The sequence below is a fragment of the Tenrec ecaudatus genome, chromosome 15 (assembly GCF_050624435.1).
Source record: "Tenrec ecaudatus isolate mTenEca1 chromosome 15, mTenEca1.hap1, whole genome shotgun sequence".
Taxonomy (NCBI): domain Eukaryota; kingdom Metazoa; phylum Chordata; class Mammalia; order Afrosoricida; family Tenrecidae; genus Tenrec; species Tenrec ecaudatus.
Genome location: NC_134544.1, coordinates 31,555,128 through 31,699,306, shown reverse-complemented (window position 1 = coordinate 31,699,306; position 144,179 = coordinate 31,555,128). Strand labels below are relative to the sequence as shown.

The following is a 144,179-nucleotide window of genomic DNA, read 5'->3' as shown; positions in this document are numbered from 1 at the left end:
GATGCCTCTTCTAGCCTGGAGGGACTAAAACAAAGCCTTTTGCTTCTCTTTCTTTTCAGAGGGAACAATACTTCACTCTGTAGGTGCTTTTCAATGGTCTGCTTCATCACACAATTGAACCTTAAACTTTATGTTCATAGACCCAAAGGAGGGAACTCAGCCCTATCATTTTACTAGTGAGAAAAAGACAGAATTACAAGTTTCAGTATTTGACTGTTCAACATCATGGAGGAAGTGACTTGTGAACATAGTGTGTGTACATGTGTGTGCATGTGTGTATACATGTGTGTGTTCTATTTTATGTTTTCCCCATGAACTGTCAGTGTTTATGAAGCAAGCATCTCTAAGCTGTTGACTTCATTTGAGGTTGCTTGAAGTTTGCGTGGGGCTATGTCCCTACATAAGTAATAAAATATGTTTTAAGTAGGACCAGGTGGTTGGCATCAGAAGAATTAAGTTAAAAATTCAAAGTTAGACCTCACCAGCGAGGTGGCTTGTTATTCCTGCATTCTTGCTTCAGTGGCCACCCCTCTCAAGGAAAGAGTCTGCAGGAGGGCAGGTCTGCCTTTCTCTCCAGATCCAGTGGTTTCCTATTTAGGTTCCAACTAGGACGTAGGTAAGGTCAGCTTTGCTGGCATCACTTTCACAATGCATTTCTTCAGGTGAAGCAGAGGAAGTCAATCTGTCCCTCTCCATACAAACCTGATAGTAACCTTCTGATTGTTCTGGGTCCCCAAACTAAGGGGATTTCAAACTCACTAGCCCTATTTATCTCAGTGGTCCTGAAAAATGATAAAATAAAATTCCCAAACCAGTTTTCCAAGGAATAATTTTGTCATAAATTTTATTTTACCTGTAGCCCATAGTATTTAAACCATTCAAATATAACAGATTTCTGCATATAAGCACACACACGTGTGTGTATACATGTTTGCACATTCATGGAAACAACATGTTCTTTTCCGGAGTGTTGGACACTTGAGGCTCCAGGAAAGCATGCAGACATGAAGGCAGACAGCTCTCTTTGTGTAAAAGCTTTGTGGATTTTGCACAAACTCAGGATGAGTGGAGGATGCAAGCTCAGAGGAGGTTCTTTTTAACCGTGGGCCTTACATTTTTCATAAAGCAGCCACCGTGAAACATAGGCATCTCACTGAACCACTTCACATACATTGCAAGAAAGGTAAAACTAGAAGACTGAATAGTCGGGCTATCATCCAAACTCAGACGCTAAATGGCTATTTAAACATTTTCAAGGAAGCCAGTGCCTCTGGGCCTCATAAATGCCTCCTGACTCTCTTCCCTAAACAATTCTGGTAAAGAATTCAGCAAAGATATTAATATGCTCAAGAAAAGTTTGCACACTGTGTATGTCAAAGTGCTCAAGAGCCAACCTAGTAAACTTTCTCCCTTCATGTAAGGAATGAAGCCGTTCCTCCTCCAGCAGTTTCCATTAGTCTTCCAAGCTCAAAGTCAAGAACAAAACTGCAAACTCACTGCGATGGCGTCTGTGCCCACTCAAGGCAGTCCTAAAGTGCAGGGTAGACGTGCTCCTGTGGGTCTCAGAATGGCAACCTTTGCTGGGAGTACAAAGCCTTGTCTTTCGCCCTAAGTTTATAAAGTGTATACAATTTCGCCCTCCTGAATTAATACAACAGAAACCAAAAATGGCAAACAGGTCTCCAGATATAAATTTTGATGTACCAGTAAGAATGTGTTTTCACCGAACAAATTCTCCCTTTTATAAATTTGTTCATTATAAACAGCCCTACCAAAATGGAACTACATTCTTCAGGTAAATATAGCCATTTGAGCAATTTTATTAAATTCAGATTTCTTACGTAAATGGGGAAAGGGGTGAAGGGGTCTTCTCTCCTGACAATAAATTTGCTCTGCTGTGGAACCTTCATTTATCTCTCTCCATTGTCTTATCACTCAAGCTCTTTGCTAATAATTTCAGCTACAGGCTCTTAATTTGTTTAATTCTTCATTTTCCAAATCATTAAAAATAGGTCCTTTTCCTGAAGCCTCTCTGACAGAGAAACACAGTTCTCTTTAATTAAACCCAGCGGCCTGGAGTACCACACAGCAAAAATAAACTCAAGAGATTACAAAAGGAAAGAACTGCTTAGATCAAAAGCAGTGTTCATTTGGTACAGAATTCTGACTCTGAATTAGAAAAATTCCGGGGGGTGCAGAAAAGGTGCAGAATTCCACAGTCTTCCACGCTAAATTTGGCTGTACCGCTTATTAACTATATGACTCAGTTCACGTTGTGTTTCATCTCTCTGAGACCAAATGCCCTCACATATAGTAGTAAGATAATAATACTGACCCCCAAAGATGTTCTTAGAATCAATTACTGTATGTGACATTAGGAATAGCTAAACTTTAATCTGTATCTATTATGTGACTCATCTTCTATTAGCCTCTTCATTATGCATTTCAATTAATTTTGACATAAGTCCTTTGAAAGATATACTTATTCTCCATTTTGTAAATGTACATAGTAGAACCCAAGTAAGAAGAAAAATAATGTTAGCATGCCCCACATCACAGCATTAGTCATTGGAACTGAAGACCATGATTTAATACAACTCTTCAATATTACATAATCATGTTCTTTCTGCTCACCCATAATGTATTATGCAGTGTCTTAAATATTCAATAAATGTTATTTACCTGTGTTTAAAGTAAGTTAGAGAGAAGACCCTAAAAATATCCCATGTCTGATTTGAAGTACGAATTCTTCAGATCACATAACAATCAGATAAGATATTAGTCAAAGGAATTTGAGGTCAACACACCTGATCACACGCATTCATGTTTTGTCATGACTGGTGTGTCTTTCCCCACAAATTATTTTAATGTTATGGGTCTCAATTTTATCATGTGGGCAATGGAAAATTTAATGATGAGACAAAGTGTGTGCATAAAACCTGAGAGCCATTAGTTCAGAATGACAGTTAAATGGACACTCCCACTTCTCTCATTTTCATGAAAAAAAAAAGTGTTAAAATTTCCTTCTGGAACCAGGTTTTCATCTGTCCTGCACAGCTTTTGGCTTTCATGAGCTTTGTTTCATAAATATTCATTCCAAAATATTCTTTCATATAGCAATAGAAAGAAGAGACTATGACGGCAATATAGGATAGAAGACAGGGAAGAAGAAAGGAAAAAGACTTACCCTACATACCCGAATATAAGCTGACCCGAGTATAATCATTATCTTATAATTATTATCTGGGAAACCAGAAAAAAACTGATTGACTCAAGTATAAGCCTAGGGTGGAAAATGCAGAAGCTATTGGTGAGTTTCAATAATCAAAACAAATGAAAATAAAATTACTAAAAATTGAGACATTGGTGGTTTAATGTATTTAAATATTTATAAATAAAAACAACAAGTCATTTAAAATTAGTAAACCAGCAAAATATGTAGAAAATAGGTTCAACAAAAACAATAAGGTATCAACAATGATATCTTAAGAGTACTATTCCCTGAGCTCAATCAGTAACCAAGCTAAAAGGTAGAGTTAAAATCCTTTAAAACTGGATTCCTCATCATCATCCTTATCCCAATGCAGAGCTGCAGCTGGTGGGAAGTCATCATAGACGCTGTCCTCACTGAGATCACAATCCTCACCATCATTGCTATCATTTTCATACAAAGCACAGTCTTCCTGCCATCCTTAGCATTACTAATACTACATTTCTGGAAGGTACATGGCACCATGTCTTCTGGAATGTCTTCCATGCATCTTGAACCAACTTTACTATTAACTCTATGTCAGGCTTCATGAGATTTCCTCCTTTTGTTAGTCAGACTTGACCAGATGACATCCATTCATGCTACATCCTTCGCACACGGTCTTTAAAAGGCTTATTCAAAGATACATCCAGAGGCTGCAGTACAGATTTAAGCCCACCTGGAATAATGGCTAAAGTGACTTTACTAGATTTTGCCAGTTTTTTTATGTCATCTGATAGGTGGGCTCTGATGGTTTTCTCTTTAAAGCTGCTCCTGGTCGTCGGTTCCAAATCTCTTCCAGGCCTTCCCCCCCCCCCCCCGTCTTCATCCAGCCTTTAACATGTGCATGCACAGTAATTCTTAGTGGGGAACTGATCTTTTTAGGCAAGGTCTTTCTTTTAAAAGTAATGACAGGACGCAACTTAGTTCCATTAGTCAAACATAATAGAACAACTATTGTTGTTTTTTTCATTTCCTGTGGGTTTGAGAAAAATGTTTTTTTTTCTCCTAAAATTGCTACAGTTCTGTTGCTTGGAAGATCAAAAATCATGGCAATATCATCCATATTCCCTATATCTGCCAGGTCATGAACATAAATCCTTCTTTGTGTTTGTGTTGGGCTGTGAAAGGCAAGGTCAGCAGTTTGAAACCACCTGGCATTCTGTGGGAGAAAGACGGGCTCTCAGATTGACTGCCATACTCCAAAACTCACGGGCCCTGTTCTACCCTGTCCCATAAGGTCACTATGAGTCAGCACAGACTTATGGCAATGACTTCAGTTTTATTCTTTCAATCAGCAACAACTGCGATTTAGTTAACTCCAGATTCATGATGATCCCATGTACAGGATGTCAGAGAAGAAATGTCCATTGGGTTTTCAAAAGATCATTTTGGGGAAGCAGATTGCCAGCACTTTTCTTCAAGAGCTTATTTATTTAAAAACCAAACACTGACACATATAACACATAGTGTTCAGATAGATAAAGAAAAATAAGTGGAAAAAAGTGTCCTTTTGTAATCATCACGTGTGACTGATAGAGCCATTGCTATATGTGACCTATCAAATACAGAAACTTGTTAGAAGTCTACGAACATTGAAGAACAAAGACTCTGTATTCTCAAATATATCTTACGTGTTTTCTGTAAATATGTGTGTGAATATATATAAAATAGGAACACATCTGCTCTTCAACTAAAATAGAAGGCATATTTGGAAAACTATTAACCACTTTCCACGCTACATTATTAAAACACTTCATAGGTCTCAAATGGTTGATATTCACAAAACAGATTTAGTGGAGGCAAGCAGAGGTGACAAATATGGACTGACATGGTCTAGAAATCTCAGATCCATACTAATTCTCTCATTAATGGACCATCCAGGACATGTTTTGTCTGCAAGCTTTGCACTATTTCCCTGCTGCAATGTGAAATGCCTGGCCTGCTTGTGGGAGAAGTCACTTACATGTTCACCTGATACCATTTAAGTCATAATCTACTACCAGTAGTGCTGTTGGTAAATAACTCGCCAACTCTTTAGTGCCAAACTACATGTATTTCTTTAGTACATTCTATAATTCTGGCCAAGAGTGTATACCATGCACCAAGTTTCAGAAAACCCGTATATAAACATACAGCCAGTATATGTACTAATAATAATTATAACTTACACATATAATATACATACACAATAGAATACATTTTTTACTCTTTAGGAAAGGGAAAAATGATAGTTCTTTTCAAGCTTACAAATTTATTTTTCTATCCCTAACTTTCTGTGTACTTACCTAAAACATGCATTGGAACTTTTTCTCATATTTAAGGAATATATCAATCATACTACAAAATTAAAGAAATTAATTCAATTGCCTACAACAAACAATTTGATGAAAAATTTAAGCCCATCTCTAACAAAAACTATGAGACAAATAAGATTAACTGAGGGAGAAAAGTCCATTAAAGGGTGTCTACTAAATACCTACAGCAATGATCATTATCAGTGTCCTGGTCAGAAAGTCAAGGTGCTGCTGCCAGTCAGTGTTCGGATTCCTTCTAAAGTGGAGGGTGAGGCCAAGGGAGTCAGTCATGCAAACGAATGAGCACTGTTGACAATGAACAGAAAGTAAGGGACAACGCTGACAGACTACAGGAAATCCTCAAACTCACTGCCGTGAGTGGATTCAGATGCCGAGTGACCTTATAAGACTAATTCTGTCTGGGAGCAAGAAAGCCTCATCTTTCTCCTGCACATGGCTAGCAGTTTTGAACTGCTGACCTTGCAAGGTAGGTTAGAAGCACAGCACATAGACATCCTCTGCCCTCAGGGCTAGTGACCAGACTGCATGAGCTGTATTATTGCATATCAATCCAATCGTTATCGGTTGCCATATGTATGACAGAAAGAAGCATTGCCTGATCCTGCACCATCTTCCTTCTGGATCATCAAAGAATCTATAAACTGGCTCTAGATAATTAAAAACATGAATATTAGAAAAACTCCATGCAGTAGTTATATTTTCTGACTCATTCACCTAACCCATAGCCATGGAGTAGATTTCAATTCATAGTGACACTATAGGACAAAGCAGAACTGTCCCCGGGGGTTTGTGAGACTGTGACCCTTTATGGGAGTAGAAAGCCTTGTCTTTCTCTCCACAGAGTGGCTGGTGGATTCTAACAGCTGGTCTTGTAGTTAACAATGTGCCACCAGGGTTTCTGAGTCTTTAAGCGCATTAAACTATTCTTTTTCATAAAAGTCCTGTAGAGATGTTTCTATTTTATAAATGAGGATATGTGTTTTCACACCGACCAAATTCTGTGGAACAGGCTGGTGGCTTTGAACTGCAGACCTTGAGGTTATCAGCCAAAGCATAACTAATATGCCAGCAGGGATTCTTTTACAATAGCCAGGAAATAATGAAATAGAATCAGTTTAAGAAGAAATAGACATGATTCAAAAACCTGCAGAATAGCCAGAAAATCTTTGAGATGGAAGGAAATAATGAATGATGTGTTATTGTGGGTAATAAAATTATACAACTAAGGTTCTATTAATTAAACTTATAAGAAAAGTATGAAATTGGTGTAGAAATAAACATATACATCTAAGGAACAAGTGAAAATTATGAAGCATGATAATATATGTAGTAGAATTTTAATAGAAGTAATATTTTACATCACAGGGAAGTGAGTATATTCAAGAATGTTGGGATAATTAGCTCTTTACTTATGAACATAAACATTCACACTTTATACATTCACACTTTCTTCATCCTGTACAAAGACAAATAAATTACAGATGGATCAAATAGCTAAAAATCCTAGAAAAAAAGGAAATGAATGCTTTAATAAACTGGCTTTCTTTCCTAAAGAGGAGACAATTCAAGAATTTCCAATATCAAAAATCATCATATTCAAATATTTATTGAGAAAAATGAAATTCTATATAATTGCACAAGCCATATACACACATTTAAAAATTCTGTCAGAAAAAAATTATAACGTGCATAACAATCTAAAATTCAAGCTATCTATAGAATTTCTAAAAACAACTGAGTAAATAAACAAGAATTTTCCATACAAAAAGATATGAATGGCCAATATATATAACAATTACTGTTCTAAAAGATAAATATGAATAAATATGAAATGCTATTTTGTGTCCTTCTGTATTAATTTTTTATTAATGTTTTAACAAACCACCAGCAGCATTTCAATGGCTTCAAAGAACATCAATGCATTCTCTTAGAATTCTGAAGGTGCAAGATTGACATAGGTCTGAAGAGAAAATATCAGCAGAGCTGTTTCTTTCTGGAATTGGGCACTGCGGAGAATTTGTTTTCTTGCCCTTTTCAGCTTCTAGAGGGTGCTCCCATTTCTTGGCTCTTTGACGCCTTTCCTATTTCCAAAGCCATAAAGTCATAAAATTTTCACCCTATTTGTATCAGCACAACCCTCTCAGACCACAGGTGGGAAGGGTTCTCTGCAAATGATGCTCTATGGCTCCTTGGGATGAGTCCAGGCAGTAGCAGACCCTTTCATCGGCTTCAGCATATGGTGGGTTCAGCAGCCAAACTGTGCTGTCAGTTACATAAGAAGCCATGTCCGAGGTTTCACAAGTATTAAATGAGTCAGAAAATGAATGTGAAGAGAGATAACCTCCCTCTAAATTCTAATGAGCAGAGTAGAATTGATCACGTAAATGAAATGACACACGCCAGGAGTTCAGATGCCAGTAGCCTCTATGACTGCGTATCAAATTCAAGGATCGATTCATGAAAAATAAAAGATAAAATATGGTGTTTTACACACTCAGTCAACCAAAGAAGTTTGCCAATTTGCTCCCACAATTTGACAAAAAGTCAAAGTTCTGAGAGAAACTTCAGGTTTTGCATTTCAATGGGGAAGTGAAAAAAGAAGGAGGAGAAATCCTGGTAAGTTAGAGCTAATCAGACAAGAAGGCCAGGTGTTTGGAGATGCATATGACAGCATGGGCTTTAAGCCCTTGGGTGCTAACCTACTGGCCACTGGACAAGAGAAAGATGTGGTAACCTGCCTCCCAAAATATTCTAACCTTTTCAACCTTTTGGGACAGTTCTGTGTCCTACAGTTTCAATATGATACATAGTCAATTCAATGATAACTGGTTTTTTGTTTACTATGTGGTCCAGATCACATATGGCCTTTGATAAACAGTTCATTGCACTCAGAGGATACTGCCTATTCTGAGTGTGCATACCTTCCCAAAATACCTTTAAATATTTGAAAACATCTAATAATGCATTTTTCACTGTTCCTTTTTTGCGTTTGTAATTTGCGCATTTACTTACAAGTTAAAAAGCTAAAAAACGAGGGAAAGCTACATTGAAACTGATCTGAATGCTCTTGTGGAGCATGGACTGGTTTCAAACAAGAATAAATAAATCCACTGGGGGAACAAAAGGAAATTTTATTACATAATGATGACTACAGTCATGTCTGGCATAATGTCTGTTCATCCAACATCCAACTGCATATACGCCCAAGGTCCTCTCAGGCTATAATAGAATTCAGAAACCCCAATTAGTTAACAGAACATAGCAAATGTCTAGCTTCCCACATCCAGCATGCGTTATCGCATGTCTCCTGTGTACAACGTTATTTCTTTGTGAGGCTTATAATGATACATTTATAACCCAGGATACATATGACTCGATAGTCAACCAGGGCCTCTGTTCCTGGCCTTGTTTGCAAACTGTACTTTTTCATGTAAAATTCACTGTACAGCACTGTAAGCTTGGACACATAGGCAGCACCCGATTTTGCGCATCGCATGGCTCTTGAGTATGACAGCATTTTCTTTAGAAAGTATGACTAATACTACTGTTTGCTAGAGGCAAAGAAGTACTGATTCTGACGTGCAGTAAAATGTGTCTAAGCACATGTAGATGGAAAATGAGTGAAAAGTGTTGTTGGTAATTTAGACATGTCACACAGCACAGTCATAATGACCCTCAGAATGTAAGAAACATTTCTCTTCACCAAGCTGGTGAAGGGTCAGCTTCTGTGAGAGCTATAAACCTTATTTTATTTTGGTTTGTGTCTGTATTCAGATAAGAAAAATAAGTGTGATCTCTCTCAGTTCGCAAACAATCATTGCTCAGGCACAAAGCTTTTTTTCAGAAGCTAAAAAAAGCAGGTTCAGGAAAATAAGGTGTTTATTTGTACAACATTCAAATCATATAACATCTCATTTCACAGAATGTATCCTGGCCATTAAATGATGCATTACTATATCCTCAATATTCTGAGGATTAAAAGTATCCTATGTATACTTTGCGTTTTAACTAAGAAAAAGAAAAGATAGGAGAAGAATCCTATCATAGAAGCTAAACCTATGTTCCTGAAAAAATACATAAGGTAAAAATAATTATTCATGATAGATTAGATTGCTTATCAACCTGATCAGAAAAAATAACATGAAATTTATTCTTTGTCAGGAGAAAGCTATGAACCGGACGTATCGCATCTACAAGGATATAGTCTTTCCAAGGGGAGCACAAGGGTGGGCAACTGAAAGAGCACACCTGGTGACTCATGCAGGGAGGAACTTGACTACACTAGCCCCTGGAATCCCTTCATCTTCAAGGGACATCAGGAAATATCTCATTGATTACTTCCTTTGAAATAGAGACTAACAAAGAAGGGATGACCAGCTCTGGGCATTACAAAACAGAACGGCGTCGCTTCTAGCAAAGGTGAAAGACAGTACCACTGGCACATGGGAGCAGCAGTGGTGAAGTCCAACCCCGTCCACTGTGCCATGGAATGAAGAGACGACAAATGCTTCCATAAAGATGATAGCTTTCACAGGCCAAAGAGGCAATTCTATCTGCTTTCCAGAGCCACTCAGTGTCAGGAGCAACTTCAAGGCAAAGGATATTTAGCAACTCTCTAATGTTTTCTGAACAGCTACCAAAATTTGGTGTCTCTTCTATGATCATGCTAGCTTTGAGAACATAATGAATTTAATAATCAGTTTTTCTTGAGACAGAAACCAGCACATGTAATGGGATCTCTGGGAACGAGTGAAACTAAACAAAGAATTGCAGCCCTTCAAAAGGAGATCATGGTTTACTATTCATAAGGTCAGCAGTTCTAAACCTCCAGCTTCCCCAAGGGATACAGATGAGGCTTTTTGTTTCCATAAAATATTTACAACTCTTTGTGATAGCCAGGGCTGGCTAAACATTAGCTACATTAAGACCATGCATGTCTCCCCAGGCTGAGTTCTTTCCCGGAGCCTCATTTTGTAAATGCTGGTGATAAGTCTGAAACTGTGTAAATGCCTGGCATGCTAGGGATCTTTGTTCAAGTTCAAAATGACTGTCTAGTGAAATAATTAGGAAATAACAAATGCCGATTTGCAGAAATATGTCTAAAGTAGGGGAATTCTGCAACAATTTGCTGCCATTAATTAGTGTAAAATTATTTTATCTTCTAAGTGATTCTGATATCACTTGAAAATTGCCAGAACAGACTGGTGAAAAATAAATCCTGCAATATTTTCTTTAATAAAGCTGGCCAGAGCTTGTTTTTGAAAGCAGTTTTCCTCTGATCGAGGGTTGCTATGAGTCCGATTTGACTTGATAGCAGTGAGTTTGGTTCTGAAGATTGTTTTTTGTTTTGTTTAGTCTTTGCTAAGTAAGAAATGGAAAGAAACAATTATAATTGTCAGTAATAAAAATGAGTGTACAGACCAAGTTTTTGCCAGTTTTCATATGCAATCTAGCTACCAATGCTTAATACCAATATAATAGTTTGTTTCCTACTAATTAAACTTCTTAATATAGTTTGTTGTAAGAGTGCTTGTCTAGTATTTCAACTGCTGCAGTAAAGTGCTGGGAAGGAGGAAACAGGCCTCTGGCAAAAGTCCACGAGACTAATTATCTAACAAAATTTATGCTCCAAATATAGCTAATTTAGATATTTTCAGTAGAGGTGAAAACAAAACTCTTAATTGGCTTTTGTTCATTTTTCATTCAAAACTATGGCCTGCCAGGCTGTGTGGGTAGCTTTGCTCAGAGCAGAAGCTTTCTTTGAAGGGCAGGGCCGGGATACACAAAGGGATAACTAGAAAGGGGGGGCTGATCTACTTCAGTTGCTGTCAAGAGGGATCCTTGAGTCTGTTCTGAATCCGAGTGACTATGAGCCACAGAGAGAACACTGCCTGGATCTGTGCCACCCTCACGAGGGTTGCTGTGTTTGAGACCAGGCTTGTAGTAGGTCTCCCTAAGGGCCATCCTGTTTTACACTGACCTTCTCGTCTACCAAGCATAATGTCCTTTTTTCCCAGGAGCTATCTATCTTAATGACTGATCAGAAGTAGGTGAGACCAAGTATCACTATTTTTCTATATACAGAACATTATGGCTGTATTCTAATACAAATGCTTTCATGTATATGGCAATCCATAGCATATTCAATATTTTGGAATAATTCTTCTTGAATCAATTCTTCATTCTTCCTTATTCACTGCCCATCTTTTTCTTGCATATGAAATTGAGCCAGTGATATCTATTTTTAAAACATTTTAAGGAGACCTTTTGCAGCAGATTTACCCATAGGAATAAGTCATTTCATTTTCTGACTGCTGCTCTTATGGATAGTGATTATGAATCCAAGTCAAATTAGTTTCTTCAGACTTTCACTATTTTCTTCATTTACCATGCTGCTGCTTCCGTGGAATTTTAACATGGCTTTTCTAGCCAAAGTGTCTAATTGTCACCCAACATCTATCTCTGTATGGGTCTGTTAAGAAGGTGGGTAAGATGCTGGTAGGATTCCCTCGACTGCCATCCTCCTGGGTATACAATGAGGCCTTGGAGACAGCTAAACCATCAGAGGAGCAGCAGAACCAGAAGTTGAAGCATGGGACAGAGTGATGGGCTTCCTAACCCCTGGAGTAAGAAAAGATGAATGCTTTTATGGAAGGAGACTGACTTGCAGACTAGGTGCCTTTGGGTACTCAATTGCAGAAGTTGGGTTTATGCATAGAAGTGGTGCTGAAGCTCACTAGCGTGGGATGCCTCTGGGCACTTACTTCGTGGAGATGGGTTTGCTGACCAAGGGAGCTTAAGCTGAATTCCTTCACATTGAGGTTCATAGCAGTGTGGTATACCCTTTATGCATTTATGAAGATGCGGAAGAACATTGCAACGTATCATAAACAGCTCAACCCTGAGCATTTCTCACTAGCATAGATATTTGTTAATGTCCTCAATTGACCATTTAATCTTGAATTTTGTCTTTCACTTCTGTGTAGCCATTCCAATTAATATTAGAACACAGAGAGGAAAAATAGAGAATATTAAGACGACACTTACTAATGGAATTGTAAGGATTTGTGCTGTTGCCGTTTTGTGTGCTTTTGTTGAAGAGTAAAACCCCTGAAGGATGTAGTATTTGATCTTCATCAATAAGTACTTCAGGCCTCACTTACAGCAAACTCTTCATTTCACAGATTATTAACAATACTTTCTATATATACCTGAAGCTACATGGTTCTTCATATCGTCAAGCTCCTTTGGTTATTTACTAAGCATCCATATTGAATAAGTATGGTGCAAGGATACAAACCTGACACTGGCTTCCCTCATGTAAAATTATGTAGTATCTCCAGGTTGTAGTTGAATGATTGACCTCCTCTTATCCAATGTATAGGTTGATGTGAGCACAATGAAGTATTTTGGATTCTCACTTATTTTATAAAACTAAACATTTTTTTATGATCCACAGAATTTTATAGCTTGCATAGCCAATGAAACATAGATCACAGATATATTTTTAACCTTTATTTATTTATTGCAGTTCTTAAAGATAAACTTCTTATTGATATTCTCTGCTTTCAACCCGAATCCCTCTGATGTCAGTGATGAGATCTAAAGTGATCTCCCAGAACTCTTCTGAATACTTATTCCACATATTCTTTTGAATACAACTTGAGTCCCACTCAGTAACTGAGTTCTCACCTACCCATCCTTTATGCAACCTAGGTGGTACGAGGGGTTTGCCATCAGCTGCTCATCTAAAGATTCTCACTTCAAGCCCAATTTCTCTCGAAAGAGAGGCCTGGAGAACTGCTTCCAGCAAAGATGGACAAAGCATGGAGCACTCCTATTGTGTACTGCATAGGTGTGCAGGAGGCTGACAATGACTGCATCTAATGACGGCAAAGCAAAATTCTTTTACTTAAAGCCTCTTTCCACCCAGTGACACTGGTTTTCTTGATGTCCCTGTGCCAACGTTTACGATATTGCAAGTATCACAGGAACCTTATGGGCTTTCTAGACCTCACAAACTCCAGCTTTAAAGCAAAATGACCCAATGAATATTGGCTTCTTTGCAAAATATCTCTATGGAACAGACAAATATTAACAAGGCGTATTTATTTCCTCATCTTTGGAGGCACAGCCATTAAGTTAATTGCTGCTGAATGAATCCCGCCTCCCAAACCCCTGTAGGTCAGAGTGGAACTGTCCCATAGAGTTTCTGAGTGTGTAAATCTTTACAGAATCAGACTGCCAAGTCTTCCTGCTGCAGAGTGATTGTTAATTTGCACCAATTTCTTTCACTTAGCAATCAAGTGCCTAGTCACTGTGATCAGGGCTTCTTTCAAAGTGCGCAGGAGCATAGTTAGAAGATAGGTGTGTGTGGTGGCAGCCAGTCTCCAAGAACAACGTCCTCATTTTCCAGGAGACCAGAGGAACTGAACGGTGCTCAGCTACTACCATCCGTTTGGTTCAAAGATTTTGTAGAATTTTAATCAAAAAGGGGCAAATGCCCAACAGATGGTCAAATTACCATGAACTTCAGACTTCCTGGAGCCATGGTGTGTTAGTTTCGGTACATTAGAGAAACAAATCCACAGAAACGCACATGTATAAGAGTGGGTTTAATATAAAGGGTAAGTGCACTTCAAGAAAACATCCCAACCCACTGTTGCCCAAGTCCAAAGTTAAACCATACGTCCAACACCAATCTGCAAAGTCCTCCTCTATCTCACAAAACACACACACTGACTGCAAGAGGAAAGCCGAATCAGTGATCCTGTAAGCATCTCAGTGTTGACACTGGTCTCCACATGACTACTCCAGCACCCAGGGCTGCATCAGGGTAGGTCCATGCAGCTTTTCCTTGGGGGTGTCTTTCAGGAAGCGAGCCTTGCCAGCTGAAACAAGGAACTGGCTAAGGCAGCTGCACCCTGGTCCAACTATCACAAAGCAAGAGACCCAAGAACAAGAAAGACGAGGCTCACTGAGACATTTATCCCTCCTCCCTTAACCCCACATTTGTTTATCAGTCAGGTTAGCACAATTACCTACCATGGGGACTGGATAAGTCCTTAAAAATATTACCCAAAGGGAATTTCTGAATTTTAAGCCCAAAATATCCCCTGAAATTTTCTAGGAATCAAACAATAGTTCAGGTTCACTATTAAAAAATGACTGCTTCAGACAATGTAGTCCTTCTCAAAGTTTTTTGAAGAACTATTTATAAAGAATCAAGTTGACACTGGAATCTCAACTTATTACATAAGAACTTTGGAGTGGGGGCTGCAGTAAGATTATGTGAGCGCATGTAACAACTCAGAAAATAGCAGTGAGAGTGATTGCACCACTCAAAAACTGTAAACCTGTCACAAATTGCACGTATAAAAACTACTAGAAATGGTATGTGCTTTCTTGTGTTTATTATAACAAAAAAACAACAGCGACATATAACAAACCTCGGAGATTTCTTTGTGTGTGGGTTCCCCAGGAATACTTGTTACCATGATACCAAATTAAGGATAAATAAAATTAAACTTGCTGAGTTTCAGATTTCTCAAAAAATAAATCTTAAGTTTGATATTAACCAATAGTTCAAAGTATTACCTCACTGTTATTGAATATGATGTCAAGTAAAATTTTCTTTGATCATTCAAATCTATCTCTTCCATTAACTGGTATCTGTTTTGTTTTTTTCCACTATTTGGATTCATTTCTTTACCTTAATTTGTGGTTTCTCATAAAAGTGACCTTGGAAGTCTTTGTCAGTCACTATTAGTTCACTTCAAAGATGAGTAGAAGAAAAGTCCTCTAACAACAGAAACAACAACAACAAAACCACACACACACACACACACACACACATAGAAAAAAAAGAGTGTTTATTCTCATTAGTAGGAGGGGCATGGGGAAAGGAAATGGACATTCTATAAACTGGGATGTTTGAGGTACCTGCTCACAAGTATATTGAAGGAGCTACACATTGACACAGTGGCTGCAACAATGTGCTCAAACATAATATTTATGAGGACGACATGAGGAAGAGAGTATGTGCAATATAGGTAAGAATATACTGTTGCTACGTGCTGTACAGTCATTTCCAAATCAAAGCAACCTGCTGCACTGAAGAACGATGCACTACCCTGCCCCGCGTCCTACTCATAATTATTACAGCTTCCAGGTCAACCCATATCATCAAGCGTCTTCTTCTTTTCCACTGACCCTCTGATTTCCCAAGCACCACTCCTTTTCCAGGAACTGGTTTCTCAGGATAACATGTCTAAAACACAGGAGATGAAGTCTCTTCATCCTCATTTTTAAGGAACATTCTGGCTGTACCACTTTCAAGACAGATTTGCTTGTTCTTTTGCCAGTTCACTGTCCATCACCTTACCATCATCATCATTTAAATTCTTTTTCAGTCTTCCTTTCTCATACTACAACTTCCAGTTACCTGTGAGATGACTGAAGAAGAGGCAGGCATGGCTTAGTCCTCAAAGCGACATATGATTGAACTTATAATGCTTAATTATGTGAAAGCTAATACTAATTAATAGGTAATAAACTAAAATAGTGATTCAAATCAAGGTAATATTTGAATATTGGAATAGCCATGCCTGTTCATACCTGCATTTTCGGTGGCTGCTTTCATACAGAATTAAGTAATTGAGTTTGCTTAGCCCCCAAGTCTGGGACATTTCAAGTTCACATTTTACATAAAAAGTTTGCTCCCCGCTAGACAAGATTATAGATAAAATTAACGCAGTATTTGGGATTCTAATGTTTCTAGCACATAAAAATTACTATCAAAATTGTCACAAAGTTCACCAAAGTCAGGAGGGCTACAAATGCTGGGCATGTCATTTGATTTTACAAACTCTGGTCTGTGAGGAAAATCACGCATTTCTTAGGTTTATATATTTGAGATATTATGTCTATGGCCAAATTCTACCACTGCACATGAGAAATTTCATCTTAGATTTTATATTATACGTTTGCATAGCTCCAGTAATGGAATGAGGATTCTCTCTCTCTCTCTCTCTCTCTCTCTCTCTCTCTCTCTCTCTCTCTCTCTCTCTCTCAGCAATTATTGGTGAGCTCATCTGTGGCAAGGACATTAATTATCTCCATTTCCTCCTCATTGATGATTGGAGATTGTAGCTTAGACCAAAAAGAAAAAAAAGTCATTGAATTCTGATTATAGGCCCCAAACTGGTACTAATTTACAAGCATCATCTAATGTAATTAATTTAATAACCTTGTAATATAATTTCTATCTCTATATATTGCTTTATTAAGCTTAAAATCTAGAAATTTAACCAGAACCATGAATCTATGTTTTCTTCACTTATATCTGTTAATATTTTTAACATTAACTTTTAGTCTAGATTATCACAATATGCACATAAACATGCAATGTGCTAATAAGAACATCTGGTGTTACAATAAGCTAAGTATTCTGCTATTGGCAAAAATTTGGACACCCCCCCCAGGGTGTCTCAATAAAGGAGACATGTGACCTACTTTCAAGTCGTGACAAGCTTGAAAACTGTGGAGCACAATTCCATCGGCCACATGTGTGTGTAGTCACCATGAGTAGGATTGCAGTCAAGGGCAACTACTTTGGTTTTGGTTTTGATTTTAAACATAATTTAATTAGGAAGGTCCTGTGGTCCAAAGTAAGTCCATTTTTCATAGTTATCAATCATTAAACTATGTATTAAACTCTTTATCTGGTCAGGGCGCTGTGCCCTTGATAGGAATCTCATGATAAGGATGATACAGGCCATTCCTTCCCTCAAAGAATGTGTTGAAAAGAGCAGAGTTCTGTAAAGCCTCATGATTCCTTTCTATGTTGATGCCAAGGAATCTATTATAAAGTCATATGAAAACATTTTCTTTAAAGTTGAAGCCATCTCTGAAATAGATCTTGTTTCTATAACTAACATATTTGGTCTCAAAAGAAACATATTTGTAGTATATCCACAGGATCCCTAGTGGCATATTGCTTATGTGTTGGGCTTGACCGGCAGGGGCGGCAATTCAAAACTACCGGATGTAAACAGTTACAGTCTCTGAAATGCAACCCTCTCCTACGGGGTTGCTATGAGTCAGCATCCACTGGATGGCTGTGAGTTTGGTTTTTCCAGCTGTGTGTGGAAGTGCCAGTATCGAAACTAGAGTCTGACTCCAGAACCAATTATCCTTTCAATTCACTGCAACGGATCTTCAAAGGAAATAATCCGAGAGTCAAAAAGTCAATTTATTAGCTAATAGTAGAAATTATTTCCACAGATCACTTTTGGTACTAAGGAAAGTCTCTGTTTGAATCCCCATAACTAAGGCTATAATGGAATCCCTGAGATTATTCCATTATAAATGACTCTTGTTACTAATGAAAAAAATTGAGACAAAAAGAAAATTCACAAATTTTAGTTTATCAGTCAAAGAACTGGGCTTTATATTTAGGCCAGTTTTCTAGTACTGAAGGAAGGCTATATCTAGATTTTAGTACCCTGCTATTATAAACCACTTTTACTATGTTTAATGGGATTGCATGATCACTTTTTATATTCCAATAATCCAGATCCATTTGCCTCAGTGAAAAATTTTGTTCTTTTCTTTTATTCATCAAAATGCCAAAGACAGCACAAATTGAAGTATTACATATCCTAAAATGTTATTGCTCACATTTATGTTCTCTTGTTCCAGGAGGGGGGGAAACTATTAAATTATAACGAATCTGTTTGTAATGTATTTGGAGACTTTACAGTGCCCTAACACGCGAGCTTCATGATAGGTATCCCCAAATAAACTCACATCATTTCCTCGGCTCTTTGCATAGTTACAGCTGGTCAATGTGTGCTTTCATCTGTAAATACTGTGATCTCTGGATTATGCATTGCAATTTGTTTCAAAATCTACATGGACACAAATAAATAGAGTTGCCTTTCACTTTTTTCATGCAGGATTTGAAAGGTACTGAAGTGTGTGGTAAATTCACTTTAGTACAGCCATAATTTGGTATATGTTTATTGTGTATTTATATACATATTTGTAGTCATTTCCCATTTCTCATATTCTTATGGACACAGATAAACACTTCAAAAATATTGCTACCGTAGGTCAGTTTTACTGCATTGAAAATCCTTTGCAGTCGAGTCAGTTCTGACTCACAGTGAACCTATGGCATGGAGTGGAACTAACAGGATTTTCAAGGATGCACATTTTTACAGAAGCAGAAAGCCACATTTTCCTCCTGCAGAGCAGCTGGTGGATTTGAACAACTAACCCTACAGTAAGCAGCCAAGCATGCAACTACTTTGCCACTAGTTAGAAAAACATTTATATGTTTATCATAGCGAAGTCATAAATCCAATTTCACTTTAGTGGTTGAAATCAACAGCTGACTCATTCCTTTTGTGATCAGGTCAAGATTTACAGAGCAGAACATCAGTTTTACACTTATAATTCATATGCATGTGCTTTCACCCACCCATTGCAATCCTGTCGGTGCAGTGTAGTAGATATCTTTGTGTGTTATCTCTTTCTAGCACTTCTTTCCCAATCTTCTGTGCTTTGTTCCTGGGGAAATCTGCTGTTTGGGAAGTAAGTGATATATTTGATCATGTGGAGATGAGTTTAGTTCCATAGCTAAGGGGTGACCAAATCCATACGCAGTCTCAGCATACATTGTATCCATACATAGAAAGGTAAGCAGGATCTCATTTTTTAAAAAATACTTTTTTAGAGGCTCATACAACTCTTATCACAATCCCTTTTATGATGTCCAGGGTTTTTTAGTTGTTCTTGTTTTTAATGGAACTTGGGTTTTATTTGGGCATGTTAACCACAGAATTCCATCTAAATTTCACAACATTTTTTAATCGTCTTATTGGGGGCTCATACAACTTATTTCACAATCCATGCATACATCAATTGTGTAAAGCACATTTTTACATTCGCTACCCTCATCATTCTCAAAACATTTGCTCTCCGCGTAAGCCCCTGGCATCAGCTCCTCATTTTCCCCCTTCCCCCCCTCCTCCTCTCTCATGAACCCTTGATCATTTATAAATTATTATTTTGCCATAACTTGCCCTGTCCGACGTCTCCCTTCTTACACTCTGTCTCCAACCTGCTAATGTGTTCCTTTTCAGAGCAGCGGGCCGTGCTAGCCAGGCACCATGTTGTTCTCTGGGTCTCCCGTTTGTGATGTCTGCGTGATCCATTCACGCCCCGGCCTGATTGTCTTCATGTGTCTGTAGGAGTGAGACACTCTTCTTCCCTCTGCTGGGGAAAGTTACCCTAGACAGCAGCTCTCGAGCTTTTGAAATCCCAGTCACGGTGCACCAAACTAAGTTTTGAGCATTGCCATTGTGAATTCTCTCATCTCTTTGGCCTTGGGGTGCTCTGAGATGATTATCTTGATGCCCCAGATCCAGACACTCATTCCCTCTTGGCGTTTGCTTATAGCTATTAAATGTTCGTAACTTTGTCCACTACGTTCCACAGTCCTCATGGGTATACTTCCAGCAAAAGTAAAATGATGTTTTTGGTTTTGTTGGGTTGTTGTTGTTGCTGCTGCTGCTGCTGTTAGGTGCCCTAGAGTCAGTTCTGACCCATAGCAGACCAAACGCTGCCCAAACTCGTGTCATCCTCTCAATTGCTTCCATGCTTGATCCCCTTGCTGTGGCCACTGTGTTGCTTCATCGCCTTGTGGCCCTTTGTCTTTTTCAGTGCCCTTCCACTTTACCTAGCAGGATGGACCTGCTGCTCTGGACAACATGACCAAAGTCTGGGAGATGAAATTCCATCATCCTGGTCTAGAAAGAGCACTCTGGAGATGCTTCTTCCAAGACAAAGGTGAAATAGAAGTACTCTGTCAAAACTATATATATTCTTTAAGTTTTTAAAGTGTTTTGTTGACATTTCATTCACATAACATATAATTCAATAGTTTCAACATTACAAAGAGGCATACAATCATCACCGCGATCCACTTTACAACATTTTCTTCTTTCTTATACTCGTTATTATTAGTTTCCCATTTACTCTAAGCTCTCCTGCCATAACCCAATTACTATCAGATAAATAAAATACCATTACTATCAGATAAATCAAATACCAAAAATTACAAAATAGATGGTAGAAAATCCTTAATTGAGAAGATAAGAGAAAATTTAAGAGACAAAAATAAAACTAGAATTTATTTTAAATGAAAATCAAAGAGGAGAATAAATAAGAAGGAATCAGATTTTAACCTAACTCTGTCTGAACGAGTTCATTTTCCAATGAACTCTGATAAGCAAGGTTATTCACAGGCCTGGTCCATGGTCGGAGAAGATTCGCTGGAGGCTGAAACCAAGTGCAGACACTGAAAATGGGTGTGGCCTTTCAGTGTTATTAAGTGCTCAGAAAATAAGTATTAGCACCCCTTCCTCCTCTGGTTCTGGGATTTATCAATTCCAATCCTTGGATAGCACAGCTGCACTTGTTCTACTGGGTTAGCTGTCATCTCACCTAAATGGCTCCTTGTCTTAAGACAAACCTTACGACTCCAGATGCTGTTCTTTCTGATAGCTGGGCAGCATTCCGTGTTTTTCACTGTGCTTTGCTATAGCACCTAGATCTTCAGTGATCTCCTCATGAGGGCAAGTACTTCGTAATGCCAAATCATAAAAACAAATTGTTCTTAGATTAGGGCTACGATTAAGCGGGAGTGCAAAATCTGTTCATGGATTTATGGGTGACATGCCCATGGTCCATTCTAGAGAGATTGCCATCCATTTGTTGGGGAACATTATAAATCAGCCCCATGGGGCATATGGTAATTCTATAGATACAATTCACTGCCATTGAGCCAATTCTAACTAATTGCAACCCTCTGGGGTAAGGTAGAATTGTCTGTGTGGATTTCTGAGACTGTAACTCTTTATGGGAACAGAAGATGTAATCTTTCCCATGTGGAGCTGCTAGTGGTTTTGGCAGTGAACCTAGTGGTTAGCATCCTAACAAGCAGTCCACTAACTAACCGGGGCTCCCAATTTTATTGTTAGCTTTATTAATGTAGTCAATGTTACATATGTTCAAATACTGTTTCGTAAAGAAACGTTTACATGTACACTAGAGCTTTTTAGATCAAAATGCATGGATATTGATTGGCCTGTGCAGACAAGAAAAACTCAGGTGAATTGGACTATATGCAAAAACTCAGAGTTGGAGATAAGGAACATTTTCAATAATGTTCAGTCACAAGGGTAGAACCATGCCTGCTAGACTAACACATGTCATGAGAAAAGCAAAGACAGGAGAAAATAGCAAATATATGGGAGTCTTGAGCTGCCTTTCAATGTGCAACTTCCAAACAAAGGATCAGAACCAAAGTTCAATGGCTTCCAAATCCCTATCTTGGGATAGTAGTCATCTGCTTCTTTTTACACTAGGGCCTTACGTCCAAGAGAATGTTTCAGTTCCTTAAATTTGTTACAGGTGAATGTAAAGTAAAGTCCGATTTGTTTATTGGGGTTTCCAAATCAGAGTCTTCTGGTGTAGCCTATGAGGGATATCGTGCACCTTGAAATGCGAGAGTCTAAAATCCCAATTGCCTATAGACACAACCTGGCTCTTCAAGGGATGATAGACACGACATCAAAAGTGTCCACTTAAGAACATAACAGCCAGCATATCCTCTCCTTTGGGGACTGTTCAAGTGATGTCAGCCATTTTTCCCAATGGCACATTACCACATGGTGTACCCACCAAAAGAAATATGGCCACCTTGTCAAGATAGACCTGCCCCCACCCCCAACTCTGGGCTTCAGTGTGTTTATTTGTGGTGACCATAGATCAATGTTTCACAGTAAGAATGGATTGGCCTTACCTTCTTCCAACATGAGACACTAACCCGAGCTGAGGTGATGCCTCTTCTGTGGACATGGTTTTTAAGATGTACAAGACAGGGGCTGATATATGTTTTATGAGCGTTGAGCAGGCCCATTTGATCTATTACATTTAAATCAAGTAAGTTTTGGTAAAAATAATTCAAGAATGGTTGCCACAAGACATAGATGATAACTGTGAGAAATTCAAACTGAATTTGGAAGAGTTAGTGGAATGCTTACCTGAGTTGTGTTAATTATGTAAACAGTGATCAATGTGGATAATAACAAACTATGAACAATATTGTGAAAATGGGAATTCCAGAATACTTAACTTTGCTCTTGTAGATCCTGTACATAGGCCAAGAGGTACTTGTTCAAACTGGGGCAAAAAAGAGTTCTAAGTGAGTGAAGTTTCCAATCATATAATCTGAAGGAGGGGATAGTAGCAGAGCCCAGATTGTGAGGACTCAGTATGCAGAAGGCTATGGAGGACAGTGGGAGCCCAAGGTACATTTGTGGGAACGACATAGAAAGTACCCCTCCCGTATCTACCAAAGAGGCATAGGATGCAAGAGGTTACTAAACAGAGTGCATTGGAGAGATGAGTATAGAAAAGAAAAACGCTAAACTTGACATGAACAGTTCAAACCTTGTCAATTGACACTCCCTCTCATACACATTAAGCCTGATCTGGTTTTCAACATTTTCTGTATTTTTCTGTTTTGTTTGTACACATAGGGGTATATCTCATTGTGTCATATCATTGGGGTCACTCTCTTGAAATTTTTGTATGTGTTTTTTTTTCGTTCTCAGTATATAAACCCAGAATTGATGAACCTATAAGGACCACAAATAGAATAAGGGTTTTCACAGGAGGGTGAGCACCAGTGCGGGTGGGGTGAGGAGGGCAATGGGAGCTGATACTAAGGAGTTCAGAGAGGAAAAGGATGTTTTGAAATTTATTGTGGTAGCAATTATATAACATTTCTTGATATGATTGGACTATGAAATTATATGATAACTGCATTAACTCCAAATAAAATGGTTTTGGGAAAAAATGTTATTCACTCTGTATGCTGAACAAAGAATCCAAGAATGTAGACTCTCTGAAGGAGACAATGGCAACATGTTTGGAGGTTGGACCATTAACAACCTGTGATTAACCACCGGAGATGCAAGCACGTGTGGTTACAGCCCAGAGGACTTGGAGCACATACCGATGAAGATCACAGATGACAGTCATCAGTATAGATTTCACCTTAACATTGCAGACCAAACCAAACATCCCCCACTGAACCAGTAAGCAGTGTCACAATACAAGAAGAAAATATTGAAGTTGTTAAGGATTAAGTTTTACTTGGATGCATAATCAAGACTCAAATACATGGTAATTAAGAAATCAAACAATAGATTACACTGGGAAAATCTGTAAAAGACTTCTTTAAGGCATTACACAGAAAATAGATAATTTTCAGGACTAAGGTACACCTAATCTCCATGTTTTTTACAACCAGCTCATATGAATGAGAAAGTAGGGCAATGAAGAGGGAAGCTTGGAGAAGAATGAATGCATTTGCATTACGGCACTGGTAAAGAATACCGAATATCCCGTGGACTGCCAGAGCAACAACGATATGTGTACTTGAAGAAGTAGAGCCAGGATGCTTCTTTGGACTGAGAATGGAGAGATGTTGTATAAAGTGCTTTGGACAGGTTACGTGGAGGGCCATCGACATCCCTTGAGAAGAACATCATTCTTGCTAAAGTAAGGACTCAGAGACAAAGAAGAGGACCTCAAAAAGAGAGATTGACACAAAGTCTCCCACGATGTGCCCAGACATAGCAACTATGATAAGGATGGTGCAGAAGTGGGCACTCTACTGTTCATTTGTATTTAGAGCCCTTTGATACGACCATGTCTGAATCCATCTCCACGCTGTCACACGGCCAGTTACCAGGAGGCAGAGTTCAGGCTTATCTCTCTACACTTGCAGTTCTTTTGAAAACAACTGTTAATTCCAAGGGACTCTTTTCTGTGGGTTTTGATAATTCACTAAACCCAGGAAATGGTCCCACAGGACTAAGAAACAACAATCAAAATTATGGGGATTTACTAGGGGACTTAAAGGTCAGGATCAGAAAATCGTAAGAGCACAGTCTTTGGTCTACAGCAATATCTCTCCTCAGTCAGCACACATGTCTGTCAGTCACTTGGTTCCTTGGCCTTTGCCTCCGCCCATGGACCAGCAAGCCCACCTGCCCTCCTGCCTCATAGTTTTACCATTTCAGTGCTGTCCCTCAGGTGCATCTCAGGGTCCCTTTGCCTCCACCACTGGCTCAACCTGTACCACCTCTGTCACTCCAGGCAGGGATTCTGAATGGGTTCCACTGGTAGCTTTTCTTCCTTGATGGCTCCAGAAATTCTCTCTGTTCTTGACTGAGATGACCCTCTCTATACAGAATAGCAACTAAGCATGACCGATGCTCACGATTCATGTTCCACACACCTTATTTGCATGGCGGCCATAGTGACATCCTGCATAATAAACTCCTGGCCCAGACTTTGGCTTCCCTCATTAGAGTTGTTGTTTGAGACCATTGTTGCAGCCACTGTGGCGATCTTCTGGTTGAGGGTCTCCCACGTCTTGGATGAGGCGGTACTTTCTGAAACATCGTTTCTATCTCCAGGGAATGGTCTATCCTGATAACGTCCCCCAAAAGCAAGGCAAAATGTCACAGTCTTGCTTCACTGGCTGTACGTCCTCTCAAAGGTTTTTTTTTTTTCTTTCTTTCTTTCTTTCTTTCTTTCTTTCTTTCTTTCTTTCTTTCTTTCTTTCTTTCTTTCTGGCAGTCCCGGGTATATAAAATATTATTGACCAATGTCACGATTCAAATGCATCGATTATCCTTCTGTTTTCCCTCTTTATTGTTCAATCATTACATACATACGGGGCAATAGAAAAGACCCTTGAATGGATTCTGCACACCTTACTACTCAAAGGGAGATCAGTGTTAGTGTTTGTTTTCCATGTGATCACATGTAAATTCCGTAAGAGCAGGTCTGTTTGGTTTTCTATTTCGTTCAATGCTAGCTCCTCAATGATCAGAACGAGCTTCTCGATGACTGTGTTTCATGAGTGAATAAAATAATATATAAAGAAACACACAAATGGCTCCGGCGCCCTTCAAATTAAAGTTCAAATTATGTGGTGTTCCTGAAACAGGTACAATATGAAATGCCAAACTTTCAAATTATATGAAATGGACTTTAGATAGCTTTTCAGCAGTATCACAAACAATTCTCTATTCTCAGACCTATGACGTCATTCCCACTTTATCAAAAATCACATTCACTGCCCGTCTTTATTCCCCATCTCACCTTCGTGATGACCCAGCGCCCAGTCCTGCCTGTGCAGGAAGTCCTTTTCTGCTGATCTTCTTTTGATCTCTAGTTCTAAACTATTTAATTGAAGAATCCACTATGTGATGTTCTCATCTATTCACCTGAGAAATTTATTGTAGCACTGTCTGGTTTTGAAATTTAATTGTTTTCTTTATATTTTATACTGTGATTATTTATGACTTGTCTTGGTTGTAAATCTGTTTAAGCTTTACTAATGCTTTATAATTATTTAAAATCCCCTTTCTGTCTACATAAGTCATATATAAGGCAGATGCTCAGAAAATACAGGTGTATTTATGTCTGTTGTGGTTATTACAGTGCTGTGCTTTGCTTTATGGAAATATTTAAATGCAATAACCAGGGAAGCCAAACCATTAGTGTCTAATTGACTTTGACTCATAGTAACCCTATAGAATCGAGTTCAAGGAACTCATAGGATTTTCAAGGCTGTAGATCTGTATGAAAGCAGACATCTATATCTTTCTCCCACAGAGTGTTTAATGGGCTCAAAATACTGATCTTTCAGATAGCAAAAGGTTTCAACTATGGCACCATTTGGGCTCATTAAATACAATAAGATAGCTCAATTGATGTAATGTCTGACTGGAATAATAAGAATTATATGCTCTTCCAGCAAAATGAATATCCAACCTATTCTCAATTCCATTAGAGTATTCCAAAGGATAAATTAAGAGGAATCCTTTGACAATGTCATAGAAGGCATTAGAAACTTAATTATTAACCTATATTAAGTAAATTTTCATTTTTTCTATTTTCCATGGCTAAATTTAACTTACTTTTCAAGTTTCATGAATAAGAATAGTGCGATAGTGAGGGTTGATTGTGCCAACCTGGCCGATAAATACAACATAGGGTGAATTGAACGGAGGAGAAATAAAAGACTCGTCTTTTTTGTTCTCTGGTCTTTTGATCTCTGATGGTCAGATCAGTATGCGGCTGCCTTAGCTAGTTCTCTGCCTTAGCTGGCAAAGCTCACTTCCTGTGAGACATCCCTAAGGAGAAGCCACATGGACCTACCCTCATGCAGCCCTGGATATTGGAGAAACCACGTGGAGAAACCCCTGCCAGCACTGAGATGCTTACATGCTCACTGATTCAGCTTTCCTCCTGCATTCAGCATTATGGTGTGTGTTTTGCAACTTTGAGGAGGACGATTTAGATGGTTTTCGGACATATGGGTTAATGTCCAACTTATGGGCTTGGGCAGCACTGGGTAGGGATGCTTTCTTAACGTACACTTACCTTTTATATAAAACTCTCTCTTTTATACATATGATTTTCTGTGGATTTGTTTCTCTAGTCTACCCAGGCTAGCACAAACAGGCAAAATTATAGGACTGAGTCTGTTCTGTTTCTGTTTTTTGGAAAAATATTTGAGTGCAGAATCAGAAAAGTACATAATTCTTTAGAATGATCTGGACAACAAGTTCACTCATAAGATCATGTACCCACAGAAAATAATTCCTCTGAGTTAGTTATCTAAAATTTGCTTCTTGCTTGACATTTTGAAAGGCACTTTTTCCTCTTAAAATATTGTCTCTAATGACAGTAAAAGTATATATTTATATGGCAATACTTGCTATAAGTTTCCATTACCAAAATTGCAGTATTGTGTCTATTGTTCCTACATCATTTAAAAAATAAATTACTTGAAGTGTGAGTTAGTACACAAATATCGCATTGCAAATTAAATGGCTGTCAAAAATGTTTGGGGAATTTCATTGAAGATAAGCTCCCAAGCACTGCACGATTTATCATTGCACTTTTCACCTCTTCATCAGCACACTGAAAACCACAGAATAGAGAGCTCTCTTTCTTGCAGCTTGTGTGTGTGTATGTGTTTACTCTCATGCATAACTCAGACCAACTTGGACTAAGGTGGCAGGGCTGGAATAAATGAGTACTTAAAAGTGAAGGAATTGAATATGAAGGAGGAGAGGCGTTCCAAGGTTGAGAATGTGATTTGCAGCTTATAAAAAAGGAATAGCCATTGACCTTGTTAGTTTAATTAAGTGTTTCTTAATTAAGATACTACTAGAATATTGATAGCTAATGGCATGTAAACCAATATTGGCTCAAAGCGCATACTTTAATTCAGATGATGATGATAAAGATTTTGTTGGTTCTGATGTTAAGGAATGGATCAAAGGGCAAACAAATCTAAAGTACGCACATTTGATATTGCACAGGAAGGAAAGCAAGCAGGAGGTATCTCCAATTCATATAAATTATAAAAGCTCCTATGACCCCTCAGAAGGGGAAGTGGTAAATGGAGAAGCAGAAGACAGGTACCTAAAAACAACAACGGAACTGGAGTCTTATAAACCAAATATCCTGCATTTTTATTTATTCCTAGACTCCATGAGTATTTATTGTATATCTATTTGATTAATCATTGATGGGATAAAAGAAAATTTTCTCATTTTTCACTACCTCCATGACAAGTTCATTTCACAGGGACCCTCAGGACAAGGCAGAGATGATGTTCTGAGTTTCGGAAGCTGTAAATGGCTCTGAGAACAGGAAGCCTCACCTTTCCCTCAGGGAGCAGCTGGAGGTTTCAAACTGCTGACTTTGTGATTAGCAGCCCAGCCTGTGAGATGTTATGCCACAGCAGCATATCATGTAATTTAGAGAGGCGTTCATGGAGAATGTGTAGGCCATTGTTTTTTTAGAAATGTAGAAACTGAGTCCCCCCAACCTTAGGTTATTTGTACACTTTGATGCAATTTTGCCAATAATTTTATTTATGGCTGATCCTAGTTAAAATAACACCTTTTCCGTTAAAAAATCTGGGTGGATCTGTTTCCATCAGTGGTTTATTATAGTATATTAAAAGATATGCGTGAATGCCATTGCATTGTGCAAACTCAAAAATTAATGATTTATTACATCACAGTCACACGTACCTTTCCTGACCGATCCCTGAGTGATTCCACCTAAACAACACTTATTATAGGTGCTTTGTTTCCAGTCCAGATAAATGCGGTTTTTATGCAGCATTGTTAACACAGTACCGGTGGCGAAATTTTTCTGGCTAGAAAGTTTTCAGTCACATTTGCATGGATAGGTTTCTTTGTCATTGTACGACATGATTCAAGTAATATTAGCAGCACTAAAAAATGAGTAGAGCGCTTACATTAAACCTGCTTGCAAATTGTAGGGGTACTTAGCCTTGAAAGATGAGCAGAAAACACCTTTGAGAACATATCGTTGCTCCAATTAGTGGGAACCAAGGACTTCCAGGGTATAGCTGATGATAAAGCATTATGGGGGCTGTTTGGAGGTTAACACAACATTGGGTCTTTTAGTGTTTGACTTGGCAGGGTTAAGACTGCTCGTGTGGTATTTTTCATTTCTCAGTGTATCAGGATGCGTTCTAGAATCCCACTGCAATGCTGCCTCAGGCAACTTGGGAGCGAGACGTCTCATCCAGCTCAAACCTTTCTATTGCGGTCGTCTTGTGAACAGTTAATGAAGCAGAAACTCACTGGGGATTTGCTGACGGAGCACCGTTAAATGAGTTCTATAGAAGTGTTCAATTGGCAGAAGGGGAATCACTTCCAATGATGCTTTAAAGGAAACTACATCCATCCCATCCTCCTGACTTGTAATGGGGTGTTCATAATTATTCTCTTATTTTCTGAGCACATGTAACCGTTTGACTATAACTTTTCATTACAAGAATGAAAAGTTAAACCAGAGGTCACACACACGCATGTACTAACTGTCCAGAATGACAGCATGGAAGAGATTGGAGTTGCCAAATTCTTTGGATTGGCTGGTCAGAGTTTCAGGGGCTTGGGCTTCAATAATCCTGTCATAATCAATTCATGAACAATCTTGGGTGTTGTTTCTCTTCTATAAGCACTATCATTATCTGTTCAACAAATGAATACTGTGTGCCTACACCACTAGTGATATACATAGCTAAGTATAATTAAGGATTCCTTGTGACACAGTGCTTAAGCACTTGGCTGCTAACTGAAAAGTCAGTGGTTCAAACCCACCAGTCCCTTTGCAAGGGAAAAATTTGGCAGTTCGCTTTCTGTAAAAGTGACGCCCTTAGAAATGTTGCCAAAAAGTTCTACCCTTTGTTACTAGTTAACTGAGTCAGAATTTACTCGACACCATAGAAAACATAATTATATTTATTACTTTATTTTCTATTTTCCATGTGTCATGTGGAACCATGGGTGCTGTCATGACTGTTTAAAAAAAAAAAAAGCAAGAGCATCAAAGCCACCCAGAGGCATCTCAGAAGAGAGGCTGGAAAATCTGCCACTGAAAACCCAAAGGAACACTGTTGCTGTAACACTTAATGGGGTCGTAATGAATCGGAATCAGCTATGGCAGCTAGTTATGCTCCAGGAACTTCTTCCAAGTTCTTTCCAAACATTAGCTCATCCTGGAAAAATCTGCTTACTAACCATTCTGTGATCCCTCATCAGAAACACCTATTTGGTCATTAATATCCACTGATAGTTTTCTGGAAAATATCAACAATAAGCCTTGAGGTTTTTGTTTTTTTTTCTTCACCCATTATCTTCCATGTTTCTCCATCATATCGAGAGACATGTTACTGATCCATCTGATAAATTAGCACAATCTTCACAATTTTGAATTAGGAATATTCTCTTAGTATAGAAATCATCTTTATCTTTTCTGTCACAAAATCTTTCCATTGTCTTTCTACTTTTCTTCATTGAGGTGCCTTATCTTTGGTTGCATTTGCTACCATAAAAATCCACTGATAATACCTCTAGAGTCTCATCTACATCATTGTTACTGGGTTGAGTTTTTAAATAGTAACTTTTAATGTAATTTAAAAGTGGAGATAACATGACCACAAATCTAACAAATTATACTACTACTTCAACCCAACTACCAGCATCATCACCATGTGCAGCCAGGATTCTCAGGGAAGTTAGGGCATAGGAATTCAGTAATCCCCATGATGTGACTTCACAGCGTACTCAGCTCTAGGATAGGATCTGTGGTGGGTGACTAAGTAGCCATGAGTGGATACGGGAGGAGTGCAGCCTTCTTACTGAGTTCAGAGCCTCGCTGTTATTCAAAGCAAGTTTCCTTGGAAGTGTGGCCTACTCCTATTTAAGCAGACCGCACTAGAAGGTTTCTCTTCTTTTCGGTTTGCATCTTGCTTCTAGCTCCTCGACCCTCCATATTTCCTGCCAACTCTAGGCACTTTCAGCGATCACCGGAGTTGCTGCAGCTCTCAGACTCGCTGCACACAACGGTCAAGACCCTGGCCTGCTGATATGGGATCATACACCTGGGCCGCAATTAGACTATTGTGGTCCTTTGGCTTCCTAGTTTGTTTTCCTGTTTCCCAGCTTGTCAGCCCCAGCAACTACTCGAGTCCAGAAAAGCTTCCAGCTTAACACCTGATCCACGCACTTGAATTGGACTTGACTTATGTTTGTGGCCAACTGTGTGAGCCACTTAATTGATATAAATTTCATATATATACATTTTACATACATATATTTCATATACACGCACATATATTTATAAATAAGGAGCTCTGGTGGAGTACTGGTTATGGGTTGAGTTGCAACCTAAAAGGTCAGCAATTCAAAACCACTAGCCAGCTCCTTGGGAGAAAGTCAGGCTTTCTAGTTCTGGAAACAGTCACAGTTCACAGAAGCACACAGGGCAGTTGTAGGGTGACTAGAAATCAGCATTGACTCAATGGCAGTGAATGTATCTCATACACACATCTATACACATATGCACGCATGTATGTGTACACTAACACATATATATGTTTTGTTTCTCTAGAGAATTCAACTTAATTATGGCCCACTTTGCTTGTAATGTGTGCTAGCCAGTATAATAAAGGTTTTTTATAGGTTCTCATTGGTTGTCAAAATAACCCTATTTTATGTTATTTTTACATACATTTACATACTTTATTTTAAATATACCTTATAAATGAGAAAATGGAGATTTAGATAACTTTTTCCAAATCAGAATTACAAAAGTTAAAACGTATTCTTGCAAAATAATAGAAACTATGTTAAAAAAAGATATCAAAATTTGGCAACCTATATTAAACAAGCATATCAAACAAACTCAATGAAGAAAATAGAAAGCATCTCCAATCTTTCCTGAATAAATCTTCACTTTCCAACCAACACCCTGTCAAAACTGCAGCCTTAGTATCATTGAGGGATACAAATTATGTTCCTTTTCAATGTTCTTTGACATGAGAGAACAAAAAAGTCTAAAGGCGTAAGATTAGGGCTGTAAAGTGGATGAAAAGAGATTTCCAAACAAAATTCTTGTGGGTCAACTTTTGCTTCCTTCAAAAATTAAACGGATGCTGTATCCTAATGAAAAGGAAGGAAGGAAGGAAGGAAGGAAGGAAGGAAGGAAGGAAGGAAGGAAGGAAGGAAGGATTCTCAGCAAAATTGTCTGACTTTAAATGGACACAATCACAAGCTTGTAAGGCATCCAGGTTATGGACCAGGCAGAGAGCCTGGCCGGTGTTAAGGACCCATACACCCCCTGCTCGGGGTAAGCATGTTGAGTAGGTACACATTTAGCAACGCACTAGGCTGGAGGGTGCCTCATGTCAATAGGAATCAAATGGTCAAGGGAGGAGGAAGGGGATGTATAAAGTAAGGAAGACATGCACACCTGTGATGACCCCACCCCTGACAGGTCGACAGTCCAATCAGAGGGAGAAAGGATATGGGTGGAAAGAACAATGCAGATGGTGGTGGGAAATGGAGCAAAGACATCTGGGGGAACCCAATGACATAGGAAAGGGGGGGGGCGGCTAAATTCCCAGTCTGGGGAAGAATGACTGATAATGCTTTGGCGGAGGGCCTTATTAACCCTGGCTTCTGATTTCATCCGAGAGATGCAGGCTGGGGGTCATGGTGCAAGTGCAAAATGCAATCCTGGATTTTCAAGGCAAACAGCATGCTCCAGAGGCTGCACTGATGAAATTCCACATGGGAATTCCATTGGGTGAATGGGACTCAAGCTCAGAAGCCCGTAGAACTTGAAGACTTAAGTTGGAAATACAATGTGCCTGAGTAAGCAAAGAAGAGAGCTGTACCAATTATGAAGAGCTGTTGGACAAACACCATCTCACTACATCACTGCCCTCTATGTTGTATTAAGATATGTAGGATGCTGGCAAACCGGAGACGATCGTTCTAATATATTTGGTTTTTCTTTGTTCATATCAGGGTAAATCTCAGGGGAGCTGTGGAATGAGGCTTTACCCTCTTGAAGTTGTGAAATAAGTTTGTCTGTTTTTGAGTAAATGAAACCCAGGGTTGATGAATCTATAGAGAGAGGAGGTAGAACAAGGGGGTTGGGGAAGAGCGGCAAGGGAGGGCATCTACCAAAGGAAAGTTATGTCTGGTACCCAGAAAGAAATAGGAAGGAAAACAAATAAATGAATAATAAAATAAAAAGAAATAGTATGTTGGGGGATTGATTATGAAAATAATTATGATGCAATGACATGACATTTGGGTTAATTCCAAAGTAAGAATAAATTGAAAGACAAAACAAACAAACATAGATTGAGGAATGGTCTGGGGACTACCAGTAAATCCCAGCCTCGACTTAAGAACAATTAATTCTTACTTCATGGCCCAACTTGAGAGTGGGCTCCAGGAAGGGAACATGGTGGAGAAGGGTCCTGTAGCAAAATACGGTGAAGAAATTAAATGGTACCCGGCTATCAGATAAAATAGCATCTGGGCTTGTAAGGCTTGTCTCCAAATGCATAGCCATCTAAATGAGATCTCAACTAAGCCCCCATGGAAGAAGCACACCACCAGCAGCCCCTGAAGGATTGTGAAGTATAGAATCCTCAGTCGAAGGGGGGGATTCCGATAAGAGCCTATAGTCTGAGAATCCAATTTGCAGAAGGTGGTGGATGGGTGAGCAGAGCCCAAGGTTCATTGGTGGAACTATACAGGAATGTTTGGAAACTGATTGTGGTAGCAAATGCACAATTCTGCTGATTGAACTAGGGAAGGATTTGAGGTATGTATTAATCCCCCAAAATAACCAAAAAAACTCTGGCTTTTTTTCCCCATCAATGTATTTTTTTCTCTTTACTATAAAGCATTTGTAGTAAGCTCACATGTTCAGTTTATGTATTCCACAAAACATTCCAAGGGAATGCATTTGCAGTCCCTGAAAGAGTCACCATAACCTTCAGCGTTTCGGTCTCTGTCTTGAATTTAACAGACCCAGCAGATCACCTCAGATGGCACTGTTTTGATGCAGTCTCTTTGGAGGGGACCCTGACAAGAATCTCCTGGGTATGTTACAGAGGGAAGTTGGTGTGAGCCATCCACTTAGCACATGTTCAAGCACAGTTTTAATGCAAGATGAAACTGGAATCCTAGTAGGAATACTTTCCGAATTATTCTCTTAGGATGCACGGGTAAACAAGTATTTTATAGCAAGCTGTAGCTTTTGTAAGCTTTCCATGTGTTCCAATATTCAAGAGTCCCTTTGGAGCTGCAGGGGCCAAGGATTCCATCTTGCCCAGATCCACAATCAACGCTCATGGAAACAGCAATCAAGAGCTCAAGCGCTGGAGTGCATTGCATTGGGTGCATCTGCAGCACAAGACCTCTTTAAAGTGCTGAAAAGCAAAGAGGTTATTTTGAGAACTAAAGTGCACCTGACCCAACCCCTAGTATTTTCAATCCACTCATAAGTATGTGAAAGTTGGACATTGAATAAAGAAGCCCCCAGGAGAACGGGTGCATTGGAATGATACTGCTGGTGAAGAATATTGAATGTCTCATGAACTGCCAGAAGAACTATAAAATCTGTTATAGGACAGCCAGAATGCTCTTTAGCAGTGAGGATGTCTTTATTGCATGTACTTTAAGCATGTTATCAGGAGAGACTGTTCTCCTGGAAAAAGACATCATGCTTGGTTAAGTAGGGAGGCACAAAAAAAAAACAGGAACCCTGCACAATATGGATTGACACAGTGGCTGCCAACCATAGCTTCAAAGAGCAATCATTGTGAGGATGGCGCAGAGCTGGGCAGTATTTTGTTCTGTTGTGCACAGGGTCACTATTAGTTGGAATGAACTTAATGGCACCTAACATTAATAGCATGTTGAAGTTACAGCTGTGAACAAGGCAATGATAAAGATTATTAACATTTACCAAGCCACTGTTTCAGAGAGATAACATTGATTTAACTCATAGGGAAGTTGTGTAAAATTGAGATATTTGTTTAAACAATGAGAGAGCCTATGTCAAAAATCAAGCATATTACAATAGAGTGAATTGTATGGGGTTTTCTCAACTGGAAATATCTTTGGGGAGCAGATACCCTCATCTTTTTCAAAGTGAGTATCTGGTGAGTTTGAACCCCTTGCCTTGAAGTTAGCAGTCCAATACTTAACTAGCGGTGTCATTAGAACACCTTAAATAGCGATCTACACTCGGTCATGTCTAAGAAAACCCACCAAATAAAAAAGATAGATACATATAAAATTAAGTAGTATGCACTGGCTCATATTAGCAAGAAATCCTTTACTTGATATTGAGATTTGTAAAGAAATGATTTTAAAATAACAAACTCCTTGGATTTACAGGCTATATAAAATTGGTTGATTTAGAGAATAAAACATATACAGAGGGAGAAGGAGAGAAATTTGTATTAAAAACAGGCATATGCAGTTGTGGAATTGGGCACTTGTAGTGAGAGTTGTAGGTCAGCTATTAAGCTGGAGTCTTCTACTGATTCAAGTAGCTTCAGAAATAGACAAGTCCAAGATTGACAGTAACATCATAGACAGCAAGTTGCTGAGGTGGATGAATTCAAGGATGGTAAGTTGGAAGGAAGGCTGCTGATAGCTCCTGGGTTGGAATCAGCCTGCTATATGGCAGGTATTAGGCTCAAGTCCAAAGAACCCGCATTAATGAGTGAGATTCAGATCCAGCATAAAGCAAGCAAGCTTCCCCACGATGTCCACATATATAGGAAGTAAGTCACACCTCAAAGGAAATGTCCTTTCAATTGTATCAGGGGTATAACCTGAAGGGGGATTGTGCTGTTTCTCTGATAATCTTCTTACAACTGTTTGCCTGCTCACAGCATATTCCATCATGTAGCTGATGGCTGTATGTTAGGTCATATCAGGGGGACTTACTAGGGTTACGAGGGGACTTTCCAATGCCAAACCACTGAGAATATTGCCCACTACCCCCCCCCAAAAAAAAGCTGACACAAAGCCTAATATCACACAGATTATTATCAAATCTACAATGAAGTTTTGGATGAACGTAAAGGAAACCCTTAGTTGTTATTGAGTAAGATCTGTGGGCAATAGAATTGTATCAGAATAGAATTGTCCTGCACAGGATATTCAGTGGCTGAATTTCAGAAGACCAGCAGGCCTTTCTTCCAAAGCACCTCTGAGATAATTTGAACCACCAAGCCTTTGGTTAGCACCTGAGCATGTTAACCTTTTCCCCTACTCATGAACAATTTATGCATGAGATAAAGAATAATTTCATCATCATTAATCAGATATGTATATGTTCTAAGACAAAAAAATGAGAATTTTTCATTAGGTCAGAAAACATAGGAGATGGAAATACCGCCCTTTAAAAGTATATTACCTAGGTAGAATATATAACCACACACAATAGTACACACTTCAGACATCTGAAATGTACTTTATGTTACCATAATGATCGGCAAAAGAGAAATGAGGATTCATTTCTTAGGGTAGTGTGTATGTTTGTTTGTTTTCCACTGATCACATTCATTAGGCATCGTATATTTTAAAAAGTAGGCCCTCTTCCCTCCATGGCATTTTAATACTACTAATATGATGTAAATCTGTGTAATGCAGCATTTTGGAGAACTGGAAACGATTCAGATTTATTTGATCACTTCCCAAGAACCAAATTCACCACTTTGAAAGCAGGTATCATCCCCATTACAAATAACGTGTTAGCATTTTAAAAATGTATTCTGGTTTTTAATGCAAACTGTACAATTAATCTCCATTTCATACTTGTATGGTTCTATTTTTGTATCAAGTATAACATTTTTATTATCTTAAATATATTTGTGACAGTTGGTTGCATCTCTGTAGTCAGATACTTCATGTCTTTTATGTAAGGTTCTCCTACCTGGTAACAACGAGTCCCAGTAAGTAAATATTAAATCACATGCCAAAAGCTCAAGTATCATAAACATATAAAATATTCCCTTCAATGTCTTGAGAGCCAAATAGGGTGTTGCATCAAATTTCTAAAACACTAGAAATTACCATTGTCTCCTTCTGAGGGTGAGTCACGATTTGAAAAACTAGTAAAAAATGTTGATTGCATTTATCTGTCTACAATTTGTATCAATCCAGCAGTATAATAAACGTCAAAGTAACGGCCACATAATGGCAAAAACAAGGCATAAAATCCAAACTCGATATCCTGTAAATGTGTCCCGGCTGGAGCCCTGGAGATTGGCTCCAGACTTGTAACACAATCAGGTCTGGGGAAATACCATGAAAATGTTTTCTTTCAATCACTTGTAATTGGTATTCTTAAAGTGAAGGGAAGAAAATAAAGGGGATGGCATCTTTCGATTTGCCGCTTTTGTTTGGAATTGCTCCAAATCACAAGTAACTACAGGGCAAATTGACATCTTCTCGGTTGAGTTGTAACATTTTCCTCCTCCCTTTCTTTCCAACGTTTGTAAACAAACAGATCTGATTCAGGAAGTTCAAAAGCTGGTCTCTGACCAAACTTCCCACCCTGGCATTTGAAGCGATGTATAATTTGGCTTCACCTTTATAGTTCTAAGTGTTTTCCACTTTCTTCTCCATTGTAAACTTCCCCCCAGCCTCTTTTTTCCTTCCTCTCTGTATGAGCCATGCTAATTCTCACCTTAACAATCAGAATTCTTTCTCATCTGTGGTGACATTAGTCCCTTTTTCGTCTTCTCTCTCTGCCTACCATAAGCATACTTATCCATCAGAGTCCTTTGTTAAGGTAAATTGTTGAAGATCCTTTGTTGTTGTTAGATGCTGTCCAATCGGTTCTGACTCATCTTAACCCGGTGCAGAAAAGCACACAGCACTGCCCAGTCTTATGCCAGCCTTCGCATCGTGGCCAAGCTGGAGCCCTTTGCTGCAGACTCTGTGCTAAGCCATCTTGGTGAGGGTCCTCCTTGTTTTGCTGCCTCTCTACTTGACCTAGCACGGTGTCCTTTTTCAGGGACTACTCTCCTGATAACTTGTCCAACATCCTTGAGACGGGGCCTCATCGTTGTCAGATCTGAGGGCCTCATGGTTGCCCTGGTCCCAAGAGAGATGCATTTGTTCTTTGGGCAGTCCGTGGTACTTTCCATATTCTTCCCCAGCACCGCCACTCCAATGCAGCAGGCTTGTTCAGTGTCCAACTTTCACATGCTTATGAGTTGTTGGGGAATCCCTAGGTTTGAACCAGGCATGCTTTAGCCCTCAAAGCAACCGCCTTGCTTGTAACATCTGTGCAGATTTAGCCAATGCAATCATCATTTGATCTGTTGATTGCTGATTCCAGGAACAGTGATTGTCGATCCAAGCCAATTGAAATCACTGACAGCTTCCATCTTTCCTCTGTTTATTATGATGCTACCTACTGGTGCAGGTGTGAGGACTTTTGTTTTCTTTACAATGAGGTGTAATCCATAACGAAGGTGGCAATCTTGATCTTCATCAGTTAAATACTTCAAGTCCTCCCCACTTTCAGCAAGCAAGTTTGTGTCATCTGCATATCATAGGTTGTTAATTGGCCTTCTTCCAATCTTTAGGGTTCTTTAAAAAAGCAAAGCTAGTAATAGAATGCACACAAACACACACATATCTATCTATCTCTATCTCTATATCTATCTCTATCTCGGCATTTCAAGTTCAGTTCCAGATGACCATAATAAAGAAAATATCAAGATGAAAGAGATGTTTGGGTTTCCCGGTGCGTACAAAGGCAGGCTTACACTACTCTCTACTTTGCAAATTGCGAAACACCATTAAGAAAAAATTCTAAATGTTGTGAGAATTCTCAAGATGTGATACAGAGTTATGGAGAAAGCACATGCTAATAGAAAAACAGCATTGTTAGGCAGACTTGCTGAAGGATTGCCACAAATCTTCCATTTTAAAAATTAAAATAACTGCAAATTGCAAAAGAGTTGAGTCCAATAGAGTAGGTGTGCCTGTATACAAATTCACACGCATATGTGTTTACACACATACAGACAGACATGCTACTATCGATGAAGCAATTCTTACTCATAGCCACCCTGTATAGCAGAGGAGAACTATCCCGTAAGCTTTATCTACAAAGCTGTATGGAGTCAAATTGCCAGTCTTCCTCCCAGGTGAGGTCAAGCTCTCAACAATTTTGCTTGGCAGCCAAGGGATTAACCACTGCACTCCCTTGGTTCCTATCATACAGATGGCGCTGTTCTTACGTGCCAGAGAGTTGGTTCCAACTGATACCAACCCTGCTGACAACAGAGCCACTTCAGAGTCCTGCCCAATCTCACAATCATCATGTCTGAGCCTGTTTTTGCAGCCACTGTGTCAATCCATTTTATTGATGGCTTTCTTTTCTTTTCTGTTTTTGCTAACCTCTACTGAACCAAGCATGACGTCCTTTTACCCAGGGCTAGTATCTCCTGAGAACATGTGCAAAGTCCATGAAACAAAGTCTTGCCACCCTCACATGTAAGGAGAATGCTGGCTACGCTTCTTTCAATACAGAATGTCTTTGTTCTTTTGGAAGTCCTTAGTACCTTCAATATTCTCTCTTCCAACATGATCATTCAAATGTATCAATTCTTCTTCACTCTTCCTTATTCATTGTCCAACATTCATATGAATGTGAAGCAACTAAATGACCATGGCCTGATTCAGTTGTGTCTTAGTCTTCAAAATGACATCCTTGCTCTTCAATATTTTAGAGATCTAGTCCAGCAGATTTGTCCAATGCAATACGTCATTCGATTTTCTGACTGTGACTTCCCGGATGATTCACTGTGGATGCTAGCAAAGGTCTATTCTTGGCAACTTTGATCTTTACTCCAACTCTCATGATGCTAAATATTGGTTCCGTTTTGAGGATTCTGTTTTTATTTGGGGGGGGGCAGGTTCTTTATATTGAGTAGAAATTCATGTTGTAAGCGAGAGGCATTGATCTTCATCAGCAAGGATTACCTTCTGCCTCCTTTTCAACAAGGAAGGTGGTGTCATCTGCTTCTTGCCTTCCTCCAACCCCAATATTAATAAGGCTTCCCTCAAACATGATGCCAAATTCTTCTTCATATAACACAGCTTCTCTGCCAAAAATATTTGTTTAAGAAGAAAGACAACCAGAATGTTCCTTGGAGACAAGGTTGACAAGACTTCATGTCACGTAATTTGGACATGTTGTCAGAAGGCACTAGTTCCTGGAACAGGACACCATGTTTAGTAGAGTGGAAGGACAGCAAAAAAGAGGAAGAGCCTCACTGAGATGAAGTGATACAGTCGCTGTACCAATGGGCTCAAGCCTAACAATGGGGAGGACAGTGGAAGACTTGACAGTGTTTCCTTCCATTGTACACTGGGTTGCTATGAGTTAGTACTGACTAGGTGGGGGCTAAGAACAGCAACCTGAGCATCATGACCTCTGATTGGTCCTACAGAAAAATTCTGTTCTATGTACCTCTACACATATCATGTAGAGGCACCCTAGGTCTCTCCTCCAGATGTGCCTAGTTATTCCTAGTTGAAGATTCCAAAACAGCATGTCATTCTCAGTTCCATCTTTTACCTTCCTGCATCAGCTTTTAGTGATGCCTCCATCTGGCTCAATGATATGCTCTCATTTTGATTCCAAAATTCTCTTGGCTGCTTTTCCCACCACTGGCAAATTTTTATACATGGCCAGTTTGAATTTATCAGCCATACAATGTGCATTCATACTAGTTTCATTGTATCTCTATGCTCTTCTTTAGTGCTTTCCTTATGAGACATCTAGGCTATTATTTTAACATAAGAAACTATTTTATACATAAGAAACTGAAGCTCCCCCAAAAGTATAATGCATACTTATAATGCCATTTTAAGTATATAATTACTCAATATCCATTATAATTAAATATATATATTGCTCTATCCAGTCAACAATGTCATATGAGATCAATGCATCATGAGATACAAAGTATTTTATACTGTTAGGGAAATAATCATCTCAATTGATGCATAAAAAGCATTTGACATAGTCAGTACACATTTCTGATCAGAAGTTTCAATAAACTAGGAATACAGGGCAGCTTCTTAAATCTGATCCAGGGCATTTATGCAAAACCAACAGCCAACACCGAGTATAATTGTACACTTGAAAATGCTTTATAATAAGAAAAAATACGGATGTATTCGCTTACCACTTTCACTCAGTAATTTACTAGAAGATCTAGCTAATGCAATCAGACAAGAAAAGTAAATAAATTACCTCAAAATTGTAAAGGCAGGAAAAAGACAGGGCTTTATACTCCTGTTGATACAGTCTCAGAAGCTCACAGGGACAGTTCTACAGGGTCCTGTAGGGTCAGTATGAGTTGGCATTGAGTTAATGACAATGATTTTTGTTTGTCTGTGCTTTTTTTCTGTTTAAAATGTGTATTTTATTTAATTTGGGAACTTTTCCAAAAGAGCTTATGAAAATGTCTTTGCTCCTTGATAGCATTATCTTTATTATAAAATATCTGATGGAGTCTACAAAAGTTTACTATACATAATAAAAGACTTTAATATTATAGATATTCTCTTCCAAGTGAAAAGAAAACAAATATATATGTATATATATTTATAAATTGTATGTATATGGCTATAGCAGATCTATTTGTAATGGCTGAAAACTTCAAATAATTCAAATGTTTATGGAGCAAAAAATCAGATTGATAAACAGGCTGTGTGTATTCATCCAATGAAATATTATTCACCAGTGAAAACTTAATAAATAATTGGTACATACAATGTGAACGGAATCTCATAGTAATTATTTTAAGTAAAATAATTCAAAGAAACAAGAGTATATATTCTCTACTATTGAATTTTTTAAAACTTTAGAAAATACTGACTAACCTATAGTGACAGATATGATCATAGTAGTTTGATGGAAAGTTGTGTGGGGAAGAAGGAATAGGGGAGCAAAGAGAAACTTTGAAGATGGCTATGCTTGTTTTCATGATTGGGATAATTTTGTGAATATTTACAAAAGTTCTGGCTACTGGCCCAAAGCACAACCTCATGAAAAATAGGAAAGTTCTCAAAAAGTTCATTTTGCTTGAATCCACAATCATTGTTCATGGAAGTAGCACAGAAATCAAATAGTATAATTTATTGGATACATTTGCTGCAAGAGACCAAATAAATGATGACAGCAAAGGTGTCACTTTGAGGGCTTAGGCTCCCCTGAAGCTAGCCATGTAATTTACAATCTCCTCATGTGCATGTGAAAGTTGGACAATGAATAGGCTAGACTGCACAGGACATTTTGTATTTAAACATTTATGTAGGAGAAGAACACTGAAAACATGGTGGAATGTCAGATGAAATCAATCTGTCTTGGAGGAAGAACAGCCAGAAGGTTCTTGAGAAGCAAAGATGATCAAAATAGGTCTCATGTGTTTTGAACAGGCTGTTAGGTAAGACTAGTCCCCATAAAAGGACATTAGACTTGGTTAAGTAGACTACCAAAGCTCACTGCCACTTTAATGGTGAAGTCAAAGGTCGGTGGAATAGAAGACTTTTAATGAGAGGCATGGACCCAGTGGCAGCAACAATGGGCTCACACATAATGGTGAGGATAGTGCAGTACGAAGCAGCATTTCTTTCTATTCAACATTGGGTTTCTATGCTTCAGAACTGAGTTAATACTGAACAATAACAGTACATATACCTCTGTGAGTACAATACTGCCAATGGCAGTAAAGGTGCTCCACCAGTTTGTAACCTAAAGGTTGGTGGTTTGAGTTTGCCCAGAGCACCTCAGAAGGAAGACCTGTCAATCAACTGCAGGAACATCAGCCATTGAAACCATAATGGCATTTATTTCTATGTTTGAGCTGAAATTAAATAAATGTTATCCATAACACCATGTGATTTGCCATTCTCAGTACAAAACTATCCCTTTGTCTACTACATATATAATAGCTGTTACATTACCTGAAATTGGCCTTAGTAGATTTAATGCAATGTATAAACTCAAAAAGTCATTGTCATACCTCTGTCCCGTATACTACATGCATGCCATAGAAAACATGTTACCTTTCCATGATGATGTCAACAATATAATTGCTAAGATAGCCAAATATGAAATCAAGAATCCACTCTCTGAAGGATTATTGATCTAGCTTAAATGAGCATTGACTATTACCCAAGCCATTCATTAGACTAGTGTCCAGCACTAGGTTAAAAATTGATAGTAGCACGGTTTTGAGGAACTGTCTTCTCCAGAGGAGGAATACAGCACTTAGATGCTTGCAGAAGCTACCCTACGCTGGACTCTCAATACGTCTCAGAATGGACCCTAATGGCTGAGGGGAAAGGCGCTGTAACTCTGAGAACCGCGCACCATGTTTCAGTTACTTCGCATATTCCCTACACATCCCTTCATTGGCAAAGCCAAGAAAATTGTTTCAAACACTCAAAGCCATATAAGTTAAATAGTTATAGAACCTGTACCCCTTATGCATATTTCCCATATAATTCAGCAAAAACTAAATTTCTCCTCAGTAATCTGTTTGAATGAGAAATGATGGCATTTTCTGATATGTTTCATAATCACCATCAAACCCTGGGCTTTGAAAATGGAAGGAACCTTAGAAGTCAGTTAGTTTAATTCTCCATTTTAAAAATGAAAATTTGGAACCTGCACCAATGTGCAAAATTGAAGGGGTGATAAGAGAGAATAGCAACTGAAATATAGAGTCCTGACTTCTTTTTCCCGCTCTTGATTATTACATGCTCAAAGCGAAGACCGATCCTGAGATTGAATAACAAATTTCCTGGGTGCCTGAATTAATTCTTCAGAATTATCATTCAAAAAGCTATTCCATAAATGTAATCACTTCCATATCCTTCAACACTATAAGCTTTACTCATACTTCATTTGTAAGAAAAAAAGTCATGAATATTAAATAATTGACAGCTGAAGCAAGCATCAGGTATATTAGGAGCTGCATAATTCTACAAAGAAAAGATAGAACTAATTAAATCCTGGATAACTCATCTGTAGAGACAGAGAGACCCTCTGGCATTTGTTGGCACCAGACAAAAGTCCCTAATTATGGTTCGACTGCTCAGGGCACCAAAGTGCTTCAGCCCAGCCTGGTGTGTGCTTTTCCAGGCCTGTAATTTGATCAAGGCATGTGAGACCATCAAGGACTTGACAGGTGTCATTTTACTCAAATGGGGTTGCTTTCAACACATTTAGAAAGGAAGCGCATTTTCCCCATGAGATCAATCTAAGCAACGAACATGCTCTCCTTACCTTCTTCTTGTGAGCCAATGAGGAGAGAGCTGTAAAGGATGATACCCGCCCATTGGTGGTTCTGCAAGGCAGGCTGCAGATTATTATACTTAACTTTTCATTCAAAGTGCTAAAGATTACTTAACTCTGGCAACTTTGTGAGAAGTCATAGAGTAGTATCTAGGTTAATGTCTTTCTTCAGAATAAGTCTGTCTTAGATTTGAGCACAATGTGATTCATGGATTGCATGTCCCTGGTCAAAATACTTATCATTTCTGTGCCTTGGTTTTTAAATATTTTGAACAGAGTTAAGGATAGTATCTTAGTTTGCTTGGGTGCCATAACAATATATTCCCAGTAAGTGGCTGTAAATAATTTATAGTTATTTTTTCATAGTTTGGGAGACTAAAAGTCCATATAAGGATCTCACTGGTCTCTTACTTCAGTGGTTGACTGCTGGCAATGCACTCTGTCCCTTTGCTGTTTGTAAATGCATCTGTGGTACCTCTCTGGTAAGTGTCAGTATGTCCATTCATCTCTCTTTATGAGCTGAACATGTGTTCAAAAAATTTGTGGAAAAATAGAATTAAAGAGAATGGAATTATTATAAATCTATTTGACCTACTAGGCCCTGTGATAAAAGTTTTATATATGTGTTGCCATTTGCCACTTACAAGCTCCCTGTTAACTTGCTTAGTGATAGTGATTTGGAAATTGGGACATCACAAAGCTAGATCACACAGCAATGTGGTGAGTATCTGGATCTTACTCCTTGTCATTTCAAAGATCCTACACTCTCAATGTATAGATTTTCCAGCACAAGGGGAAGAATCAGATCTCATGAATGAATTAAATATTTTATATATTATTGGTTTTGTCCAAGTCAATATTGATGTATTATTGACAGGCAAACTTCTGGCAAGTAGGAATTCTTACTCAGAATTAAAAATCATCCTCGGAATGACACAGGATTGGGGAGATCAGATTTTCACTCGCTAGAAAAAAATACCCCTTGCAGACATGCTAGAATTTTTAAAGATTGGATCTTTTTTATTTGGAAGAGAGAATGCAACTGTGGCTCAGTTTCCTGGGGCTTTCTGTCTTTGAGTGCTCTCCTCAGACCTGGGCTTATGGGAAGAGAACAAAGGTGTTGGAAGGAGCTGGCCTTTCACAGCGGAGCATTGCCAGCCCAGTTCTCACCTGCTCGTGTGATCCAGAGTCATCTGAAAAGAACCTATTTTATTCCTGTCGCTTGTAAAGAAACAGAAAGAACAACCTAGTGCTCCATCTGACTTTAGCTGAGGCCAAAACAACGGAAGAGTCATTTTCTTCTAGATTCTCATCTGAACGGTGGCAGAGCGAGGGTAAGAGCACAGCTCTCTGTTTTAGGTGTCTGTTTGTTTATCTTTATGTTTTTGGTGGTGATGGAGTTGTTTATTTTTATTTTTTAAATTAAAATAGTCTAAGAGTAAAATCATACCTCTGTGTAAACACTTCCCATATGGCATTAGTTAATTATATGTTTCCATATAATTGAAAAACGATGGAAACATGCAATCCAAAAGTGAGCCAAAATGTGCTTTTTGGAATTGTTAGCAAAGAAATCCAACTCGTTTTCAATATGTCTGCCAACTTCCCTAGAGGGGCCCCACTCCCGACCTCAAAGTTCACTGGGAGTGCCAGAGCCAATACCAACCACGTACACAACACCTGGCGTTACTGTCCTTCACCAAGGCCCTCTCTGTGCCTTTGTCAGAATATGCTTTTATTCAATCTTCTTAAGAATTATAAGTAAACTTGACTAAGTGAACTCTTTAGAACTTGCCGTGGCACTGATTAGATAATATTGCACTACTTCTAGATAGGCTGTTATGGTGGAATTCTAGGCTGGAACAGGTACTTTAGGGAAGAGATATCCTTCCATCTAAATACCAACACAAAAACTGGGCACACAGCTCACTCTCTAACTCTCTGCCTCGTGGAGTTGTCTGTCCTTGTTGCTCACAAAGGGGTGTGGCAGCCAGAAAACCTGTGGGAGAGGGGTAATTGCACCGAATTGGGCTCCCTTCTGCTTTCTCTGAGGACAGTTACAAACATGCATCGGTTACTTTCTCCGGAACTATAAAATCAACACTAAATCTCAGTGGCTATCTTAATTCTGTTCAATGTCTAGCCTAGTTACATAATTTCATGCCAACTTGATAAGTAAATGAAGGGGTAAGGTCTAGCCTGTCAAGCAGGTCACAGCCTGATGATGACTCCTTGTGGGCCTGGCCTCATGAGAAATCTGGGGACTTCTTCTCTGCCTCACCTTCCTGTTGACCAGCATGTGGAGCCAGGCTGTGACCTGAAAGAGCCATGCGGTGGAGACCTGGGGCAACCCTGAGGTAATGCAAGACCTTCACTGCCACTAGATCTACAACTGTTTTCACCCACGGGCCTGTGATGTGTCTGGATTCTGCATCATTGCATGTGGCTGTGTGAATCTGAAGAGCGATTTATGGACTAGTATTGGACTTGTGGGATAATATCAGACTTATAGACTTGATCTGGACTGGCCTGAGATGTTTTCTTGATATACTTTTGCACTTTGACACAGAGCTCTCTCTTACTCATATATGAGTGTCGCTAAATTTGTTTCTCTAGTCCACCTGGACTAACACAAAGCTTATCATTTATCATAAACCTTCAGAGCACCCCTGATCAACTTTGTGACGGCCATCTCCCAAAGACCAAACAATAAAATACTAATAAGTTACCTATAGCCAGAACCACAGAAAAAAAATGAGCAGGTGATAGTCAGTTGGCTTTCTCTCCTTCACTATAGACACAGATGGTTGAAATTAGTGGAAATGAAAACTGAAAGATAATGGAGAGGTTTGAGACAGTGATGGTGGTAAGTTGCAGAACAAAATTAGAAGGGATAAGAATATAAGATTGAAAGGAAACACCCTGCCTGAAGATTAGAGAGCATCATGGAGGAAGGGTGCGGTGAAACAGGATCATGAAAGACAAGAGGGTTTGGTTATTGTCAGGAGCTATGTCTGTTAAAAATTTGCCACTCCCTTTTTCATTTCAGTCCATATGTTTTCTTGCAGTCACCACATGAATGCTTCTATTTTTACATAAACATTTCTCATAACCATAATAAAAATGAACTATTAGTAAGATACCAATTAAAGATTCTGACAATGGCAGATATTTGCAAGTATAGCAAGTAGAATTCTTACACAAGAGGATGAAAAATTCTTGCACACGGGGATAAACAGTAGCAAAACCACTCTGAAAAACAGCTCGGTAATTTCTTTGAGATTTATCTGTACAAGGTCTAGTTGATCCCGGAATCCCACTCTGAAGTATTTTCTCAATGAAATGAAAACGTATGTCCACACAAAAACTTGTACTTGATTTTTATGCAGCTTTCTTCATAATAATGCCAATTTGTAAATAATCTAAATGGCTATCAGCTGGCAAATCATAAACAAATGTAAGAGACTTGTATAGCTACTACTATTCAGCAATAAAAAGAATTACTGATACGTGTAACAACATCTATGAATCTAACATGCTTAATGCTCACTTGGAAAAAAAGCCACTTGAAATCCTACAAATACAATTCTTCCAAAGGCAAAATTATCATAATACAATGTTGACAGTGAGGGGACGGAACTATCAAGAGGCACAGAAGAACTTTAGAGAGTGAGAGGAATATTTGTTAGCACTTATGAGAGCATATACTTAAAAGTGATGAGCCTTATTTATACATATTACATTGAAATTGTCACAAATTATGCCTCCTTAATTATATGCAAGCCTTTACCTTTTCACACAGAAAGATCCTCAAAGGTTGTACCGCACCATTTATGTTTGGCTGTGGTAAAATGCACTCAGACAAGATAGTTCCACTCTTCTCTGAACACAACCACCCTTTGTTAACTTTGCACCTTTGCTCATGATAGCTACACGTCTCTGGCTTTGGAGAATAACATGAAGAGTCTTCTAAAGCATATTTGAGCAACGTAGCAACATTTCTCACAGAGGGAGCCTGAGTTGTGCAATGTCACAAACATAGTTACAGAGCCAGGTCCCACTTCTGATTTCCTGGTTCCACATCAAATGCTCTCTATCATACCGGTCCTGCCATATAACATTTGCTTGATATTAAACAAACAATATAATCCATGGTGGTGTAGTGGTTATGCGTTGGTCTGTGATCCTCATGGTCAGCAATTCAAAACCACCAGCTCCATGAAAGAAAGACTTGGTGTTCTCCTGCTGTAAATAGTTACATTCTCAGAAACCCACAGGAGATCACTGGAAGTCAGCATCAGGTCAATGACAGCGAGAGAAACATACCATACTACAATATGTTGATGTGCCTGTTGAACTATTTCATTGAATTCTAGTCAAAGCATGTACTATGTACTTAGTCATGTCCTCGAGAGCATTTCTCTGAGAAGGAATTATTTACCTGGTTCGTACTAAATGTTTCGACCTAATCTCTCCACTCTACCCGAAGAAGTGGGAGTGGTTTGAGGAGAACTAAGTGTATTCGGATCTAAAATCCAAAATGAGAAAGGTATGCAATCTGGTTGAATGTCTTCACTGTACTTATTCAATCTGTATGCTGAGCAAATAATCCTAATACTGGACTGAAAGAAGAATGCAACATCGTGATTGGACGGGAGACTCAGTAGCTGTCTGTGACGCATAGATGCCACAGCATGACTGCTGAAAATGAAGGGATTTTAAAGCATTTGCTGATGAAGAATAAAGACTACATATACACACACTCCCATATACATCATAACCTTTGGTATGTATAAATTCACAATATAAAGGAAACAAAATCCGTGCATCTAGACCAACAATCAGCATAAATGGAGAACATATTTTAGGTTGTCCAGGATTTCATCATTTTTGTATTGACAAGCAACAGACGTAGAAGCTGTAGTTAAGAAATCAAGTGATTTATTGGACAAACTTACTGCAAAAAACATGTTTGTTTGTTTTTAAGTGTTAAAATACAAGATGCCACTCTGAAGACCAGGCATTCCTAACCCAAACCATGATCTTTTCCATTGCCTCCTATGCATGTGAAACCAGGACTGTGACTTAGGATGACCAGAGAAGACATCATGTTCAGTTTTAGTACTTGCAGAGAATTTCCAATGTGGCACAACCTTCCAGAAGAATGAGCAAATGCGATTGGAAGGAGTACAACCAGATTGCTCTTTTAAAAGAAGAATGGCAAGGCTTCACCTCATGTACTTTGAGCATGTTCTCAGGAAAGGACCAACCCTGGAGAAGGGCATCCTGCTGGGTAGAAGATCAGGAAAAAAGAAGACGCCATCAATAAAATGGATTGGCATGATGGGTGCAACAATTAAGTAAAAGCAATGCTGAAGAGGAAAACTCAAGACTGGGCATTGTTTGCTGCTGTTGTGCTAGATGGCAACTCGCAGCAGCAACATGGTGCCACTGAATCATGAATCTGAAGGCAAGGAAATGTCTGCTTTCTCTTCACACATAACTGTCTTGTACATAATGATTAGTTTTAGGTTTAAATCATTAAAGGATTCGCTTTTTGTTGTTGTTGAGGTTATTGGGAGACTCTGAATACAATTGAATTTGTCAGAGAAGATCATTGTCTGCTTATAACCTAAGAGAACTGGCACTATTTGATAAATGTATTGTTTGTGGCTCACCACTTTTCATGAAGATTGTTTGCAACCTAATGGATCAAATATTTTGATTCATTTCCATCATAAAAAATCAAATATATTTGGCTGATGAGGCACAGATATTTAAAGCCTTGAATTCCCAACACTTAAATAAAATAAAGAAGCAGTGGGCCCTGGTGAGCTGTATGATTGCAGCAATATTGTCTAGGAAAAATGGTTGGCCTATGTCCTTGTCGTTTTTCCATTTAATGAATATTTCAGTTGTTTATGCATACAATATTACATTGGCAAGTGCTTGTGTAATGAACTGAAGCTAATGAAAATCGAAGCCATGAAAATGTCAATTCTGATGCTTTAGTTCTTACATCACCTGAGTTGTCTCCAAATTTTAGAACACATTTTGCAAGGGGCTCGAAAACCAGGAGGACAGGGAGGGTCACGGACGATGGAGGAAGTCCAAAAGCAGAGACGTCCCTCTAGTGGGCCTCGACTCATGGTTCAGAGGCAAGGATGTACCTCTGCTTGAAATGGAAGGTCCAAGCCCCCTTGGCCACTGCATCTTATTTTGATTCATCTTACACACATTCTCTATTTACAGAGAACATATGAAAATTAGTCTTTCAAACCAGTGTGAGTGGTCTTTAAGTAGGTGCAAAGAATATGCGAGGTGCTTGAAAACTGTGAAGAGGCAGTTGTTTGAAAGTCCATGAATCATTGACTTGAAAGCTCAAAGGCATTGTTCAAAAGTAGCGAAGAAAAAAGGAAGTGATTATTGGGTGCTAGCCTAGAAACGCCCTTATATTGAGCTCATTCATTTTCCCATGTTTACTATGTTATTAAATTCATGTAGCACAAAAAATGGCCAGGAATTATTTCCCACGGTGCCATTTAGCAACTACTTTTTCCCCAGAAGGGAGAGGACCCACATGCTCTGCGAATATAGGTTAATAATTGAATAAACATGATTAAATAGTGTTTATGACTAAGATGCTGGCAATTTCTTCTAGTGGTCCTAGGTTGTGTGAGCTGAATATTTCAGTCATATATGCTAAGGAAATCAGCAATTGTACTAACTTTGAAAAGGATACCAATTTAGATGACACCATACAAATTGCAAAAGATCATGGCTGGCCTAAGCAATGAATTGAGGCTAATGATGCAAGATAAATGAGGGAACTGCAATTGAATTTCACAGCTCAACCTTTCATCTTAAGCTGGGGCAGAAAAAAATTAAAATATACTCATATTCATAAATGGTAAATAGTTAACATTTCATCAATTTTTCATTGTGAGTACCAAAAAAGGTAGAGACAAATTTAACCTCTACATGAAGAAGTATGAAAATTGCTGGAATACAAAAGATGAAACATTATTCTTCTGTCATTAGGAGTGTTATATTCAATTATTGATGCTGTGCTTCATAGGACAAAAGGTTATGGAGAATGGCCAAAGGGTTCAGAAGATTGAAAATCACACCATACGAGGAAACAAGTACGGAAATGAGGGAGGTTAGCTTTAAGGAGATGAGACTGTGTGAGATATCTGATAGCAGCGTTAAAATATTTAGAGGAAATTTGTATGAAAATAGGGAAGGAAGAATTTTAAATGATATGAAATTATGTAGGATATTTTAGGCCTGTAACCACAAATGGTTATATATTTGAAGGAATAAACACACATGCACAAGCGTGTGCGCGCACACACACACATATATGTTCCAAGGGAAGGAAAGAACAATTTCATCTTATGAGACAATAGAATTTTGTATGTCAGAAATGCCCTCAATATTGGAAAGGAAAAAGGCCTCTTAATTTCCAGGAAGACATGAAGTATTCCAAGTCAGGTAATATAGTTTTGTATCCAGCATTTCAATTCCCCATTTGAAAAAATAAGGTTTTACTCTGAAATGGCATTTGCAGCTTTTAATTGACTTAGAAATAGAACAATTTAGCAACCACTCCTTTATTTTCCAGAGTCTCTAAGTATAGATATCATGACACTCCAGTAGATGGACTCAAATCAAATCACTAATTGTGCTTCCAAAAATATTTGAGAGGAGTTATTTTGAAAAGCGAGTGTTTATAATGGCTTTGTGAGTTTCCTGATCTTGTTTATGAATAAACAACAGGTTGTTTGTCCATGTATTTATTATAAGAAGAAAATTAACTAGATTACTCTTGCTTCCTAGATAAAGAAATTCGGATCCAATGGGCTGCACAGGCCATATTTTGGCACTACTGCAAAGGTTGTGAAATTATTCAGAAATCTCTTCCATGTTTGCCAGGAGTGTTTTCTCTTCCTTGACTCCATCCCTCCAGGAAAAGTAGGGCAGCAATTTTTGTCCACTCCAATCACAGCCTGTCAACACACACACAAATATACACGTGGGTGTCAGTTCAATCAGTGACACAAGTTCTGGACTTCTGTCGTCTTCTTCTTTAACTATAGGTAAACTTCTTTAAGTATAACTTATAATAATGATAAAATAATGATAATTAATGGTTGATGGATGTATATCCGTCTTCATCATTTACCATGAAAACCTATTACACATAAGAATGTATAAGTCAAAGACTAACTTTAGGTGCAGAGACTATCGCAGGGCCTTTAAAATCTGATAATTGGAGCAATCTAGTGCACACAGATTGGCCTAATGTAGAATAAAATATATGATATTGCAGAGACTATTGCAGGGTCCCTAAAATCTGATTATTAGAGCAACCTAGTGCACAGTCTAGCCTAATGCACACGATGAAGTTTGGAAAGGAGTGGAGATTTCACTGGAAAAGCCCAAGAATTTAAGAGATTTTCAAATTTTCTTGAATGGCTCTTATCATTAGATCCCTGATTTTTAATAATTATATATTTAGGATATTATTATAAGTATTGTATTATTACAACTATTGTTACATATTTCTGTTATCACATTTTATGCTTCCATTGCTCTGTCTTCCATGACGTTGATGGGGCATGGGTAGAAGGGATGTTGGCTAACTCGTTCTCCTTTACTTTCATCTCTAAGGGACCTAATTCAAGGCTAATCTTACCCAGAAGTAGGAGAGACAGCTGGTATGGCACTCTTATGGTGCAACAGTTAAGTGTGTGGCTCCTAACTGAAAGAGAGAGCCAAAATCCATCAGTCACTCAGTGGAAGAAATATGGGGCAACCTGTATCCATAAAAATACTAACCTGGGAACCTCAATGGGGTAGTTTTACTAAGATAATGGAAAATTTCTACAAACCTTTTGAAAGCACCCATAGTCACTATGAGATGAATTAGCTTGGGAGCAGTTGGTTCAGGAACCCCCAACGCCATATTCCCTCTAAACTTCTTGAATCATATTTTCAGAAAATAAAGCATTTCTTTCTCTAATTATGGATTTTAGACTACAAATATTCAGAACTTCCAGGAAGTCATAAACCTGACCAAGTGATTCCGGACCTGAAAGGGTTAGGGCTGGCGAGACAACAGAGATACATGAAAGAGGAACCATGTTAAAGCATCTTCATCCAACCAAATGGTACATTTTTAAGGGAAAACGTGGGGTCCATACGGGTTTCATCCTCCAGCAGGCTTTACATAAGGAGTAGCGCACATGCAATGGCTCAAGAACACAGCTGCTAACGGAAAGTTGAGCCGTGTCAACGCACCAGTGGCTCCACAAGGGCAAAGCACTGTGTATTTGCTCTCCTCAAAATTACAGCTTAGTAGACCCTGTAGGGAATTTCTATTCTGGTTTATATAGTCCCAGAAATGGAAACAACACTATAGCATACTGCAGACAATCAACACTACCTAGTTCCCTTCATGCCTTTTCACTGATATGGCTAACTAATTGATTTTATTTTTCTATTGTATATGAAATAAGAAAGTGACTGATCTTGTAAGAATTTTTTACTCTTAGAACAGCATTAATATAGAAAAGGTATGCTTGGAAATGATCCTTGTGTATCTAGCCACACATTTCAACACACAACTGTAGTCAATCTTGAGTCATTTCTGATTTCCTTATTTTCAAAGAACAGCCCATTACAATGAAAGCATTTTCCGCCTGACATATTAACTAGGAGGCCAGAAATAGAAATCCTTTGTTCCCCTGTCATTACATGAAAAAAAATACCATTTTGAGAGTACAAAAACACACAAAAATGATGTCTTCAAATTTGTGTACTGTGCTTTAAGAAGAAAATCAAGTTGATTATTTACTCATAACATCTTAAAGCACTAGTACCAGGGAAGAATACCTGGTGTTTATGAAAAAATGTAAGCCATGGGGGTAAACAACAATGTGCTAGCCTAGATCTCAATTGTACTACACAGGAAGAGGAGCCAGGGCATCCATATTTCCCAGTAAGTAGATTCATACAAAACTAGATGTATTACAAATATTAATCAATCCATCAAAACTGAAAAGTAGTGTCAGACCTTAAGGTATGGTGTCAAATATTTGGATTCCTGATTCCAGTTCTAAACCTTTTCAAATGGAGTAGTGGAGTAGGAGTAGTATACATTCTTGAGATGCTGAAAGAAGGGCATCCTACACTCTGTGTACAGCTAATAAAAGCCAGTGCACAGACAAGTAGAGAGAACAATGTGGATTTATGGGGCCTTTTAGTTTTTGATCCGTATTCTTATATGACATCTCAATGCTATGGATATATTTCTCTCTTTGCTCCCTGGAATGAGTTTTCCCTAAATTTTTGTTTGTTGCTGAAAGTAGATGAAGTTGATGTCTATAATTTAAAATGAACCCACAAAAACACTTGACCTTCAAAACCATGGAGGCTCAACCAATTGGCAAGGTACCTTACCATTTACAGTGCTAAAAAACAAAAAGGATGTCTTCAAATGTGTGTACTGTGATTTAAGAAGAAAATCAAGTTGGTGGTTTATTATTTACATGAAAATAGCGTTTTCATGAAGATAATTTGAAAACAGTTGCAGCAGTACCTTGACAGGGAACTGCCAGAAGCTCAATCTGAATTTACAAGAGGGCACAGAAAGAGGAACATCATGGCTGATGGTTTGGCTCAAAACCTGTCTTATCATGAGTCCTCAAATACCTTCAACTGTGTGAATCAGAACAAATTATGGTTCACATTGTAAAGAACAAGAATTCCACAATGCTTAGCCGGGCTTATGGGGAACCTGCACATAGACCAAGAGGCTGGTGTTAGAAATGAATAAGGGGATACTGCATGGTTTATAATTAGGAAAGAATCTGCCACGATTCTATGCTTTCACTATATTTTTTCAGTCTGCATGCTGAGTAAATAATCAGAGAACCTGGAGTATACAAAAAAAAAAAATAAGACAGCATTAGTACTAAAGGAAAGCTCATTAAACATTTAACATGCCAATGGCCCAAACTTGCTTGCTGAAAGTGAATAGAACTTGAAGCCTTTATTGATGAAGATCAAATATTATATATATAGCTTTCCATACAAAATAAGTTTATCTCAAAATAAAAATTTAAAAAAATCATCAAAACTGGCCAGGTCAGCCTATAGTGGTAAAATATGGAAGTTGTGAAGGATCTCATTTTATTGGAATTACCATCAGTGGCTATGGAAGCAGCATGCCAAAAAAAATCAAAGGATGTATAGCGTTAGGAAAATATGCAAAATGCCTCTTTAAAGCTTAAGAGCAAAAATATCACTTTCAGGACTAAGGTGTTCCTGACCACAGTGATTTCAATCAACTCGTCTGTCTGCAAGTGCAGGAAAGGCAAAAGAATTCTGGTTTTAAATTATGGTTTTGTCTAGAGTGGTGAAAATACAATGGGATTCAATCTAAAGGAACAAGGCTGTCTTTCAAGAAGTATAATCAGGATGTTCCTTAGAGATGAGTATAAAGATATTTGTACACTGGAAATGTGTTTGGACCAGTCTTTAAAGAAGGACATCACGGTTGGTGAACTACTGGTTCAGGGAAAAGAGGAAGATATTTAATAAGTTAGATTGACATAGAGGCTGCAACAATGAGTTCAGACATAGCCAGGATTGTGAAGAAGGCTTAGGACCAGGGAGTGCTTCATTCTGTATGGTCATATATTTAATATGGTCACTCTGAGCCAGGATCAACTTGATGACACCTTACAAAAACCACACCAGAGAAATAAAGTTCCTGATAATTCTTACTCTCTTAGGAATTGAATATTGTCTTCAAAAGTAAGTCATTTAAATCCAAGCTCTATCCGTATGTTTAAAATTCCATTTGAACATGGCTTTCTTTGTGATGCTAATGAGGTAGGATACATGTAGTATTGTGCTTTAGTCAATCTCATGAGAATTAAAGAAAATAACAAGTGAGTCAAGTAGAGATCAGAAGGAGACATACCAAACTACGCGTTGAATGACCAGGAACAGAAGTTCGGGAGATAAAAGGATCTTTCCCGAGCACGAACACAGAATTGAACACTACATTTGAACTCTGTGAGAAACTCTAAGAAATTTCTGATTGTTTAAGCAGCTCATTGTGGCATTTTTGTTACAGCAGGACAAGAGAAATAACACGGTCACCTAATTAAAAAACAAGAAAACAAAACTTAAATTCCTAATCAGGGTCCCATAGAAGGATACATGGAGGCTCCAGAGATTAGCAATATATTCAAAATACTGAATGAGAATTGTTTTCGTGTTCAGAGACAACAATGATTTGGAAATATGTGCCAGTTTATACAATAAACAATGAATGTCCGTTTATAACAGGAAAAGAGAGGTTGCGAAAACATGGCTCCAGATTTGAAGTTCAAGAAATAGAAAATACTTAATTCAATATAAGTAATGTTTATGGCGGATTCCATGTGGTCCTAGATGGATTAAAAAACCTTAAGAGCAAAAACTTGAACTTCTTTCATCAACTTTTCTCATAGTTTTTTTTTCCTGGAACCTACAACTTATGAAATTTTTTCTATTGATCACTCTTTATTTTATTTTTTCCCCTGTACTTTTATTGGGGGTTCTTACATCTCTTATTACAATCCACACATTCATCCAGTGTGTAAAGCAAATTTTCACATATGCCACCATCATCATTTTCAAAGCATTCTCTTTCTACTTAAGCCCCTGATACCAGCTCCCCATTTCTTCCCTCTCCATCACCCACTCTCCATCCCTCATGAACACTTGATAAGTTATAGATTATTGTTTTCATATCATACATGTTTGTCCATAGCCTCTCACCCACTTTTCCATTATTTGTTCCCCTGGAAAGTGGTTCTAGTTTGATCCTTGTAATTGAGTCCCTCTATCTCCCCCCACCCTCCTCTGATCCTCCCGGTATCTTCTCCATGTCTCTTTGTTGGACCTGAGGGGTTTATCTCTCCTGGATTTCCTGTGTGCAGGCTCTTATCTGTAGCAGTGTGCATATTCTTGTCTAATCTGATTTGTAAGGTGGAATTGAGGTCATGATAGTGGGGGGAAAGGAGCACCAAAGAGCTAGAGGAAAGCTGTGTGTTCCACCAGTTCTATACTGCACCCTGACTGGCCCATTTCTTCCCTGTGACCCTTCTGTGAGGGGATGTCCAATTGTCTACAGATTGGGCAATGGGTCTCCACTCCATGCTCGCCCTCCCCATTCACATTGGGTATGATTTTTTCTCTTACATGCCTGCTACCTGATCCCATCTACACCTCATGATCACAAAGGCGGGTGGGATTCTTCCATGTGGGCTTGGTTGCTTCTCAGCTAGATGGCTGCTTGTTTATCTTTAAGCCTTTAAGACCCCAAATGCTATATTTTTTGATAGCCGGGCATCATCAGCTTTCTTTACCACATTTGCTTATGAACTTATTTTGTCTTCAGCGATCATGTGGGGAAGGGGAACATCACAGAATGGCAGATTATTAAAACAAAGTATCCTTGTGTTGAGAGAGTATTTGAGTGGATGCCCAATGTCCATCTGAAACCTTAATTGTTTTTGTTTTGTTTTTAATCATTTTAATTGGGGTTTGTACAACCCTTATCACAATTATTTGTGTCAAGCACATTTGTACATTTGTTGTTATCATCATTCTCAAAACATCTGCTTTCTATTTGAGCCCTTCGTATCAGCTCCTAATTTTCCCTCCCTCCCCAACCTTCCTCCTTCCTGCTTGAACCATTGATAATTTACAAATTATTATTTTTTCATGTCTTACACTGTCTGATGTCTCCATGCATCCACTTTTCTGTTGTCCATCCCCCAGAGAGGGGTTTTTTTTTTTAACAATTTATTGGGGCTGATACAATTCTTTTCACAGTTCATACATATACATACATCAATTGTATAAAGCACATCTGTACAGTCTTTGCCCTAATCATTTTTTTTCTCTTTTCTTCTTTTACATTTTATTAGGGACTCCAACAACTCTTACCACAATCCATACATATACATACATCAATTGTATAAAGCACATCCATACATTCCCTGCCCCAATCATTCTCAAGGCATTTGCTCTCCACTTAAGCCCCTTGCATCAGGTCCTCTTTTTTTTCCCACTCCCTCCCCTTTCCCCCCTCCCTCATATGCCCTTGGTAATTTATACCTCGTTATTTTGTCATATCTTGCCCTATTCGGGGTCTCCCTTCCCCCCTTCTCTGCTGTCCCTCTCCCAGGGAAGAGGTCACATGTGGCTCCTGGTAATCAGTTCCCCCTTTCCAACCCACTCACCCTCCACTCTCCCAGCATCGTCCCTCACGCCCTTGGTCCTGAAGGTATCATCCACCCTGGATTCCCTGTACCTCCAACCCTCATATGTACCAGTGTACAGCCTCTGTCCTATCCAGCCCTGCAAGGTAGAATTCGGATCATGGTAGTTGGGGGGAGGAAGCATCCAGGATCTGGGGGAAAGCTGTGTTCTTCATCGATACTACCTCACACCCTAGTTAACCCATCTCCTCTCCTAAGCCCCTCTATGAGGGGATCCCCAGAGAGGGTTTTATAGGTAGATTATTGTGATAAACTCCCCCCTTGCTCTCCCACCTTCTCCTTACCCTCCTGGTATCACTACTCTCATTATTGGTCCTGAGGGGTTTATCTGTCCTGGATTCCCTGTGTTTCCAGATCTTATATGTACCAGTGTACATCCTCTGGTCTAGCCGGATTTGTAACTTAGAAATGGGATCATGATAGTTGAGGGGAGGAAGCATTAAAGCACTAGAGGAAAGTTGTTATCTCTGCACGTTTACCTTGATAAGATAGGTGGAATAAACCATCTGGAGGGGAAAACAATAGGACAGACAGTTTCAGGGGGTGATAGGAGAGCAGGAGGCAGGGAAAAGGAAGTGGTGTTAACAAACCCAGGGACAAGGGAACAACAAATCCAAACAGCAATTCTAAATTGGTGGCAAGGAGGGAGTAGGAGGCCTGGTAGGGCTTAATCAAGGGCAATATAACTGAGAGGAAATTACTGAAACCCAAATGAAGGCTGAACATGATAGTGGGACAAGAGGAAATTAAAAAGAGCGGAAAAACTAGGAGGCCAAGGGCATTTTAAGAGGTCTAAATACAGGCATGTAAATATGTGAATATTTTTCTATTGATGACGGGGAAAAAGATCTATGTGCATATATTTGTAGGTTTAGTATTAAGGTAGCAGATGGATATTAAGCCTCCACTCAAGTACTCCCTGAATGCAAGAACACTTTGTTCTATTAATCTGGCATTCTGTGATGTTCACCTTCCCTATTCAATCACTGAAGACAAACCAGGTGCATAAGCAAATGTGGTGAAGAAAGCTGATGGTGCCTGCCTATCAAAATATATAGCATCTGGGGTCTTAAAGGTGTGAAAAACAAGCGGCCATCTAGCTAGAGGCAACAAAGTTCACATGGAAGAATCATACCAGCCTGTCTGATCACGAGTTGTCAATAGGATCAGGTATCAGGCATCAAAGAACAAAAATCATATCCTTGAGAATGAGGGGAAGTGTGGAGTGGAGACCCAAAGCGCATCTGTAGGTACCTGGACATCCACATTCTTACTGAATCATAGGTAGGAAAATTTCCTCTTATGTATCTCATCATTCTTTGGCCATGAAAAAAAAATTACACACAACACTTGTTCCCTGAAAATTGAACAGAAAAGATTCTTCTGACTTCATCAAGGTGTTAATGATCTAGGGCAGGTTTTTATAGATTTCCATAAAATTAATCAGACAAAGAACCCTGTAGTCAAATTGACTTCCGTTTTAGAAATTCCATTAAAATATGACCTTTTTCCATTAAATTGAGCATTGCTTATGTGTTGCTAGGATATCATCACTTCATTTTTCAAGAAACCATTTATGGACAATAACAATGTTAGGAAACTTCAACACACCACTCTCAAAGAAAGACATCATCAGGAAATAAACTCAATACAGAAACAGAACAAATATCACAATCAACAATTCAATGTCCTAAACATATAGAGCAGGAATATAGTATGCAATCTTCCCAGCACACACAGGATCCATCTACCTCTATTAAATACATATCTAAGAATACCAGTGGAACATGGTATATGTATATTTTTTAACTTGAATTAGTAATGCCAATAATTTTCCAAAGTAATTGCAAAAATTTGCATGCCTACCAAAAATGCATCACAGTTCTTTTTGCTCCAAAACCCTAAAAGTTGATAGCGTATGTCTTTTTAATTTGGCCTATTCTGGAGAATATGTAGTGACATATAATTATGGAGTTAGGTATATTTTTCAAATTATTAATAGCAGAAGACTGTTTCATAGATTCTCTAGCTATTTGACTAAAATGATTTTGCTATCTTCCATTTGGAACTAACTAAATTTTTTAATATCATTTTATTAGGAACTCATACAACTCTTATCACAATCCATACACAAATCAATTGTGTAAAGCACATTTGTACATTCATTGCCCTCATTATTCTCAAAAAATTAGCTCTCCACCTAAGCCCCTGGTGTCAGCTCCTCATTTTCCCTCCCTCCCTGCTCCACCCTCCCTCATGAACCCTTGATAACTTATAAATCATTATTTTGTCATATCTTACCCTGTCCAGCGTCTCCATTCACCCACTTCTCTGCTATCCATCCCCCAGGGAGGAGGTTATATGTAGATTCTTGTAATCAGTTCCCCCTTTCCACCCCACCCTCCCTGTACCCTCCCAGTATTGCCAGTCATACCACTGGTCTTGAAAGGATCATCTGTCCTGGATTCCCTGTGTTTCCAGATCCTATCCTCTGGTCTAGCCGGATTTGTAAGGTAGAATTGAGGTCATGATGAGGGAGGGAGCATTTAGAAACTAGAGGAAAGTTGTAGTTTTCATTGTTGCCACATAGCACCCTGACTGGTTCATCTCCTCCTTGAGACCCCTCTGTAAGGGGTTGTCCAGTGGCTTACAAATGGACTCTGGGCCTAAGAAATGTTTTACATAAGTTACTATTTGGCTACCAGTCATTTTTATTCCTAACTTGTATGCATACTTTACATGTTGTAAATATATACCCTTTGTTCTGTGTATTGCAAATGATTCCTTTCAATGATTTCCTTTCATTGTCAATTGTATCTTTCAAACAATTTTTTAACTTTAAAATAACAAAATTTCCACTATTTACTGTCAATATTGATTTCTTTGTCCTAAGATACCTTATGACCCCAATTCATGTAATATTTATGCTATAGAAATACTAATGATTTGCATTTTGTTTATTCATTTTTATTAACCTTGGCTCTTTGTCATTTTTCTGGAAAAAAATGCAAGTATTTCTTTACTTAAAAAACAGCTCAGATATTCCATGGATCATATAATAACTTGCCCTAACTTTCTGTTTCTCTGGAATAATTAGAAAGGGAACCATTTTTATGCAAATTGTTCTAAATTAGACAATAAAACACATGATTACTTTCCAATTGACCTATCAGTACTTATTTAGGAAAACATTAATGTATTGTTCAATATAGTAAATTTCAATTTAATCTAATACCCATATATGTGTCATTCTAATTAGGGGCCTCTTAGTCTATTCAGAGATGTAATTATTGATTATAGTACCAATGACACATTTTTAAAAATGTATCATATCTGGTATAATTGATCCATATTTTTCCCACTTTATTCTTCTTCAAGATTAACTAAACTAATTTTTGTAACTACATCGGTGAATTTTCAGTAAAAAATTATACAAAAATTTAAGTTCTTCCGAAACAGTTCTACTAATATTGTTCAGCAACTAACTTACGTTCTTCATAATGCATGACACTCCCATTGACTCCAGTCTGATTCCCTTTGAACACAGTAATGCATGTGTGTATGTATGTCCATATTTAAATTAAGTGGATAGAGAAACAGATCTAATCGATATTTATACAACAATATTTTGAGGAATTACATTTCTTTTCCTTCATTTCCATATAAGTGCCCTGTATAATTCCTCATTTAAAACATCCTCATTTTAATTGGAATTACATTGACACTATAAATGCGGTCAAATAATATAACTCATAAACAATACTCAAGTTATTTAAATAGTCTATAATTTTTTAGTGGCACTTTACAGTATTATGTTTAGATGTTTTCTTTATTATTCATTACTTTTTATACCAAAATACATTATACATTTTAGACTTATACTGTCAATATAATTTCATTAAGTAGCTCTAGCTAGTATAAAGAAATTTTATACATTTTACATATTAACCATCTTGGCTATATTTATTACCTCACTAAACTAAGTTATTATTTAACATAAATTTGCAGATTCTTCTGGATTTCCAAAGGATTCTACCATATTGGATATTAATAACTCTACAATTGTTTTCAAATTCTTGCATTATTTCTTTTAATTTTTATATGGTATGACCTAGACCTGCTAATAAAATGCTAACCAGAATGTGTTATGAGAATATTTGTGTCTTCAAAGTTATAGAATATTATTTTAATATTTCACCATTAGTTTTGATGTTTATGTAATTTAAAAAATATATCCCCAGTATGAGACTAGAGAGATTCTCTTACAATCAGTTTAATAGTTTATTTTAAATGTTAGCTTCAATCAAATGTCTTTTTCTCATTCATTAGATTTTAATGACAGACATTTTAATTTTTATTTAGTTAATTTAATGAATTACATTTATTAATGGCAATTTTGAGGTCCCTAACCTCTTAGGGGATGCGAGGACTTACAGGGGACCAAAGGGCTTAAGCAAACAATGGGCTGCCACAGCTCTAGTGGTGCTAATCACAGAGAATGAAACTTAGTAACAAGGACCAGGGAACACACAGCAGAGAAATCAGCAGGAACAACAGTGTGCCAGGGCTCAGCCTGCTCCAGTCAAATCCCAGTGTGAGCTCTGTCCATCCCAAATGAAGATTCCAGGCATAAAAGGTTGTCTTGTAGGGAAGGTCAAGGAGGGTCAAGCACCTTTTGTAGAAACAACCAAACAAATTAGTCTTACTTCTCTAAGGAGTAACCATTTGAATGGTATGCTGTGGTCAACTTGACCTACTTCATTATCCATATGACTATAGGAAGAACTTGAGGCTGGAGAATATGTGGGCCTTGATATTTGGCATAATTGACCAAGAAAAGAGTTTAAGCCCACGGAAGACAGTTTCTAGGAACCATGGTTTCTGTGGTCTGCTTGCTTCTTGGTTGTATTTTATTCCAGACTGACAAGCTCATGCTTTTGGGGGAGAATTATATTAGCTACAGTTAAGGTAACTTAATTCAATGACACAATTGAATTTATATCTGCTTCCTATTGGCCTTTTGCTTCCATTTGATAAAATATGTTTCTTTTACCACATTTCCCCTTCTCTCTTTCCTTCTTATGGATTAATACATTTTTAAAGTCAATTTTTCTTTTCTCGATTTATTATTCTTACCCATTTATGTCAAATCAAATATTATTTATAGCAACCCTATGGGGCAGAGAAAAACTCTCTGAGAGTTTACAAGGCTGTATTCTTTTTGAAAGCAGTATAATATGCTTCTAGTTATACTTAAGAAAAGAATTTATCCTGAAGTTAAATATTTGATTTACTTTAAGTGAATGTAAAGCAATATTGTACCATACCTGATACTGCTACAATTTTATGATCTTTTCTCCATTTCACTTACCTTTGAATATTTACAATTCATTAACATTTTGCGCTGTTTATATTCTATATTGTTTAGCCATTTTTTTTACATTCTGTTCTACATTTCCTTACTTTTAGCTGGAATTATTTTCTGTCTAACCAACTTAAGGTTTTTGTTTTTTTTTTGGAATGCTGGTGTTTTCAGACAAATTTCCTGTCTGTGTCATAAAGTTTTCTTTCTGAAGGATGTTTTGCTGGGTGTAGAAATCCAGGTTAACTTCTTTTGTTGTTTGTGTGTGTTTGTTTGTTTAGCCCTTTAGAGAATTTTCTTTAATTTCTTCTTTTTCTTGTTTTACATTATCTCTCACTTTCGTTTTTTACAAGTTATTGCCTATTTGACTGTGTAATTTTGCGTGTTTTTTTGGTTTTTTCAGATTACTATTATAATGTTCTTTTTTTACTTAATTTAACTAGGATGTAGTTAGGTGCTGTTTTCCTTTGTTGGTATCTTTTTTGATTTTCCATCATTTAGATTCTTGTGGATAGTTCCATTAGAAAAAGTATTGGTCAGTTTATTTTCAAATATGTGTCCTAATTCATTTGTTCTTTCTTTTTCCTGAGACTTTTATCATTTATGTATTAGAACCCTTAAGGGCCCTTCATATATGTTCTGATTCTTTTTTTTCTCTTACTTTTACTTCTCCATTCTTAATTTTTGTAGATGTTTCTTCATATTTTGGATTGTGCTCCATCAGCAGATGAAGATGCCAGAAAAAAGCTCTGTTCTACTCCATTTAAGTCACCATGGTCGACTCAGAAAACAGCTTCTCCTCAACAACTCTATAAGTGCCTTCTGGCCTTCAGTGCCCATTATCCCACACTGTGTCACATAACATACTGCTTCTATTTGTTAGACCTTCAGTATCAGACAATGATTTCGTTCTATGCATATGTTTTCAAGAACTACATCCTCTGCAGTGGGCAGCCAATTCCTTCTTTGTGGTTAGTCCTTAGCATGGAAGCTCTATGGGAAACTGTTCACTTGGGTGAACCTGCTAACATTAGAAATACTAGTGACATACCTTCCAGCATGCAGAAGCCAACACTACAATAAACTGACAGACAAAGGTGTTTACTGTGCTTTATTGATTATGCCAAGGCATGATAACATTGAGAAGAATGGCAATTAAAACACATTTCATTACGCTCATGTGGAACTTGTACATGGATCAAGGGGAAGTGGTGTGAACAGAACAAAGGGACACTGTCTGGTTTAAAATCAGCAAAGGTGTGCACCAGAGTTGCAACGTCTCATCACAATTATTCAATCTGTATGCTGAGCAAATAATCACTGAGGCTGGACCATAGAAAGAGTAATTTGGCATCCGAATTTGGCATCAGGCTTATTAACAGCCTTCAGTAATCAGAAGAGACCACCTTGTTTGCTGAAAGTTGAGGCACTTTCTGATGGCGATCAAGGATTCCAGCCTTCCTTTTGGATTATGCTTCAATGTAAAGAGGACCACAACCCTCACATCTGGATCAATAATAACATCATAATAAATGTAGAAAAGGTTGAAGTTGTCAAGGATTTTGTTTTGCTTGGATCTACAATCAATGCTCATGGAAGCAGCAATTAAGACATCAAAAGAGGAATTGCTTTTGGTATATTTGCTGCACAAAACCGAGTATTGAAAATCAAGAATGTTACTTTGAGGACTAAGGTGCACCTGACACAGCCACGGTATTTTTAATTGCCTCGTACACATGTGAAAGTTGGACATTGAATATCAAACAAGAATGAATGTATTTAAACAAGAATTAATGTATCTAAACTGTTGTCCTGGTGAAGAATATTGAAAATACCATGGACCGCCAAAAGGGTAAACAAATGCGTCTCAAAAGAAGTAAGAGCAGAGTTCCCCTTAAAGGCAAAGATAGTAAGACTTTATCTTACATGCTGTGGACATGTCAAGATTGCCCAGAGCCCAGATAAAGACATCATGCCAGTTGAAGGAGAGGAGCAGTGAATACAGAAAGCTCCTGGACAGGATAGATTGACACAGTGGCTGCAACAATAGATTCAAACACAGGGACTATGATGAGGGTGGCTCAGGGCCAGGCAGTGTTTTGTTCTCTTGTGTATAGGTCTCTATGCATCAAAATCGACTGGGCTGTACCTAACAACATCCTTACTTTAGTTTTATTATTTTTACTGACCCGTTGTACAGAGCAAGACTCTTACCATATGTTAATGATGACGCCTCATCTAAAGAGAAAAACGTAAGACCCATGCAGACCCAAAATATGTACCAGGAATGCCCTTCACTGATATCTGCGGATGAACATAAACCTGTGGTTCCCGTGGAAAAAGTGTTTTTTGAACTGATCAAAGGAAACCCGAGCTACCTCAACCTAAACAACACATCACCCAGTGCTCAGGCCAAACATATGACAAGGAGAGCAGTTGGCAGCACCAGCTCATCAGGATTTACCTTCAAATCACTACATTTACCTGGAAGCCAGAGGGATCAGAGCAGTCTGCCTTTCCAATTTGTCCATGGTTTACCTCTGAGTTGCCTTCTCCAGAAACACTGACTTGGCTTCCATGCTGGATCCTCTGGCTTGAGACCAATGCACTGACTATCACAGGCACATTCTACAGAGCCTTGACTTTTAATCAATGGAGGACATTGCTCATCCTTCCTCTCTGTACTGTTTCTTCTGTTGCATGAGTTCGATATGTCATTTTGTATTAAAATCTGTGCCTTGAACCCAGGATTTCAAGGAAAACCCTCAGTTTACTGAGACAAATTTCAAATTGTAATTGACAGTGTGTTCATTTCTCCAGCAACATTGGCCTTGTGAGAAGACACAACTGAGTACACTCCAAATGTCATTTGTACTATGACACTCTGAATGCTCTCACTATGACTTGAAGTTGTTCACGTTTTACTCCTAGAATTCACATTTAACTTGTATTTACAGATTTCCACTTGCTGCCAAATATTTTAAACCTATTATCTGTATTATATTGTCATTATCTATGTACAGCGACAATAATTATTGTAAAAGTTCTTTCAGGCTAGGTTCCATATGTAGATTATCTGTGGGCTGTAATTCATTTATATATTTTTCCTTGAGTTTTGGCCATCATTTATCTAGTACTATTTTATTTTATTCTTGAAATTGTTTATGCTTATAAATAGAACTATTTTGTAACAGATGATATAATCATAAATCATATATCAAAGAAGGTTCACTTTTTACTCTGTTACCCATATTGGATACAGGAGGTGGTCATCAAAACCCATCAAGAGCTTAGCTGCTTACAAATTGATTACAGTTTTATTAAACCCTAATCTACATTTGTTGTCTTTATTTTTATTGCCTTATCTTCAAGTAGTCTCAATTCTGGATCTGTTAGCTCTTTACCTCAACAGCACTGAAAGAATGTAGGGATATTCAGTTCTTTCCGTTTGAATTTTCTGCTAGTATTTTGGTTTTCTGAGAGAAGAGTCTTCAAAACTTGACAAAACCTTCAGAGTAGCTTTTTTTCTTTCTTTTTTTTGTCTGTTTTATCTTAACATTCCAATGGATCCTCCTTGCCTTACCTTCAAAATCTCCAGTAGTTTCTCTGTCCCAAACAACAATTTTCTGCCAGGATTTAAGCCTGAAACTTCAGCTTCTAGAAATGCCTAGTTTATGAACCCTAGTTAAAAGTGATTTTATTTCTTGCTCAGTTTTAATTTACGTGTCCTCTTAGGGCTTCATGTCTTGTCTGTTTTGAGATCAATGCTTTCCTGGTTTCTTTGTTTTCAGTCTGAACTCTCTGCTACTACAGGTATTACTCTGCCTTTGAGATACTTTTAAATAATTTTTAATTTTAAAATGTGATAAATTTTATATATGACAAATTACATAAATGTGTATTAAGTACCTGTTTATATATATATATATGGAAATAATTCCATGAACATCCTTAATCTTTTAAAACAATTTTATTGACTATAATTCACTTATAATACAACTCAATAGTTCAACCATATTAAGAAGAGTTGTACAATCATCACAGTCAAAATAAGCGCATTTTCTTTTTTATTTAACTTATTGTTATTTGCTCCCACTTTCCCCCCATCCTTCTCTGCTATATTCCCTAGGATCCATTAATCCAGTTACTGTCTCTATAGATTTACTAATCTATCCTGGATTTCATACGAGGGGGTACCTCCCCCCAAATGGAATATTTTCAAAGCCATGTATTTAAATGTTTAAACAATACTACCATACCACTTTCAAAGTACTCTCCATTACACTTAATACATTTGCTAAACCTGCAACTCCATTCTTGGAAACATTTTTCAAACTCGTCTTTTTGGATGGCTAACAGCATCTCCCTCCTTTTTTCCTTTACCTCTTCTGCTTCATCAAATAGTTGTCCTTTCATGTCCCTCTTCATTTGCAGAAACAAAAAGAAGTTGCACAAAGTGAGGTCAGGTGAATAAAGTGCATAGGGCAAGAGGGGCATGCTGTTTTTAGCCAAGAACTGGTGCACTGAGATGGCTGCAGGAGCAGGTACATTGTTGTGGTGACAAAGACATCCCCCCCCCCCCCTCCACCTCCCCAGCTGCGACAGATCTGGCCTTTTAAACTCACACGGTTACGCTATCTTTTCAGAACTCTAAATAGAAAACTTGACAAACAGTCTGACCTGGTGGAACAATGTCCAAATGCACTGAGTCAACACTGACATTTTTGGCTGTTCAGGAATTTGACAGATGTCCAGAACGGTGTTTGTCATCAATCGACAGTTCACCTTTTTGGCAACAAGAAACCCACTTGTACACTTGAGTTTTTGCATATAGTGCTGTCCTTGTAGGCAGTGTTCAATATCACAACAGTTTCTGCAGCATATTTCCTGAAATTTCACAGTTGCCTGCTGGTCACTTAAATTGCCATCACAAAAAACAAAGTTCAATTGAAACTGCTTTTACTAACAAATTCACTATGATCAGAGAGAACCTTCTCAGGTGACACCTCTGGGTGCGCAAACTCAGAGCAAGTTGCTAGATACTCACCTAACTGGAAAAATCCATGCGATGAAAGCTCCACCAAGTGACGATTTTTTTTCCTTTTTTTAATTTTCAAAGAATCCCCTCATACCCAAAAAAAAACATACAAAAAAGAACCCACAAAACCGTAATAATATAAGCAGAAAAACCTCAATAAAAAGAAAGAAAATGTTAAAAATTAGCACAGATGTAAAATGCATTAAAAAGAAGGGTAAATGATAAAATGTTAAATTTATTCTAATTGCATCTATAGTAATCCACTTGCCAATAAACTCTGCATGATAACAAAGCTAGTCACATCTTTGCCCTATGGTCAGAGGGTATTCACCAGAGGATTAATTCACATGCATTGTCCCCTCTCTTTTTAAAAAGAAACTGAAACAACTTTAAAATGTATCAAAATAGAGAACAAACTATAATATATTGCATTGTAATCTGAATAAAACTACCATAATCTGCTTTACAATTCTCTCTGTGTAGTAACAGAACTAGTCACATCCCTCCACTATGGTCAAAATGAATTAGCCAGAGATGTAATCCATGTCAGGACCCTGTAAATGGATTTTGGATGTGTACTGTCATCCATAGCCTTCTGCAAACTGTTGTTGACAATTTAAACTCTGATACCAGTCCCTCTTTTATGTTTGGATTTTATTGTTTAACATCCTTGGCTCACACGGGCTAGTGTGCTTCTTCTTCCATGAGGACTAGGTTGACACCTCATTTAGATGACTGCTTGTTTGAAGACAGGTCTTTAAGACAACAGACATTTTCATTTTCTCAACAATGTTAAAAAGTCTTTATCTTTGGTTAAATTAATGACAGCCACTACTGTATTCCCCAGGGGATATCATAAAATGATTATGATGTCTCTAAAGGGAACCAGAGACATATATAAACCATAGATATATGAATTCACTTGGGGCTTACCCTTAATTCTAGCCCCAATCGGGGCTTGCCCTCAAGAAGATATCACTAAAGATATGGGTACTACAGCAAAGTATGATGAAGAAACTAGATAGGACCCAACTATCACAAATGTCAGAAAAGGCAAGCAAATCTGTGTTGGAAGAAGTATAGATAGGATGATCCTTCAAAGCAAGGTTGGAGACAGTTTGACTCATGTCTTTAAATATGTGATCCGGAGGAACCAATCCTTGGACAAGAGCGTTATGTTTGGAACGGAGAGAATCAATAAAAAAGAGGAAGACCGTCAATGAAATCAATTGACATAGCAGCTACACTAATGGACCAAGACGTAAGACATTTGTGAGGATAGCATCAGGCCTGGCAATATTCTGTCCTGCTGTAGACAGGGTCCCTAGGTGTTAGAGCTGACCAGACAGCACCAAAGACCACATCCTCATATGGACTGACAATGAATTGCTTCCAATTTCAGACTGCCGTACTTTAACTAACGCTATTCTGGTTACGTTTATACTGTATGCACATGTCTTTGTGCGTTTTGGTGGTTTGGGGTCTTTATCTTCAGCATCTACCCAGGAGAGCAACAGTGAGTGCACAGAGTAGGCATGCACTTACCTTTCATAGTGACTGACACACAGGCCCTTAAAGGTTTTGTCCTAATTTACATTCTCCACCATCACAGGCAATTCCAGTTATTTACAACATCACCTGGACTTGATACTTTTAGTCTTTTAAAATGTTGGTCTTTCTAATAGATGTGTTAATAGAAAATCGAAACCCAAATCAAACTCACTGCTCTGAAATCCAGCCTGACTCATAGCAACCCTCTGTGGGTTTCCCAGACTGTAATTGTACATGGGAGTAGAAAGCCCAGTGTTTCTCCTGAGGAGCTGCTGGTGGTTTGAACTGCAGATCATGTGCTTTCAAGTCCAAGGCATAATAGTTTATGGGAACTCATGATGCTGAGCACCTTTTTACATGTCTGTTACTCATTTTGGTTTTCTATTCTTTTAGAGTTTCTGTGAGAACTTCACTTTTTATCGGTCTGTTTATATTTATTTTACAGGGGCCTAAAAGTATATTGTGGGTATGAAACTGATATTAAAAGATTCTTTTGAATTTTCTCTCTCTCTCTCTCTCTCTCTCTCTCTCTCTCTCTCTCTCTCTCTCTCTCTACCAGTGAGTTTAAATATCTTTTTATATTCTTGTAGCTTTTGTTTTTTTTTTCTCCTCTATAAATTTCTCATTTCAAGTTAGTTTCCCATTCCTTGAACGTTTCAATTGGTACTATGATAGCCTTAGGGCTAAGTGTCCTTTTGGCTGTTCTATTTCTGTTCCTTCTCAATGTGGCCAGTTCGCGTTGATCTTGGAATTCCCAGCACAATTATGACTCCTTCTGAGTAGCTTTCTACTGACATACAGAAAAACATGTTTGATGGAAAGATTAATGGTCCAACTAAAGAGGTTGTGAAGGAATAAATCATATGATATTGAAAGTCTTACTAGAGTGGAAAAGGAAATAAAATTGTTTCCTCATCCCAAATTGTCCACGACAAAGCTCCACAGTTTCTTTTAAGAGCTTTAATTTATCTAGTCTCAAGTTCCAATGACCAGTTTTATACAGCACTGAATGCTGTGTTGAGATTATTATCCTCTCTACTGGAGGCCTGGAGGGGAGCACAGCCTCTTTCAAAAGGACCACATCCCTCTACTGTAGTTAAGGAATTCCTTGGCTGAGGACCCAGTTATTATGATGTTATCCCTGGTAATAGCTAAATAACAAAGGTAATTCAGTGAAGCCCACTTAAGAGAATTACTGGTAAAAGAAGAAACATTTATAGAAATCAATTCTATCTGCCCCAAAACTCTCAATTATAACTGTAACTGTTAGAGAAATTGCTGCTGCTGAATGAATAAAACAGACTTTAAACAGGAATTGTTGAAAAACCTTTAATCCAGTCACATTCTGATTACTGGAAAACCTCTCCATCACCTTCACTTCTTGCCACTGGGACTCTCGGTGTGAAGTTTTAATGTGAACAAGCTGAGTGAAAGGTGAGAAGTACAGATATATAAGACAGACTCTCTGCTATGTGATGGATTTTTTAAAAAATTCCTAAATGAGAAAACAGAACTGCAAATGTAACAAGACCATAATCATATACACTTTTTGTATTTAAGAATTAAATTAATAGATGCTCAGTAAATCAGGATGAAAGCTGAATTGAGTTGAACTATAATTTTAATTCCAAATAATTTCTGTGTAGGGGGGTGATCTATAAAGGCACTCAAGGAACATCATCTTCTCAAAGAAGCATAATTTAAATGAATTGGCAAAATGCATAGTTAAAATGTATTAATAATTGGAATTTAGAAAGTACAAAATATGAATCTAGGAAAATTTGAAGCTTGAAAAAATGAAATGGAGCACTTAAGATCGATGACCTAGACATTAATACACTGAAATGGACTGGTATTGACCATTTTGAACCCAGTGGGCATGTGGTTCACTCATTCAGCAAAGACAACGTCAATGGGAATGGTATTGCACTCATTATCAAGAAGGACATTTTAAGATCGATCTTGAAGTACAGTGCTATCTGTGATAGAATAGTATCTATCCAGATACAACCATTATTCAAATTATGCACCAAACACTAGTCAGTGATGCATCAGTTGAAGAATTTCACTGTCTTCAGTGTGAAATTGATCAAACATGTGATCAAGATGCATTGTAAATTATTGGCAATTGTAATACTAAACTTGAAAACAAAGAGGAAGTAACATTTTATGGACAATATGGCCTTGGCAATATAAATTAAGCTGGAGATTGCATAATACAGATTTACAAGACCAAGGACATCTGCAATGGAAATATCTTTTTTCAACAGCACAAAGCATTACTATACACATGGACTTCCCCGAATGGAATACACAGAAGCCAAATCGATAACAACTGTGGGAAGGAACAATGGAGAAACTCATTATCAGCAACCAAAACAGAGACCAACTGTGGAACAGACCATCAATAGCTCATCTGCAAGTTCAGATTGTAGCTGAAAGAAATTCAGACAAATCTATGAAAGACAAAATATGCCCTTAGTGCATCTCAAGAACAGATTTGACCTGCTCACCACTGGACCTCCTTTTGAACTGTGAGATGACATCAAGAACATTATATATAAAGAAATAAAAAGATCATTAAAGAGGGAAAAATATCAAAATGGTTGTCAGAAGAAACTCATAAATTTTCTCTTGTTCATAAAATAACTAATGCAAATAGAAGAAATGATGATATGAAAGAGCAATAATACAGTAATTTAAAGGGGGAACTTGCGAAGAAAAAGTATTCCAATCAAATATGCAAAGATCCATAATTAAAAACTGAAAAAGAATAAACACCCAGAATAACTTAAACTAACAAAAACTAAAAGCAAAACAAATAAGCACTGTGAGAACAGAAGGAAAAGAGAAGCCTTAAATAGCAATAGTGAATGATTCTCGGGAGCAAATGTTAAATGATGCCTGAAGCATCAGAAGAAGATAGAAAAAACAGAAAGAGTCACTGTACCAAAGAGAAGTAGTCACCACTAAACCATGTGAAAAGGTAGCGTGTGAGCAAAAATCAATGGTGCCAAAGAATGAAGTCCAAGCTGCACTGCAGGCAGGCACCAGTCAAACACAAGGTCTGGGAGTTGGAGTACCCACTGAAGGGTTTCAACAAACTGATGAAGCACTGGAGGCACTCATTTATAAATGCCAAAAAAATTAGGACGATGGCTACCTAACCAACTGACTGAAAGAGATCTGTTAGGCAGATAGGGCAGGGATGGGATGTCCATTAACGCATGCCCAGAGAGCCAAGCACGAAAACAAAGGGCGGCGCACTGCACATGCTCAGAGGCCTAGGGTTTCCCACCGGTGGGCACGGGTGGGCGCTAAACCTGGATCAGCCCACCTGGGCCAGGTGAATTCAATTTAGCCAATGGGGTCGATCTGGGGTTGTCCATCATGCCTCCCCCTGGAATCCTTGAAAAGGCAGGGGCCCAGATTGAGGAGGAGAACTTGAGAGGAACTATAGAGAGATCTTGGGAGAGATCTAACAGAGAGTCACAGGGAAAGAGATGTGCGTGACGCCGAGCAGTCTCTGCCAGGCTGCATGGTCGGGAGGAATCCTTTGGGTACCGCGTAAAACCTGGAACTTCTTCTAACTCTCATTAAACTCACTTGGATCACGAGTCAGGCTTCAGCTGAATTCTTTCTGGTGCGGAGCCAAGGACTGAGGAGCAACTCTATCTCCAGAGAGATCTAAGAGATCCACATTTTCACCCATTCAAATGAAAGTGATCCAGCAGATTGCTCAAATATCAATTGATGTCACATGAAAATAAAAGTTTGCTAAATATCGTCTAATAACGGTTGCAGAATGCATTGACAGGAAGCTACAGAGGTTTAGCCTGAATACAGAGGACCTGGAACAAGGGATCTCATTGCTAATGTCAGATGGATCTTTGATGAAAGCAGAACATACCAGAAAGATATTTACTTGTGTTTCAGTTTTCAATATAGGGTTGCTTAGTTACCTATTTTTCTTTTCTTTTTTTAAATCTTTTTATTGGGGCTCATAAGGCTCTTATCACAATCTGTACATACATCAATTGAGCAAAGCACCCTTATACATTCGTTGCACTCGTCACTCTCATAATTCACCTTCCACTTGGGTTCCTGGAATCAGCTCGGTTTCCCTTTTTCCCCTCCCCATTCCCCTCCCTCCCCGATCCCACCCCTGGTCCCTTGATAGTTTATAAATAATTATTATATCTTATCTTACACTTCCCGGCGTCTCCCCTCACCCGCCTCCCCATTGCCCATCTCCCAGAGAGGAGGTTACACATAGATCTCCGAGATCGGTTCTCCCTTTCTACACGCCCTTCCCTCCTGGTGTCGCCACTCCCACCGCTGGTGTTGAGGGGTTCGTCTGTCCTAGATTCCCTGTGCCTCCAGATCCACACTGCACTGCTGTACATCCTCTGGTATAACCAGGTCCGCAAGGCAAGGTAGAATTGGGGTCATGATGATTGGGAAGGGAGGAAGCGTTCAGGAACTAGAGGAAGGTTTTGAGTTTCATTGTTGCTACACTGAACCCTGAGTGGCCCATCTCCTCCTCACTACCCCTCTGGAAGGGGTGTCCAGCTGTCTACAGGTGGGCATTGGGTCCCCATCATGCACTCCCCCTCTTTCACGGTGATGTGATTCTCACCACCACCCCACCTTTGATGTTGGAGACCTGGTCTCCTTTGTCCTTCATGGTCACCTATGTTGGTGTGCTGCTTCCGTGTGGGCTCGGTTGCTTCTGGGCTAGATGGCTGCTTGTTTGCTTTCAAGCCTTTAAGTCCCCAGACGCTATATCTCTCAGTAGCCGGGTACCATCAGCCTTCTTCACCACACTTGCTTATGCACACTTTCGTCTTCAGCAATTATGTGAGGAAGGTGATCACACAATGATTGTTTTTTTGCCTTTGTATCTGCTACATGGTCCATTCAACACCTTGTATTCGCTTAGGCCGTGTGCTTCTTCTCTGTGGGCTTTGTTGCTTCTGAGCTAGATGGCCGCTTATTTGCCTTCAAGCCTTTAATACCCCAGATGCTATATCTTTTTGAACTTACAATGACAGTATAGGAGTTGACTTCATAAATTTATGAGAGTTAAATTAATCACCTACTCAAAGCAATTGCTCATCAAATGCAATATATCTTGATTATCTTTTTCATTTAGTGTTGTTTCCCAACCTCCCCCATAGTACTCAACCAATTTAAGAGGTTTAATAAATGTGCTATAATAAAGTTAATGTGTAAAATGGCAAATAAAAACGTTTTTTGAAAAAACAGGGATGTGAGCTAGGACATAAGCATCACTCTCTCTATCTGATCCAGGATGTTAAGAACACATCCAAAACCTTTTGCTTTTTTTTTCCCGCATTCATCTCAGTTTATTAAGATAGCACACATAAATGATAATATCAACGTAAATAATAGGTACAGTATTAGTTACTGAAACATTTAGTTAATGATTAATACATAAGTAATTAGTGATAAAAATTAATGCAGTGATTAAGTGCATGATATGTTCTCAGGAACCTGGGTGGTCATGTTGGTAAGCACTGGACTCAAACCCCGTAGTTGCTCCAAGGAACCCAGATGAGGTGGTCTGCTCCTGTGACAAATAGCCGTGGAAGCCTTTTATTGGATTTCTATGAGTTGGCATCAAATTTGTATTTAAACGTGTAATACAGGGAATTCTAGGAAGGTCTTCAGCTTAGAACACACTAACTTTGTTATATGCTACATAGTGCAGAGTCTGATCAACAAAGAGTCAGCTCTTTGGTGGAGTGATTCAAACATAAGTTTCAATCAGTGGGAAATTCTAAAAAGCCAAATTCAGGTGGGACTAAATGTTTGGGATCAAATATTCCAGGCAATGGGTGGGGGTGATGAAAATCCCAAAATCAGGCAATTTGTAGAGCTTTAGGCATTGACCTAAGATCTGGCAGGTGCACAGCTAATCAAAGAATAAGAAGCTTGTGTTACGGAGCTAACAATGAATTTCCTGGGTGACCAAGGACAACATCAAAACCAACCTGAGAAATTAAGTTTCCTTTAGAATTCTAGTATGTTTTCAGGTTCCAAAGAGCCATTCATAAAGCTATTTTCTGAAGGAATTAAACAGAGGGCATAAAACAAAGTTGAAAGCAAAACCAGTTATGGGACCAACTGAACAAAAGAGAAATGGGCATTTTTTCTTTCCTGGACCTGGATTTGAAGATGACGTTCCTTCCAAAAGATTGATTCATCAGATATAAAGACCCAAATTACCTCCATAACCTTATGAAAAACTTCTAGTTATTATTTCAATAACTCTGTTTTTATTTTATATTCTGCTTCATCACTCAAGGGCCAGCCAATCTCATTTTTCCATGAATATTTCTCAACATTCTTCATGTGATCGGATATAGACCCCCAAATAGAACCCCCAAAATGCAACAAGTTAACTAGAGAAAAGAAACAAAGCAAGCGACTCTATGGAGCCTGTTGCAGTACATTCTGCTCATTAGCTCTGTGCCTCCCCTGGATAGCTCTGTTACCCAGAGAAAGGCTCTTTAGCTTTCAGGTCTTCTATTTTCATCTATTGATGCTAACCCTTATATAATATTTAAAATACATCAGATCTCTCTCCTAGGGCTTTATACATAGCAGCTTATTTTGTGACTTTAAAAGTCCTAAATTGCAGTCACATTCTCCTTTTCAGTATGGTGAGTGGTTGTAGGTTCTTGGCAGGAGTAGTGAATTATTTAATGTGGTTCTTTGAGCCAAATTCTTGAACTCTCAACAAATGGCCTTTCCCTGCATGGTCTGGTAAGAAGGTGGGGGAATATACTGATGGATTCACCTGTGACTATTTATGAACAGGATTTTCTGGAGTAGGATCCTGCTGTATAGAAAATGAGCCCTCAGAGAAGCAGGGGAGCTCTCGTGATCAGCAAAAGCCAGAAGTGGAGTGCATCATCTGAACCTGAGACCCCCTGTATGTTTAATCTCCTGGATCCAGCTGATGCAAGACCATCAGAGATGTAGCAGAACCAAGAGCCAGAACATGGAACAGAGTGGACTTCTCAACCCATGGAGCAAGTAAAGATGCATGCTTTTGTGCAGGAGACTGACTTGTGGAATGGGGTGCCTCTGGGCCCTTAATTCAGGGAGGCAGGTTTGCTGACTCAAGGAACTTGAACTAAACTCCTTTGGCTTGAGACTTACAGGGAAATGATACCCCCTTTGGGCATTTATTAGCAGGCCTGAAAGAACTTTGCAACATGTCCTGATAAAGCATTTCTCCCTGGCATTGCACATGTTTAACTTCCTTAATATAGCCTTTAATCATGAATTTGTGGGGGTTCTGTGTAGCCATTGCAATCGATATTAGAACCCAGAGAAGTGAAATAGCGAACATTAATTACGACATCACATTCTCACCACACTTGGTTGTTCATTGTGTTGAGCAAGTCATCTGAGAAACTAGATTGTAAGAGAAGAATGTGGCATCATGATTAGAGAAAGGCTTATAAACAACCTGCCATGTGCAGATGATACAACCTTGCTTGCTGAGAGTCAGGAGGACTTGAAGCCCTTGCTGATGAAGATTATAGATTGTAGCCTTTGATATGGATTACAATTTAATGACAACAAAACCAAAATCCACACAAAGGGAACAGTACGTACATTGTGATAAAAGAAGCCAATATTGAACGAGTTGAAGATTTTGTCTTGCTTGGTTCCACAATCAATGCTCATGGGATCATCAGCCGAAAAATGAAATGACACATCATGTTGGGTTAATCTTCTGTAGGAGATCTGTTTAAAGTGTTGAAGAGCAAGGGAGTTACTTTGAGGATGAAGGTGAACTTGACGAGGGTTATAGTTTCAAGTGCCTAATATGCATGTGAAAGGTAGGCATTGAACAAGAAATACCAAGGAAGGATCAATGCATTTGAATGGTATTGTTGTGGTATTGGTGAAGAATATTGAAAGTACATGTATTATCAGAACCACAGTCAAATCTGTCTTAGAAGAAGTACAGTAAGCAAGGATGGTGAGATTGCATCTCACATATTTTGGAAATGTTATCGGAAGAGATCAGTCCCTGGGAAAGGATATTATCTTTGGTAAAGTAGAAGGGCAACAAAAAGAAAAAAGGAAGAACTTCAAAGAAATGAATTGGCACAGTGGCTGTAACCATGAGCTCAAGTGGCCCGGAACCAGGCAGTGTTTCATTCTGATGTGTATAGGGGTTGTTGAGACTCTGAACCAACCTGACAGCCCCTAATAACATCTTGGTTTATTACAAAAAGCACAACGAGGCTAAATTATTAGGCCAGATCACATAGCTAGTGATTGATATATTGATATATTAATATATAGGTATTATCTTTATCATGCTCTGATACCACTTTAGACCTTAATTATTTGTTGATTGGTACTTACCACACTAAAAGTCTTAAATAGGCAACGTTAACTATCTTAGTCTGAGTGATCCAAAACGTAGAGGTCAAAAGCAGGTTAACTTTGCAAGGAACAGATGACAAGGAATGCCTGGCTGAGGGGGGGGGGGTGGAATAGGGAGAACACCAGGAAAACTTAGGAGAGGCATAAAATTGTGGCATCAGTCTGAGTCCAAATCATGGGTACAAGTAGAACTATTGGGAGGAAGTGTCCTAGACAGCTAACCGGCTAAGGAAGTCCAGTCAAAGCAATCAGGGCATATAAATACCCCAGTGCCCTTGACAAACTGATCTCAATCATGGATGGAGAACAGCTCCTAGGGGGTGCTTGGATTCAAAATGCAGTAGCCATGACCTGGTCACTTCACTGCCTACAATTGTGAGTTCTTGAAGCAGTACAAGGGAAGTTGTCTAAGCCATTCCACAGTTTGCAGAGACGAGTTCCTCCTTTTAGGATTCGGCCTACATACTATTTGGCAAATAGGAAACACAAGCACAGAAGATGGCAAACACTCTGTCCAAATATGATACATGGGACAGCATCTAGTCTCTTCTCACTTCACAAGGAGGATGGTACATCACCATTACCAGCCACCCAAGAGCAATTCCTACAAGGCTGAAGTAAGACATGACTCTACCCTTCTCCTTCCTTCACCAATTATGACACCCTTCATCCCTCCAAGCCACTCTCTGCTGCTCTATGGGTTCACAGATTCCTTGGAGTGGCCACACACCCATCAGAGATAATATAGCAATGGGGTTTATTAGGAAATCTACCAGGTTACAATTCATGCTCAGAAATTCTCGGGATACAATTCTTTGGACAGGACAGGCTTTTCTCTGCCAAGCCTGCAAGCAGGGCTATCTCTGGCCCTGAACGTCTTGGTCTGGCCTCTGCTTTGCTCAAACAAGGTTACAAATTCTTTAAGCACTGCCAATAAGATGTCCAAAGGGCACCGTAACCCTCGGTCCAAAGGGACTCATGTCTAGCTTCATGAGTCAGCAAACCTGACTCATCAACTAAGTTTCTGGGGACATCTGCAAGCAAGCGTCCCGCCCAAAGGCACTCAACTTTACCCTCATGGACCAGGAAGCTCACCCCTCTTTCTCAAGCTCTGCTGTCTCTTACTTCTGCTGCTGTTATTCATCCACACTTCTCTCAGGTCACAGCTTGCTGTTCCGGCCTCAGGACAGTTTATTCCAGACTCTTCTCTCTTGTGGTACTAAGATTCGCTTTCTTCTCTTTCTTTCTGAAATTGCTCATGTTATACTCAACAGGATGGCAAAAATGACCAGTCCCCACATCAGAGGGCTGAGCTTTTACAATCACAAGTTACCCTGTTAATGATCACTCATAATTGAATCCTATCAGGGTCTTCCCCTCTCTTCTACACAGACACACCAGGAAAAAAGGCATTTGGTGGCATCACAAAGACCGTGACTAGAGGAAGCACTTTAAGTAATTCACCGTACTGCATACACAGTGATGCTATTTCTTGGTTGCAAATTTCAAATGTGTTAGTTATTGGCTTACTCTGTGATAGATTTGACTCAGATAGTATGGGTTATTTAAGTCAATAATTTATAGTTTAAATTTCCATATTGAAATCTTTCCTTTGACAGAACGGTAGGCAGGAAAAGATGCTTCCTGGGCACAACTGGCACCTTCAAACTTTAAAGGATTCTTTTTCAATCACAGGAAAATTAGAAATTAGGTGTTCCTAAAAGCCATTTTCTGTATAGGACTAAGAACGACAAAAGCAGATCAAAGCTTTCCCAGTATCACTCTGTGAGCAGTGTTAAGGTAAGAATAAGGTTCCCAGGCTTGGATGCCCAGAGCAGAGCCCTGTTTGCACTCTTACACTGCTTCCCTCCCAAGGCAACAGCCTCATTGGTATCTCTCTGATGCCTAAGATAGTGATTTCTAGATTCAAACCCATGCGTCCCTTCCTCCCCTGTAACAGAGCAATCATGCTCAACATCATTGCCCTTCCTGTTTGTCTGGCAGAGGCAGTGGATGCGGGTAGCAGCCGATGAGGCCTTGGGTGTTGGAGAGATGCCAATACAATTACCCTCCTCCCGCTATCTGAGCTGGCAGCTGGGTCCGAGGTTGACAAAGAGGGTGGGTGAGGCAACCCAGGTCAGTAGGCTGCAAGAAGACCTCACTCTTCTGCGTGCCAGCTGGGGCTTGCAAACTGACAATCGGCACTGCCAGTTCGGCTCCTGACCCTTTCTCCAGGAGGAGAAAAAGCATTGGCTTCCTGGGAAGCCCCAGTCAGATGAGGGCTGCCCTCCTGTGTCCCATATCCATCTGCCTGTCTTTCTTGATTATGAGAAGGAGCATTCTGAGGATGATTAAATGGTGACAGCAAGGCTGCCACTTTCATAATCGCTGCTTCTGCCCTCTTAATGGGATGGCCATGTTCACGGATGGATTCCCACAAACACAAACAAGCTTCTTTTTTTTGTTTTCTTTTTCCACCCTGAAATGTTACCTTACATGGATATTTAGCTTATCATCTTCCCCCCCCAGATGTAAAATGCAAAGAAAATGTGACTGACTTGTTTATTTCAAAGCTCTACTTCACCTAAGAAACCAATGTCTCCGTATCCAGTGTAGAGTCAGTGACATATTCAAATCCAATTCAGTAACAGCCGTAGCTGAGACCTCTGGCCTGCTCTGAAGCTCAGGTGAAAGCGAATGTTTATGTGCTTGCATTTAACATCTGTAGAACTGAAGGAAGTGTAAGAACACGTATGACGAAGGAAAAAGAAGCAGGAAAATAATCCCACTAAATAGACTATCACAAAGGATTAAGCTAACTATAAAGAAACAAAATGAATGCTAAAAAACATTAATTACTATTTATCATACACTTGCAATAATGATTTCACGTAAGGCTGTATGTGTCACTGAGATTCTAAAGGTAAGGAAGAAAAAGTTACTATTTATGCACTAAAGGGAAAATATTGTTCAGAAAGAAATAATTTTAGGCACTTTTATAGAACAATGCAGCAGATTTTAAAACAAGAACTTCATGGATAGTTTAAATTTTTTATTTCCTGGAGTTATCAGAATCCTCTATAAAGACTTTAGAAGTTGAGAAAGAAAAACATCTTGACAAATTCATAGAGAATAATTTTGTTGTGAATTCATCTGATACTAAGAGCACTGAGCGAGAAAGAGTATTTAAAGAGTATTTAAAGAGTATTTAAAGTGGCTCTCCATTGTTCACCCCCTAGTTTTTCTAGTTATTAACCAGTTTTATTGACATACAATTCGCATCACACAATCCAACAGTTAAATCACATCAAGAAGACTTGTACAATCATAACCACAATTAATTTTAGGACAGGTTCTTTCTTCTAGTACTCATCATTATTAGCACCCCAATTATGGCAGACATAAGTTAAAATGTAACATTGTGCGATCTCCCTTTTGACCCATTTTTAAGGCATTTCAGTGGGGGGGGAAGCAAAGAGCAAATACAGATATGTTGATCCTCTGGTGAATCCCCTCTGTCCTTTAGCTTTACTGAGATAACACACAGGACATTCTTTTATAGGGAGTGAGTGGGTTGATTACTCTTTCTAACTTCCAGTTAGGCTAAGTCACAAAGATATCTCTTCACAGTCTCCACCCCAAAGATTGTCATCAAACAAACAAAAACTCACTGCCTTTTAATTGATGCCCTATAGGACAGGGTAGAAATGCCCACTCTGGGTTTTGCAGATCATTAACTCTGTTTTGGGAGTGGAAGGCCTTGTCTTTTGATCATGGGGTGGCTGGCTGTTCCAAAGGGAAGATCTTGTGGTTAGCAATCCAACACATACCCACCACAGCAAGAAAACCTTGAATTTCTTAGCATTCTAGAAATAATGTAACTGAATTCCATGTGTGTGAGAGAGAGAGAGAGAGAGAGAGAAAACACATGTTCTTAACTGCTAAGTTTGGAGGAAAACTCTCAGACCCATCAAAACACTCTAGATATTCCATGCTTCTGTATCCAAGCAATATTTTTACAAGACATTTGGAATGCCTTGAATCATAAAGAATAGGTGAATATTAGACGGGACAAGTGGTAGTGAGTTATAGGTATTAATTTGGCCAGATCTGTCTTGTCTAGTTATTTAATTAAGCACTGAGATATATGTCCCTGTGAAGGTATTTTGTAGATAGGATTAATATCAACATATAATTTAATTTAATTAAGGTAATTATGTGTTATGAATGGAAATTTATCTCCCCAAAATATATGTCAAAGTCCTAATCTCCAACCTCTGTGAATGTGACCTTGTTTGCCAATAAAACAGAAAACTCACTGCCATTGAGTCGATGCCCATTTTTTTTTCATGTTTTGTTTTGTTCTTAAAATCATATCGGGGGCTCACTCAACTCTTATAACAAACAACACATACATCGATTGTGTCAATCACATTTGTACATTCATTTCCCTCATTATTCTCAAAACATTTGCTTTCTACTTGAGCCCTGGTATCTGCTCCTCATTTTTCCCCTACTTCCCCACTCCCCCTCCCCCCACCCCCCTGAACCCTCAATAATTTATTAATTATTTATTTTGTCATATCTTACACTGTCTGACGTCTCCTCCCAACCACTTCTCCGCAGTCTGTCCCCCAGGTAGGAGGCCATATGTAGATCCCTGTAATCTGTTCCCCTTTTCTCCCCTATCCTCCGGCATCGCCATTCTCACCACTGGTCCTGAGAAGTTGTTTGTCCTGGATTCCTGTGTTTCCAGTTCCTATCTGTACCAGTGTACATCCTCTGGTCTAGCTGGATTTGTAAGGTAGAATTGGGATCATGAGAATGGGTCGGGGGAGGAAGCATTTAAGAACTAAAGGAAAGTTGTATGTTTCATTATTGCTATACTGCACCCTGCCTGGCTCACCTCCTGCCCGTCACCCTTCTGTAAGGGGGTGTCCAGTTGCCTACAGAGGGTGACCCTGTGGGACAGGCTTACCTGCTTCCTGGGAGTTTCTGAGGTGGTAACTCTCATCTCTCGCCCTCCGCAGCTGGGAATTTGAACTGCTGCCTTTATGGTTAGCTGCCCCACTCATAACCACTAAGCCACCAGGGCTCCTGTTTGAAAATGGTATTTATCAATTAAATATGCATGAGTTTCAAGAATGTTAAAGAGATCTCATTGCAGATTTGCCCATTTCAAAAGATTGTCTGAATTTTTAACTTCTACTTTAATGGATGAAAGTAGAATGGCATTGTTGGCATTGATTTCTTCTTTTGTATCATGATATAACTTATTGGCTTTGTTGTGAAAATTTTCATTTAACGGAAATGTTCAGGCATAAGCCAGACTGAAGACCGTCGCCAGCACACGCTTCAAGTCGTGATCTTTTGGGGAAGCAAGCAGAGTAGTAGCATCTGCATGTCACAATTTGCTTATGAGTCTTCCTCGAATCCACTCATTCTTAATGTAATCCACCTCCTAGTAGTATTTGTTTACCCCGCAGACAATAAGTAATGTGAAAAAAAACACAACCTTCTTTCATACTTATTCCAATTCTGAACCACACACTTGCCCCTTATTCTGTTTGACCAACATGTCTTGACCTATGCACAAGTTGCTTGTGCATACATATAAGACTTCTGGAATTTCCATTCTTCAGAATAGTACTTGTAATTATCATAATTGGCTCTATTCATAACAATCAGTATTTCTACCCTATTGTCTTATTTTAGAGAGCGACTGTTGCTAGTTACAGAAAAAGTTCCTGGTGTGAATAATCACTTGTGGGAGCTCTTATGTCACCAACAACTTAAAGGATTTGGGGCAAATTAGGATCTCTCTGGAGTTTAGTAAACAAGAGTAATAATTAGTTCATCTTGAAGGAATCTTCCAATTATAATGCTTTGTAATTTTACAGAAAAGATGTAAGTTCCAGTTGAATGGCTAAGAGTCCTTTGGCTAGTAAAACGTACTCTATATACGAACATTTATAGAAGACATATCAAGAAGTGCACTCAAGATATACTAAAGCGAATAGAAACTTGGAAGATGGGTTTAAAAATGCCTTTGCTTCCTAGTATTGTCTTTTTCTTTGGTCTCTGCTTTCTGACCTACCAGTCATGATACTTCCCATTTTGCCTGCCTCTGGCTTCCTAAGGTGGGGGTTTGATTTCAGTGTGAAAGCCTTGTGTGACTTGTCTAAGCTAACCAGGTTTGAATTGGAGGGGCTTCCACAGGGCTCTATCTACACAGGGAATAGAGCAGAAGTGTTTTTGATAATTACCTCCAGCTCCAAGATTACCAAGACATCATCAGATTAGTTTGCTGTTTTGAGGCAGAAAAAGAAAGGAAAACTCAGTCACCACATTTATGTCATTCAGTCTCTAGCCCTCTGACCTAGTTTCCGTAGTCTGAATTATTTTGTCCCTGTATTGTTTGTTTTTCCCATCATAAGATAGCAGGACTAACAAAGCAGCCGCAGTGCCAGATCCCCGTGCTGCCTGATGCTCCAATGGGCTTTGGATGTGTGCACATATTCAAGCGGCATTTAAATAATGTTTGTGTGCCATGCAGTCAGGAAACCATTTTCAAGCTGGCTCCTTTGAAATTCTAAAAGCTAGCTATCATAATTCACAATGATATCTTTAATGTGTATAAATAAATCCAAGTGGCTCCAGACTACCCCTAGGAGCCTCATCTGATTCCACTGGTTTATCCGGGTTTGTATTTCCTCACAGCTAAGTGGGCAGAGTTATCACATTTCAAGTAGGCTTGGGTTGAACTCCCATGGAATTAGAAATGAAAATAAAGCTGACAAACAAACAAACAAACTTTATAACTACATGGTAAGGCATAAGTTTTGGAATTAGGAAAAGAAATAAGTGGAGTCTGTTTCTCGCAATGGAAAAATCCTGAGATTTTCTCTTTGTCATACATTACTGGTAGCTTTAGGGTAAAAACAAAACACGTGCTTCCCTTTAATATAAACCCTATGACAATATCAAAAATACAGAAGTAAAAAGTTGTGAATATGTTGCCAGTTGCCAAAATCATTCCTTGAAAATTGGAAGCGGGTGAGACAAGAGGAAAACAACAACAACAACAAAAACACACACACAAGAAAAGCATTTTAGTCAAGGAATTCCAATGAGAAACGGAAAGACAAAATCAAGATCAAAGTAAAAGAAAATTGCTATTTGAGGAGCTGTGAGAACATTTATGGCAGCACCTGTTGTACAGGTCTTTTGGGAATAATAGAGGTGAAATAAATTGGTCGGGAATTGGGGAGTCCAAATGAGAGATGGCTCAAACACCTTAGATAAAAATGCCAATGAGGTTGTAGATAGCAGAAACACCCAAGATTTTATATCTAAGAGAGAGTCCACAAAAACTTGCATTGGGAATAACTCTAATTCCCTTAATTGGGGTTGCTGAGTAAAACAGAGACATCATAAGGATATAGAGAAGGAAAGGCATTCCAGGACAAGGTAAATTTCAGATTTATTGAGTGAAATACACTTGGGTTGCATGTACGTGACTATTGAGCAACATTGCAAATGCAAATTGGATGTGAGGATAGAGATGGGCTGAACATCTTGATGACAAGAGAAATTCAGGGGCAGCAGGTTAAAATTTTTATAATTTGAGAAGAGTTGAAAAGTTTCCAGAATAGACCAATTAGAGGTGACCAATATGGTTGAAAATGAAAATTACAAACAGAAGAACACTTCCTGGAGTTGGGACTCAACATGGAAATTGTTTCAAAGAGATCTAAGGGGATGAGAATCAAAGAGGATTGTGGGAGTTGGCTATCAGGAGATTACAGAATCATCAGCAGGATCATTTTAGAGATAGGGAAAAAGCAAACTTCCAGAGGGATAATAGAGGAGAGGCAATGGACTAGAGATTTCGAGTGTGACTAAACTTTCAAACATGTCTTATGGTAAAAGAGATGAACATCATGATGATACCTTTGTATTTTGAGGGGAAAGAGACTACAGAGGAGGCGAAGGAGCAAGTGCAAATGTAAAATTGAGGTATGTCACCTAAGCCAGTTACCACCACCAAGCATCTAACCACTTCTTTGTAGATATTTTGGAAAACGATCTCTTAAATATTCTAGGTTATCCCCATGGCTCCCATTTCTCCAATATGGCTTCCTAATTGATATAGTCACCTGAAATTTTGGTCACTGTTTCCCTTGATATGCTGACACTTATTCACAAGCATTGAGGGCTCGCTACATAGTTGTCTTTAAGGTGCCTGGCAGTGAGAATGACTGGATGGCAGTGGGTTTGTGCTTCACTTACAGATCAAATCACATATGGCTCTGTCGTGGTTAAGTACTAGACTGCCCAATGGAAGGCTGGTGGTTTGAACTTATCTGTTGCTCTTGGGGAGAAAGATCTAGCAACCTTCTTCCCAGAGATGTTTCAGCCTTGAAACGTAGACTTTCAAGCCTGAAATGTCTACTGGCTTGTTCTAGTCTGTCATGAGTCAGCATCTATTGGACAGAATGGGTTTAAACTAATGGGTATATTGGTTTCTGTTAGGTTTCTATTAGGATGCTGGTAGGGGGTAACTAAAGGGAAACAAAAGGCAAAAGGAAAACTGGAGTTGGCTGGGATTAAGCACCTTGAGCGTCAAGGGAAACACCAAACAGTGGACATTTGCTCAACGCAAACAGAATGGAATAAAGAAGAAAAGATCTGTACAATGTAGCTCTCGGAATCAAACTATAATTCTGAAGTCAGAGAGTTGACAAGCTCAGAAACTCAGTAAGAGTTAAGAGAGAGAAGGTGAGGGAAGACAGGGAAACAAAATAAGCAGTCAGAAAGACTGATTTTTGTAATTAATTAAGTACCCTATAAAGAGAGGGCACAAAATCTCAGACAAAAATACAGACCAAGTAATGGGAACTGACATGTGATAATAGCACTCAGGAGTCTAGTACTTTTACCTCAATGGTGGATCAAGCAACTAAGAAATAATATAAAATCTTTGATTATATTAATAGAGCCAAGTAAAATTTCCTCTAAGTTATTAAGTGCTGGTTATTGAATCGAATGCAGGCCAAATGGAATTTAGAAGAGGATGGCTCAAGTTTGAGAACAAATCCCTCTGTTCTGGAAGGGTAGCATGTATGCCCAGCGATGGAGCCTTGCTAATAATATACATTTTAATTTTTAAATTTTTTACAATTATGTTTTTTCCTCACTTGATTCATCCCCAAATCAAAAGTTTTTTAAAAACCTCATTGCTGGAACATTTATATGGACTCTTAATAGGCAATAACAATATTTTCAAAAGAAAGTGTAGAAGTAACAATGGTTACTTTCTAGATCGAACCAGAATAGTAAAGTGATTTCCTCAAGATTTTGAAATCCATGACAAAATTAACATGGAAATATTGGTCAGGTGAGGTCTAGTCTAGTGTCTTCATCAGTAATTCACTTTTTCATAAACATAAATTAATGTGATTTTCCCTCCAACATTAAAGCAAAATGATTTGACAGATTGATATGACACACATGATCCTTTTCTTTTCTTGACTCTCCATTTTGTTTTAAATCAGGCTAAACCATGTGATCCATTCAAAATTCTTCATTCCATTGTGAAAAGCAACTCCTTTTCTTCTGCTAGCCAAACTTCTTTATGGAGGACGACTGGGTTCAAGAAGGATCTGCAAAACTGAAAGAAGTCCCAGGAGAGTAAATTGTGCCTGCTTCTCCCTGGGCAGTCTCTACATCAGTGGTTTTCAGCCTGTGGAGATAGAATGACCCTTTGACAGAGGTCGCTCGATTCATAACAGTAGCAAAAGGACAGTGATGAAGTAGCAAAGAAAATAATTTTGTGGTTGGGGGGGGGGTCACCACAACCTGAGGAACTCTATTAAAGGGTCGCGGCATTAGGAAGATTGAGAACCACTGCCCTATATGGTGTTCAAATGTTCCACATACAAGGCCAGCAGCTAACCCCCCCCCCCCCCGTCCCTCTTCACCACTAGTTGCCACCCTCACCTCCCCTTTCTCTCTTCCCAGGTAGAGTTTTTCTTCATTGAGAAAATTAGAACAAAACAGTCCTTGTCACTGCTGCTAGTCACTCAGAGCAATAGCTCTGTAGTTCCATTGGGGAAACAAGAATCACAGTGGGGAGGGGTTAAGAAGAGAATAAAAAAGATCAGCTAAAGATCTGGGTTTTCGTTGTTGATTTCTTTTTAATTTCAATCACAGGAAAGAATAGAAAACTTAACTGTGCTCTGAACGGTGGAGCCTTCCAGGAGAGCAAATAAGTCTTCTATACACTGATTTGCCTTCCTGACTGCGATTTACCAGACTGACACCTAATTTGTTCTGAGCACACTTGATGCCTCCGACACAATGGCGGATGACAGCCCACATAACCTCTCTTTCAGCTTTCATCTCCTATATTCCATTTGAAGTTGAGTCCCGACAAGAGAGAGGCACAGAATTAATATTACCTCGGATCAGCTCAGTCTCCAGAGGGAGCAGCAAAAGCTTGTCTGGAAACAATAAACCCTTTAAACATGACAGGGGGAATGGGACCTCGGGAGGTCTCTGAAAGTATCCATTATTAACGAATGAGGGGAAAATCCTCGTGGGCGACTTTGATTTTTTCCTCTCTCTCAGCTAACGCAGGGAGCTAGTGCCAGTTTTCCATATAAATTTAAAGATGGGGGTGTGCATGTTAAAAATAAAAACCTTGCTTTCGTCGGTCCCCTCGCGTAGTCAGTAGAGAGAAATAATTCATGATGAACTGTGTTTGTTATGACATGAAATTCCTTTGTATTTAGTCTTTATCAAATGTAATAAAGATAACATTTCTTAACCATTTCAACAATGAAAGTCATAGAGGAAACCATGAATTAGATTATATATAAGGGCAGATTTAATTAACCAAATGTACATCCAAGAAGTGGCTCAAGACTCAGAGAAAGTTTTAATTAAACACGACCATATGGATTTCCACAAAATTCAAACAGGAAAAATCTAAGTGCACACAGGCATACACATATATACATATTTGTGTGTATTAATAGCATTATCTCATCTTAGTATTTTACTTTTGGTTCAAATAAAAACAAGAACATTTCTTCACAGCACAGATGGTCTGATATTTTTCAAGTATCATTATGTTGAGCAATTTGTAATGTTTTTTTCTGTCTATGATGTTTATGATAATAATTTTTCTAGCTATGATTTTTAAGATAATAAAACAGAAGCAGCTTTGATATAAAGCATTGTATTTTAAACCTGAAGTTTCCGTATTTGTATCATGACCTTCCTGTTGAGTAAATTTCTTATTCTTTTTGGGCCTCAGTACCCTGGCTAAGTGGTAGACCCAAGTCTTGCCTGGATCCCAACTCAAAGAATTTAATCAATGAAAATATCAATAAAAATCAGTGTATATATATTTAATATATATTATTGCATATTTCTATTTATGTATACACAGAAATTAGTAATGATCCTACTGGCCTAGTGGTTACGCATCAGGCTGCTAACCATATGTCAGCAGTTTGAAACCACCAGTCACTCTGTGGGAGAAAGATGAGGCTTTCTACTGCCCCAAAGAGTTACAGCCTCAGAACTCCAAAGGGGGCAGTTCTACCATGTCTTCTATGGTTACTATAAGTCTGACTTGGCTGACATTAGTTGATTAAAATTAGTATATATAAATGAATATACCAAAAAAGAATATGTATACATGTATTTATTTTATAAATATATATATTCAGTTTTGTATATTCATGAAGATGTATAGACATATATCCATGGAGTTGATGTTGATTCACAGGAACCCCAACAGGGGTTAGAGCAGAACTGCGCCTCATCGGGTTATTTCCTGGGAAATAAACGGCCATGCATTTCTTCAGATATGCTTGGGTGGACACAGGGGTGGACACAGACTGCTAGACTTTGGACTAGCAACTGAGCAAAAAACTTGCAACTCCATAATCTGGTCATAATGTTCTTATTTGACAACATTCTTGAGAGAATTAGTCTTTTATACAGATTATTATAAATAAGCAAGCAACCCTCCTGGGTGAGCAGGGAGGCTCTGTTTCTATGCTTGCGAGAGCCTAGCTGAGCATGGAGTTGAGGAGGATTGACTGATGGAGCCAGAAGACCTTGAAGTCCAGGACTGAGGGAGCACTGGTCTAGGGATGTAGGGAACAGTGGAGAATCGGTATCCCACTTTAACTGGGAAGATGAATGTTTAGATTATTTATTGACGTGTAATAATTTAATGTCTTAGAACCACAAATATTTGTTATTTTCCAGTTTCTTTGAGTTAAGTTAGGAATCACAGCAAGACTTCTTTGGGGCTCTCAGAAGCTGTCATCACAGTAATGGATCAAGGCTTCAGTCATCTCAAGACTGGACTGGGAAGGCTGTGCTTCGAAGCTGTCTCCTGCCTTGTGGCCAGCCTCATAGATCTTCCTCCAAGGCCCTGTAGGTGTCTGTAGGCTTCAAGTTCTTTCTCCACCAGTTAATCATGGATGTCTATCAGTTCCTTGCCACTTCCAAAGAGCTACTCATGTCATGATAGCTTGCTTCTCCCAGAAAAAAAAGGGGGGGGGGGTGGTTGGAGACTTGGAGAACTCAGTCTTTTTGCTTCCTAATATCTGATTAACAACCTATTATATTTATAAATTCTATTCACTAAGAGGAAATCACCAGGTCCAACCCTCAATCAAGAGAACAGTTGCCACAGGCCACTTTTATATCAGGAGGCGGGTCTCATGGAGGCCCTTCCATAGGTTGCCTTCTCGATGAGGAACCAATGGAAGATTTGGAGGAACCTGATGGGGAGTACCCTAAACACACTATAAACAAAAGTTTAGCCATACAGAATAGCATGATGAAGTAGCTAGGTCGGTTAGGGAATTAGATTTTGGAATTTCTCTGTCACCATGGTACATGGTGAAGTGCACTTCAACCCTGAGAACTCAGAAGACTTTATTGACTGTGTGTTATATTGCAAGAACTCATACTGTAACTAGATGGCTTAATGTTGGCAGATATTATTTGACTTCCAGGTTCCTTCTTTTAAAACTTGAATTTTAGGGGTGTTTGTGCACTAGTTGAAAAATAGGAGAGTGTCTAAGATGTCAAAAGACTTGCCTACAGGCCTCATCATTTTTTAAGCTGCGCCTGGAAGCCAAGGGAACTGATTCTCAATCTTTGCTCTTCTGATGCTGCAATTGTCTCCTTGAAAAATGTAGGAATGCCCAGAGCAGAACATTCTACTACACGCTCAGCTCTGCTAATATTCCATTGCCCTACATAATGCAAAGGGCTAAGTGACTAAGATGTTTTCAATGTGTATGCTGTCCTTGGCTCTATGGAATAGGTCAATCAATACAAAGCACTACCTCAAGAAGAGCATTGCAAATCACCTTCAGTTATGAGATGTAAGGAAACTGCAGTGACTGAATCCAATTAAGTATTATCTTCTACTCCGCTGAACCATCCGTTAAAAAGGGGGAAAAAGGCTGATTACAGTAAAGTGAGCTGATGTTAGAAATTTGTCTCCAAAAGTCACTTTCTGAGCATATATTGGGGTCAGGACTAGCTAACTTGAATTTCCTATACACTGTTAATTGATGTCCCTGAGGGATCAGAAACTTCTTCATTTATTCAAGGAAAATTCAGTGATATTCACTAAATAGAAATTAATGAAGCAAGAACATAGAATCACACAGTCAAAAACATTTCTGCAGTCAAATGGAATTAAAAGTAATTGGATAGTGAGGTAGATCTCTGACTCCCAGGAGAAAATAATAAAATAGAATAATCAGAAATGACGATGAAGGATGACCTCTACGTAAAGAGTTGATCTCTGAAATATCCTTATTAATCTACTTTTTTCATGATGAAAGTCACGCCCTTAAGAATTTAGAATTTACTCTAATTAAATTAGCCACCTTTTTAAATCTTGTTTCATATTTTAAAGTACTTTTACCGACAATGTTGCTGTTAATGGCTGTCTGAGTAGATTCTGGATGACAGTGACCACACACACAATGGGGATGCCTGGCTCTAGGCCATCCTCACAATTATTGCTGTATTAGATCATTGTTGCAGGTTTGTGTCTATTCATTTAATACATCTACTTACTCTTTTTGGTTGCTGTTGACCAAGCATGAGGATGGTCTCCAGAGATGAATCTCTCACTGATAACATATCCCAAATACCTGAAACAAGTCACACCATCTTTGTTGGCTTTACTCTTACAAGATAGGTATGTTTGCTCTTCTTCCAACCCATATCACCCTAAACATTGTTTGACAATATCATAATCCAAATACATGTACTCTTTTTTGGTCTTCATCATTCATCTTCCAACTTTCTTATCATGTGAGGTGATTGAAAAAAAAAAACCGTGACCAGAGTTAGTGATCATGTTAGCCCTCAAAATGATGTATTTGGATTTACTTTAGCACATTAATGAATAATTAGAAGCAACATATAAGCCCCATGAACATATTATTTAATTGCTTGACTCCTCATCCTATGAACCTTGATTGTGGATTCAAGTAAAATGAAACTCTTGACAACGTCAAGAGATCTCCTTTTATCATGACGTTGCTTTTTGTGTCAATTGTGAGGATTTGGGTTATCTTATGTGGAGGTCTAATCCAGAAGAAAGGTTTTAGTCGTTGACCATCACCAGTAAGTGCATGAATCCTCTTCATTTGCACAAGGAAAATGGTATCATCTGCACATTACAAAATGTGTTTTTAGGAGTCCTGGTTGTATAGTGCATTATGAATTGGACTGCAGCTAACCTCAAGGTCAGCAGTTTGAAACCACCCACCACTCTGAAGAATTTAGATGAGGCTTTGTACTTCAGTAACTCAAAGGGGAATCCTATCCTATACTGTAGCATGTGTAGGGTCATTATGAATCAAAATCAATTCAATGGCAGTAACTTCTAATGATTTTTATTCCAATCTTGATATACAATCTCTTTCATGGAGTCATGCTTCTCATATTATTTATTTGGTTTGTTCTACTCAAATATTTGGCTCTTGGTCTACATCAGGGCTCCAAAAATTTCTTGGAAATATTCTATTCATTTTTATGTTCAGATGTCCTGACCTTTATGAAGTCTCCTCATATGTACATGTTCCATTGAACCACAATTACAAAATCTGAATTTCCAATTCTTCACAATGGTACATAAAATGTGTTATGATTTACATTTTTAATACTTTCACATAATCAATAAAGCACAGGTAGACATTGTTACTGCTCATGTACATTTGTACCCTGAAACAGGGGAGCCAGTTCATTAACTCCATGTTAGAGGACAAAAGAAAAGTTTATTCGAAGGTCAACAACAAAACCGGCTTTCTTGATGGAGTCCTGTGTGAAATCAGAATACATAGAGAACATGTACCTATTATTTTGGAAGTTACGTTCTTGGGAGCTAAGTACAGATGTGTTACATTACCTCAGGTTCAGGAGAACCATAAGAAACAATAGTTGATCATGAGCAAGTAAGTGGAATAATACGGGTTGTATATCTTAAGTTAATCTCAGGACATCTGTTTTGTATTCTCTGCTATCCACCTAACATCAGGAAGGAATCCTTGTCCTATGTCCTTTAGTATCCAGATTGAATTTGGGGGCCAGTCCCTCTCGATAGAATGTAGATGTTATTACTGTTTTGACTTATCTTCTGCAAAGTTGCAATTGTATATGATATTAACGATATTTTTCTGGATTCTATTGAATCACCCCTCTTTAGAATGGGCCAAAGTTTGGATCACTTCAATAAGTTATCCTGCTAGTTCTCTTCCAAATATCTTGGTGCTGGTGAGTCAGGGGTTTTAGCATTGCATTCATGTGTTGAAACGTTTCAGTTGGCTGTCAGTCAATTGCAGAAGTTGGATGTTTTGTCAATGCCTTTAGCGTGGACTTCTTCCTTCAGTTCCATTTGTTCTCAATCATATGTTACTGCCTCAAATAGTTGAACATTGACTAACAGTTCTTTGGGCACAGCAACTCTGTATTTCTTCCATATTTTCTTGATGCTTTCCAAATTGTTCAGTGCTTTCCCCATAGAGTCATTCAAAAACACACGTTGAGTTTTTTGTTTGTTGTGGGGTTGTTTTTTTCTTTCACTTCTGTGCATTTGAGATACAGTGAGCACATTCTTCTCTTTGTGTGTTCAAACCCCGTTCTTGGCACATTGCAATGTAAATACTTTGACATATATGTCTATCTTGTTGAAGACACCCTTTAAAATCTCTTCACCTCTTCTACTTCACCATTTCTTCCTCTCTTTAGCTTCTCTACATTTCAGAGAAAGTTTTAGAGCATAAATTCTTAAACTTATTTGGCCAACCATATTCTTTTCAGAGAAGAAAAATTACTCAGTCTCCACCACAATTAAAAATGTTTTCCTATCTCCAAAAATCCAAGATAATGTGTAGCACTTGGCATTTGCAGCCCCTCTGGATTGCTCCAGCAATGGCCCCCTACCTCCCTGCCTGACCCCCAGGGGAAGCATTGCCTCCTTTTGGAAATACTATTTTAGAGTCTCTTCTCAAATCCCTTTGGTCTTTGCTCCTTTGCAGTCTTTCATTAATTTTTTGCTTCCTCTTTAATGATTTCCTTAATGTCATCCACAATTTGCCTGATGTTCAGTTATTAGTATTCTACAAATCAAATCTATTCTTGAGATGGTCTCTTAATTCAGCTGATATATACTCAAGCATGCATTTTCCATCTCATTGATTTATCTTAATTTTCTTCATATTCAACTTGAACTTACATATAATGGCAGATGATCTAGTCACCAGTCAGCCCCTAGCTTTATTTTGGCTGATGATACTTAGCCTTTCCCATTCTTTTTCTTTTCTCACAAATGCTTGATTTGATTTCTACCTATCGCATTGAAGGAAATAGTATTGTTGCTATGTATGTTACTGGGGGAAAAACGTTTTTCAATGAATAGGTCATTGGTTTTCAAAATTCTATCATGTGACATCAATATAATTTCTATTAACAAGATTTTTATCTTCCATGTGCAGAATTTTCTTTGTTTTGAACTTTCATATTCCAATTACAAGTGATTATTGATGTATATTTGATCAATTTCTAGCTGCAGAAGTTGGTAAACTGACTCCTTCATCTTTAGTGCCAGTTGTTGGTATGTAAGATGGAATAATACTCGTAGTAACTATTATTGCTTGCAGGTGCATAGAGAGGAACCCATCACTGAGAGCACTGTACATGGTTCGGGATAGATCTTCCAATGCTCTTTTTGACAATGAACATGATGTCTTTCCTCTTCAGTTCAGCATTCCTGGCATAGTAAGCCATGTGATGGATTATTTGATTCTAAATGACTAATTCTATTCCATCTTAGATTATGAATGTCTAGGATACCTGTCTTTAATTTCAACATTTTATTTTTAATAGATTCTAGCTTTCCTAGATTCATAAATCATACATTGTACATTCCAACTACTAATTGATGTTTGTCACTGTTTCTTCTCATTTTGCATCATCCCACGTCAAAAAAAAAGAAGGTCCATATCATTAAGGTCAACTCTACACTTATTACTTTCCCCTCCCCCATCATCTTGTTGTGCCATAGAAAGATGGGGCTTTCTACACCAGTAAAGAATTGCAATCTTGGAAACTCGCAGCATCAATTCTACTCTTTCCTATGGAGCCACTAACAGTAGGAATTGACTTGATAGTAGTGAATTAGGTTTAGTTTTATGATGATTTAGTGACACTGTCTGGTAAGCTTTGGACTGCTCACCAAGGTTTGCTGGTTCGAATCTATCAGTCACTCTGCTATGAGCTAGGATTGACTCAATATCAGTGGGTTTGTTTTCACAGGTGTGTGGTAGTGGCTGGCACATTGCTGTGATCCTGAAAGCTATGCCACAGCTATTTCAAAAACCAGCAGAGTCACCCATGATGGACATACTTCAACAGAGCTTTCAGATTAAGACAGACTATTAAATTTTAACATAGACATATGCCAATGACAAATCTCATTAGATTTTCCAGGGTGAATACATTGTCTAGATTATCATTCCTGATTTTCATATGACCTAGCTACATTTCTTTCACACAGAGCCTTAATGGCATCATATTGGTTCAACTGCTGCTGAGAATCTGCATGTTTACTCCAGATACTTCAGGTTATGAATAAATCTTTCTCCAACCCAGATGTCATGTGCTTCTTATGTAGTCCAGCTTCTTGGATTATTGGTTCAGCATACAAATTGAACACTCGTGGTGAAAGAATGCAACCCTGACACACACCTCTCTTGATTCTAAACCATACAGCGTTCCATTGTTCTACTTGAAAGATTGTCTTGTGGTCCACATTAAAGTTCTGCATGCGCAGAACGAAGAATGCTGGAGTTCCCTTTCTTCTCAAATTCTCCATAGTTTGTGATTATCCAGATTCGAATGCCCTTGCATAGTCAAACAAAACAAAAGTAAATTTCCTTCTGGTGTTCCCTGCTGAAGGCAAGGAGAACTTGAAGCACTTGCTGATAAAACTGAAAGACTTTAGCCTTCAGTTTCTATTGCAACCCAATATACAGTAAGCCAACTTGCTCACAACTGAACCAATAGATGCCATCATGCAGAAGCAGAGAAAAAAGTTTGAAATTGTCAAGGAGTTTTATTTTACTTGAATCAATTATCAATGCTCATGAAATCACTAGTCAAGAAATCAAATAATGGATTAGTGTGAAAAAATAACCTGCTGCTCAAGACCTTTTAAAAACGTGTAAGAGCAAGGATGTCTCTTTGAAGACTCATGTTCACCTGCCCCAAGCCATGATACTTGCGACCACCTCCAATGTCTGTGAAAGTTGGATACAGAATAAGGAGGCCACAGAAGAATCGATGCACTTGAATTATGGCGTTGGTGAAGAATATATCAGAAGTGCTATCCACATGACAGACAAATAACAGTAACAACAACAGCAAAAGAACAAAGGGAAGCATTTTCCCAAGGACAATATGCAGCAGATTACAAAAGAAGGAGAAAGGAAAACAGGAAACCCAGAAAGACAAATTGGATACATGATGGTACAGTGAGGGCATTTCAATGGCTGAGTTGAATCAGACAGGTGGGGATGGGTGAATGTAAAACTATAATCTGCTCTGTAAACTTAACCTAGTTGACCTGCAAAAGCTTTTTAAAAGAATGAGATTAAAACCTATAGAGTGGGGGAATTTTGGGAAATCCTCTAAAATCTCTAGAAAATAACAACTCAAAAACAAAAAGAAAGAACCTAGTCACGAGGCGAGGAAAGGACAGCAATAGAAACTGCACCCAAGTGGACTTTCAAGTGGCAACAACAGAGGCAAATCTGTTCCTACACATCGCACGAGAGAAATGTGCATCCAAACTCTAACGAGACGTCATCTCACCCCAGCTGGAATGATCAGCTACAGAGAGACAAATATTGTATGCTTATGAGATAATTATTATTTTAAAAAGTCAAGAAGAGGTTTTCACACAGAATTGAACATTCTTTGATGGTTCCATGGATGGAATGAAAAGATAAAGCACTAACTAGAGGTCAACACAGGGAGGACATGGGAGGAGTGCTGTTACATCATGGGGCTGCATTCAATGTCATGGAACATCTACTGTGGACATTACGGAATGGAAAATAAATTTTCCTGGTAACCGTTCAATCCAATCACAACAAAAAAGGGTGTTTCTGTTTTGTTTTTTGTTTTAATGGCACTGACAAAGAAGCAAAACAAAATTGTTGACAACAAAGATTGGCAAGGATGTGTAGAGGTTGGAAACATATCCATTGCTGTCAAAAGGTGTGACCACAATAGAAAATAGTATAGAACTTTCTCAAAAAAATTAGAAATAATTAGGAGAAGGTGGGGAGAAAAGTGGAATCAATCACAAAGATCAATATAGAACCCCCTCCCAGGGGGATGACTAATGGAAAAGTGGGTGAGGGGCGACAGAGGATGATGTAAGATATGGAATAAATAATCTATAACTTATCAAGGGTTCATGAGGGAAGGCAGGTTGGGGAAAGAGGGGGAAGAAATGGGGGAACTTATCTCAGGGGCTCAAGTGAGAAGAGAATGCTTTGAAAATGATGATGGCGGCATATGTGCAAATGTGCTTGACACACTGGAGGAATGTATGGATTGTGATAAAAGATGTAAGAATCCCTAAAAGAAGTATTTTTTAAAAAATGAATAAAAACTGATGAATTTTCCCATGCGGGGAAAAAGTAGAAATATATCTGTACTATGATCGAACAATCCCACTCGTACATCTACACCTTAACCAAAACACAAATGCCATTTCATTGTGTCTGCTCCAACTTACAGCGACGCGATAGCTTGGGGCTACTGGCCCCTTTGGGTCTTTGAGACTGAGTATTTACATAAAAGCAGAAAGTCTCATCTCACTCATATGGAGTGGCAGGTGGATTTCAAATGATGACCTCATGGTTAATAACCTGATTTGCAAGCCACTATGTCAACAAGACCCCTTGGGTATATAACCCCAAAATAATGACCTTTCTTCATTGCTCCTTTATTCCCAATAGCATATAAATTGAAGTAACCAAAGTGGCTGTTAGCAGATGAATGGATAAGTGAAATATAAGCCATCCATGCCATGAAAACAATGACGAGACTGGGAAACATACTCTAACGTAGGTAGACCTGGAGGGCAGAATGCTAAGTGAAATAAGTCAAGGATATACACAGAAATACTTTATGGTCACTATTTCACAAGTAAACAATAATAAATAAATAGGGAGAAAAAGTGACCAAAGACAACAGAAACATGGGTGAAGGGTGACATCAATCCGTGCAAGACATTAAAAAAATAATTCATAAGTGATCAAGGGTTCATGAGAGAGGGAGGGAGGAGGGGGAGAAATGAGAAGCTGATATCAAGGACTCAAGTAGAAAATGTTTTGGAACTGATGATGGCCACAAATGTACACATGTGCTTTACACAATGGGTGGATGTATGGATTGTGATAAGAGTTGTACAAGCCCCCAATAATGTTTTTTTAAGTGACCAAATTTCCTTGGCAGTTACCCCAGAGAAAAGGAGATCCTTGTTAGCTCATAGGACACTTGCTATTTTCACCGATGGGTAAAACGGCACCAAAGTGGATGCAGTGAGCACGGTACCATCAAACAACAAACCAGGTGTTTCGGCGAGTGAACAGGTGCACTGGGGCAGTGCGAGTACCGACGTGCGCACAGATAGTGCTGTGGTTGGTAAATGCTGCCCCATTGGTCCTAAATCACAGACACGCCGTGTAACGGAATGAGACACTGTCCAGTCCGGCACCATCCTCACAATAATTGGTATGTTCCAGCTTATCATGGTAGCCACTATGTCCATCCATCTTGACAAGGGTCTTTCTCTCCTTTCACTGCCCCCTACTGTGTGAATCATAATGTCCTTCTTCAGGGACTAGTGTCTCCTGACAAGATGGCCGAGGTATGTAAACCAAGACTCACTAACCTGGCTTGGGAGAGCATCCTGGCTTATATCTTCTAAGACAGATTTTTGTGTACTTTTGGTAGTCTATGATATTTTCAATATTTTTCATTGACAACGTGGTTCAACTGCATCCATTCTTCTTTAATTTCCCTTATTTAATGCTCAGTTTTATGCATATGAGGTGAAAGAAAAAAAACATGGTTTTGGTCAAGCACACTTTATTCCTCAAACTAACATCCTTGCCTGTCAACACTTTAGCGAGGTCTTATGCAGCAAAGTGACTCAAAGCAATGCATCATCGAATGCATTGCCTGTTGCTTCCATGAATATTGACTGTGGAGCCAAGGACGATGAAGCCCTTGACGACTTTAATATTTTCTTTGGTTATTATAATAATGTCTATTGGTCCAATTGCGAAGGCTTTCATTTCCTTTCACTGATTGTAATTGATATGGAAGGCTACAACCCTGGATCTTCATCAGCAAATGTTCTCAGCAAATAAAGTTGTGTCATCTGCATATCATAAGTTGTTAAGCCTTCCTCCAATGCTGACATCATATTTCTTCTTCATATAATCCAGTTTCCCTGTTGCCTTACTCCGCATCCAGATTAAATAGATGTGCTAATAGAACACAACTCTGATGCACACCTTTCCTGATTTTAAACCATGCCGAAATCTCTTGTTCTGTCCATACAATTGCCTCTTGTTCCATGGACACTTTCAAGAGCACAGTTATGTACTCTAGAATTCCTATTCTTCTCAAATCTATCCATACTTTAAAAAAATTGTTTTATTAGGGGCTCATATACCTCTTATCACAATCCAAACATATATCAATTGTGTAAAGCATATTTGTACATTCATTGTCCTCATCATTCTCAAAACATTTGCTCTCCACGTAATCCCCTGGCATCATCTCCTCATTTTTCCCCTCCTTCACCGCTCTCACCTCCTTCATGAACCCCTTCGGTGTGCTTCTTCCATGTGGCTTTGTTGCTTCTGAGCTAGATGGCGGCTTGTTTACCTTCAAGCCTTTAAGACCCCAGATGCTATACCTTTTGATAGCCGGGCACGATCAGCTTTCTTCACCACGTTTACTTATTCACTTGCTTTGTCTTTAGCAGTTGTGTCAGGTAGGTGAGCATCATAGAATGTCAATTTAATAGAAGAAAGTATTCTTTCGTTGAGGGAGTACTTGATTAGAGGCCAAATGTCCATCTACTACCTTAATACTAAACCTACAAATATATGCACATAGATATATTTCCCCATCTTCATATATAGAGGTATTTGCATATGCACATGCCTTTTTTCAGACCTCTATAAATGCCCTTTGCCTCCTAGTTCTTTCCTCTATTTCCTTTTACTTTACTTTTGTCCCACTATCATGCTCATCCTTCATTTGGGATTCAGTATTTCCTCTTGGCTACATTACACTTCATCATGCCCTACCCGGCCTCCTACATCCACCTCACCACCGATTTGGATCACTTGTTGCTCCCTTGTCTCTGGGTTGGTTAACACCGGTACCTTTCCCCCCACCTCTCCCTCTCCCATGTCCCCTCAGAATTATTGGTCCCGTTGTTTCCTCCTCCAGATTGTTCATCCAACCTATCTTATTTAGACAGACCTACAGAGATAATAACATGCACAAAAACAAGACAGAGCAAAACCAAGCAACAATATACAACAAAACAACAACAAACCAATGACAAAAGTACCACAACACAACAAGAAAGAAAAGCTTGTAATTAGTTCAAGGACTGTTTGTTGACTTTTAGGAGTGTTTTCCAGTCCAGTCTGTTTGAGTACCACTCCCTGGGCCCAAAGTCCACCTTCAGCATTCCCTGGGGACCTCGCAGCTCTGTTCCCTTGTTGTTCTGTTGCACCCCCTTAGTGTTTTGCCTCCGTTTGGCGGGATCAGATCGGGCATAATTTCCACACTCTATCTCCAGTGTTGTCCCCTGTAGGACTATGGGTCAGTGAGGGATGACATGTCTTCAAGTGGGACTGGCCATGTGGTCCTCTCTGTAGATTGTCTGCTCTAACCAGGAACATAACCCTCAAGGCCTGGTAGGCCAGGTTGTGCTCCACTCTCTCCTCCTCTCCCTTCATCTGTTCCCGTGTGCTGCAATCAGATATGTCCCCCTCCCGGAGCTGCAGTTTCAATGCGGTCCTTTGAAATAAATTGTTCTGGGGGGAGAGCAGGTGTCCACTTAGTAGTTGGGATTGGGGCAGGCCCCTCAGACCTCTCACTGGTTCCCTACTTCACGCCGGCATGTTGCATTCACATCAAGGAGCACCGGGTTGAAGTCTGCTCGCTCTTTCCCTGTGGAGATATAAACAATACCCTACCCTTGGGTGTGTTAGTTCCCTGTGACCCTGCTAACCATTTCTTTCTTTTTTTCCTCCTTTCCCCATCTCCTTTTTAGTTGGCTACCATATGTATCCTTGTATACCATACAAGGGATACCATATGTATCCCTTCCATACTACCTGGTCCTCACCTCAGGAACATTTGTATACAGTAGTTTTCCCTATGCCCCTTTTGCCTTTTTCTATAAAAGCATACCTCAGCGGACTCGTGTTGTACTGGTCCTTTTGTGCTTGGCCTACTTCGCTTAGCATGATTTCCTTCAGTTCTTCCCATGCAGCGATGTGCTTCATAAGTTCATCGCTGCTTTTTAGCGATGTGGAGAACTCCATTGTATGAATGTACCACAGCTTTTTAATCCACTCGTCAGTTGATAAAAATTTGGGTTGTCTCCAGTTCCTTGCAACTATGAATTGTGCTGCAATGAATATTAAATCACAGATGTCTGGCCTTGGTGTGTTTCTTGCCTCTTTAGGTATATGCCCAGGAGGGGGATTGCTGGATCATAAGGTAACTCAATCTCTATCTGTTTTAGATATGGCCAGATTGATTTCCATAGCTGCTGTACATGCTAACAGGTCCACCAGCAGTGAATGAGAGTTCCTGTCTCCTCATAGCCCCTCCAGCACTTGTTGCTTTTGGATTTTTTGAATTGGGCTATCTTTGAGGGTGTTAGGTGGTGCCTCATTGTCGTTTTAATTTGCTTTCCTCTTATGGCTGAAGATTGGGAACATTTTCTCATATGGTTGATGGCCATTCAGATTTCTGCCCCTGTGAAATTTCAGTTCCTTTGCCCTCCTTCTCAGTGGGCAATTGGTTTTATTCTTTTTGGAAGCTAGCAAAGTATTGTAGATTTTAGTAATAAGGCCATTGTCTGATCTGTCCTTGCTAAAGATGTTTTCCCAGTCCATGGACTCATTACTCTCTTGGTGAATTATTTCGATGTACATGTGTGTTTTATCTTTAGTATATCCCATTTGTCAATTTCTGTCTCCTCTGTGTTTGTATCCTTTCCTACTTCTGATAGCCTATGTATTGCCTGTGCCAAAGTTCTCAAGTGGGTCCCAATTTCCTCATTGAGGGCCCTAATAGTTTGGGATTTAACTTCAAGGTCTGTGATCTACCTTGAGTTTATTCTTGTGCATGGAGAGAGATAAGGGTCTTGCTTCATTTTTCTGCAGGTAAATATCCATTTTTTTCCAGCACCACTTGTTAAAGTGGGCATCTGATTCCCATTGGATATTTTTGGGCCCTTATCCAAGATCAGTTGTCTGTATGCTGATGATTTTATTTCTGGGTTTTCAGTTCTTTTCCCTTGATCTGAGAATCTGTCATTGTACCAATACCATGCAGTTTTGACAACTGTGGCTGTATAGTATGTGCTAAAGTCATTTAAAGCAAATCATTCCACTGTGTCCTTATTCTTAAGGAGTTTTCTGCTGATTCTGGGCTTCTTCCCTCTCCATATGAAGTTGGTAATCAGTTTTTCCATTTTTTTGAAGAAACATGAGGGTAATTGTGGCGGGATTCCATTAAACTTATATAGTGCCTGGGGCAGAACTACCGTCTTGACTATATTGAGTCTCCCAATCCATGAGCATGAGATGTTCTTCCATTTGTTGAGGTCACTCTTGGTTTCTTGTGATAGTGTTCTGTAGTTTTCCCTATATAGATCTTTTGTTCATTTAGTCAGATATATCCCTTGATATTTCAATTTGTGTTTGGCTATTGTGAAGGGTACCTCCTTTTTGATCTCCTCTTTTGTGGTCTTATCTGATGTGTATAACAGTCTGATGGACTTCTGCTTGTTAATCTTGTATTTTGCCACTTTGAAAAACTCCTCTATTGCTTCCAGTACTCCCCTTGTGGAACTTTTGGGGATTTTCCATCTATTAAATCATATCATCTGCAAATAATGATAGTTTCATCTCTTCCTTCCCCTCTATCGATATTACCAGGTGGTTCTTATAATTTTCCATGTCAACGTAACAAATAATATCTTGGGGTAATTTTCTCTTTGTTGCCCCCTGGGTGAGGTTGTTCTATGTGGTTGTCTCTTATTTATGCTTGGTGAGTGTGTATCCATAATATTTATAATCCACACAATCTAATGTCTTAACACAGTCAATAAGATATAAGTAGATATCTTTTTGGTATTATTTGTTTCAGCCAAGATCCATCTGACATCACCAATAATATTTCCTGTTCATGTTCTCTTCTGAATCTGGCCTGAATTTCTGACAGCTCTCTGTCAACATATTGCCACTTCTCTTGAGTAATCTTCAGCCAAATTTTACTTGCATGTGATATCTATGATTCTGTTTTATGATAAGTGCATTCTGTTGGCCTACCTTTATTAGACTCAAGCACAAATATGGATCTCATTCAGACAATTGACCAGGTGGTAGCTTTCCATATTATTTGGCATTGAAAAGTGAGTGCTTCCAGTGCTTCATGAGCTTGTTGAAACATTTTAATTTGTATTTTGTCACGATCAAATGTTATGCAGGGTAGCAATGAGAAGATAAGGAAGCAAGGAAACTAGGAAAGAGAACAAACCGAACAAAACTAAAGATCAAGTTTAACCCAAAATTAAATAAAATTTTTATTTTAAACAACAACCTTTTGAGTGTGAACTTTAACGTACATGTCGTATGCTGATTCCTATGCTGAACCTGCTCTACTCTTGGTGTTGACCATGGAGAAATACTTGGGATAAGGAACTTCATTAAGTCTAGGATAAAGATTGCACCAATTTGAAATGATTTTTTGTTTAAGTATTTTTTATCAATTTCCTGACTTAAGAGGAAATATTAGAAAGAAAAGAAGACCCTGACCTCAGACTTAATGAAAAGACAGATGTGATATAAAAAAGAAGACAGATGTGATGTGATGGCTGAGAATTTCTTGGAATAGGGTTTAATGAAAAGGTTTTTTTTTAAGTGTCCATGCTACTGGGATTTTTAAAGTTGATTAGTTGACAAGACTACTTAGCATATTAGAACACTGGGTGCTCCAAAGTTAAAGATTAAAAAGAATATTTTTTCTCCTACTGTCTTTCATTTAATTGCTTTGTGCAGCTTGCTTGAAACAGCTGTCTCCTTATAGTGTCCTAATGAAGCTTTACTGCTGGCATGGAATAGTCAATGCCATTTTAAACATATGATTCATGAAAAAATAAAAATCTTATTTTGTATCACTTTCCTGACAGATATAAGACAGTTGGGGACACTGATCCATGTGGACCACAAGGCAGTCATTCTGCTGCAGGTGTGCCCTGCTAATTTGTGTTCTGAGTGTATGGCTCTCTATTAAAATGACCGGAATGTATTTCTTTAATGTATATTGTTGACTTAAATGAGAGTTACAAGGAAAGGATAATGTCTACTTGATAAGAATTACTTTACATCATAATCTGGGAAGGACTGAAAGAGTTCTTTTCAGGTGTGATGGGGTACTATTTATAATTTTTTAATATAGGTTAATTCTAGGATTTATGAAGCTAGACCACAGTATATTTATTACAAATCAGTTCTTGAAGAAAATGTTCACTCATATTTTTTATGAATCAGGCCCCACTGAGGATGTAACGGGAGTAAGACAGGCAACATTCGTGTATCCATGGAGATTACATTTTAACAGAGAAACATAAATAATACATGGAGAATTTAACTATGCATGCAAAAATGATTGAAAGGACATTTGTTCTGCTGTGCATATTTTAAAAAATAACAATAATAACTGGACAAGTCAAAACACAAGCAGGGTAAATATCCCTCCCTAAGTAATAGGATGAGAAGATGTGATGAAGAAGGATTGTGGTTGTTAGGTGCTATGCGGGCTCTGACCCATAGTGACCCTGTGCACAACAGAAGTGAACATTGCCCGGGCCTGCACCACTCTCACAGAGTTTCCTAGGCCTGAGCCCATCGCTGCAGTCAGTTTCCATTCATCTCTTCCAGAGTCTTCCTCTTTGTCTCCGCCCCTCCACTTAACTAAAGAGGATATCCTTCTCCAGTGACTGGTTTCTCCTGACATTATGCCAAAGTATGTAAGACAAAGTCTTGCCATCTGTTGTAGTTACATGATTTGCTTTCCATTTGAGACTTAACAGTAAAGGGTTGGAGTGTAGCCTGTCAATCTGGTAATAGCTTGATGACCTCATTCGGAGGTTCTAAGGGGATAAATTGCTCATTGGAGGCAGAACACATGTGAACTCCCTGCAAGACATTACTGACAAGTAGCCTGATAGAGGCACGCAGATGAGACAGTTTTGGAGCTGGAGGAGCCATGTGAAGACCCCTGCCAGCACTGAGCTGCTTCTACCACCACTGGATCCACAAACTGTCCAGCCACTGGTCTGTGATCTTCCTGCATTCAGAGTCATTGCATGTGTTTTGTGAGTCTAGAGAGGAAGTTATAGATTGGTATCAGACAGATGGGATAATATCGAACTGATGGACTTGATCTGGACTGGGCTGGGATGTTTCCTCAATATTCAATTTTTCTTCTATGTAAGGCTCTTTCTTATATACATATGAGTGTCTATTAATTTGCTTCCCTAGTTAACCCAGATGACCACATTAGGATACCTTGGGAGTGGGGTACTAGAGAAACAAATCATAACGATGGAGACTAGATGCTTATTTGATCTCTCCCTCATGGTAGTTTTTCTTCTTTGGCTAGCCAGAGGTCAGATATGGCCATGCAGTTCACCATGTTGTTTTCTGGAAAGAATATTGGAATTTAAAGTTTTGATTCCTAGTTATTGGCTTTGGTTAATCCTATCTGAAATGTTGAAATTGATTGTAATAAATGTGAATCTCAAGTGCAGATGGCAAAAATAGTCCCTTGAATTTCTCAGAGCGGCTTAGCAAAAATGACTGACAGTAGGTCAAAGTGGCTTACAGAAGCCTGTTCTGGCTTTATGCTGTCAGTGAGGAATCCAATATTTTGTATCAATAGAATAGTTTAGATAAGAATTAAGAAAAGTAGTATTTGGATTGAGTGTGATTGTTTTAATAATTGAGTGTAGGATCTGATTCTACTTTGTTTATATTGATTTCTTCTGCTTATTACTGTTGATATAATGACTGGTAGAAATTATTATTGGGAAGTATAAAAATTGAGAGTTTATAAGCCCATTGCCTTGAGACATTAAATTCGAATTGATAAAGGTTTATGACTAGCCTGCAAAGAAGGCTCTGAAAAGATAAGCCCCACTCAGTGCTTTGGAGTACTCAGGACATTTGCATTCCAATAGACCTGCTTAGGAGGTGTTGACATTTGAAGAAAAAGGAACCCTTTGGCTTCTTGAATCTTGAAGTAGTGGTTTTTGTCAGAAGCTTGAAAAATCTGGAGCCCTGAAGAAATTCTACACTCTAGGACTGAAATGTTAAAGGGAGCTATAGGCCAGGTGAAATGCTTGCTAGGTGACTACCTGGATCCACTTGTTGAGTGGAAGTGAGAGAAATGCAACAATAAAGAGATGGGTTGACTCTGTCCACTGAGCTGGTTTACAGGAACTAAAGGAGAAGATGAGAGCTGGTGGATTGGTCTGAAGTTCATTACCTAGCCCAAGGGAGCTAGGACTGTTGAGAATTTGTGATGAGTCCATGGTTGTCTGACCTATGGACGCCCTGGTGAGTTGACCAAAACATGACCAAATGAAGGGAAGATATTTAGACGGTAAACTGGTGAATATTGCTGCTGACTTTATTAATGATCTGAATTTGCTTATGGATGCGGACTCCACACAGTTCCAACAGGAATGACGGTTCTTCACATCAAAAAATATTATTGTCTCCTCAGAACACTGGGTTGATGTGAGTGAGCAGCCTAGAAATTGGACACCCAAAATTGAGGGGATAAAAGCATGAAAGTGGCGAGCTTGCAAACTTTCATAGGTGGGGAATATATTAATAAGATTAGATATAGGTGTTACTTAACTGCAATTTTTAGGCATAGGATATTTTTATTTTGTTCATTTATAGAATGTTATGTGTAAATGAAGGTGGCACATATTGAACTGTATGCATTTTAGTTTTATCCTGTTGGGTACAGTTATCACTTTTTTATTATTTGTTTGAAAATTATATGTGGCTAAAGAGTTGTGTGAAAGTGTTAAATTGACAAGGGGCGATTTCTGGTAGTAACATGAGCTGTTATCAATTTGATACTTAAAGGTGATGGATTGGAGTTTAGCCTGTCAATCTGATACACAGCTTGATGACCTCATTTGGAGGTGCTAAGGCAATAAACCACTCATTGGAGGCAGAGTACACACTCACTCTCTGCCAGACGTTACTGAAAACTAGCCTGACAGAGGTATGTTGATGAGGAGCTACATGAAGATTCCAACCAGCGCTGAGATGCTTCTACTGCCACTGAATCTATAAGAATTTTTAGCCACTGGCCTCTGATTTTCCTTCATTCAGGATCATTGCATGTGTTTTGTGTGTCTGGAGAGGACTTTATAGATTTGTATCAGACATATGGGTTAATGTCAGACTAATGGACTTGATCTGGACTGGGCTGGGATGTTTTCTCAATATTCAATTGTTCTTGTATATAAGGCTCTTTCTTATATACACAAGAATGTCTATGAATTTGTTTCTCTTGCCAACCCAGACTAACACATCATCCTTGCCTTTAATGAGCACTCTTGCCTTACTTCTGTCAATACAGATCGGTTTGTCCTTTAAACAGCCTGTGGGACTTTCAATAATTTCCTCTAGCACTGCAATTCAATTGCATTTATTCTTCCTCTGTCTTCCGTATTCAGTGTCCAATTTTCACAAGCATATGATGCAATGGAGAATGCTATGGCTTTGGTCAGGTGTACCTTAGTCCTCAAAGTAACATCTTTGCTAGTTTATTTTCTATAATAATGTGATTTCTGAAATTAAAATATTTTTAGGATTTATGAAAGCAGATAAACTGTGAAGAAAGGGATCCATCATTTCAGCATTCAATTACTATGTAGTTATTGAATTATCACTATGTGTTAATTCTAGGGATTGGAATCGGCATTTTATGGAGAGGTGTATGTTTCAGATCTTCAACTTCTCCGGGGGACAAAGAACCTGTACAATGTGCTCAGCGAACCTCCCTCGTTTACTCTCAGCCTGGTGGCCCATGTTCCTATTTTTCTTCTTTTTGTTTCCTCTTTTTCTTCTATCTCGGTGTTTGAATCCCTAGTCTATGGGTCCTTTAGCTAAAAGCTTTATGCTTTCATGTTCTTTACTTATGTCTCTACTTCCCCTAAAGTGTGACATTCACAGAGATGGTGTTCTTCCCCACAGTGACAGGTTAAATCATGATTGAAACTGTCTGTCCTTTTCTGTGTTTCATACAATGCCCAGCAAGTTGATCCTGTGCTCTGCTTGAGCTGTCAGAGCATGGCCATTGTTTGGGGATAGTGACAATCAGCTCTTTCCATATTCTGGCTTGGAAAAGATACATTTTGTAGTGGGGAAATCAAATGGGGGTAATGCAACCAAATACATTACAGGGAGGGCTCATTCGGAAGCTATTTCGTACTTTTAAAAATATTGATTGATTACTGACTATATGCTAGCAACTATTCTGAGCACTAGATAGAAATCAATGAGTGAATGAAATAATCAAGCTCCCCCTCACGGGGTTTAGTATTTTCTAGTAAAATTTTTGATGCATGGAAGATTTCACTTTGTTTCAAATGTTTGTTTGTTAATAGATTTATTGGCATGTGCTTCAAGTCAGCATTGGCTTGATGTTGCTGAATTTGAGTTTTTGACTTTGGGTTCACAAATCATACAAGTCAATAGATCAATCATATTTAGACGAGTTGTATAATCATTACCACCATCAACTTTAGAACGCTTTCTTCTTTCTTTTACTGATCGTTGGCTATTCATTTGCCTCTCTATATTTCTGTCATGCCATAGGTAATGATTAATCCAGTTACTATTTTTATACATTTAACTTTCCAGGATTTCTTATACAGAAAAATATACACTGCAAAGACAAAAAACAAGCAGACAAACAAACAAAATAAAACTAACAACAATGACAAAATAAAACAGAGTGAAACTTCAATTAAAAAAAGAAGAAAACATTAAAAACTGGAAGAATTTTCAAATGGGTAAAAAAAGAGATCAAACGATAATGTATTACATTTTAACCTACCAACATCTGCCATAATCAACTTCACAAGGCTCTCTCTGAAAGTCAGACTAGTCACAAGCGTGGACCATGTCCAGAGGGGCTCCATTCGAGGCTTCATCTATGTTGGGGCATGCAACTGGATTTGGGGGTTCCACTATCATCTATATTTTTTGTCAAATCAGATGTTCAAAATTTAAGCATTAATACCATTCCCTCTTCAAATTTGAGGTTTTTTTAATAAATCTTTTTATTGGGGCTCATACAACTCTTATCACAATCCATATATACATCAATTGAGTAAAGCACCATTATACATTCGTTGCCCTTGTCATTCTCAAAATTCACCTTGCACTTGGGTTCCTGGAATCAGCTCATTTACTTTTTCCCCTCCTCCTCCCTCCCAGCTCCCCCCTTCCCCCCTGAACCCTTAATAGTTTATAAATAATTATTTTATCATATCATATCATACCCAGTGTCTCCCCTCGCCCACCTTCCCATTGCCCATTTCCCAGAGAGGAGGTTACATATAGATCCCTAAGAGCTATTCTCCCTTTCTACACCCCCTTCCCTCCTGGTGTCACCACTCCCACCGCTGGTCCTGAGGGGTTCATCATCCCTAGATTCCCTGTGTTTCCAGATCCCTACTGCACCGCTGTACAACCTCTGGTATAACCAGGTCCGCAGGTAGAATTGGGATCATGATAATTGGGAGGGGAGGAAGCGTTCAAGAACTAGAAGCAGGTTTTGAGTTTCATTGTTGCTACACTGAACCCTGAGTGACTCATCTCCTCCCCACTACCCCTCTGCAAGGGATATCCAGCTGTCTACAGATGGGTATTGGGTCCCCATCACGCACTCCCCCTCATTCACGGTGATGTGATTTCCCCCCCCCCCACCTTTGTTGTTTGAGACCTGGTCCCCTCTGCCCTTCACGATCACACATGTTGGTGTGCTGCTTCCGTGTGGGCTTTGTTGCTTCTGGGCTAGATAGCCGCTAGTTTACTTTCAAGCCTTTAAGTCCCCGGACGCTATGTCTTTCAATAGCCGGCACCATCAGCCTTCTTCACCACACTTGCTTATGCACACATTCGTCTTCAGCCTTTATGTGAGGAAGGTGATCACACAATGATGGTTTTTGTTCCTTGGTGTCTGCTACCTGGTCCGTTAAACAGCTTGTATTTGCTTAGGCTGTGGGCTTCTTCTTTGTGGGCTTTGTTCCTTCCGAGCTAGATGGCCACTTGTTTGCCTTCAAGCCTTTAAGACCCCAGACGCTATATCTTTTTGATAGCCTGGCACCATAAGCTTTCTTCACCACATTTGCTTATGCACACGTCTGTCTTCAATGATCATGTCTGGAAGGTGGGTATCATGGAATGACCATTTAGCTGGGCAAGATGCTATTGTATTGAGGAAGTGTGCGTGAGGAGGCCCAATGTCCATCTGTTACCCTACTACTGAACCTATAAATATATGCACTTGAGTTTTATTGTTTGCAATCCTTTGCATCACACAGGCTGGTGTGCTTTATCTTGTGAACTTAGCTGACAACTAACTTTGATTACTGCTTATACGGAGGCAAATCTTAAAGACATCAGGTTCTACTTTTTATCATCATATTATAGCTGATCACTTTGTAACACTAATATCTTCAGCGAAATACTCACATGGGTGAGGGTCATGACAGAAGAACTAATTCTTCTTAAATTAGAATTAAGTGCAAGCTCAAAATCAATTCGTATATCTGTTGTTTATACATGCTCCTGATTCACTATAGAGCCATCATTACAATTTTATTGCAGAATACATCAGTTTGCTTTCTTGACACTTATTTCTTTTAATATCTCCAAGAGAATTCTGAGACCATAGTATATCAAGTAAAAAAGACATTTTCCTTATATTTGGTCAAAATCTGCTTCCAATTTTGAAACTAAGAGGAGAAAACTTGCGTTCATGTTTTTTATTATCTTACCTTAAGTTGCTAGTTTTTATGATATAAAAACTCCTCTCTCCATTCTATTCAAAGATTGGTTTTCTGAGCGTCATTGCTAGTGTGAAAAGAAGAGGAATCTCTCAGTTTATGCAGCATACTGTCTACTGGTGTAGACACATGCTGGTATCAACATGTGTGCCTGTTTGTGTGTGGACATACACACATTCTATGTGCACCATTGGGTGTGTGGCCATTTGCTACCATCACTACCAAACGTGCTTACATAAATAATGTCTCTCACACTCAGTTAACATCTTCTGTAACTGAGAACCCCATGAGGTTTGTTACTGGTATAATGATATGGATTTGCTTGTTTTGAACATTGGTTTTGAAATATTCTTCTACATTTTAAGTATTTTCGGTTAGTCATATATATAGTGACTACACAATATTGTACCTGAAAGCAATTAAATCAATGGAGGTACTTAATAAAGAACTTGATTCTTTATCCATCTTTGACATGTCTATGGTTCAAAGTTTGACATCTGAGCTCTCATCTCCTTATATAGCTGGATATCATCATCCCGGCAGTATCTGTGGTGCACAAGAGTTCAGCACTGCATGGAAAATGGAAAGTCAGTCAGTGGTTTAAACCCACCAGCCATCCCTGTAGAAAAAGGCAGATGTCTACTTCTGTGAAGACTTACAGGCTTAGAAGGATCCCTAGGAATTAAAATCTACTTGGTAGAATCTACTCCCCCCCCCCTTTATTTCTTCAATTCACGTAAAGGAGTAGTCATAAAGCAGGAATTTATGGATGGCACATGACTCCCCATTTCTAAGAATATACATGAAATGTTAGTCAGTGATGACCAACACATTTCAAATATTTCTGGGGTCGCTTTAATGAATTAACCTAAGTTTCTTTTGATTGATGTTAGCAAAGACTTAATCTGAGACATTGTTGGAGTGAGAGGTACCTAACGAAGAAAATTCTGAGCACTGATGGCTGTAGTCTCTTCAAAATATCTTGTCTGGAATGGGCTCTGCTCCCTGTCTCCCTTTCCTGTAGAGACATAAACAATAAGTGAGCACCAAGCCTTGAGGGCAATACACAGGCAAAGAGCTGAGAACTAACAGGATGATGGGGCTGGACCCAAGCTAAGCTATGCTTACCTTCTCCCCAGAATAAAGCAATACAGAGGACAGCCCTGAAGATACAGCCTGAGGAGAAAGCTGGATCTCTCCAACCATATGGGAGTGGAGAGAGAGAGAGAGAGAGAGAGAGAGAGAGAGAACTTCATCATGGCTCACCAAGCCCCAGGGATGACATCCCTGCTTGGGATAGCCAATGCATAGAAAGGACCTTAGGGTTGGCCCGAATGCTATACATGACATTCCCTCACTGACCTATAGAACTATGGGGGACAACACTGGAGACACTGTATAGAAAGTGCGACCAGTATGCCAAATGCAAAGTGGAATATAAGGTAAAGGGAGTGCAAGAGGGCACAAAGGGAGCAAAGTAACCAAGTTCCTAGGGAATCCTGAAAATAGCTTTCTGACTTGGGGGCTTGTCACCTCATCAAACTTAATCAGAAAACATACATATGGGTCAGTAGAAAGACCTGGGGCTATCTGTTGTTTCTTTACCTTGTTTTGTTTATTTTGTTCTGATTGTTTCTGTTTTTCTTTCTCCCTATATCTATATAAAGCATGGAGGACAAACAATCCTGAGGAAAAAACAACAGGACTGGAGGTTCTGTTGGACATGGAAGAGGAGGGGCAGAGAGAGGGAGTGAAAAGCCAACAAACTCAGAGATAAGGGGAGAGCAAGAGATCTAAAACAGCTGGTAAGAAGGGCATATAATGCCCGGTGGGCATTAACCAAGTGCAATGTATCCAAGAGGAATTACTGAGAGCCAAATGGAGGGTGAGCATGATGAGGGGACAGGATGAAGGTGAGATGAAATAGAGGAAAGTAATAGGAGATAAAAGCTATTTATAGAAGTATAGCTTTAGGCATGTATATAAGTAAATATATTAATTTATAATGAAAAGGACAGAGGTCAGGCTACATATATTTAATGTTAAGTATTAAGATAACAGACAGACATTGGGGCCTCTACTCAAGACCTCCCTTAACACAAGAACACTTTGTTCTGATAACCTGGCACTCTTTGATACTCACCTTCCTGACACGATCACTGAAGATAAAATGGGTGCATAAGCAAATGTGGTGAAGAGAGCAGATGGTGCCCAGCTATCAAAAGATATAGCATTGGGGGTCTTAGAGGTTTGAAGTTAAACAAGCATCCATCTACAAGGGAAACAAATAAACACACATGGAAGAAGCCGGGCAGCTTGTGTGATCATAAGGGTTTTACAGGATCAGGAATCAGGTATCAAAAGATGCAAAACAAGCAACTATGTCGATGTGAACTAGGGGGTTGGAATTGAGACCCAAAGCCCATCTGTAGACAATTGGATATCACCCCACAGAAGAGTTATAAGGAAGGGATGATTCAACCAAGGTGTAGTATAGCACCAACAAATCACGCATCATTCCTCTAGTTCCTGAATGCTTTCTCCTGCCCACTAACATGACCTATTTCTACTTTACAAATCTGGCTAGACTGGAGAACACACATTGGTACAGATAAGAGCTCTCCACCCATGGAATTCAGGACAGGAAAACCCTCAGGAGTAGTAGGGGGAGTAGCGAAGTATGAGGGTAGGGGGATGGTAGGGGAGGTGGAAGGGGAAGAAAAGCGGAACCCATCACAAGATTGGATATATAACCCCCACAAGGGGACAAATAACAAAAATGTGAGTCAAGGAAGGCAATGGATAGCATAAGATAGGAAATAATAATAACAATATACAACTGATGAAGGATTCACGATGGTGGGAGGAGAGAGGGAGTGGGGAAAAGAGGAACACATAACAAGGGATCAAGTAGAAAATGTTTGGGAAATGATGATGACAACATATGCACAAATATGCTTGATACAATTGATGTATGGAATGTTATAAAAGTTATAAGAATCCCCAATAAAATGATAAAAACAAAAACATATTGTCTGGTGGCTGACTGATGACTTAAATTCTTTGAAGAAAATTAAAATTACCCTTTCAAAAATGGAAATGGGTCCAAAATGGACTCTCCCTTCAAGATGAATGATGTTACTCATATCAGCTATTTGAATTGCTTTAATCCAAAGATAGTAACTATGACCTGAAATGATGCTTGAAAATGTCATTTCAAGATGAGGTTGTATTCTCACATGCCAATGTTATGTCATGAGAAGAACATTCCTTGGGTAATTACCAAATCATGGAGGAATGACTACCTGTGTCATTCATAGATAAATCTATCCTCACTTGAATTCCCTAAACCTCAACTAACTCCCCTCCTGTAAGCATGAAATAAGTGCATGTGGTAGTTACATAATCTGGTGTCAACTGGGAACTTGAGAGGATTAAGAGTGATGGTGTGGAGTCTAGTCTGTCAATCAGATCATAGCCCATCAGGTCTCTGTGTGGGCATGCCCTTCTCCTGAGAATTCTGGTAAATCCTGATTTTCCTCCTGGGAGGCAGGAGACACTTCTCTCTCTCTCGTCTCATTCCCTTGGAGCCACTGTACTGACAAGACACATGACACTATCCCCTGGAATCTGGAAAAGCCACATGGACCCACTCTGAGGTAACCAAACCTCTGGAGCCAGGGAAGTCATGTAGAGGCCCCTGCCAGTGCTGAGATGCTTACAATGCCAGTAGATCCAGAAGACTTCCAACCCACTGAACTGTTATCTTCCTGTATTCAGCATCATTGCATGCATTTTGTGAGTCTAAGGAGGACATTATAGATAGGCATTGGACATATGGGCTAAAATTGGATTAGATTTGGACTGGGCTGGGATGTTTTCTCAATATTCAATTGCTCTTGTATATAAACCTCTTTCTTATATACATATGAGCATCTATGAATTTGTTTCTCTATTCTACCCAGACTAACACAATGCATATCACTGAAAACAGCTGAGTGCTGGTGTTGTTTGTTGTGTAGTGTTAGTGTGACAATTAGTGACCAATATAAGTGCCTAAGCATTTTTTTTTCTAAAATCACCTCCAGACTCCCAAGACCTCAGGAAGTAAGTGAAGACCCAAAAACTTCAGAGCAGTCAGGAAAGATTAATATCAAGAGCAAGGGATTGTACTTTCTCAACGAATAGTGCTTTTAATGGAAAAAACAATACAAGTCACATTTCTTCTGTGAAAACCAAAGGCCCCTAAGAAATTGTTTTGCTTATACAACATTGTGTGTCCAACTATATGTCCAATGCAATGCTGGAATTGTATTCTGCAATAAATAAAAAGAAGGGTATGCATGTAACTTTGTGGCAAGTGAGGGATACTTTTGTTTGCTTACTGTAAGCGAGCTGATCCTCATAGTTTCTCTCTCAATATGAGCCATTTGGTTGAAGTAGGTGATAGTGAACAAATGCCATTCACTGAATTTGGGATCATAGCCAGCTCAGTTCCCCTAAAGACTCAAGTTGTGGTGGAACAAAAATAAGGACTTAGAATAGAGACAGAGTCAAAACAAAGAATATATTGGAATACAGAAAAACCAGAGATACCGTGTGGGAGAAGCTAAATTTGTAGACAATCTACTTGGGTTTTTCATAATTTTTTGTTGTATTTCTAAATTATTTGAGGCTTGTTTGAGCAGTAAAGTCCCCATTACTTAACGAAAATTAACTCTGTTCTGGCAGCAGTAAAGGTTTCTTGTTATTTAAGTACCTAAAAACCTGAACGAAGGCTAAAAACAATGATTTTGTTTGTTTTTCTACATCCAGGCTATATTCCAAAGTTTGACTCAGAAATAACACATTACAAGAGGTTTGATTTCTGTTCCAGGTGACTGAGGGAGAGTTTTAACTCATTATAGGCAACAACAATTTGTTCTAAGGGTTTCTCCTTTTGAGTTGGTTTGGTGTGAACTTTTCCAGTTTAGCTCAAAATTGCTGTAATTTTCGTTAGGGCTTATCCCAAAACAGGATGCCATTTCTAAGAGGAATGGTAAACCCATTTCTAGGAGAAACTCTTCTTAATCCAGTCAGTGTTTTTTTGTTTGTTTGTTTGTTCTATTATTTTCACTTAACAGCCTGGAAATGGTCCACCTTCATTTGGGGGTATCATTCACCCCTTAATTAAGGGTGAACTAATTACCACTTCTCTGTGACATGCAGGCTTCTATCACTCTCAAAGCATTGGAAAACTAGGTCAGCAGGGGAATTTGACCTTGTAACTGAACTACTCGTTTAATTAGGGGTGGAGTATGGCAGAAAAAAAGAGAGAGAATGAGACTGTACAGACTGCCTACAGAGTATAAGCAAGCCCTGTGGATTCATTTACATATCTAAATTTAGTCCATTTCCAGGCTCCTAACAAGCTCCGCTTCTTCCTTTAACTCAGCATTTTAAAGGAACTCACAAGGAGATTCCCTGAAGTGAAATTGAACCTGAGAGTCAACAGAAGAATTAGTTTATGTTTTCTCACTTGGATATTCTTAGCCATAGAGTTAGCCTATATTTTTTAACTTATAACATATTCTGAATATGTTCTCATTTATATGAGTGATGCAGGAATTCTGGAATTTAATGAGATCTGTATCACAGAATAAAAGCAACAGTATGCTGTGTGAGGCTCAGCCAATCAGCATTGCTAGTGGAATCCCAGTCCTTGTATTATTCCACACAGGTGTCTATACTGCCATTATTGAATGGGGCAATACAAACTCCTTCACTAATATACTTGTTGCATTTGGGCTAGGAAGTCTTCCACAAAGAATAATTTTGTGGCATGGGAAAATGATTTTGAAGTCAAGGCTAATAAAGAAAATATTAACAAACCTCAAGTACATCACTTTCAATAAGTTTCTTGCCCACATAACGGTAACTTTTAGGTGGATCAAGCACTTTAAGGATGGCCAGGAAAATCTCAAAGATGAATTCAGGGCAGAGGAGCCAGCTCAAACATTATAGTTGATATCATTTTGGGATTCCCAAGGGGTGATTGTGACAGATTTTCTTGAAGGACACAAAGTGATCATAAGAGTTTATCATGAGGAAGTTTTCAGAGAAGGGAACACTATTGATGAGAAAAAGCCAGGAACGTTGCTCCTCGTTGGTGTGTGTGCGTGCATGTGTGTGTGCATGTGTGTGTGCTTGTGTGTGTGCATGTGTGTGTGTGCTTGTGTGAATGTGCGTGCGTGCGTGTGTGTGCATGTGTGCGTGCATGTGTGTGTGCTTGTGTGCATGCATGTGTGTGTGCTTGTGTGAATGTGCATGCGTGTATGTGTGTGTGCATGTGTGTGTGCATGTGCACATTTAAGCACAAAAACAAAAATCATGTGCTAATTCTTTTAGGCTAGCAAGGACTGTTCTATAATAATTTCACTTGGAAACCTTCTTCCACCCATTCCCCAGCCCTCCTGGCTTCTTTTCCTTCCCCCAATTCACAGAACATCTCAAAGAAATGCAATTAGAGTCTCCTAAAGATGCTCACAACACCATTGTTACCTTGTGTCAATCAAATGGAAACAATTCCTTCAGAAAATTTGTTGAAAGATTTCATATTTGATCATTTTATGTCAAATAAAAAGTTTAATATGTTTCAATCATTTTCCTTTGATTTTGTAGCAATGTTGTTTTACCCACCTTCGTATTTTATTGGAATGCAGTAAAGTATCAAGACAACCATAATTCAGATCACTCATGGTATCAAATCACTCACGCTACAAAGACTTCATGTACTCAACTATTGACTACCTCAGGTAAAAAATTACCTGCAAATAAGAAGACATAGATCTACTTTTTCAATTCCATCAACATTGCACTAATATTATTCATGAACTTCAATGTATTGGGATTATTCTTAGCTCCTTGGTTCATTTTTTGAGTGTACAGACTGTGTAATTCAGTATTAAGAGTAATTCTGAACTCTAGAAGACAAAACCAACTCAGGGAAAGCCTGCAAGTAAGCAGCTAATCCGCAGTCACATGCATCCTCTGATTGTTCTCTAGGGAGGCCGAGTAGTGGATCTGAGAGTTCACCAAAGAAGCTCTATCCACCCTTCATTCCAGTGGACCATCTTGAAACTGAGAAGCTGGAAGACAATAAGCTATATTCCCTAGACAACCCCTTCACTCCCTGATAACTAAAGTTCAATGTATGATTTGATTTCAAATAACCACAAACACTTGTTTAATCATTGTAGTGAATGTGATGTAGGACATATTGCTGCTCCTTATTATTCTGTGATGCCACAAAACGTTTTGGAAGGTATTGACTTGCTCTATAGTCACATTAATACATGCTTCATTTTCATGTCACTAGCTATAAGTAAAAACAGGCAGAGTGTAGAGCACATCTTTTGGGCTAGTGTAAATATACCGATGCAATATGAGAGTGGAGCTAGTATCTGTGGGGGCAGATTTCGGATTGTAGACAAATCCAAGCCTGACATTTGATCTTTCTCATTATGGCAGATGTCGCCGCTACACTGGCGAGTCCATTCTATTGTGTTTTGGGATTTAGTCTTCAATACTCAGCCTAGATTTGAGCGCTCCAGCACTTGGAATAAACTTTCTAAAATTAAAGCCCTGAATTATATTGTTTTCACTTAAATTGGCTAGATAATTTTTTATGGTATATATATTTTAATATTGACTCTTCATTATTGATTCTAAACACAGTTGAATACAATGAGCAAATAATTGAACCTTCAGGTCGAGTGCTGGAATTCACTTTAGGGACTGAGGGTGATGGAAGTTCATTATTCGCAAAGGAAAGGATCTTGTTACTCCACGGCAGCCAGGAGTGAAACATTGAGATGATGCCTTGTTGTAAACCATGTGATCGACAAGTGGATGTTTTGGACAGACAAGAGAGAGATGCTATGATGGAGGGGGTGGCAATGAACTACATATGTTAGTCAAAGCAGGTACAAAGTTCGTAATTAATTCTAACTGTCCTAGGAAGATGAACAGACAAAATGACACGTTCTAAGTTATAAATTGTTACTATGGTCTGTGAAAGAGGATGTTTGTATGCTTGCCTTTAAAGAATATTTTATCTTTGTTTCAAAATTCTATCATGTCATCTCCATCTTCATTGTCATCACCGAGTCCCTGGGTGCCTCAACAAGCTGAAGTAGCACTGGGAGCTTTAAAAAAAAAGTGAGGATGAGAAATCGAATGCTTTGCAATCTCTCTACTAAGAACAAATCAAGTTAGGTAGATATCAAAGATGACTTTTTTCTTCGTGTTGTTGCTGCTATTCATTGAAATGGTGATATAGCAAGTTTGATTGAGACCTGAAGCAAAATAAGTCTATTCACTTGGCCCAAGATTCAATTTAGGCAGCTCATTGGTTCTTCTGATACTCAAGCAGACCATGAGGAAAGCAGGTGGAGAAATCCTGGACAGAGAATCAGGTTTGAAGCAAAGTGATGCTGTTCTCAGTGAATTATCACTGCTTTTTAGAGAAATGGTTGACCAACTTCATGGTTCTTGGGGCACTTTAAATGTTTTAAATGTGATTTAGCTTTTCAGAAACAATTATTTATGTGGATTATAATCTTCAATATTTACTATTAATAGTTATTAAATTAAGAAAAAATAAAATACTGTTAGTAATTAACTTAAGATTACATTTATAAACTTATACAACAATGGAAATGTTCAGTGTAAATTATATTTTCAAAATATAAATTTGTGAGAGGGGTGGAAATATTTCACCTTCAAAACTTCTTTAATAAATTCCTTGCTTCAAAAAAGCCTGCTTTATCATATTCTACCTTCAGACAGCTGCAATATGTTGCTTTAATAAAGTATGTTAAAATTATCTGATCTCACACAGATATGTCGTTATGAAATGGAGAATTGTTTTATCAAATTTTTCAGATAATTGTGGTTGTGCTTATATCATACATTATCAGAACAACAATTAGTTCTTAAGAGTTCTTACGCTGTAAAATCTCAAACAATATCAATGAGCATTTTATATTGTTACATTCAAACCTATAGTTTTATCTCACATGCTGAAGGAATCTTTTACTCATATAAATCATGTTTAGCCACTAAGAAATTGTTGATTCAATAACTTAAGTACACCTTTCTAATTTGGCATGTTTCACTGTATAATATCAAAAGCATCCATCCATCCATTAATACCACCACTGGTCTCATCAGAAGAGGCTTTAAATATCAGAATTTAAAGCAGATGAATATTTTCCAGATTTTAAGTTTTCACATGAAAGGTAAAATTTTATCATTTGGCAGCAAATACTTCCAGCTTTTTTTCCTCCTTGAAGGACAGGCACATTTCACTCCAAATTCCCGAGCTAAATAATTACAGGTTAGTGTCAGTCATTCATTCAGATAAAAGTGATATTCAATGAAAACAACTATTTCAGGTCAGAACCCAAATAAGTATGTAAGGTTTTATGCAGAGCAATTATAATACTTCATTATGCACAGAAGCATATTTGTCATATGGATTATCAATAAGTCAAATATTCAAGGATTGAAACTTCATAAAATTAAGTTTTAGTGATTCAATGGCATTCTGAAATATACTTTTTCTTTTTCATTTCACATGTATTGATGCTTTTTACACCTACAAATACAAATGAAGAATGTGCTGGCTACTGTTAAGACCTGAAGCTTCCTGGCACTGCTGACGCATTGTGATAGCCTAGTCGTTTGATCCATCATTGCTTTTTTATCATCAGGGAAAATGTCAGCACAGTGAAAAAGTCAAGTAACATCTTAATGTCATTATGGAAATTGTCTTGACCTTCCAGACTCCCTAAAATGATCTGCAGTCTCTAAATGTCTATAGACCACATTTCAGATGTTTGAGACCTGCTTCTTTGGAGAAAGAGCTCTTGACTTTTTAATGGGCCTTAGCGGCACCTGGTTATGGGAAACCAAGTGATTCTATGAACAAATCACTCTTAAATGAAATAGAGGTTTTCTGAACCACGAACCTATAAAGTTGCTTAATGGCTCAGATAATAAAAACTCTTTAAATGTAAGCCATTAAGTTTATGAAACCATGCTACATCATTCATATGTCAATCACACTTGTATTCATTTCTTTCTCTACACCAGCTGGCAATCAACCCCAAAGTCTCAAGAAGAGCTCCCGTGATGAGTTGATTGAGATAGAAGGAAGTCAAGGCTAATTTGTATATAATTCTAGAAAATATGCTGATAGAGCTGAGTGAACAGCTTCCTTTACATGTGACCTTAAAGGACAGTGATCCAATGAAACTCACAATTTCTACTCTGTATGCAGCAATACAGGGTCAGTGGAGAGGTTCTACACTGGCTCAAGACAGTGCAAGTAATAAGATCTGATTGCTGTGAAGGAGATTGGAGGAAATATTTAAGGATGAACCTTTTGAGAAAGAGTCAGAATTTGTAAATACTTCGATCATACAAAAATGATAACCAAAGAATTCAAAGAATGGGGCAAGCAAGATTGCCTTTCTATAGATTAATTCTGTCCTTTATCCTAAGACACTCCAGGGATTCCCCCACAAAAAAAGGACAAAGTGATAAAAAGTAAGATGCTTTCTGTTTTGAAAGTAAGGACCACACTAAACAAGGCCAATCTATATACCAGAAAAGCTAAATTCTCTATGTAACAGAATATTCAGGGGGATAGAGAAACAATTTTCTTCCAAGGAAATTGTATTGGAAACAAATACCTCTTTCCCACAACACAAAAGGCAATTATACATGTGTACTTCTCCTGATGGAATGCACAGAAATCAAATTCAGTGCATCTGTTGTGGTAGTTATATAATCAATTGGCAACTTCAGAGTGAAGCTTGATGACCTCATTTGGAGGCGCTAAGGAGATAAATAGCTTGCTGGTGGCAAGACACACTTACTCCCTGCAAGACGTGCTTGCTGACAAGTCACATGGACCTACACTAGAGCCCTGGAGTTGAAGGAGCCATCTGGAGACCGCTGTCAGTGCTGAGGTGCCTCTATTGCCACTGGATCCACAAGACTTTCCACCCACTGGCCTGTGATCTTCCTGCAGTCGGTGTTGTTTCATGTGTTTTGTGAGTCTGAAGAGGACTTTATAATTTAGTTTCAGGCATTGTGACTTGATCTGTACTGGGCTGGGATTTTTTTTTAATTCAATTGTTCTTATATATAAAGCTCTTTCTTATACACATATGAGTGGCCATGAATTTATTTCTCCAGACTACACACATAACACATTTGATTCTCTACTACTAACACATCTGTGAAGAAAGTCATTATTACCAGCTAAAACAAGTTCATGGGCTAAAAGTCAGGAGAATTTGAAGCATTTGTTGATGGAAATCAGGATGATAGCATTCAGTATGGATTACAAGCCAATTAATTGGACTACATGCTAATGAAAATGTTTGTTTTTTTAAAGAAATAAAAAATCCTCTCAACTGGGCCCATGAGTAACATCATGATAAATGTAGCAAAGGCTGCAGGTATCAAGGACACCAACTTGCCTGGATCCACAATCAATGCTCATGAAGCCAGCAGGCAAGAGATCAAATGATGCATTGCACTGGTGGCATCTGTTGCACACGACTTCTTTAAAGTGTTGAAATGCAAGAATTTTACTTTGAGGACAAAAATGAACCTGAAACAAACCATGACTTTCTCAATTGCCTCATATTCATGTCAAAATTTGACATTGAATGAGGAAGACTGAAGGAGAATAAAATGAATTTGAATTATGATGCTGATAAAGAGTTTTGAAAATATCTTGGACTGCAGATTGAACCAAAAAATCTAAGAATCGCTGTTTAAAAAATTATTTGTTGACATCCCACCATTTAAGAGGTACCATGTGATCATGAATCAGTAGTAATGAAGGAAGAAATCCAAGTTTCACTGAGACATGGGCAAAAACCAAGTTTCCTTGAATGGATGGAACATCAATTGAAACGTTTCCACAAATTGATGCAGCTCTAGATGTACTCACTAGCCTCTGCTAAAAAATTTGCAAGACTGGTACTTAGCCAACTGACTAGAAGAGATTCATATAGGTACTGATTCCAAAAAGGTACCCAAAAGAATGCAGAAATTAATTTTTTAAATCTTTGGTGGCACATGAAAGTAAAACTTTTGCCAAAGTTAATTCAAAAACAAATAGAGTAGTGCATAGAGCTGCCAAATGTCAAGCTGAATTCAGAAGAGGAAAAACATTATTGAAGTCAGATGGAGTTTTTTCTAAAAGGAGACAATAAAAGATGTATGCTTTGCTTCATTGTATTAAACTAGAAATATATTATGAAGAATGGAAATTCCACTCACTTAATTGCCTTTAGATTAAGAGGCATTCATACAAACCAAAAAAAAAAAAGGTGATATTGGGTGTTTTAGAATCAGCAAGGATGTATGTTTGAGTTGGATCATTTTATTGTACTGATTTCATCTGTTTAATGAGCAAATACTTAAGACGTTGGGCTACGTAAAGAAGAATGAAACATCCGCATTGGAGGAAAGCTTATTCACAACCTGTGATATACAAATAACACAGTCTTGCTCATTGAAAGCCAAAATTACTTGAAGCATTTCCTAATTTTAAAAAAAGACTACAATCTTCACTATGGATTACTGCTCAATGTAACATAAGAAAATAATTCTCACATTATTTTATACAACCATTCTACAACTAATGGAGATAATAAATAGAGAAATGACATGTTATCAATGATTTTATTTTGCTTGGATTATCATTATTGATCTTAGATGGATTTTTAAAGAGCAAAGTTAAATAACAAAGCTGCCCTTTTGAAATTAAGATGCACCCCACCAAATCATGCCATTTTCAACTATGTCATATGCATAGAAACCTAGGGGATCAAAGAGGAATATTGTACAATAACTGATGAACTGGAATTGTGGTGTTGGTGAAGTATACTGACGATACCAGGGACTGCCAGGAGAACAAACAAATCTGTCGGTTTTTTGTTTTACGTGTTTCTTTCATTTACTCTTTGTTTGTTTGTTTTAATTGTTATATTAGGAGCTCATACAGCTCTTATCACAATCCATACATACAACAATTGTGTAAAGCACATTTGTAAATTCATTTCCCTCAGCGTTCTCAAAATATTTGCTCTCCACTTAAGCCACTGGCATCATCAGCTCCTCATTTTACCCTCCCTCCCCACTGCCCCCTCCCTCATGAGCCCTTGATAATTTATAAATTATTATTTTGTCATATCTTGTCCTGTCCGACATCTCTCTTCACCCACTTTTCTGTTGTCCATCTCCCAGGGAGGAGGTCACATGTAGATCCTTGTAATCGGTTCCCTCTTTCCAACCCACTCTCCCTCTACCCTCCCAATATCGCCACACACACCCCTGGTCCTGAAGGTATCAATTGCCCTGGATTCCCTGTGTTTATAGTTCCTGTCTGTACCAGTGTACATCCTCTTGTCTAGCCAGACTTGTAAAGTAGAATTCAGATCGTGTTAGTGGTAGTTTGGGGGGGGGGGGGGAGGCAAGATTTAGGAACTAGAGGAAAGTTGTATTTTTCATCGGTGCTACATCACACCTTGACTGGCTCATCTTCTCCCCTAGACCCCTTAGCAAGGAGTCCAGTGGCCTATAAATGGGCGTTCAGTCTCCACTCTGCACACCCCCCTTCATTCACTATGGTAAGATTTTTTTTCTGATAATGCCTTCGGCACCTCGTGATCATACAGGCTGGTGTGCTTCTTCCATGTGGGCTTTGTTGCTTCTGAGCTAGATGGCCGCTTGTTTGCCTTCAAGCCTTTAAGACCCCAGACACTATATATTTTGAGAGCCAAGCACCATCAGCGTTCTTCACCACATTTTCTCATTCACCCGCTTTGTCTTCACCGGTTGTGTCAGGAGGGTGAGCATCATAGAATGCCAATTTAATAGAAGAAAGTATTCTTGCATTGAGGGAGTACTTGAGTGGAGGGCCAATGCCCTTCTGCTATCTTAATACTAAACCTGTAAATATGGGAACATAGATCTATTTCCCCATCCTCATATATAAATATATTTGCATATGTACATGTCTTTATCTAGATGTCCATAAATGCCCTTTGCCTCCCAGCTCTTTCCTCTATTTCCTTGACTTTCCTCCTGTCCCACTATCCTGCTCCATCCCCACCTGTGTTTCAGCAATACCTCTTTACATTACCCTTGATCATTCCCTACCAGGCCTCCCACACCCACCTCACCACCAATTCGGATCACTTTTTGATCCCTTGTCCCTGAGTTTGTTAATACCACTTCCTTTCCCCCCACCTCCCACTATCCCATGTCCCTCTAGAACTCCTTGTCCCATAGTTTTCTCCTCCAGTTTCTTCATCCAGCCTATCTTATTTATATAGATCTGCGGAGATAATAGCATGCACAAAAACAAGACAGCATAACCAAGCAACAATATACAACAAAACAACAAAAACAAGCCACTGACAAAGAACGAAACAAAAACAACAAGAAAGAAAACCTTGTAGTTAGTTCAAGGATTGTTTGTTAGCCTTTAGGAGTGCTTTCCAGTCCAGTCTGTTGGGGCACCACGCCCTGGCCCCAAAGTCCACCTTCAGCATTCCCTGGGCACCTTGCTGCTCCATTCACTTGCTGTTTGCTGCACTCCCCCACTGCTTTGCCTCGGTGTGGCGGGATCAGGTCGGACACAATTCTCACACTGTGTCTCCTGTGCTGTCCCCTGCAGGGCCATGAGTCAGTGAGGGGCGTCATGTCTCATAGTGGGGCTGACCATGTGGTCCTCTCTGTGGACTGGCTGCTTTACTTGGAGTCATCATCCTCAAGGCCTGGTGGGCCAGGATGTGCTCTACTGTCTCCTCCTCCCCCTTTATTTGCTCCCGTATGCTCCGATCAGATATGTTCCTCTCCCGGAGCTGCAGATTCAATTCTGTCCTTTGAAATAAATTCTTCTGGGGGGAGAGGCAGGCGTCCACTTAGTATTTGGTACTGTGGACAGCCCCCCAGACCTCTCCACTGGTTCTCTACTCCATTCTCGAATGTTGCATCCACATCTTGGGGCACTGGGTTGAAGTCTGGTCCCTCTTTCTCTGTGGAGATATAAACAATACCCTTCCATTGGGTGGGTTAGCACCCCGTCTTAAAAAAGTCAAAGTGCTCTTTAGAAGCAAGGTTGGTGACCCTTCTTCTCATATACTTTTTACATGTTATTAAGAGAGACTGACTAGTCCCTGGAAAATAACCTTAGGCTTGGTAAAACAGAGGTTCAGTAAAACAGAGAAAGAGAGCAGGAGACAGAGAGAGAGACCCTAAATTAGATGAATTAGCATGTCAGCTACAAAGAATTGATTTTGAGAACGCTGATGGATCAGGTATATTTTGTTCTGTTATACCTAGAGTTGCTATGGGTTTGAGTCAATCCAATTGCCCCTGGCAACATAAGCACACGGCACTGGAAAAGCTCGCCTTCAGCCTACAATCATGCTACCCACTGACATAATTAACCCTACTACAGACTAATTGTTTTCGTTATTATCAAATGGAGGCAAGAAGCAGAGTGGAAGGTAATTGCTGAAGTTCTTCTTAATGCTATTATGCTCAGTAGAATTTGAGAGAATGATGCAGAAGCACATATACATACAGGAGCCAGATATCATGGTTTTACTGGGATTGTCTTCATTTAAACCTGCTAAACTAATGGAAATGTTAATGACATTTTCTTTCATACTAAAAAGTGTCTCGTTTTTGAAAACAGGAAATCGTGACTCTAATAACTTTGTTAGTCATCATGAACTCAAGTTCGTAAGTATTTATGATTGGAATCCCTGGTCCAGCTAAGGGTTCCTGATCACTTGGGTTCTGGTTAAGTCAAAAAGCACATGGAATGGGTAATGGAGAAGATAATGTAAATATGCCTGTCAACTAGTTCTGTAGCTAGTTGCAGAGATGAGAATTGTTCTTCTCTTGTGCTCTGATACCTATGTATGCACGTGTGTGCAGGTTACTTGTCTTGCCATCCTCATAGAGCAGTGTAATTCTGATGAACTTTAATACAAAGTTTATCAGCTATAAATATGACATCAAAGTTAATTAAAGGGGGATTACAAGGTCCTGACTGATTCTGATGAGCCTTGGGCCTGTCACGTTACAACAATAGGTAAGGGTGCTTTCATTTGTTGGAGGGAAATTTGCATTCTGTCAAGCAGTAGCTGTTGCTGCTCTTGTTCATGATGGTGAGATTCTGGAGGGGAGTGTGGACGCTCCGTAAATATGCAGATTCCTTGAGCACAGCTTCCCACTGAATTCTGTAAGTCTAGCAGAGAGCCTGGGGTTCTGTATGTTTAACAGTGACTGTAAGAAAAAAACAAAAGCCCGTGAAACGTATGGTCCTCTTGTTACAAAGGGGGACAACTATGTTAGAGGAATAAAGCAAAGCTCAGTAGTATTGCAGTCAAGTCTGCTGAGTCGGGGAAGGCAAACTTGAAGAGGGATTGCCAATTCGATTCCTCCAGGAGTGTGGGGAGTATAAAGTGCCCCGGCGTCTATACACCATCGCCTCCCTCCTGTGCTGTCAGACTGCCTGGGTTGACTGAGACATGATGTGCACAGAGCCTTTGATGACCCGTCACAGAGGAGGGCTGGATGCTTGGGGCTAAACAGAACTCAGAACTCATTTTTCTCCCAGCCCAACTCTTCCTTTCCCTTTGATCAGTAGCACTGAGGGCAGCCCCATCAAGATGTTAAGATTTTGCTACAAGGGTGGACCAGATAAAACCAGCTATGGTTCACCACTAGGGCTTACTCTGAATACAGGTCTGGAGCATAATTGAGGCTTCAGGAGAGGGCAGATTATTAATCTGTTTCCACTCTTTAGGCAGCCTGCTAGAATAGAAATATCTATGGAGTGGGACTAGGGAATGAAATGCAGTCACTATATGAGGATGCATGGAACTATCACTTTGATTTTTCAGCCACCTGCCAAACATTCAAAAAGGGAGAATGCTTATTGTCTGACCACTTATGTCACCTCCTGCTCTTCCTTGCCTGGTTGAAAGGCATTGAGGTTGAGAAGTGGCAGGTACAAAGCCAGAGCCTCAGATTGATTTGGTTTGTTTGATGATTTTTTTTTGGGGGGGGTGCAAAGTATCAGCTCATTTAGGATTTTAGCAGTGTCAAGGGCTCAGTAAAAAAAAAAGGAAATTAAATTTTGAACCTCAAGTATGTTTTTCACCCAGGAGGTATTTAGTCATTCTTGATGACATAACACTTGGTGGCACCGTGTTCTACTCACTGAGCTAACAAACCATAATGTCGGCAGTTCACATCCACCAGCTGTGCCATGGCAGACAGACAAGGCTGTCTACTCCTGTCTTGGTTGCCCAAGGGGGCAGTTATACTTTGTTCAATAGGATCACTGGGAGTTATAATTGATTTGATGATACGGATTGTTGTTGCTGTCGTTATTCTGACAACATAATAAGCTTTTCTGTGAGGGTAGAAGATATAACAATGATTTGGGTTCTTAAATAATTTGTTCCTAATAAAGTAAAAATATAAATGAAGAGTTGTAGAGTCATAGAGTTGAGGGAGGCAAAGAGAATATTCCACTTTAAGCCTTTCCTCAAGCCCCTTTGTAAATTCTTTTTCCAGGTCCATCTTAGGCCAGTCTCATCCCAATATAGCCACCAAACTGCTGTGTATATGTTAACATGAAGTTTTATAAATATGGATATATTTCAGGGAGCTGTCAGAGGTTCAGGCTGGATTCAGAAGAGGACTTGGAATAAGGGATATCATTACTGATGACAGAGGGATGTTGGCTGAAAGCCCAGAATACCAGAAAGATGTTCACTTGTGTTTTATTGACTATGCTAAGGCATTCTACCGTATGGATCATAATAACCTTGGACAGCCTTGAGAATAATGGGAATAACAGGAATTCCAAGAGCGTTATTGTGCTCATGTGGGACCTGTTCATGGATCCAGAACTAGTTGTGCAAATGGAATGAGTTTTAAAATCAGGAAATAGATGTGCCAGCTGCGTCTCCCACCATACTTTTTCAATCTGTATGCTGAGGAAATAATTAGAGCAACTGCATTCGATGAGGAAGAATGTAGCATCAGGATTGGAGAAATGCTTATTAACAACCTGTGATGGGCAAATGGCACAATCTTAATCACTTAAAATAAAGAAGGTTAGAAGCATTTGCTGAAAAAGTTCAAGGCCTTCAGCCTTCAGTATGGATTACAACTCAATGTAAAGAAAACAAAAATCCTGACAAGTGGACCAATAGACAACTTCGTGATAAATGGGAAAATTTTTAATTGTCAAGGAGTTCATCTTGCTTGGATCCACAACCAATACTCATGGAGGAAGCAGTCAGGAGATCAATGGACACATGGCTTTGGGTAAATCTTCTGCTCAATACATATTTTAAGTGTTGAAGGGCAGAGATGTTACTCTGAGAATTAAGGTGTGCTTGACAACAAGCCCAGTTATTTTTCATTGCCTAATATGCATATGAAAGATGGAAATTGAATAAAGAAGACTAAAGAAGAATTGATGCATTTTAACTATGGTACTGGCAAAGAATTTTGAAAGAATTATGGAATTCCAAAAGGACAAACAAATCTGTCTTAGAAAAAGTACAGCCAAGATGCTCCTTAGAGGCAAGGATAGCAAGACTTAGTCTTATAAACTCTGGACAGGTTGTCAGGAGAGACTAGGCCCTGTAGAAAGACATCATGCTTGTTAAAGTAGAGGTTGCAAAAAAGAGGAAGGCTCTGAAGGAGATGAATTGACAACATGGCTGCAAAAATGGTTCAAACACATGAACAATTGTGAAGATGATACCAGACTGGGAAACATGTCATTATCCTGTACACAGGATCACTGTGAACTTAGTAGCAACATAAGTGACATCATGCAGTATGTACTTCTTGTTCTTCTGGTTTTATTCACAAAGATCTATTATTTTTATATTTACATCCACATTATATTGTGTACAACATGACATTTAATTAATATTTAGTAGTAATCAATCATGTGAGTAAATCACTGTTTATTCATTCAACTGTTGATGGACACGTGAATTGTTTTCATTGTTTTACTACTACCACACACACACAAATGTTATAGATATATTTGTACAATTCTCATTTTGGAAAGGTTTCATTCTCTTGGGTAAAAATTAGAAAATAAAATTGTTCTATCCTATTGTAGGAAGATGTGTGACAATTTAAAAATTTTCCCATTTTCTAAAGTGGCTGCAACATTTTACATTTCTTCCAACACTGGATGGTAATTGCATTTATTCTATAATATTGCCAATACTTGGTAAAGTCAGTCTTTTAAATTTTTATTTATTTATTTTTGAGATACATAAGTATATTATAATACAGTCATTGAGAGCATGAGAGATAAAAGAGATATTGCAATAATGGAGTCAGATGCATTTCATGGTAGCATGCTCACCTCAGCTCCGCTAGATGGTCCACCTGGAGAGAGGGGAACATGAAGGAGGGCAAGGGAACAAGGGAACGAGGATGGGAGAGCAGAGGAGGAGCCTATCGTGAGGCAGAGTGATAGAGGAGACTCTCTCTTGCTAACCCAGGCCTATATACCTTTGGGGGCGTGCAAGCCCACTAATTACAGATAAAGACATACGTCAAAGGAAGGGGTTGCACTATAGGTTATACAGCAGTGAGAGGGGGTGGTTTAGGGACATACACGCAATAGGAAGAGGAGGGATTGGAGGTATACATGTGACAAGATGGGCAGATCCTAGATTTAGGATCTTTGACCTGTTCTCTGGATCTCTATAGGAACCATTATCAGTAGGGTGTAAACCCCACCTACAGGAACCAAGCTAAAGGTTGCAAGCTTCAGGGAGAAATAGTCCATTGTCCCCAGCAGCAGGGAGCAGGCCCTCCCCTGTGGTGGTGGGGGGGGGGGATAGCAGTCTGACAGCGACTGCCTCAAGGGAAATAATTTTTAAGGTTGATCTGAGTAGAAAGTCTCATGCTTCCCCTGCAAGGGGCAGGTAGTTTCAAGCTGCTGACTTTGTGGTTAGCAGGCCCAACCCATAGCCACTACACCATCAGGGGGCTTCGGGTCTTTTAAAATTTTAGACATTTTACAAACCATTGTAATTTTACTTTGTGATTTCCTCATGATTCTAATAATTTATGTTGCTAAATATAGCTTTACATACTTACTGGTAGTTTGCATATATTTGGTGAAATGTTTGCCTTTTTAATGGATTGCTTATTTTATATTGTGCTTTGAAGTTTCTATATGCTGGATACAAGTATTTCATCATATATGCAAAATATGTATTCTTTTTTCCCTGTGGCTTGTATTTTCATATTTTAGCACAATCTTTTAAAGAACATGATGCTTTAATTTCTATCAAGTCCATTTTGTCAAATTCTCCTTTTTATATCATATTTTTTGTTTCTTAACTAACTAATCAAGATCACAGATATTTTCTCTTTTTTTAGAAATTCTTTGGGATTTTACAGTGAGGTCTATGGTCTCATTTCTCTTAATATTTGTGTATAATGTGAGTTATGTGGTAAAATTTGTTTTCATGCATATACATATTAATTATTAAAATGCCATTATTTCTCCTTGTTGTCTCTGTGTATTTGTTTAAAAAATCAGTGGTCCCAATGTAGATTCCAAGTGTGGGTTGTAGAAACAGGCGCTGCTCCCTTCCTCTGTGTCAGTGTCAAGTACCCTTACCTCACTGGTCTAGGGTAGCTTCCTTACACACAGGCACTGATTATCACTCCTGTAAATTGCGGAGGTAAATCTGCTGCAAGTCTCTTGAGCTAGTTTACTCTCTCTGTTTCTCTCTCCCCCTTTTTAATCTCTCAAATTATCTCTCCAATGATGTATTATGGACATTAGCTGCCTCTGTGTTCCTGCACCCAAAATCCTGTCCATAGAATATCCATTTCCACTTGGCACTAAGTCTTCCTCCCCTGTGTGGGGAAGCCCAGAAACTCTATCTGTTGATGGCATTAACAGAAGCCTAACAGAAGAAAACACTTTTGAATTGGCCCGGATTTGTAAGAGAACTAAGAGCTACAATAGTGGCAGTTACAAAGGAAAGATAGTCTAATATAAAGCAAGGGATAATGTTGAATGAAAAAGAATCAGCAAATTCTGCCAACGTTAATGGAAGCAATATAAATCAATAGGAGGGAACTATTCCCAAATCTTCTTACGCGGCAATCATAACCACCATGCCAAACGACAAAAGCATTGCCGTAAGCAAATCTCACAGACCAATATCCTCCACGAACGTAAGCACAAACATGGCCAGCACAATATTAGCAAATTGAATCCAGTGATATGTAAAAAAGGTAATACTACACGCCAAGTGTAGTGCAACCCAGAAATATAAGGCTTATTTAACAATTGCAAATTAATTAATGGTATACATTTTATAATATTAAAAAACTAAAACACAAAAATTAAATAGTATTTAAACAGATTCAGATAAGCCAACATTCCATTCATGTTGGAAATTCTCAGCAAAGAAGGACACCACTTCACTCAGATTCCAGACATCCAAAACTTTGAATATCATATATCATTCTAAGTGTTGAAGAATAAACATGTTACCTAGATGTAAAGAAATGGGACATATACAAGTGTTATTACACATATAAAAATGATCTCAATATTAGTACTTACATGGGAGATATAAATTAAAATCACAGTGATATATCTTTACATATCCACTAGAATAGCTAAAATGATAAGAAGCCATAATCCCAAGTTTATTGAAGGTAGGGAGCAATTGTAACTCTCCTACTGGTGGTAAAAAGTGATTGAACCACTTAGTAAAAAGTTTGTTAGTCAATTTTAAAAGCTCCACCTACTCAATGATTGCCAGTTTGTCATATAATGGTGACCTGTGTGTTGCTGTGATGCTGAAAGTTATGTCACTGGCATTTCAAGTACCAGCAGTCACCCACAGTGAATATTTCAGCAGAGCTTTCAGACTAAGAACAGACTACAACGAAGGAAGAGATTGTAAATGTATGATGAATTATCCTTTGAAGCCTCTAAGGATAGTAGCAAAGATTGTCAGACACGGAATAGAAGCAGAACATTATCAGAGATGATGCCAGAAGATGAGCCTTTCAGCTCAGAAGGTATTCAAAATATGCCTGATAAAGAGCTGCCTTCTCACAGTAGAGTCAATCATAAGAATATGTATGGACCTTCTTTCCCAGTGGAGATATAAACAATACACTCCCCTTGGGTGGGTTCAACCCAGATTTCAACCCAGTGTTCCAAGATGTGAATGCAACATTCCGGTGTGAGTAGGGAACCAGTGGAGAGGTTTGGGGTGTAAGCCCCAATCCCAACTACTAAGTAAACACCTGTCCCTCCCCCCAGAAGAATTTACTTGAAAAGACAGCATTGAATCTACAGCTCCAGGAGAGGGACATATCTGATCAGAGGACAAGGGTGTTGATGAAGCGGGAAGAGGAGAGGGTGGAACACATCCTGGGCCACCAGGCCTTGAGGATGATGATATCAATTAGAGCAGCTAGTCCACAGAGAGGACAACATGGCCAGCCCTACAATGATACATGATGCCCCTCACTGACCCATAGGTCTACAAAGGACAACACCGGAGATACAGTGCGGGGATTGCACCCGATCTGATCCTGCCACACCAAGGCAAAACACTAAGGAGATACAAAAAAAACATTAAGGGAATGGAACTGTGTGGTCCCTGGGGAATGCTGAAGGTGGACATTGGGAACAGGGCATGGTGCTCAAACAGACTGGACTGGAAAACACTCCTAAAGGCCAACAAACAGTCCTTGAACTAACTGCAAGCTTTTCTTTCTTTCTTGTTGTGTTTTTTTTTTTTTGGTCATTGGTTTGCTGTTGTTTTGTTGTATATTTTTGCTTAGGTTTGCTTTGTCTTGTTTTTGTGCATACTATTATCTCCGCAGGTCTGTCTAAATAAGATAGGCTGGATGAACAAGCTGGAGGAGAAAACAATGGGACTGACAGTTCCGGGGGATATGGGTGCAGGGAAGGTGGGAGGAAAGGAAGTGGTTTTAACAAACCCAGGGACAAAGGAAAAACAAGTGATCCAAATTGGTGGTGAGGAGGGTGTGGGAGACCTGGTAGGGCATGATCAAAGGTAATGTAACCAAGAGGAAATGCTGAAACCCAGGTGGAGACTGAGAATGATAGTGGGACAGGAGGAAAGTCAAGGGAAGTAGAGGAGAGAACTAGGAGGGAAAGGTCATTTATAGAGTTCTAGATAAAGACATGTACATATTCAAATATATTTATGTATGAGGATGGGGAAATAGATCTATGTGCATATATTTATAGGTTTAGTAGTTAGGTAGCAGAGGGATATTAGGCCTCCACTCAAGTACTCACTCAATGCAAGAATACTTTCTTCTATTAAATTGACATTCTGTGATGCGCACCTTCCCAAAACAACTGCCGAAGACAAAGCGGGTGAATAAGCAAATGTGGTGAAGAAAGCTGATAGTGCCCGGCTATCAAAAGATAGAGCGTCTAGGGTCTTAAAGGCTTAAAGATAAACAAGCAGCCATCTAACTCAGAAGCAACAAAGCCCACATGGAAGAAGCACACCAGCCTGAGCGATCATGAGGTGTTGAAGGGATCAGGTATCCGGCATCATCAGAACAAAAAATCTTAACATAGGAATGGGTGGGGGGAGTACTGAGTGGAGACTGAAAGCCCATTTGTAGGCCACTGGAGATACCCTTGCAGAGGGGCCTCGGGGATGAGATGAGGCAGACAGAGTGCAATATAGCAAGGATGAACAATGCTACTTTCCTCTAGTTCCTAAATGCTTACCCCCACCCCTCCCACTATCATGATCCCAATTCTACCTTGCAAGTCTGGATAGACCAGAGGATGTACACTGGTATTGATAGGAACCAGAAACACGGGGAATCCGGGGGAATGATCCCTTCAGAACCAGTGTTGAGTGGGGATACTGGGATGGCAGAGGGAGGGTGGGTTGGAAAGGGAGAACTGATTACAAGGATCTACATGTGACTTCCTCCCTGGAGGACAGACAACAGAAAAGGGGGTGAAGAGAGGTCGTACAGTACAATATATGACAAAATAATAATTTATAAATTATCAAGGGTTCATGAGGGAGGGGGGAGAGGAGAAGGAGAGTAAAAAATGAGGACCTGATGCCAGGGGCTTAAGTGGAGAGCAAATGTTTTGAGAATGATGAGGGCAATGAATGTACAAATGTGCTTTACACAATTGATGTATGTTTGGATTGTGATAAGAGTTGTATGAGTCCCTAATAAAATTATTTGAAAAAAAGAATAACACTAAAAAAAAGAATATGTGTGGAGTAAAGCCTGAAGGTATATAGCTTTCTGTACCTTCATTTGTTGATGGGGCATGACTCAAAATGAGAAGGGGGGAAAAAGACAGATTCAAACATCTATTAATAATCAGAACTTGGAATGTAAAAATTATGAATTCAGAAAATGTTGAAATCATGAAAATTGAAATGGAATGAATAAAGGATGAAGTTCTAGGCATTGATGAATTGAAATGAAATGGTATTGACCATATTGACCCAGAAAATCATATGGCATATTACTCTGGGAATGATGGATTCTAGGAATGATGGATTCAAATCCATCACCAAATTAGTGATAGAAATGGAGCTGGAGTTGATATGATAAAATTTTTCAAGACCAACAACTTTTTCATAGAAAATACCTTCTATCCACAACACAAATGGCATCTGTACACATGCACTTCTCCAGAAGGAATATACAGGAATCAACTGACTATATGGAGAGAGACAATGGATAAATGTAAGGTTAGCAGCTAAAATGAGGCCCAGATTCACTATCAATTAATAAAAGACTACTAATTACTCGTATGTATCTTCGGATTGAAGCCGAAGAAAGTTAAAGTCAGTCCATAAGAGACAAAACACAACCTTGAGTATATTCCACCAGAATTTCAAGAACATCTCAAGAACAGATTTGATGCATTGAACACTGATGAGAGAAGACCTGATAAGCTGTGGGAGGACATGAAGAACATGGCACACGAAGACAGCAAAATGTCATTAAAAGGACAAGAGAGAAAGAAAAATAAAAGTAGATGCCAGAAAAGACCTAATTTTCTCCTGTGTAGTGTAGCTAAGACAATGGAGAAAGCGATGGAGTCAAAGAGCTAAACAGAAAATTCCAGAGGGCAATTGGAGAAGACAGCAAAATATTACAGTGAAATACACATAGATTCCGCATTAGAAAACCAAGAAGGAAGAAACACAATCAGCATAACTTAAACTGAGAGAACAAAAGAAAAATGTAAATATTTGAGTGTAATAATGACAGACTCTATTGGAAAAATATTAAACAATACAGGAACCATCCAAAGAAGATGGAAAGAATACAGATTCATGGCATCAACCACAACTAGTTGACATTCCACCAAGCAGCCTATGAGCAAGAACCAGAAAAAGAAGTTCAACCTACATGGAAAACAGCTAAAACAAGACTCTAAGAACTGACGGCATACCAAGTGAAATGTTAGAACAAGCTGTTGAAGCATTCACTTGCTTATGCCAAGAAATTTGGAAGACAGTTACTTGGCCAACTGACTGAAAGAGAATATTTTAATTCTATCCAAAGAAAGGCGACCCAACAGAATGATCAAATTATAGAACAATATCACTGATATCCAATTCAAGTAAAATTTTGCTGAAGATCATCAACAACAGCAACAGCAGCACATTGATCAGGCACTACCAGAGGTTCAGGTCAGATTCAGAAGAGGACGTTGAGCAATGGATATCATTACTGAGGTCTTATGGACGTTGGCTGTATAAGAGAATACCAGAAAGATGTTTACATATGTTTTATTGACTATGCAAAGGCATTAGACAATGCGGATCATAATGAACTATGGACAGCCTTAAGAAGAATGGGCATTCCAGAACAATTCATTGTGATCATGTGGAACCTGTGCACGGATCATGAGCTGGTTGTGCAAACAGAACAAGGGAGTATTGCATGATTTAAACTAAAGATTTACATCAGCATTGTAGTTTGTTCCCATCCTTATTCAATCTGTATGTTGAGCAAATAATCAGAGAAGATGAATTAGATGAAGAACACGGAGGTGCTAGAACTGGAGAAAGGCTTATTGACAACATGCAATATGTAGATGACACAACCTTGCTTGCTGAAAGTGAGGAGGACTTGAAGCACTTTCTGATGAAGAGCAAAGACTGCAGCCTTCATTATGGATTACAATTCAATATAAGGAAAACAAAATTTCTCAGAACTTGATAAATAGGTAATGATATGATAAAAAGAGAACAAATTGAAGTTGTCAAGGATTTTGTCTTGCTTGGATTCACAATTAATGCTCATGGACTAATAGTTAAGAGATAAAAGAATGCAATGCATTGGGTAAATCTATGACTCAAGACCATTTTAAAGTGTTGAAGAACAGGGATGTTACATTGAGGATTCAGTTGTTCCTGACAAAAGCCATGAAATTTTCATTGCCTCATATGCATGTGAGAGCTGACACTGAAAAAGTAAAAGCAAGGAGGAATTTGTGCATTTGGATTAGAAGGTAAAATGAACTGCCAGAAATCAGGCAATGCTTTTTTGGAATATCACCACAATGTCGTTAGAAGCAAGGATGGGAAGACTTTGTTTAATCTGTTTTGGATATATCATCAGAAGAAACCATTTCCTGCAGAATGACATCATGTTTGTTAACGTAGAAAGGCAGCAAGAAAAGGGAAAAAATAAAAAGATGACCCTTGACATGATGGATTACCACAGGGGCTGCCACAATGAGCCCAAACAGAAGAACAATTGTGACAACAGTGCAGGACAGGTAGCTGTTTCATTCCGATGTGTAGACGGTTGCTATGAGGTGAAACCAATTCAACATCACCTGACCACAATCACAAATGATTCAGCATTTCCAGCCTTGGGAATATATCCAAGAGAATTGAACACATATATTTCCACAAGGATTTGCTCACAGGTCTTCATAGCAGCTTTATTTATAATAGACAAAAGCTGAAGCAGTTCAAACTTTTATCAATAGAGGAATGAATAACCATATTACAGTATACTTCACATATGGGACTATGACCCAATAAAAAAATAACTGTTGGGCCCATACAGAAAATAACGTGGATAAAAATGTTGAAAGAAAGCAGCTGGATGTAAAAATTTCATACTCAAATAACCTATTTGAACAAAGACAAAATCATTTCTGGCAGTGACACTCAGAACAGATTGCTGGCGAGCAATTGAGTACCTGGGAAAGAGAATGAGAGAACTCTCAGAGAGGCAGGACGTGTCCTGTACCTTGATGTGCGGATATATGAGGGAGTGACCAAAAGTTTGTGGAAAAACTTCGCTATCTTTTAATTCTATTTTCCACCAACTTTTTGTAACCTGCCTCTGCCAGTCAAAACTCACTAAATTATGGTGCGTTTTCTCATACAGGCATTCTTTGTAAATATTCTCATGTAGTTATTCTCTGTAAACAATATTCCAATTAAAAGTAAAAACCACTAAATGAAAGCATGACATAAATGTTTTCCCTAAGAGTGGGGATACGTATACATTTGAGGTGAGGAAAGGGTCCTTAGTACAATAACAGTTTGTGACAGTACTCTACTAAATGAAATGTAGATATGGAAGATTTGTTTTTAGAAATCTCCAGGAGCCAATAAGGAGGTGTGTATTATGAAGTCCCACAGAAAATTTTAATGGGCGTTATCCTGTTTGAGCAGGTATAAAAGGATGTGTGTAGAGACCAGTCTTAAGTTGTGGTAAAAAGAATTCTTTGCTCTATAAAACCACAGCACACGGATGTCCATGAAGGAAGTCAGGGTGCTGAAACACTAAAAATTACAAACTCAGAGGTCCAAAGGATCAGTGCAATATATGAGCTTCGTGGAGCACAAACAAGTCCAAGAACATTCATTCAGTGAATGAAGGGCTCTATTCATTATTGAATCTGGGAAGAGGATGGATAATGGATTACAGCCAGGAAGCATTCACACAGGAGCCGCCAGTCTATATCTTAACAGCATAAGCATTGAATTAGCCTGAAGGCAGAGCGTCAGCACCCAATTACTGACGAAAACGCAGAGAGAGACAAGAGTGCAGTGCATGGAATGTAAGTGCCTAATAAATAGACATGCCCTTGCTTTTTCTAAAGATGCAATTAAGGACTTTCACTTCTAGTAACCATACACTCTAGAGTTCAATTGTTGGTTGCTTGGTTTGCTGATGGTAGATATTATAGCACGTGTTTTATTCTAGATCTTTAAAAGGGATTTAGTTCATCATTCAACCTATAGACAACTGTTGAGCACATAAAATATGTTTCATAATGTTATCCCTATGGAAGTCAATGTGGGTAATAATATATTAAAAAATTATGATCAAGATTGTCCCTGACAATATGAAATGTATCTTTTAGTTGAGATGACAACTTATATGTTAAAGTGACTTTTTAAACAAACCAGAAATTTTACCCCAGTGAATTTCTCCTTCTAACAATCTCTGGGGAAATGGTGCCTATTTACTCCATAGTGTTGTATTAATCATCCTCAAATCCCATGGCATATGATGTCACTAAATATCCTAAAGATTGGTAATGCTTTATTCTTTGAAGGTGTTTTATGTTATTTTTTTATTGTTTTATCTTAGAAACAGCCAGAAGTCATTTTGAGGAGCTTTCTAATAAACAGGAAAACAATTCTGATAATCTCATTATAGTTTAAACAAATAAATAAAGAAGGTGTTGATTTGAGCTAGTTTCCTTGTACAGAGCATACACTGGCTTGGAAGGGAAATCCATTAACAAAAACAAAGGGAATTATGATATCAAGTGTCTGGATGTTTCCAAATACCCAGCTGTTTGGCATTATGCAGCTCCTTCATGCAGTTGATTGAACAGTGCATGCTGCACTTCACATCTGCCTCTTTGCTGTTGTGTAAACACTACCATTAGCATTGTTATCATTGCTGCTTCAACCTGACCACATACATACATACTTTCCCACAATTCAGTCATGCTCGTTACTTCGTCAAGGATTACCATTGCCTGGGTTCTCCTACAATCAAATTAGATAAGTGTGACCAGTATGATGACCCACTTTACAGATGTGCTCTGCTCAAGGGTCTTGCTCTCACTCCCTGGCAATGTTTGCAGATATGACAAAGGGCAGTGAGGTTGATGCTTTTCTACACCATGTGGTAGGATGCCTGCCTTCCTGCTCATTTGCATGTTTTTACCAAGGGCTGGTTTCTAGGGAGGATCATCTAAGACCATCCTGTTCCAAACTTGCGTTCTCTACCTGTTAAAGAACTTCCTGTATTTCACAAGAAATAATCATTCCCTTGGTGTGATGGAGAATTAGATAAGGTGAATATTTTTACCTGTGTCACCTATAGACAGACGGATACATTTGGGCTTTTCAAATTCTTATTTGATATTTTGTCTAATCATTTCCTAGTTTGTCATATCACTACAAAAATTGTGTCTTTTTTGATATAGGAGTCTGATTAAACCAGTAACAACTTTGCAATTATACTTACAGGCTGGAATCTGCTGAGGAGCTTAAAGTAGGAGACAAATTGGAATGATGTGTTGAGGTTCATTCTGTGAAGTAAAAGAGCACATTGCTCTTGGATGGCAGGAAAATTTAATCAAATAGCATAATAGCCAGGAAATTACACTAGTAGCCTCTCAGGAACCCAGTGAAAGACAAAGCATCGAGGATCTAAGCTATTTGAACTAAGAACTCCTACAAAATAGCCTGCGCTTATGAATCACAAGTCTTTCTGCCAGTTTGCAAAATTATCCCCCACCCCCTTTCTCCTTCTGGGCCCAAGTTCTGATTCTTTTTCATAGGCACAGTTGGAAATTTTACTTCTCATAGACCTAGTATATGTTCACTGTGGCATGCTAGGATAACTTTAGTTCATCATTGTAGTTTTCACTTAATATCTCGTTCTTTTGACAGAATTTTCACCTAAACTTCCAGTGAAGAGTATCCTGTGCATCAGTTCTTGAAAAGAAAAGCAACAACAAGAAAAAACTGCACTGAAAGCTCAGTAAGAGAATGAGGGAATCCAATTCCAACTCAGACTGAAGCCAATGGTTGGAGTTTAAGGAAATGCAGAGGTTTCTAATAAAAGGAGTGTTGAATGGTGACAAACATACTCCTTCTTATAAGGTGGTAATAAATGTACTAGATATCACATAGTCCTTAGTAGTTTCATAGTCCATCTTCCAGGTTTATATTCTGAAATCTATTCGAAGACTTTTTCTTTGAAAAGAGAGAATGCTACTCGTACATCAGTAAAGGTTCTTTTCCATCTCTAATAACATGCTCAAGAGGGTTCCAGTTAAATTCATAGAGCTTTTCTCTCATATCTAGATTAAATATAGATATAGATGTAGATATAGACATAGATAGATACCGATATAGATACACATAGATGAGAGACATTAATTCAAATATAATATATGAATTGATGATAGAATGTTTTTGTTTAACAATTTTATTAGCATGTAATTCATGTACCATACAGTTCATGGTCTAAATATATTTTTAAAGTTGTGCTTTGTGTTTTATTTATCTATTTTATAAACATAAAGCACCTACAAGCAACTCCCTGTAACATACAGTAGGACTACCAGAAAAAGAGAAGTCGATACGAATTATAATATGCAAACAAATATAATGCACTGCAATTAAAACAAAACAGAACTCACTGTCATCAGTGACCTTTTACCCACTCCACAGGACAGAGTAGAACTGTCCTTGGGGGTTTCTTTGTGTGAATCTCTATAAGACTAGAAAGCTTCATCTTTCTCCACTGGAGTGGTTGATGTTTTTGAACGCCTAACCCATTGCACAACCACCGAGTCACCAC

The 144,179-nt window shown here is 38.7% G+C and overlaps 1 non-coding gene across 1 annotated transcript; it reads left to right on the top strand.

The window, feature by feature from the left end:
• Window positions 1-10,432: 10,432 nt before the first annotated feature.
• Window positions 10,433-10,560, top strand: LOC142428372 (small nucleolar RNA SNORA72). The gene has a single exon (XR_012780287.1). It is a non-coding gene; the product is annotated as a small nucleolar RNA SNORA72 (small nucleolar RNA).
• The last annotated feature ends 133,619 nt before the right edge of the window (window positions 10,561-144,179 follow it).